Source organism: Scyliorhinus torazame, chromosome 7 (genome assembly GCF_047496885.1).
Source record: "Scyliorhinus torazame isolate Kashiwa2021f chromosome 7, sScyTor2.1, whole genome shotgun sequence".
NCBI classification, from domain to species: Eukaryota; Metazoa; Chordata; class Chondrichthyes; order Carcharhiniformes; family Scyliorhinidae; genus Scyliorhinus; species Scyliorhinus torazame.
In genome coordinates, this window is record NC_092713.1 from 229,038,010 (window position 1) to 229,182,188 (window position 144,179).

Consider the following 144,179-nt stretch of genomic DNA (forward strand, 5'->3'; position numbering starts at 1 on the left):
TCAAAATTTGTTTGGCCTCGGGGATGTTAACCAACGTGTGAAATAAATTATGTGACATTTCAATCTAGGAAATTTAAGTACCATTGACTGCCATAAAGATCACCATGGCAATGGTGAAGAGGAGATTTAGATTTCATTGTCTGCCACTTATATTGTGATTTAACTTTATCTCACTCGGCAGTTAGAGTGCCCAAAGGGTCACAGCAATACAATAGTCCCACACGAAATACAGCACATAATTTTCATAAGAGACTGCTACTAAAATGATTTATTTTTCTTCAAAATCATATACACGTTGGTGACTGCATCTCTCCCATGTGTTCGTCAAAATGGCATTGTTTTGATCTTTATTGCTGTACCATCCATAATAACCTATGTCTTTTAGGAAGCTGTATTTTTCTCGAGTGAGTTAGGAAAGGTTAATATACTAAATGTGGTGATTCACTGGATTAAAATAGAATCATTTTTCTTCAGAGAAAAGGGAATGAGTGAATTGCCATGAGAGAATGTGGTTCATCAATCTAGTGTATAAAATAATAAGTGAAGTTAAGTTTATGGTAGAAATTGTTTTCTTTTTCACTGCCGGATTTGCCACTAGACGTGCTCTATAAACATCATCAACATTGGAATGATGATCAACTTTTCTTCTCCTCGCAGCAACCTTCATAACTTGCATCAATGACTTGGATCTTTGTGGATAATTTAACAGTCTATGCTGCCAAGCAACACATCGATGTATCTAAATATGGTGTCGATGACATATGATGAATTGTTGATGTATCCTGCCTTGTTTGATTTTATTTTAATGATCTCTCTGAAAGAGTGAGCTACTAGTGGGTGGTCAATTCCTGACACTGATGTGTATAAGTGAGCTTCCATAATAGCATACTGTAATGGGAGAACGCGGTGATCCGCGTTTATCAAGACTGGAGTGCGGAGGTGGCGAGAAGGAGGGCGAGCTTTAATCGGGCCAAGGCAGTGCTTCATAAAAAGAAGATAAAATTTGGAATGCTGCAACCGGCAAGACTGTGGGTCACATATCGAGGGAGGCACCACTACTTTGAGACGGCGGATGAAGCGTGGACTTTTATTGTGGAAGAAAAACTGGAATGAGCGGGTTATTAAAAAGAACGTTTGAACAAAGTGGTGGGGCGAATGTGGGGGGCGAAGAGGGGGGTTAAAAAGGGGGGAAAGAGGAGTTTTATGTACTAATCCTGCGATGTGGTAACTTTTCTCTCTTCCACAGGTGGTGATGGGGGAGGAGGGGAGGTGGAGGAGATGGGGCGTTGGCCATTGGGGGCGGGGCCAAGGGAGAAGCGCGGGCTTGGTTCCCGCGCTATGATAATCATGGCGGGAATAGAGAAGCAGGAAGGAGGGGGCGTCGCACGGTGCGAGCCGAGGTCACGGCGGGAAGCCGAGGTCGGCCAGAGTTTGCTGACTTCTGGGAGCAACATGGGGGGAGTAATTACGCTAGCGGGGGATCTAGCGGGGGGGGGGTGGGAGGGGGGAATTACTGGGTTGCTGCTGCTGGGGAGAGGGGAGAGCTGGTATGGGAGGGGATGGGTGGGGGGGCACCGCCTGGGGGAGATACAGCTGCGTGGGAACCGGGTGAGGAGCTGGAAAAAGGGGATGCCTAATCGACAAGGGGGGGGGGTAGGAAGCCCCCCAACCCGGCTGATCACGTGGAACGTGAGAGGGCTAAACGGGCCGATAAAGAGGGCACGGGTACTCGCACACCTTAAGAAACTTAAGGCAGATGTGGTTATGTTACAGGAAACGCACCTGAAACTGATAGACCAGGTTAGGCTACGCAAAGGATGGGTGGGGCAGGTGTTCCATTCGGGGCTAGATGCGACAAACAGGGGGGTGGCTATATTAGTGGGGAAGCGGGTAATGTTTGAGGCAAAGACTATAGTGGCGGATAACGGGGGCAGATACGTGATGGTGAGTGGCAAACTACAGGGGGAGACGGTGGTTTTGGTAAACGTATATGCCCCGAACTGGGATGATGCCAATTTTATGAGGCGGATGCTAGGACGCATTTCGGACCTAGAGATGGGAAAGCTGATAATGGGGGGAGATTTTAATACGGTGTTGGAACCAGGGCTGGATAGGTCGAAGTCCAGGACTGGAAGGAGGCCGGCAGCAGCCAAGGTACTTAAAGATTTTATGGAGCAGATGGAGATTTAGCAGACCTAGGAGTAAGGAGTTCTCGTTTTTCTCCTATGTCCATAAAGTCTACTCGCGAATAGACTTTTTTTGTGCTGGGAAGGGCGTTGATCCCGAAGGTGAGGGGAACGGAGTATACGGCTATAGCCATTTCGGATCACGCTCCACATTGGGTGGACTTGGAGATAGGGGAGGAAACAGAAGGGTGCCCACCCTGGAGAATGGACATGGGACTAATGGCAGATGAGGGGGGTGTCTAAGGGTGAGGGGGTGCATTGAAAAGTACTTGGAACTCAATGATAATGGGGAGGTCCAGGTGGGAGTGGTCTGGGAGGCGCTGAAGGCGGTGGTTAGAGGGGAGCTGATATCAATAAGGGCACATAAAGGGAAGCAGGAGAGTAAGGAACGGGAGCGGTTGCTGCAAGAACTTTTGAGGGTGGACAGACAATATGCGGAAGCACCGGAGGAGGGACTGTACAGGGAAAGGCAAAGGCTACATGTAGAATTTGACTTGCTGACTACGGGCACTGCAGAGGCACAATGGAGGAAGGCACAGGGTGTACAGTACGAATATGGGGAGAAGGCGAGCAGGTTGCTGGCACACCAATTGAGGAAAAGGGGAGCAGCGAGGGAAATAGGGGGAGTGAGGGATGAGGAAGGAGAGATGGAGCGGGGAGCGGAGAGAGTGAATGGAGTGTTCAAGACATTTTATAAAAAATTATATGAAGCTCAACCCCCGGATGGGAGGGAGAGAATGATGGGCTTTTTGGATCGGCTGGAATTTCCCAAGGTGGAAGAGCAGGAAAGGGTGGGACTGGGAGCACAGATCGAGGTAGAAGAAGTGGTGAAAGGAATTAGGAGCATGCAGGCGGGAAAGGCCCCGAGACCGGATGGATTCCCAGTCGAATTCTATAGAAAATATGTGGACTTGCTCGCCCAGGTATTGACGAGGACCTTTAATGAGGCAAAAGAAAGTGGACAACTGCCCCTGACTATGTCTGAAGCAACGATATCGCTTCTCTTAAAGAAGGAAAAGGACCCGCAGACCTATTTCCCTCCTAAATGTAGATGCCAAGATCCTGGCCAAGGTAATGGCAATGAGAATAGAGGAATGTGTCCCGGGGGTGGTCCACGAGGACCAAACTGGGTTTGTGAAGGGGAGACAGCTGAAGACGAATATACGGAGGCTGTTAGGGGTAATGATGATGCCCCCACCAGAGGGGGAAACGGAGATAGTAGTGGCGATGGATGCCGAGAAAGCATTTGATAGAGTGGAGTGGGATTATTTGTGGGAGGTGTTGAGGAGATTTGGTTTTGGAGAGGGGCATGTTAGATGGGTGCAGCTGTTGTATAGGGCCCCGATGGCGAGCGTGGTCACGAATGGACGGGGATCTGCATATTTTCGGCTCCATAGAGGGACAAGGCAGGGATGCCCTCTGTCCCCATTATTGTTTGCACTGGCGATTGAGCCCCTGGCGATAGCGTTGAGGGGTTCCAAGAAGTGGAGGGGAGTACTTAGAGGAGGAGAAGAACACCGGGTATCTTTGTATGCGGATGATTTGTTACTATATGTGGCAGACCCGGCGGAGGGTGGGGGGTGGGGTGGGTGGGGGGGGTGGTGGGGTGTGGGTGGTGGTGGGGTGGGGGGGTGGTGGGGTGGGGTGGGGTGGGGGTGGGTGGGGGGTGGGGGGGTGGGGTGGGTGGGGGTGGTGGGGTGGGTGGGGGGGTGGTGGGGTGGGTGGGGGGGTGGTGGGGTGAGGGGGGGGTGGTGGGGTGGGGGGGGGTGGTGGGGTGGGTGGGGGTGGTGGGGTGGGGGTGGGGTGGGGGTGGGGGGTTGGGGGGGGTGGGGGGGTTAGGGGGGGTGGGGTGTGTGGGGGGGTGGGGGGGGTGGGGGGGTGGGGTGGTGTGGGGGGGGTGGGGTGGGGGGGGTGGGGGGTGGTGGGGTGGGTGGGGGGGTGTTGGGGTGGGGGAGGCGTTGGGGTGGGGGGTGTGGTGGGGTGGGTGGGGGTGGTGGGGTGGGGGTGGGTGGGGGGGTGGGGGGGGTGGGTGGGGGGGGTGGGGTGGGGGGGTGGTGAGGTGAGGGGGGGTGGTGGGGTGGTGGGGTGGGGGGGTGGGGGGGTGGTGGGGGGGTGGGGGGGGTGGGGGGGGGCTGGGGGGGTTGGGGGGGTGGGGGGGTGGGGGGGGGTGGGGGGTGGGTGGGGGGTGGGGGGTGTGGGGGGTGGGGGTGGGGGTGGGGGGGGGAGGAGGAACCAGAAGGACTCTCAGGGTTGTTAATATATACTGTATAATATGTATAGGTCGTTGCTACAGATAATTATATATTGGACTGTTAAATTATATTTTTGGAGAGTGTTACTTGTGATAAGGCAGTTGCCAATTAGGGTTAGTTTTCATTTTTGCTATTTATTATTTATTCATTTTCTGTTTATAAAATAGGTCATTGTTATTTGTGTTGTTATAATATTGTGTAAAGGATGCACAATGTACTGTGTTGGTTGACCAAAAATTTTCAATAAAATATTTTTAAAAAATAATAGCATACTGTATCAAGCATTAAGCCAGTCATTTTTATAATGCACACGATTAGTGACTTCCAAGAAGCACACCAGATTCACAAATCTAATAGAGCTCCTCATGCAACCTCCTATTTAACACATCCTGTTCATTAAGTAGTGTGTCAGGTATTTACCTTTGCAGACAGACTGACTTTCTTAAAGAGACAGGTCAGTACTTAACCTTAAGTTCCTTTCCATTGATGAGGAACCTGCTTTACAAAAGATAGAAATTGATTTAAGGCAAAGATCAACCTGTTAATTAAATAATACAGTTCTATTTGTAATTCGTTTTGTCAGATGCAGTGTTCTGTACCTCACTTCACACGTGCATCTAAGATGAGCATTGGTGTCATTTTCAAGCAAATCCATGTATTCAAATTTGCTGATGATGCAAAGCAAGGTGGAATAATAAGCTGTGAGGAGGACATCGAGGACATCTGAAAATTGAGCTGGATAGGTTAAGTGAGTGGGCAAGAAGGTGGTTGATGGAGTTAAATATGGGGAGATGCGAGTTTATTCACTTTAGTAGGAAGAATAGAAAAATGGAATACTTCAGGAATTTGGTGTACATATACACGATTGGATTGGATTTGTTTATTGTCACATGTACCGAGGTACAGTGAAAAGTATTGTTCTGCATTCAGTCCATACAGATCATTCCATATATGAAAAAACATAGGCAAACATAAATACACAATGTAAACAGATAGATGCAGGCATCAGGTAGGTGAAGCATACAAGAGTGTAGTACTACTCGGTAGAGAATATGTGTGAAGAGATCAGGTCAGTCCACAAGAGGGACATTTAGGAGTCTGGTAACATTGGAGAAGAAGTTGTTTTTGAATCTGTTAGTGCATGTTCTCAGACTTCTGTATCTCCTGTCCGATGGAAGAAGTTAGAAGAGTGAATAAGCCAGGTGGGAGGGGTCTTTGACGATGCTGCCCGCTTTCCCAAGGCAGCGGGAGGTGTAGACAGAGACAATGGATGGGAGGTGGGTTTGCGTGATGAACTGGCTGCGTTCACGACTCTGTAGTTTCTTACAGTCTTGGGCCAAGTAGTGACCAGACCAAGCTGTGATATAGTCAGATAGGATGCATTCTATGATGCATCTGTAAAAATTGGTAAGAGTCAATGTGGACATGCTGAATTTCCTTAGTTTCCTGAGAAAGGAAAGGCCCTCTTGTGCTTTCTTGGTCGTAGCATCGACATAGGTGGACCAGGACAGATTATTGGTGATGTGCACACCTAGGAATTTGAAGCTGTCAACCATCTCCACCTCGGCACCATTAATGCAGACAGGGGTGTGTACGATACTTTGCTTCCTGAAGTCAATGACCAACTCTTTAGTTTTGCTGACATTGAGGGAGAGATTGTTGTTGTTACACCTCTCCACTACGTTCTCTATCTCCCTCCAGTATTCTGACTCATACTTGTTTGTGATCCGATCCACTACAGTCGTGTCATCAACAAACTTGTAGATGGAGTCAAAGACAAATTTTGTCACACAGTCGTGTATGTATAGGGAGTATAGTAGGGGGCTAAGTACACAGCCTTGCGGGGCCCCGATATTGAGGACTATTGTGGAGGAGGTGTGGTTGTTTATCCTTACTGGTTGTGGTCTATGGGTCAGAAAGCCAAGGATCCAGTTGCAGAGGGAGGAGCTAATTCCTAGGTTTTGGAGCTTTGATATGAGCTTGGCTGGGATTATGGTGTTGAAGGCAGAGCTGTAGTCAATGAATAAGAGAAACACCAAGCCAATATGCAGATATCTCAAGCAATTAGGAAGGTGAATAATGGTGTCCCGGATGAGACGCAAAGAAATTAATATATACTCCCTTCAACCTGGCTACTCTATAAATTTATTATTTTTAATCTTAAAAATGAATAAGGCTTTAACCTAACTCGCCAAGACTTATACCAAAGGAATTTCTAACCTTCATGCAAATAGCAGAGTTGTTTTATCTCTTGTATAAAAAAGTACGAATGCCCCTTCCTGGGACTGCATCAAAGTCTCTTTACATTTCCATGGTAGAACCCCAACCACGTGCATTCATGCGTGCGTGTGCATGTGTGTGTGTGCATGTATGCGCGTGTGTGTGTATTTCCATTTACAGATGAGTAGTGAGAGTAGAAATCAAGGCCGTTTATATTAATCCCCATCCTGTCTATAGCAGTAAGGAGGCATTTATTACAAGAATTTGCGGTACAGAATTTACAGTACAAGAAAAAAGAAGTCTTGCTGGAGTGCAGGACATTAGTAGGATTGCAACTGAAGTGCTATGTATAGTGTTGATCTCCATGTCTAAGGGAGGGTATACTTCCCTTCAAGAACTGTTCACCAGACTGGCCCCTTGGGATGAGAGGGTTGACCTATGCCAGAGGATTGAATAGGAAGGGAGCATATTATCTGGAGTTTATAAGAACAAGAGTTAATCTCATTGAATTTTTGAAGATTCTGAGAGATTCTGATCTGGTAGAAAATGCAAATTTTTTTCCCAGGCTGCAGAGTCTCGTACTAGGGGACATGGTCTCTGGACAAGGAGTTGATCATTTATGACCATGATCAGGAGAAATTTATTAATTCAAAAGGTTGTGAATCTTTGGAATTCCCTACTCCAGATGGCTGTGAATGCCCCGTCATTCAAGACTGAGACCAATAGATTATTGGATTCGGGGTGCTTCAAGGGATATGCGGCTGGTTGGAAAGTGGAGTTGAGGTTGAGGATCAACCATGTTCACTACGAATTGGGGCAGGTAGGAAAGGGCCATGTCACTGCATCTGCTCTTATATCGCATATTCCTAAATCTGTGTTTCAGGCTTTCCTTTCCTCATCAATCATTAAGACCATCATAAACTGTGTGGATACTGGACTTTGTCAGTTCTTGGTTGATCTATCTCGAGGAGAGGGGTAAAAACAATCCCATATTTATTGACCATTAACTAATTGTACTTTCTGGATTTGCCTGTTTCCTGAGTGAAAATTATTCTCTCAATAACCGCAACAGGAAGGAAACAGGAACCAAGTAAAGTCTCCATAAGTGTACTCGGGAGTAAGGTTTGGTGGAGCCATTCAATACTCTTCTTGAAATACTAGGAAGTAAAACTCAGACTTAAATAATTGCCGTATTGTTGTATTGTTTTATCCTGGTACGAATTATCCCACAAGGTTACTCTCAACGTTTACCATGAATTTTATTTTCATATGATTTCCCCTGTATGACTAAAGTGAACCTGTCGAGTGTTCTGAGAGGTAAGTAATTGGTTTCCTAGTTCTGACATTATTAGGTGCCAAGAAATGCCCATGTGAGTTGAGGTTGCTAAGGGGATGAAAGCTGAAGCACAATCGAAATAGAAAACTAATGGCAGTGGCATCAGATTCTTGGCTGCCAGGTGGCAGCCATTTCAGAACAGATTGTGGTGTTGAAGCAGGGCTCTGAGAATGGAACAGGGACTATGTTACTGTGTGTGTTATGCAGTTCGGCCAGACAGAGAGCTCAAGATCGGGATTGTGGAATGGACAAGACCCATTGCTACTGTTTCCAGTTTACCAGAGCCAACCGCACCATTTAAAGGGGTTTCTTTGGCATCAGGTCTGCTGTGACCTGAAGGATGGAGGTTTGGTAGACATGCATCCTTACTGATATTAACTATATCCGGAAATGTCTGATGGAATATATCTGCTGGGGAATGCAACTCCAGTGCTGAAACAGTGAGAAATAAGAGATCCTATATAAATGGAGGGTGAGATAGAAAGGCTATATTGCACATGACACCATATTTGTGCGGGAAGTAATTTACATAGAATTTATATAGAATTTACAGTGCAGAAGGAGGCCATTTGGCCCGTCAAGCCTGCAAAAGCCCTTGGGAAGAGCACCCTGCTTAAGCCCCTTTATCCCCTTTATCCCCGTAACCCAATAATCTCACCTAACCTTTTTGGACACCAAGGGCAATTTAGAATGGCCAACCCACCTAACCTGCACATCTTTAGACTGTGGGAGGAAACCGGAGCTCCCGGAGGAAACCCACGCAGACACGGGGAGAACGTGCAGACTCCGCACAGACAGTGACCCAAGCCGGGAATCGAGCCTGGGACCCTGGAGCTGTGAAGCAACTGTGCTAACCACTGTGCTACCATGCTGCCCTTGTGGTATGCATGTGCTTACAACATGAAGTTGTATCAACTATTTAAAATGTAATTCATCTTTTGATTTGAAATATCCTTTGCCTTTCATAAATGTTTGACCCATGTTGATTTTAGCTGGGAAAGCCCACACAGCTTTAGTTACATAGGCTGATATTGGGCAAGGGCGGGGAATCACAATTACAAGTCATCGGCCACATCAGAGACGCCCAACCCCCTTCCACGCTACATCATCCCCTACCTCCTCTCCATCCTCGATGAGACCTCTGATCTCGGATTTACCTTTGCTCCTCAGCACGGTGGGACTATCTGTCATCGCAGCTATGGGCACCCTCCCAGCTGGTACTGCTACAGAGCTGTCGGCCATACAATTGGTAGCAGCTCTCTAAGCCAGGACTTTCTCTCAAAATAGGAGCAGAAATGTTGCTTTATGGCATTTAATGGTGCTTCCAACATTAAATATCCTTAGAGACATCTATCAGGATCATAGTCCAACTTCTCACCAACGTTTTAGTGAAACCCCATATAATCCAGCCCCAGGCCACGTCCACTTTTTGCTCTTTTAGAACATTCCTCAAAACCTACCTCTTTGAGCAAGTTTTGGTCAGCAATCCAGATATCTCTTGTTGTCAAATTTTGTTTCATAACACCCCTATGGAGTTCTTTCAGACATTTCATTACTGAACAGTGTTCAGAGGCAGCCTTGTGGTGCAAAATGTATCCCTGCCTCTGAACCAGACCCTCCAGGTTCAAGTCCCACTCCAGGACTCGATGGCCAAGGAAGATGCATTCATAATGTGGCCAATCAGATTCAGTATAACCTGTAAACCAGCCCATCATACACTATTGGCAGGTGGTAAGAGCGGGAGAGATTCCTGACTAGCCATGTGATGGGACGAAATTGGAGCCTCTACCACCACTATCCTTAGCTCCAAGCTCCAAAGTGTGTGTAAAAGTGTATGTTGCCACAGCAACTCCTTGGGAGGCGCCAGCTGGCTCAGTTGGCTGGATGGCCAATGTGGATCAGTTTGCTACCAACAGCACTGGGCTCAACCCCAGTTCCAGCTGGAGTGGATTTGGGACCTGCCTCCTTGCCCGAACATCATGGTGGTTGTGACATTAAGGTTCAGACTGAGCTTCAGGCAAAGAACACAAGAAGAAGAACAGTGCTATGTAACGTGCTAGGGCAGCACGGTAGCACAGTGAGTAGCACTGTTGCTTCACAGCTCCAGGGACCCAGGTCCGATTCCTGGCTTGGGTCACTGTCTGTGCGGAGTCTGCACGTTCTCCATGTGTCTGCGACGGTTTCCTCCGGGTGCTCGTTTCCTTCCACAAGTTCCTAAAGACGTGCTGTTAGGTAATTGGAACATTCTGAATTCTCCCTTCCGGCGAACAGCCGGAGGAATGTGGCGACTAGGGGCTTTTCACAGTAACTTCATTGCAGTGTTAATGTATGCCTACTTGTGACAACAAAGATTACTATTATTAAACACAGGTTATTGGTGTTCTGGATCAAAGCATCTTTCTGAAGTTCAAAACGTTGCTGGCTGGAAGCATTGAAAATTTTCAAAACACTTAAATTGTGATAACTAGTGTAATCATGAAAACCACGAGGCAGCATCATGAATACTAAGCTTTACCAGACGATTATCTTTTGAAATTTACCTTTTAACTTAAAAGAAGAAAATACATTTCTGAAAAGGGGGTAGTTAATTCCTGATGAACACCTCAGTTCTAAGAAGTGCCTCTGTGATCTGAGGTTGCCATGACAAGAGAAACTCAAATAGAAACCGATTGAGCTGTCAGCACCTCTGTGACAAGAGTGCAGAGAACAGAAGGAAAGCTGCTGCTGCAATGGAAAAAGCTGCTGCTGTGGCAAAGTGGGGAAAACTGCATGTGGAAAGACAGAGGTTCGAAAGACAAAGGTTCAAAAGAAAGAGGACAGAACAAATGTGGCTCTGAAGAGTTAGGGAACTGCAATTCATCAAAGTGAGTCTTAATAGTGATAATTGGATCTAGAAATCTCAGGCGGAGGGGAATGATTGTTGAAGGACGCTGGGAGTTTTGGCCCGGATTGGCAGGGAGAGGCCTTTGCTGGAGAGCTGGGAGTGAGTTTGAGATTCCTTTAATGCTATTTATCTGCTTGAAGTATGGTGTAGCGTAAACACATTTAGTAATGAATATTTTGGTTGAGTATGTTAGTTAATCTGAAACATACCCTTTTCTTTGTTTTAATGTATCAGTTGTCAGTTTATTAATGTTTGATCTATATTGTTTTTTGTTTGCTTGTTACAGTAAAAGCCTTAAAAAGTGAAATCTTGTCCAGTGGTTTTTTCCATTAGCCGTTTGGAAAATTCATCTCATTGAGAGATCAGTCTCTATCAGTATCATAATTACAGGCAGAAAGTAATTGTGCTTTTGGGGAAGAAGTGAGTTCAGGAGGTTCTTAAATCCAAAGGCCACAAAATTCAAATTGCTATGGAATCATAAACTTACATTTTGATTTATATCCTGGTTTTATGATCATAGAATCATAGAATTTACAGTGCAGAAGGAGGCCATTCGGCCCATCGAGTCTGCATCGGCTCTTGGAAAGAGCACCCAAGCCCACACTTCCACCCTATCCCAATAACACCACCCAACACTAAGAGCAATTTTGGACACTAAGGGCAATTTAGCATGGCCAATCCACCTAACCTGCACATCTTTGGACTGTGGGAGGAAACCGGAGCACCCGGAGGAAACCCACGCACACCCAGGGAGAACGTGCAGACTCCACACAGACAGTGACCCAAGCCGGGAATCGAACCTGGGACCCTGGAGCTGTGAAGCAATTGTGCTAACCACTATGCTACCGTGCTGCCCATGATTTTGCTTTATCTCCAAAAAAAATTCTATTTATTGGCTTTCATCAGCCTTATTCAAGTTCAACATTTTCATATTCAGCAAATCTCTGAAAACACGACAAATTTCAAAAGGACATTTTTGATATACAGCTCCAAGATATGGCAGAACAATTTATCTTTCGAGCATAATGGATTTGGGTTACCATTGACTTGGAAGATGAAGTTAACAATCGGGAATTATATGGAATAGGGGCTATGGACTTTGTGTTCAGCACTGAATTTTAATACTGGTATATAGGCATGTTTAAAGGGTATTCAATAAACCTTACAACAGAATCTGTGGCTCTTTGGAGACCAACAATACTATCACTGTTGGCACATGTTAAATGGACAATAGGAGATGATACATTGGGACCACTAGGGAAAAGTCCATGAGAACTGTAAATTACTATAGCCCGTCTTCAAATTTTAAATCTTGCGAAACTAACGTGAAAAAATACAAAAAATAATATTGGGCCATGACAACTTTGAAAAATAGCCCTGACTTCCAAAATATATTTTAAAATGATTTCTGATCTTAAATTTATCACAGGCATTCTCCCATTTCTATAGGTATGAAGATAATTACAAGCTATTGTTACTTGGCTAAATCAAATTTATATGTTGCTAGATCTGACTGGACAATTTGTCAAGAGTAAGTGAATTTTAAAAAATAAATTATTCCAGTCACTGTAATGCTATTAATTACCATTGCAAGATAATTGTCAAGCTACTGCAAAGGAATGGATGGTACTATATATTTCAAGCGTCTGTTTTTGAATCACTGTTGCAGACAAATTCTATTATCCCTATGAAAAAAATAAATGTTTTGAATTATTGTGTTATAGTTCAGCACCAGTTGGTGAGAGATTGATTAAATCACTGCTTGGTTATTATATTTTATAAACTGACTGACATTGAAAGATTAGTAGCTCACAATCAATGCAGAGACTTGTAAATTGCTCTTCCCCGTTTTCTGTTTAGTTACTGGTGAACTTACAAATTTCAGGTTTGTACTAGAACTTTTCTTGGGTTCAGCATCTCTTAGGATTAGGAATTTCCCTTTATTCTCCAAAAACAAGAGACAAGGTAATATAACCTGACGGTTTTAAAATTGCAACTTCATTCTGTACCCAGGTGGCATGGCAACATCTTGGACCATGACATTTGTCTTTCTGATGCTGATGGTCAAGCCAAACTCTTTGCAGGCATGAGAGAGGTTGTCCATTTGCTACTGGAAGTGTTGCACTGTGTGGGATGGTAGTGTGGATAATTCATGCCAAGTAAGTAGGACTTGCCGCACCTTTGTCTTGGATCTCAGGCAAGACGATTTTCCATCAGTTCTGGCATATAAGTAGACACCTCCGCAGATGAACTGAAAGGAACAAAATGAAGAGTGTCAATGCCAGACACATTGTGGAACTCAAAGGGTTCCGATGGTGTCCATCATAAAGCTGTCTTTATCCATCATTATACCTTCTGCAATATATCACTATGCTGTATTTGTACCTCAGATATTTGCAACAGCTTTAAATGCAACTAATATAATGGAAGTATTTATCTGCAGTATCAATTAAGGGAAATGCTTCAGATAAGTCAGGCATTCTCCCCGGATACAATACGAAATGAGCATGTAGTGTGCCTTAAGGAGAATTTATGGGGCGAGGTTCTCCGTTTCTGAGACGAGGGGCTGGATTCTCCGATTTTGAGGCTATGTACAGAGGAAGTGTCTAGTTTTACAACAAAAACGTCAGTGGCGCCCCCGCGCCGATGCTCTGCCTGGTGGGGGGATAATAGCCACGCCACGTTAAGGCCCCCGGCTTTACCAGCAGATACAGATGGAGAATTGCCACGTCCGTGGCCGCGCATGCGCATGTGCCATGCAACATGGCGCCAGCAGCGCACGGACCTGGCCTGCCAGAGAGTGCCCCCTTGTAACCCCCCTCACCATCTCCAGACCACCCCCTACCAGTCCCCCCAGCCCCCACCAAAGCTCCCCTCTGGCCAGCGGAACAGCTCCACCCCCCACGACTGTGGTGGCACTGAACACAGTCCGCAGCCGCCATGCGAGGTCCCTGAAAATTGTGAGGACTGGCGCCGTCGGGAAGTTGACCCATCGGGGGCGGAGCATCGGGGAAGGATCTCAGGCGATGTCCTGAAGCCGCCCCAACGGCATGCTGTGTACTCAGTGATTACACCGTTTTTGAGGGGACGGAACATCCGGAAAATGGTGCCGCCCCCGATTTCGGTGTAAAAACAGATTCTCTGCCCAATCGCCAAATGCGATTTCGCCATCGGCAATCGGAGAATCCCGCCCCAAGTGTTGACGCCACTGCAGAATTTGTGGACTTTCACGACAGAAAAACTGACTCCGCACCTGGACTAATTCCGCTACTGTTAAGAATCGATTCTAATGGGAAAAGGCACCGGATTCGCCGGATTAACGATTGACACCCAAAGCTCGGCAAGTTGCACCTCATATGAACAATTCTCCCCCCACACACACCACCCCAGCGAACAAGATTTCAACAAGGGGAGCAGCCCCGAGGTTTACAGATACCGAGCTGGAGACCCTCTTGGAAGCGGTGGAGGAGAGGTGGATGACCCTGTACCCCGGCCCGGGAAGGAGGCTGCCAGCTGCTGCCGTTCATTGTGCCTGGGCACAGGTAGCAGGCGCCGTGAGCGCCATGGGAAACACCGTCTGGACGGGCCAGCAGTGCTGGAAAAAACTACACAATCTCCTCAGGATGGCCAGGGTGATTAAGCAGCACTGTGCCCCTGACAATAACCCATGTCCCACGCACCTGAAACTCTACCCCCCCCCCCCCACCAGGACAACGGCCAAACCCCCACCCCACCCCACACCACCCCGCTCCTCACCATGGCAGAGCAGAGGGCCCTGAACGTGCTTGGCGGCCCGGAGGAAAGGGAGGTCGCCGAGGTGGAGCTCGGCCACGGGCGAGGAAGTGAGATTCTGCTGAGTTGCAGTTCCCCATGACACATGTGTCAACCACCCCCCAACACCACCCCCACACCACTCCGGTTTCACAATTTTTAAAAGCACAAGCAAATCACACCGTTGGAAGCGGAGAATCGCGGAGGTCCTGGAGAATACTGGGTCGAGCCCGCTAATGACATGCAAACGGTGTTGACTGTATGTGCGTTCCGGTGCGCATTGACATCGCTGTCGTGGTGATGGTGAATCGCGATTTGAAGTCATATCGGTGCCTGCCGCAATTCTGGCACCGGAACTGATTCGCCGCCCAATCGCCTTTCCCGATTTCGCCATTGGCCGATGGAGAATCCTGCCATGGTTTTTTTGGAAGGTGAATTAGTTGTTCTGCTTTGGTGGTTGAATTGTCACCATCTAAGAGAATGAATGTTGCAATATTTATCATGCCAAATCTGTCCCAAAATGGGCAGTAATTCAAAAGAAAATCCATTCTGTGATATTGATGGAATGTGACTGAATGCATAGGAAACTGACTAAAGGACAGAAAACTGGAAGTAGGAATTCTATAGTTTTGTTTTCAGACTGAAATAATATAAATATCAGTGGCTCCAGGGGTTTCTGTACTCTCAATCCGTATTAGCATGTTACGGCCAGTTCCCAGGTGAGGTTTCCCAAATTTGTTATCCATGACAAGGACCTTCAAACTCTTATGCTCCTCTGAGGAGAGATGAGCTAACACCTTTCGTTATTCAACCCCCCCTCTGTTGCGACAAAATTAATCTAAAAGGATTCCTTCCTTCATGGATACATTTTCCCAGTCCCAATATTTATGTTTTGAAAGGAGACAATTTAACCAAGCTTTTCTTAAGTTAAAGACAGAATGGGTTTATTAGCTACTAAACACAAGAAAATGATAAAGCACATGCATAAACATTCATACAGATTGGAAATGAGAATTCAGTCCCAAGTAAGTTTCTTTGTTCAGTATACGAAACAGTCCTTGACATGTGAGGAGTAGATGATTGAGCGTTGCGGCTGATGCAATGCGTGCCTTCAGCAGACGAATAGTCGTTTTGGGATTCCTGTATTCTGCAGTTAGGCTGAGAAGCTTCCCTGTTTCCTTTGCAGCTGTGGTCTTTGCTGACCTGGCTTGCTTCCATCAGCGAGAGAGAGAAATACCTGCAAACAACTTTTGCAGAGGTGCTGCCACTGGCTTTTGTTTTCTGTGCCAGCTGACACCGCAGGACTAGTACACACGCGCACAGATACCTGGGACAGCTTTTCAGCTGCCTTTTATCCCAGTCTTTGCATATTCCTGCAAGGCAAAATCCACAAATCCATCTGGAACAATACGCACAGGAGGCTGGATTCTCCATTCCTGAGAATAAGTGTTGACGCCGGTGCAGGATTCGTGGACTTCCACGACAGCAGAACGTGCGCAGCGCCTGAACCGATTCAGCGACTGTGGAGGGGCTAGCACCGGCGGCACGTGGAACACAGTCGATTCCAATGAAAAATGATGCCGGATTCACCGGATTCACGATTGACACTCGGGAGGCTGACAAGCGGCAGCCGCATGTACACATTACAATCCCCACACACACTCATCCCAGCCAACAAGATGGCACTGGCTGCACTGGAGCGTGCCCATCCCACTGATGAGTTTGCTAGGGCCAGAGGGCACCGAGGGGAGTGTGCTGGGTGAAGTGGGGGGGGGGGATAAGACTTGCGACCTTACGTTCACAGTGGGCAGTCAGCGGCATGTGTAGCAGGCAATGGTGCTCCGTACCCGTCCACCCCGACCCGACAACCCACCACCTGGCCACCACCCGCTACTTCCCCCAGCACCGGTAGAAGGCCCCTGACCTCGACACAACTGTCAGCAAATTATGGCAACGTTGAATACTTTCGGTCTGTACCACCTCTCTCTCTCTCATCAGCCTGTTTCACGATTTTTAAAGGCACAAGTGAACCTCACCATCTGGAATTCGGTCCATTGGAGGTGGAGAATGGCGGAGACCCTGAAGAATACCGAGTTGGGACTGCTACTGATATGCAAATGGTGTTACTGTACGTGTGTTCCGGACTGCATTGATGCCAGTGTCAAGGCAACGGAGAATTGCGATTTGTCGTCAAATCAGTGCCCGTTGCGTTTTGGCATTGGAACCTGTCCTTCTCCCAATTGTGTTTCCCGATTTCGGCATCAGGCAATGGAGAATCCCGCCCAGGATATTTCTTGTTTTTTTTTAATGTATTTTATTCCAAACTTATTCAAACCATTACAAAACACAAATAATCCGGGGAACATGCTCTCCAACTCACAATTATACAGTCTGTACACGTTTTTTCCCATTTTCACCCCGTGTCCCCCTTCCCCTCCTCTCCTCCCGCGACAAACAACTCCTCAAACAGTCCCCACCTTGCCTCAAAGCCCTCCGCTGAATCCCTCAGTTCTTAATTTTCTCAAACAGGAGGAAGTCATACAGGTCCCCTAGCCAGGGTGCCAGCCCCAGCAGCATTGCCTACTGCCATTCCAGTAAAATTCTCCGCCAGGCAATCAGAGGCAAAGACTACGACATTGGCCCTCCTCCCCTCCATCAGCTCCGGCTTCTCAGATATCCCGAAGATCGCCACCATAGGGTCCGGCCCGACCTTCTCCCCCACAATCTTTGTTAGCGTCCCGAACACTCCTGCCCAGTATCTCTCCATCTTCTCACACCCCCAGAACATATGTGTGTGGTTCGTTGGTCATTGCCCACCCTTCTCGCACTCGTCAGCCACCCCGTGAAAGAACCCACTTATCCTCGCCCCAGTCATATGCATCCTATGTACTACCTTAAACTGTTTCAGAATCATCCTCGCACACGTGGGGGCCAAATTCACCCTGCGTAATGCCTCACTCCACAGTCCCCAATCTATCTCCCCTCCCAGCTCTTCCTCCCATTTCTCCTTGATCCTCATCACCTGCACACCCCCTGCTCTCCCAACCACCCATATATGTCCCCAATCCTACCCTCCCATTTCACATCCGGAAGCAGCAACCGTTCCAATGTGGTATACTTCGGCAGCTTGGGAAATCCTTTCCACATCCTTGTAGCAAGGTAGCACAGTGGTTAGCTCTGTTGCTTTACCGCGCCAGGGTCCCAGGTTCGATTCCCGCTTGGGTCACTATCTGTGCGGAGTCTGCACATTCTCCCCGTGCCTGTGTGGATTTCCTCCGGGCGCTCCGGTTTCCCCCCACAAGTCCCAAAAAGATGAGCTGTTCGGTGAATTGGACATTCTTAATTCTTCCTCAGTGTTCCCGAACAGGTGCCAGAATGTGGCAACTTGGGGCTTTTCACAGTAACTTCATTGTAGGGTTAATGTAAGCCTACTTGAAATGAAAAAAATGAAATGAAAATTGCTTATTGTCACAATTAGGCTTCAAATGAAGTTACTGTGAAAAGTATTTTCAATACTTCAAAAGTAATTCCTTGGCTTCAAATCATTCTGGGATGCCCTGAGGACATGAAAATGGTGATCAAAATGGAAGCTATTTCTTTCTTCAGTGAATATAGTTAGCTGTTGCAATTAACTTATGGATTATTGCCTTTTCTATTTATTTATATGCAATTAAATTTTAGCGAGATTGCTGGGGCGAGATTCTCCGACCTCCCCCCCGCCGGGTCGGAGAAACGCCGGGGGCTGGCCTGAATCCCGCCCCCGCCGGTTGCCGAATTCTCCACCACTGGATATTCGGCGGGGGCGGGAAACGCGCTGCGGCGGTTGGCGGACCCCCCCCCCCCCCCCCCGATTTTCTCCGGCCCGGATGGGCCGAAGTCCCGCCGCTAAAATGCCTGTCCCACCGGCGTAGATTAAACCACCTACCTTACCGGAGGGACAAGGTGGCGCGGGCGGGCTCCGGGGTCCTGGGGGGGCCGAGGGGCGATCTGGCCCCGGGGGGTGCCCCCACGGTGGCCTGGCCCGCGATCGGGGCCCACCGATCCGTGGGCGGGCCTGTGCCGTGGGGGCACTCTTTTCCTTCCGCCTTCGCCATGGTCTCCACCATGGCGGAGGCAGAAGTGACTCCCTCCACTGCGCATGTGTGGGAATGCCGTCAGCGGCCGCTGACGCTCCTGCGCATGCGCAGCCCGGAGATGTAATTTCCACGCCAGCTGGCGGGGCACCAAAGGCCTTTTCCGCCAGCTGGCGGGGCGGAAATTCATCCAGCGCGGGCCTAGCCCCTTAAGGTTGGGGATTGGCCCCCAAAGATGCGGAGCATTCCGCACCTTTGGGGCGGCGCGATGTCCGACTGATTTGCGCCGGTTTGAGCGCCAGTCGGCGGTCATCGCGCCGTTTCCGGAGAATTTCGCCCCAGAAATGACATTTTAAACCTTAATGTAGATTAATCCATTTGATGAGTGACCTTACTATTATAAATTTGTACTCGGAAAAATCTCCAACTATACATATCCTTAAGAATGCATATCATCCACTAGTAAAATGCAACAGCCAGGAAATTGATGAATTTTGACTTGCACTGAAAATGGATGTGAAACAAAAATGATCAACCAGTGTGCTGTGCTGGTCCATGCTGGCCTATGGGGCCTAAAGCCTATTTGACTTCAGACCTCATTAAGTACCACTATTGAACAGTGGTGCGTAACAAAGTGCCTGCTTCAGTTTGCTAGTTAGGGAGGGGAGACGTTTATCCCGAATTTCATGTGGTATTGGTTGAGTGATTGGTTGATTGGGTCAGGTACAAACACATTCTTGTGGGACCTCGAGCACAGCATTTGCAGGTCATTTTTGTAGGTGCAGGAGGATCAGTCCTGCTTCTCCTGGGCCTAACAAAAAGCTTCTCCTGAGCCTAACAGTCCAAAGATGTGCCGGTTAGGTGGATTGGCTGTGCTAAATTGTCCCTTAGTATCCAAAAGATTAGGTGGGGTTACTGGGTTACGGAGATAGGGTGGAGTTGTGGGCTTAAGTAGGGTGCTCTTTCCACGAGCCGGTGAAGACTTGATAGACTGAATGGCCTCCTTCTGCACTGTAAATTCTACGTTCTATATGTAATGCGTGGGTCTGTTTTTCAGCAATTTCTATTGGCCCCTTTCAGAACCACTGGCGAGAGCACTCAAGACCTGGCAAATTTCCTCACTCTTTGTAACAGCTAGGATGCCCCTCTTGTCTGGTATGTAACTTGCATCTTCTACTGAGTGGATAAACATAAAATATTTGTTCAATGACTTTTCCATTTCCTCGTCCCCATAATAATTTCTCTTATCTCTGCTTCAAGGATCCAATCTTTATTTTCGCGACTTTCTTCCTTTTTATATACTTGTGAAAGCTCTTACGATCTGTTTTTACATTCCTGGCTAGATTGCTCTCTTAATCCTCTCTTTTCATTTGTCTTGCATTTTATGACCCTTTGCTACTTTCTATTACACTCCCAGCCCTCAGACTTGCTACTATTCTTTACAATCCTTTAAGCTTCTTCTTTTAAGCTAATACTATCCTTAACTTCCTGAGATAGCCATGGAATGGATCTTTCTGACGTTTTGTTTTTCAATTGAATGTATTTTTGTTGAACATTTTGTGTTGTTTCTCTCAATGTTCCGATCTGTTTATTTATATGACATCCTTTTAGTCTATGTACCTAATCAACCATAGCCAGTTCTCTCCTCATATCTATGTAATTAGCTTTATTTAAGTTTAAGATTCACGTTTCTGATTAGAGTATGTTGTTTTCAAATGGAACATGGAATTCAATTGTACTATGTTCACTAGTTCCCAGGGAATCTTTTACATTGAAATTACGAATTAACCCTGCCTCAGTCGACACTATTCGATTTTAAAAAGCTTCAGTCCTGATTGGGGAATGCCCCACCGAAGCTGCACTTGGTCGCATTTCCTGCACTGAGGAGCTCCGTTCGTCAGATCTCCTCAGTTCAGGGGGAGATCGGGACGTCATTTTTAAATAGCGCCCTGACCTCTTGAATCCCCGGTATGATACTCCTGGACGCCCAAAGCCCCAACTCACCTAAAAGGTGGTCTGCAGGCTCCCCCACACCCCACATGGGCAGGGAACCCCCAGGCCCGTTCCCTGGCGTGGGCTCAATGCCAGCCTGGCACCTTGGCACTGGCTGGCACAGCCACGGTGCCAGGATAACAGTGTCAGGGTGCCAAGATGACAGTGTCAGGGTGCCAGGCTGGCAGTGGCAAGTTGCAACTCGGAAGCCTCTGAACGCCTGAGAGACCCCCCCAAGTGCTATTCTGCCTGGTTGCCGTTTGTGAGGGCCAGTACTGAACAGCACTCACCCAAGACCATAAGACCATAAAACATAGGAGCAGAATTAGGCCACTTGGCCCATCGAGTCTGCTCTGCCATTCAATCATGGCTGATATTTTCTCATCCCCATTCTCCTGCCTTCTCCCCATAACCCCTGATCCCCTTATTAATCAAGAACCTATCTATCTCTGTCTTAAAGACACTCTGAATTGGCCTCCACAGCCTTCTGCGGCAAAGAGTTCCACAGATTCACCACCCTCTGTTGAAGAAATTCCTCCTCATCTCTGTTTTAAAGGATCAAAACTTTAATCTGAGATGGTGTCCTCTGGTTCTAGATTTTCCTACAAGTGGAAACATCCTCTCCACGTCCACTCTATCCAGGCCTCGCAGTATCTTCTACGTTTCAATAAGATCCCCTCTCATCCTTCTAAACTCCAACGAGTACAGACCCAGAGTCCTCAAACGTTCCTCATACGACAAGTTCTTCATTCCAGGGATCATTCTTGTGAACCTCCTCTGACACATCCTTCCTTAGACATGGGGCCCAAAACTGCTCACAATATTCCAAATGGGGTCTGACCAGAGCTTTATGCAACCTCAGAAGTATATCCCTGGTCTTGTATTCTAGCCCTCTTGACATGAATGCTAACATTGCATTTGCCTTCTTAACTGCTGACCGAACCTGCACATTAACCTTAAGAGAATCTTGAACAAGGACTCCCAAGTCCCTTTGTGCTTCTGCTTTCCGAATTATTGTCCCATTTAGAAAATAGTCTATGCCTAGATTCCTCCTTCCAAAGTGCATAACCTCACACTTTTCCACATTGTATTTCATTTGCCACTTCATTGTCCACTCTCCTAGCTTGTCCAAGTCCTTCTGCAGCCCCCTTGCTTCCTCAATACTACCTGTCCCTCTACAGATCTTTGTATCATCTGCAAACTTCGCGACAGTGCCTTCAGTACCTTTTTTCAAATCATTAATGTACATTGTAAAAGGTTGTGGTCCCAGCACATCCCCCTGAGGCACACCACTAGTCACCGGCTGCCATCCTGAAAAAGACCCCTTTATCCCCACTCTTTGCCTTCTGCCAGTCAGCCAATCCTCTATCCATGCCAGGATCTTACACTGAACACCATGAGCTCTTAACTTATGTAACAGTCTCCAATGCGGCACCTTGTCAAAGGCCTTCAGGAAATCTAAATAAATCATGTCCACTGTTTTTCCTTTGTCTAGCTTGCTTGTTACATCCTCAAAGAACTCTAACAGATTTGTCAGACACGACCTCACTTTGACAAAGCCATGCTGACTCAGTCCTATTTTACCATGCACTTCCAAGTGCTTTGCGATCTCATCTTTAATAACAGACTCTAAAATCTTACCAATAACCGAAGTCAGGCTAACCGGCCTATAATTTCCCGTCTTCTGCCTCCCTCCCTTCTTAAACAGTCGTGTTACATTCGCCACCTTCCAGTCCTCTGGGACCCTTCCTGCCTCCAGTGATTCCTGAAAGATCATCACTGATGGCTCCACAATTTCCTCAGCTATCTCTTTTAGGACCCTGGGATGTAGTCCATCCGGTCCAGGTGACTTATCCAACTTCAGCCCTTTCAGTTTCCCCAGAAACCTCTCCTTAGTAATGGTCACTGCACTCACCTCTGCCCCCTGGTTCTCCTGGAGCTCTGGCATCCCACTGGTGTCTTCCACCATGACGACTGATGCAAAGTAACTAGTCAGTTCGTCTGGCGTTTCTTTGTTTCCTATTATTACTTCTCCAGCCACATTTTCTAGTGGTCCAATGTCTATTTTTGCCTCTCAACTTTTATATTTCGAGAAAATCTCTTCCTATCTTGGATTGGATTGGATTGGATTTGTTTATTGTCACGTGTACCGAGGTACAGTGAAAAGTATTTTTCTGCGAGCAGCTCAACAGATCATTAAGTACATGAAGAAAAGGGAATAAAAGAAAATACATAATAGGGCAACACAACATATACAATGTAATGTCTTCCTTTATATTACTAGCCAGCTTGCACTCGTACTTCATCTTCTCCCCCTTATTGCTTTTTTAGTTGTCCTCTGCTTGCTTTTAAAGGCTTCCCAATCCTCTGGTTTCCCACTAATCCTCGCCACTTTATATGCTTTTTCTTTAGCATTTATGCTGTCCTTGATATCCCTCCTCAGCCATGGATACCTTGTCCTCCCCTTAGCATGTTTCCTCCTCCTAAGGATGAATTTTTGTTGTGCCTCCCTAATAACCCCCAAAAACTCCGGCCATTGCTGTTCCACTGTCTTCCCTGCTAGGCTCCTTCTCCAATCAACTCTGGTCAGCTCCTCCCTCATGTCTTTATAGTTACCCTTATTTAATTGTAATACCGTTACATCTGATTGCAGCTTCTCCCTCTCAAACTGCAGGGTAAATTCTATCATATTGTGGTCACTGCTACCTAAGGGTTCCTTCACCTTAAGTTCCCTAATCAAGTATGCCTCATTACACATCACCAAATCCAGAATTGCCTGTTCCCTAGTAGACTCTATCACAAACTGCTCCAAAAAACCATCTATTAGACATTCCACAAATTCCATTTCTTGGGATCCACTACCAACCTGATTTTCCCTGTCCACCTGTATATTTAAGCCCCCATGATTATTGTAATATTGCCTTTTTTACATGCCTTTTCTATCTCCTGATTTATTTTCTGCCCCACATCCTGACTATGTACAGGCTAGGGAGCCTGTACATAACTCCCATCAGGGTCTTTTTACCTTTGCGATTACCTTTACCTAAGGTCTCCTAGGGAAAGGGGTTAGACCCCAATGCCTTGGGGAGATCAGGTGAGTTGTATATTAGACTGAGACGAGCGACTCACACTAATAAGCAAATTTGCCAAATACTGATCTCGCCCATTCGCAACATCTCGCGAGATCCCGTTAGATATCGTGAGGTGTGTCAAGCTGGGTAAATCCCGGGAGAGGCCTCTCCTGGTATCTACCGGCCACGTTGCAACCCGGTTAGGGCAGGACACAAGCGGCAGATTTCGCTCTCTATATCTTTTAGGCCCCCTAGCCAATTTGATTGGTTCAGTCTATATGAAGGTTAAAGTCCCCAATAACTATTACAGTGCCTTTATTACAAGCTCCAATGATTTCTTGTTTTATGCTCTGTCCAGTTGTATAACTACTATTAGATGGCTTACTTTGGTCACTGTGGAACAATGACCCAATTGTCTGGGATGCAGAGCAGCACATTGGAGTAGCACTCCAGAACCCTGAGGCAGTCCTGATGCATGTTCATGCACTGAAATTTCCCGAGAAGTTTAAATTTCCAAAAGACTGATTTGCACTGCCAGGGACAACACATGAATTCCTCTGATATTGAGCTCAGGTCAGAGACTTGGGCCAGATATGCAGGACTTACCTGTATGCATACGTAGTCAATATCAGGCATGATCCAGTGATTAGCTAGCATAACTGAACTGAACATCACAACTGCCCCCCCACCCATCACCCCACTGACCTGACGACTAACCCCAACTCCCAACCCACTCAAATGCCCACCGCACCGAGCTGACCCAATTTGACTCCCCCCAACCAGACCCAATTACTCCCTCGACCCAACCTGACTGCCTCCAAACGCATCCCAGCCCACCCCACTACTGGGCAGCTCTTCCAACCCAATTACCCCCAGCCCAACGTGATTACCCCTAACCTGACTGCCAGCTCCAATCCCACCACCAACTCACCCACTACTCACTCCCCCACTCAGCACGCACAAGCCCACTGAAAGGCTTGAGACCTCAAAAAACTTGCCTGAATATGGCAGCTGTCATCAAAAGGGGACATAACCTCTCTTTGTCCATCTTCTCCTGTGCTTGCAAGTCTCCCAAGGGGATGGTTGCCTTGACACATTGATGCTTCAACCAAGATCAGAAATTGAAATCACGCAATATGGTCAGGCCACAGAAACCTTTGCAGACAGCAGCAATGTGCGCAGCATCTATGTTGACTGGAAGATCTGAGCCCATGGGCGGAATTCTCCGCAATCGGCGCGATGTCTGCCGACCGGCGCCAAAAACGACGCGAATCAGTCTGGCATCGCGCCGCCCCAAAGGTGCGGAAGTCTCCGCATCTTGAGCGGCCAAGCCCTAACCTTGAGGGGCTAGGCCCGTGCCGGACTGATTTCCGCACCGCCAGTTGGCGGGAAAGGCCTTTGGTGCCCCGCCAGCTGGTGCAAAACTGACTTTGCCGGGCGGCGCATGCCGGAGGTGGAGACCATGGCGAAGGCGGAAGGAAAAGAGTGCCCCCATGGCACAGGCCCGCCCGCGGATCGGTGGTCTCCGATCGCGGGCCAGGCCACCGTGGGGGCACCCCCCGGGGCCAGATCGCCCTGCACCCCCCCCCCCCAGGACTCCGGAGCCCACCCGCGCCGCCTTGTCCCGCCGGTAAGAGAGGTGGTTTAATCCATGCCGGTGGGACAGGCATTCCAGCAGCGGGACTTCGGCCCATCCGGGCCGGAGAACCGCCGAGGGGGGGGGGCCGGCAACCGGCACGGTGCGATTCCCGCCCCCGCCGAATATCCAGTGCCGGAGAATTCGCCAACCGGCGGGGGCGGGATTCACGCCAGCCCCCGGCGATTCTCCGCCCCGGCGGGGGGTCGGACAATCCCGCCCCATGTCTCTGTAATGGTGATCAGATTATTTATCTCTATTTGTGCCACTAGTTTATCTATCTTATTGTGGCTACTTCATGCATTCAGATAAAGGGCCTGTATTTTTTACTACTATTCCCAACATGGATCTTATTTACTGATGCAGAGTTTCCGTTAAACCCTCTGTCCTTTCTGGTCCCAATCCACTTGTCATTACACGCAGTGCAATACTTCTCTATTGCTTCAATTATTCTCCGCGGACTACTATATCTCCTTTCCATTGACCTCTTATCCACCCTGTTAGTTTGAACCCCTAGTCACAGCCCCCCGTTATGTGATTCGCTTGTAATATGATTCATTTACGCTTGCTAGAAACAACATACATTTATACACAGGGACCCATTCTCTTCAAACAGAAGTAATATAGAACATAGAACAGTACAGCACAGTACAGGCCCTTCAGCCCACGATGTTGTGCCAACCATTTATCCTAATCTAAGATCAACCTAACCTACACCCCTTCAATTTACTGCTGTCCATGTGCCTGTCTAAGAGTCGCTTAAATGTCCTTAATGACTCAGACTTCACCACCTCTACTGGCAGTGCATTCCACACACCCACCACTCTCTGTGTAAAGAACCTACCTCTGACATCTCTCTATATCTTCCTCCAATCACCTTAAAATTATGTCTCCTCTTGACAGCCATTTCCCCATTTCTGGGGAAAAGTCTCTGGCTATCTACTCTATCCATGACTCTCACCATCCTGTACACCTCTATCAAGTCACCTCTCTTTCTTCTTCGCTCCAGTGAGAAAAGCCCTAGCTCCCTCAACCTTTCTTCACAAGACATGCCCTCCAGTCCAGGCAGCATCCTGGTAAATCTCCTCTGTACCCTCTCCAAAGCATCCACATCCTTCCTATAATGAGACGACCTGAACTGGACACAATATTCCAAGTGTGGTCTAACTAGGGTGGTCTAACTAGGGTTTTATAAAGCTGCAGCAAAACCTCGCGGCTCTTAAACTCAATCCCCCTGTTAACAACCCGATCAACCTGTGTGGCAATTTTCAGGGAGCTATGTACGTGGACCACAAGATCCTTCTGTTCCTCCACACTTCCAAGAATCCTGCCTTTAACCCTGTATTCAGCATTCAAGTTCGACCTTCCAAAATGAAACACTTCACATTTATCAAGGTTGAACTCCATCTGCCACTTCTCAGCCCAGCTCTGCATCCCGTCAATGTCCTGTTGTAACCTGCAACAGCTCTCAACACTATCTACAACTCCCCAACCTTCGTGTCATCGGCAAACTTACTAACCCACCCTTCCACTTCCTCATCCAAGTGATTTATAAAAATCATAAAGAACAGAGGGCCCAGAACAGATCCCTGTGGATGCCACTGGTCACCGACCTCCAGGCGGAATACTTTCCATCCACTACCACTCGCTGTCTTCTTTCGGCCAGCCAATTCTGTATCCAGACAGCCAAATTTCCCTGTATCCCATGCCCCTTAACTTTATGAATGAGCCTACCATGGGGAACCTTATCAAATGCTAATAATACGGCTCCCCTCTATCCACGTAACCCAGTAACCCCACCTTATGTTTTGGACACTAATGGGCAATTTATCGTGGCCAGTCCACCTAACCTGCACATCTTTGGACTGTGGGAGGAAACCGGAGCACCCGGAGGAAAGCCACGCAGACATGGGGACAACGTACAAACTCCACACACACAGTCACCCGAGGCTGGAATTGAACCCGGGTCACTGGAGTTATGAGGCAGCAGTGCTAACCACTGTGCCACCGTGATCATAATGAGTGACATCCTCCTTTCATTCTGGCCACCAACATAATGTTTTCAGGTGGTCCGTAGTGGTCTCCGTTCCCTGATGTCCATGACCATCATGGAATTGATATATGAGTTGGTTTCGGTCCTGAATAGAGACCACATCATTCCCGTTCTTTAAAATTAATCTGTCCTGTATGGTCAGCTTGTCCTTCCATTTATTGTAGGGGGCCGGGTAATTGCCGTTTAGAATTTGTTTTAGGGAATCGTTAGTGCGTTGGAATTAAGCTAGATCGGCAATGGTAGTCTGGTAGGCGTAAACCACATTAATTGGCTCACCTCCGGGTGTCTGACCACATGGGCCAACCTTTCCCTTTGATATATTTCTGCAATACTTCCTCCCATATGGGACACTTTTCTGCTCCTGTTTTCTGTATCTCTGCATCTTTACGTTGTCTGAGCTGCCATAATTACTTTTGGGAACAAGTATGTAGAGGGTCGATTAGACAGCGGGTACGGCTTGTGGCTATGTTCCGGCCCTAATCCCTCTGAAGTTGTGTGCAAATTTGCAGAGTTTACCCTACCCTCTCTTGTTAGGTACGCATGCAGTTAGTACACACTTCCGAAATTCGGTGATTTGTCCAATATGGAGTTCACACCTGTGGTTTCTTTTTGATTTTTAAATTATCCTCAAGAATAGAGATCTTTATATTTCCTTCAAGATACTTGAAATCCTGGCCGTTACGTGGGGTAGTTGCCTTCTTAATTCGGGCTCAGGCTAAATCTCCAAGAATATAGGTCTTGTGGGATCTTTCAGAGCAACAATTGTTACTTCTAGTCGAATCCCACCAGAGTCGCCAAATGTGTTGTACCTTCTAACCCATGTCTTTAACCCATATATGATGGACAAATGACCACACAAGTTGTATAATACAATAAAAGTTTATTACACACACAAAGTTAATATTAGTCAATCACACACACATACAGGTTAAACTCTAAAGTAACACACAAGAAAGACCTTAACTTAACTTCCAGGTGATGCCAAGTACAGAGCAGGTATGGCCTTATCTGGAATCTGTCGTCTGGCAGTGCTGGATGTCTGTTGCCTATCGTCTGTGTCCTCGGCTCTGGTCCCTTTGTGGGTGGCATGGATGATCCTCTCCTTGGCTGGTGCAGGTATCACCGTTGTTTTCGTCGGTGGTCGCGAGAGTGAGTGGTTGGCTGCGCAGCATCTTTTATCCCTTATAGGTTTCATGCGCTTTTGGGCAGTTCCAGGTAGATGTCCAATAGATCGATTAGTGCTCGATCACCCTGATCGATCTCAACCAATTGGGGGTGATGGCGGGGCGGATCCCAGTCGGCCATGGTCGTTAGTGTTCGAGGCATGTAGGCCTTCCCAAATAAGGAAACCGATGCCACCAAGTCTGCCACATATTGTTAGTTTCTATCTGGAGCCCATTGTCCCGGGATGGCCTTTTAACGGCCTTTTCCCTGTGTCAGTTTCTGCAAAGTCCGGGCTGCAGCCTTTGCATATTTGCAAGCTGCAGCCTGTCTGCATCTCTGTGATGGTCAATTTCCCATCGATCTTTCCGGGTGGCCATTTTAGTTGGCCACACTCCTCACCCACCTCCCCCTCCCCCTCAGGTGGAGGTAGGAGCAGCCGAGGGGCCGGATGGTCAGAAGGCAGGCCAGCCACAGGAACCAGCCATCATCCAGACGGGACTCGGGCTTCTGGAACATCCAGTCCCTGCCACAGTGGAGGTACAGTCACAGACTCTGGGACCACAGGAGGGGTTGACGGCGGGCATCCAGCACCTGCAGGTGCAGGTGGAGGGGTCCATCCGTAGGCAGGAGTAAGGGGTGGTGCCAGCCATGCGTGCAACCCAGGCCAACACCACACAGGCGGCGTCCACGGTGGGGGCAATGGGGTCAGCGGTTTTGGCTGTGGATCAGCACGTCCAAGGCCTGGGACATTCTGTGCAGGCTTTGGCTGAGACCCAGGACAGCGCTGCCCTCTCACAGGCTGCCATGTGCCAGAGCCACCTGGATATCGCAGCGGTGTTCCGCAACATGGCTCAGTCACAGCAGGCCATGGCTGGGAAAGTCGGCGGCATTGCCCAGGCATAGGGTGGCGTTGCGCAGACAAAGACGGAGATGGCCCAGTAACTGTCTGATATGGCACAGACCCACAGGGTGGTGGCACGGCGCAGTGTGATGTGGTGCAGTCTCAGACAGAGATGGTCCACTCCCTGTGCTCCATGGCCACGACCATGCAGTCCTTGGTCGGGACCAAAGCGGGCCTCCAGGACTGGCAGTACCAGGTGGTGGGGTGGCCTTAGGGGATGGCTCCACTCCTACCCGCGTCTCATGGAGTAGCCCGGGGGCCATCAGACACCAGAAGGGAGGAGGAGGTGATGGGGCCCGTGCCGGTGACTCCCGCAGGGAAGGTGCTGGAACACCGCAGCACCTCTGACCCCCCCCCCCCCCCCCACCTCCTGTCCTTGGTGCATCTAATGGGCAGCGGGCAGCACCGGGGCAGCACCTGAGCAGCGGCTGGGCCCATCCAAGGGACCCTTGTCACAGGGCAGGGGTCACAGTAGGCCACCTCCACTCCTGCTCTGCCATCTGGGGTACCACCTAGGCGTAATGTTGGGGCCCGTAAGGCAAGACAGTTAGACACCAGTTAAGTTGGCATGGGTGCAGGGCACAGCTGAGTTATAGGGGCTAGGACACAGATTGTGTATATATTTCCACACATTAAACACCAGTTACCACCGTTAAAACCTGCCTCGGTGCCCTGGCTGCTGTGTGTGAGGGTGGGCTGGTCAGGGTGGCTGGGGGGAGACGAATGCAGGCCCCGTGGGTGAAGCATGCCCCCACCCCAAACCCCTGACCATCCCCAGCACCCCCACCCCAGGGATTCAACGGGACTGTGTGCCGGACTGGCCAGCTCGCATGCAGGGATCACCCAGGTGGAAGGTGCTACTGTGGGCATGAGTCGGACTTTGTCAAATGGTGTCGAGCACCAGAGCTCATCGCAGAGCGGGTTATCATCATCCTCCATCCCATGGACCAGACCCGCTGTCACTGCCAACCCAGTGCCCCCAGCTTGTAGCGCCGCAGGTATGTATAATGGAGGGGGCGTGCATGTGGGCGCTTTGACGATGTGGGAGGTGAGCAAGTCTGGGATGTGGTGTCTGTGCCCCTGGCCAGCAGCACGCCCCTCCCCCCCCCCCCCACACTGTCCCTCCGAGTCAGTGAACCTGGAGGTGATCCGAGCGTCCCGTGTGCGTTGACCCTGGTGATAACATTGTGCGGCTTCCCTGCCTGCCTGGGTCCCATGCCTAGCTCATCATCCCCCTCCCCTGCATCCTCCTCGTTGGACAAGGCCTGCCCTTCCTCCTCATCTTCACCCCGTTGTGCGGCCTCCCTGCCTGCCTGGGCCCCAAGCCCTGCTCTTCGTCACACTCCCCCACATACTCCTCGTCGTGTCCGGACCGGCAGCCCGCAGTCACTCCACACCATTTCCTACCTCCTCTCTCTCGCTCAGCTGCCACAACGCTAGGTTCACGATTTTTAAAACCACAAGTGAACCATGCTGTCCGGAACTCGGCCCATCGGAGGCACTGATTCTCGGAGGTCACGGCAGCACAGTGGTTAGCACAGTTGCTTCACAGCGCCAGGGTCCCAGGTTCGATTCCCGGCTTGGGTCACTGTCTGTGCAGAGCCTGCACATTCTCCCCGTGTCTGCGTGGGTTTCCTCCAGATGCTCCGGTTTCATCTCACATTCCAAAGATGTGCAGGTTAGGTGGATTGGCCTTGATAAATTGCCCTTGGTGTCCAAAAAGGTTAGGTGAGGTTACTGGGATAGGGTGGAGGCATGGGCTTGGATGGGGTGCTCTTTCCAAGGGCCGGTGCAGATTCGATGGGCCAAATGGCCTCCTTCTGGACTGAAAATTCTATGAGTCTATGGGCGCAATTCTCCCATCGGGAGTCTAAGTGCTGACGCCGGAGTGAAAACCGGAGTGTATCCCTCCGGCGTCGGAGCCCTCTCCCAGCCCCCTATTCTCCCGCCCCCGGGGGGCTAGAAGCGGTGTCGCGTCATTTACGCACGCCAGGCCTTGGCGCCACGTAAAAGCAGTGCCGCGTAAATGACGCAGCCAGCGCCGCGTAGCGCGGGTTGGCCAGCGCCAACCCGCGCGTGCACGGTTGCCGTCCTCCCCAAGGCCGCCCCGCAAGAAGATGTCGGATGGATCTTGCGGGGTGGTGGAGGAAAGGAGGTCTTCCTTCAGAGAGGCCGGCCCGCCGATCGGTGGGCACCGATCGCAGGCCAGACCCCATTTGAGGCCCCCCCCCGCCGGTGCAGGACCCCCCTCCTGCCCTCACAGGCCGCACCCCCCCCCCCAGCATTCCCGTGCTGTTCCCGCCGGCAGCGACCAGGTGTGGACGGCGCCGGCGTGGAACCCAGCATATTCAGCAGGCCGTACGAGCTGGAGAATCGCCGCTTGCCCCTTGCAAACGGCGAGCGGCGATTCTCCCAGCGGCCAGCCATGATTCTCGCTGCGCCGGTTTGGGGGGGTGAGAGAATCACGTGCAGGTGTCGGGGCAGCGTGGCGGGACACGCGTGGCGCCTCGGCGATTCTCCTATCCGGCGTGGGGGGGAGAATTCCGCCCTATGTTTCTGATTTTTGCAACCTTTTTCCATTTAGAAAATAGCCTATGCCTCTATTCTGCCTACCAAAGTGCACAACATCACACTTTTCCACATTGTATTCCATTTGCCTCTTCTTTGCCCACTTTCCTAGCCTCTCCTTCTGCAGCCTCTCTGCTTCCTCTACACAATCTGTCCCTCTATATATCTTTGTATCATCTGAAAATTTAGCAACAATACCCTCAATTCCTTCTTCCAGATTATTAATGGATATTGTGAATAGCTGAGGTCCCAATACTGACCACTGCAGTACACCCCTAGTCCCCGGCTGCCATCCTGAAAAGGACCCCTTTAACCCCACTCTCTGCTTTCTGTCAGTCAGCCAATCCTCTATCCATGCCAGTACCTTGCCCCAACACCATTATTTAGCAACCTCCTATATGGCACCTTGTCAAAGGCCTTCTGGAAATCCAAATAGATCACGTCCACTAGTTCTCCTTTGTCTACCTTCCTAGTTGTTTCCTCAAAGAATTCTAACAGGTTTGTCACACATGAGCTCCCCTTGACGAATCCCTGCTGACTCCATCCTATTTTACCATGCACTTCTCAGTTCTTTGCAATCTCATCCTTAATAATGGAATCTAAAATCTTACCAACAACCGAAGTCAAGCTAACCGACTTACAATTTCCTGTCCTCTGCCTTCCTCCCATCTTAAACAAAGGTGTTACTGATGCACTATCAATTACGACGAGACAAGAGTAGAGAGTAATCTAGGCTGTATTACAGTAAGAAGTCTTACAACACCAGGTTAAAGTCCAACACGTTTGTTTCAAACACTAGCTTTCGGAGCAGTGCTGCTTCCTCAGGTGAATGAAGAGTTTTGTTCCAGAAACATATATATAGACAAATTCAAAGATGCTTTGAATGCGAGCATTTGCAGTTAATTAAGTGTTTACAGATCCAGAGATAGGGGTAACCCCAGGTTAAAGAGGTGTGAATTGTCTCAAGCCAGGACAGTTGGTAGGATTTCGCAAGCCCAGGCCAGATGGTGGGGGGTGAATGTAATGCGACATGAATCCCAGGTCCCGGTTGAGGCCGCACTCATGTGTGCGGAACTTGGCTATACGTTTCTGCTCAGCGATTCTGCATTGTCGCGCGTCCTGAAGGCCGCCTTGGCGAACGCTTACCCGGAGATCAGAGGCTGAATGCCCTTGACTGCTGAAGAGTTCCCCGACTGGAAGGGAACATTCCTGCCTGGTGATTGTCACACGATGTCCGTTCATTCGTTGTCGCAGCATCTGCATGGTCTCGCCAATGTCCCGAAGCGTGGTACATTGGCGAGACCATGCAGACGCTGCGACAACGAATGAACGGACATCGTGCGACAATCACCAGGCAGGAATGTTCCCTTCCAGTCGGGGAACACTTCAGCAGTCAAGGGCATTCAGCCTCTGATCTCCGGATAAGCGTTCTCCAAGGCGGCCTTCGGGACGCGCGACAACGCAGAATCGCTGTGCAGAAACTTATAGCCAAGTTCCGCACACATGAGTGCGGCCTCAACCGGGACCTGGGATTCATGTCGCATTACATTCACCCCCCACCATCTGGCCTGGGCTTGCGAAATCCTACCAACTGTCCTGGCTTGAGACAATTCACACATCTTTAACCTGGGGTTACCCCTATCTCTGGATCTGTAAACACTTAATTAACTGCAAATGCTTGCATTCAAAGCATCTTTGAATTTGTCTATATATATGTTTCTGCAACATACCTCTTCATTCACCTGAGGAAGGAGCAGTGCTCCGAAAGCTAGTGTTTGAAACAAACCTGTTGGACTTTAACCTGGTGTTGTAAGGCTTCTTACTGTGCTCACCCCAGTCCAACACCGGCATCTCCACATCGAGGCTTTATTAAGCAGAGATGTGTTGCCTCCTGCAGCTGCTGCCAAAATGGCTGCAGTTTGGAGAGTATTATTATTCTGCCGATTGGCACAGCCAGCAGGCAGGGATCTACTCCCGTACTTGTAGTACAGGAGCCTGACTGTATTACCTCTCATATACGTATTATACAAACAGTGGTGACTACCACATTCACCCCCTGTTAAAAAAGAGTCGAGCGGGGGTGGTGGAGAACTATTTACATGGTATGTAGCATTTTTAAAAAGTATTTACATGGTATATGAGCATTTTTAAAGATTACAGTTTGGCAAAAGTTCACAAATTTAGCCGGTCGGGTGCCTTGATCCTCCATTGTGAGCGCCGCTGTCCCGGTGGTGATGCAGGCGCTGGCTTGGTTGCCTGTGACTCTGGGAGCGTGGAGTCCTCATCCTCATCCCCGGGTGGAACCAATGGGAGGACGGATCGTCCTGGAGCGGGGGCTGTGGTGAGGTGCGCTGGGGGGAGTGTGGGCGGTGCCGGGGCAATTGCGGGGGGGGTGGGGGGGGGGGGGAACCAACTGGTGCCAGGTCCCTGAGGGAGACTGTGTCTTGGCAGCCGTTGGGGTACGCTACGTAGGCGTACTACGGGATCGCATGTAGCAGCTGTACCCTTTCAACCAACGGGTCTGCCTTGTGGAGCCACACGTGCTTGCGGAGGAGGACAGGTCCTGGGGCTGCCAGCCACGTTGGGAGCGAAACCCCGGAGGTGGACTTCCTCGGGAAGGCAAGCAGACGTTCATGGGGGGTTTCATTAGTCGCAGTGCAAAGTATAGATCGGATGGATTGGAGGGTGTCGGGGAGGACTTTCTGCCAGCGGGAGACCGGGAGATTTTTAGACCGTTCGGCCAGCAGGACGGCTTTCCCGACTGTCCCGTTCTCCCTCTCCACCTGCCCGTTTCCCTGGGGGTTGTAGCTGGTCGTCCTGCTCGAGGCGATGCCCTTGCTGAGCAGGAACTGACGCAGCTCATCACTCATAAAGGAGGATCCCCGGTCGCTGTGGACGTAAGCGGGGAAACCAAACAGGGTGAAGATGCTATTGAGGGCTTTGATGACTGTGGCAGACGTCATATCGGGGCATGGGATGGCGAAGGGGAATCTGGAGTATTCATCGACTACGTTCAGGAAGTACGTGTTTCGGTCGGAGGAGGGGAGGGGCCCTTTTAAATCCATGCTGAGGCGTTCAAAAGGACGTGAGGCCTTCACCAGTTGCGCTCGGTCTGTCCGGTAGAAGTACGGTTTGCACTCCGCGCAGACCTGGCAGTCTTTGGTGACCGTCCTGACTTCCTCAATGGAGTAGGGTAGGTTGCGGGCCTTTATGAAGTGAAAGAACCGGGTGACCCCTGGATGACAGAGACCATCGTGTAGGGCCCGGAGTCGGTCCACTTGTGCGCTGGCGCATGTACCTTGGGATAGGGCATCGGGGGGCTCGTTGAGCTCACCGGGGCGATACAAAATCTCGTAATTGTAGGTGGAGAGCTCGATCTCCACCTCAAGATTTTATCATTTTTGATCTTGCCCCGCTGTGTATTATTGAACATGAAGGCAACCGACCGTTGGTCAGTGAGGAGAGTGAATCTCCTGCCGGCCAGGTAATGCTTCCAATGCCGCACAGCTTCAACGATGGCTTGGGCCTCCTTTTCAACAGAGGGGTGCCAAATCTCGGTGACATGGAGGGTGCGGGAAAAGAATGCCATGGGTCTGCCTGCCTGGTTGAGGGTGGCGGCCAGAACGACGTCTGATGCATCGCTCTTGACTTGAAAGGGGAGGGTCTCGTCGACCGCATGCATTGCGGCCTTGGCGATGTCGGCCTTGATACGGTTGAAGGCCTGGGGGGCCTCAGCCGTCAGGGGGAAAACTGTGGAGTGGATGAGTGGGCGGGCCTTGTCCGCATAATTAGGGACCCACTGGGCATAGTATCTGAAGAACCCCAGGCATCGTTTGAGGGCCTTGGGGCTGTGGGGGAGGGGGAGTTCCATGAGGGGGCACATGCGATCGGGGTCGGGCCCTAGAACTCCATTTTGCACCACATAGCCAAGGATGCTAAGCGGCTGGTGCTGAACACGCACTTCTCCTTGTTATACGTGATGTTCAGGAGTTTGGCGGTGTGGAGAAATTTAAAAAGGTTAGCGTCGTGGTCCTGCTGGTCGTGGCCGCAGATGGTGACATTATCGAGGTATGGGAATGTGACCCGCAGTCCGTACCGGTCAATCATTCGGTCCATCTCCCGTTGGAAGACCGAGACCCCATTAGTGACGCCAAAGGGAACCCTAAGGAAGTGGTAAAGGCGGTTGTCTGCTTCGAACGCAATGTATTGGTGGTCCGCCTTTCGGATGGGGAACTGGTGGTAGGCAGATTTCAGGTCCACTGTAGAGAATACCCGGTACTGTGCAATCTGATTGACCATATCAGATATGCGTGCGAGGGGGCACGTGTCGAGCTGCATGTACCGATTGATGGTCTGACTGTAGTCAATGACCATCCTGTGTTTCTCCCCAGTCTTTACAACTACCACTTGGGCTCTCCAGGGGATGTTGCTGGCCTCAATGATGCCTTCCCGCAGTAGCCGCTGGACCTCCGACCTGATGGAGGTCCTGTCCTGGGCACTGTATCGTCTGCTCCTGGTGGCGGAGGGCTTGCAATTCGGGGTGAGGTTTGCAAACAGGGAGGGTGGGTCGACCTTGAGGGTTGTGAGGCCGCATATGGTGAGGGGTGGTAGGGGTCCGCCGAATTTTAGAGTTAGACTTTGGAGGTTGCACTGGAAGTCCAGGCCGAGTAGCAAGGCTGCGCAGAGGTTGGGGAGGATGTAGAGCCAGAAGTCGCTGAACTCTACACCCTGGACGGTGAGGGTGGCGGTGCTGTACCCCCGGATCTCCATGAAGTGGGATCCGGAGGCCAGGGAGATTCTTTGGGTAACGGGGTGTACCGTGATGGAGCAGCACCTTACCATATCGGGGTGGATGAAGTTCTCCATGCTCCCGGAGTTGAGAAGGCAAGATGTCTTGTGGCCATCGACTTTCACCGTCGTTGTCGCGGTTGCGAGGTTGTGTGGCCGGGACTGGGCGAGCGTGATGGAGGCGAGCTGCGGCTGGTGTTGGTGGGCCTGGGGCTGGTCGGCGGCAGTTGCGGGCGATGAGTGGCCAGATGAGGTGCCCGACGAGCAGGGTTCCTGAGGCGCTGTCCAAAATGGCGCTGAAGATGGCGGCGCCCATGGGGCGCACGTGGCGGGCAGTGTTAAAGATGGCGGCGCCCACAAGGCGCACGAGGTCTGATGGGGGAAGGTGGCGGCGCCCACAGACCGCACGTGTTCTGCTGCGAGGAAGATGGCGACGCCCACGGGCTGCACGTGGGCTGCAGGGATGAAAATGGCGGCGCCCACGGGTCGAACGTGGAGGGTGCAGGAACAATGGGCCTGGATACAGTGGCGATCGACTGGGCCTGGCACACCGCAGCAAAATGCCCTTTTTTCCCACAGGTCTTGCAGATTGCATTCCGCGCCGGGCAGCGCTGCCGGAGTTGCTTTGTCTGCCCGCAGAAATAGCACTTGGGGCCCCCTGGGGTTTGCTGGCTGCCGCGCGGCGCAGGCTTGGGGTTGGCTGGGTGCGGCCACTGGTAGGACCCACAATGTCCATGAGAGGGGTGCCGTGCGGTCGGGGGCGTACGCTTGTACATTACGGGAGGCTACCATTAGTGAGGTCGCGAGTTTCTTGGTCGCCGCGAGGTCAAGCGTACCCCCTTCTAAGAGGTGCTGGCGGATGTACGCCGACCCTATATCCGTAACGAAAGCGTCCCTGATTAGGAGTTCAGTATGTTCAACGGCCGAAACTGCCTGGCAATCGCAGTTCCTCGCCAGGGCGTGCAGGGCATGCCCAAAATTGTCCAATGACTCACCGGGGTGTTGTTGCCGCGTGGACAGGAGGTGCCTTGCGTAGAGTTTGTTGATCGGCCAGATGTAGTTCTCTTTCAGAAGCGCCATGGCCACAGTGTAGTTGGGCGCATCCCGGATAAGGGGAAAAATATCGGAGCTCAACCGTGTGTACAGGATCTGGAGTTTCTGTGCTTCTGAGGGTTGTTCTGTCACTGCTCCGATGACGGCTTCAAAACAAGCTAGCCAATGGTCGAAGGCCGACGTGGCGTTGTCTGCTTGAGGGTGCAGCTGCAGGCGATCTGGCTTGATGCGTAGGTCCATTGCTGTAAAATCTCTGCTTAATAAATTGATGCACTATCAATTACGACGAGACGAGTGTAGAGAGTAATCGAGGCTTTATTAAGCAGAGATGTGCTGCCTCCTGCAGTTGCTGCCGAAATGGCTGCAGCTCGGTGAGCACACACATTTATACTCCACCTACTGGGTGGAGCCAGCAGGCAGGGATCTACCCCCATACCTGTAGTACAGGAGCCTTACCGTATTACCTCTCATATACGTATTATACAAACAGTGGTGACTACCACAGTTACATCCATTTTCCAATCCTCTAGGACCCTTCCTGCCTCCAGTGATTCCTGAAAGATCATCACCAATGCCTCCACAATCTCCTCAGCTATCTCCTTCAGAACCCTGGGGTTTAGTCCATCCGGTCTGGGTGATTTATCCACCTTCAGACCTTTCAATTTCCCCAGCATCTTCTCCTTAATGATGGCCACTTCACTCACCACTGCCCTGACTCTCTTGGAGTTCTGGTATCCCACTGATGTCTTTCACTGTGAAGACTGATGCAAAGTACCTCTGCCATTTCTTTGTTTCCTATTACTACTTCTCCAGGTCCTTCTGCAGCCTCTCTGCTTCCTCAACACAATCTGTCCCTCTATATATCTTTGTATCTTTGTAATATCTGAAAACTTAGCAACAATACCCTCAATTCCTTCTTCCAGATTATTTTTGTATTTTGTGAATGGCTGAGGTCCCAACACTGACCACAGCAGAACACCACTAGTCCCCAGCTGCCATCCTGAAAAGGACCCCTTTATCCCCACTCTCTGCCTTCTGCCAGTCAGCCAATCCTCTATCCATGCCAATACCTTTTCCAGCGGCCCAATGTCCATTCTTGCTTTTCTCTTACCTTTTAAATATGAAAAAGAACGTTTGCAATCTTCTTTTATATTACTAGCTAGCTTGCACTCATTTTTCATCTTCTCCCCTTTTATTGCTTTTTTAGTTGTTCTCTGCTTTCTTTTAAGGCTTGCCACTAATCCTCATCACATTGTCTACTTTTTCTTTTGCTTTCATGCTGCCCTTGACTTCCCTTGTCAGCTATTGTTGTCTTGTCGTTCCCTTAGCATGTTTCCTCCTCCTTGGGATGAATTTCTGTTGTGTCTCCTGAATAACCCCTCAAAACATATGCCATTGCAGTTCTACTGTCTTCCCTGCTAGGCTCCTTTTCCAATCAACTCTGGCCAGCTCCTCCCTCAAGTCTTTGTAGTTACCTTTATTTAATTGGAAAACTGTTACATCTGATTCCAGCTTCTCCCTCTCAAACTGCAGAGTAAATTCTATCATATTGTGGTCACTATCCCCTCAGGGTTCCTTCACCTCAAGTTCCCTAATCAAGTCTGCTTCATTACACATGACCGCATCCAGAATTGCTTGTTCCTTAGTGGGCTCTACCACAAGCTGCTCCAAAAAACCATCTCTTAGACATTCCACAAATTCCTTTTCGTGGGATCCTCTACCAACCTGATTTTCCCAGTCCACGTGCATATTGATTATTGTAATATTGCCTTTCTTATATGCCTTTTATATTTCTTGATTTATTTTCTGCCTCACATCCTGACTACTGCTAGGGGGCCTGTGCATAACTCCCAAAAGGGTCTTTTTTCCTTTGCAATTCCTGAACTCTACCCACAGAGATTCTATGCATTCCCACCCTATATCGCTCCTTGCTATCGATTTAATTTCATTCCTTACTAACAATGCAACCCCGCCCCCTTAGCCCATCTGCCTGACCTTTCGATAGGACATACATCTTTGGATATTTAGATCCCAGCCCTGATCCCCTTGCAGCCACGTCTCTGTGATGCCCACAACATCGTACCCGCCAATTTCAATGTGCGCAACAAGTTCATTTACCTTGTTTCATATACTGCGCGCATTTAAGTACAACATCCTCAGTCCTATGTTGACCGGCCCCCCTTTCATACTTGTCCTCTTTTTTGCTGTGCCTGAAGTTGAATTCCTGCCATTTTCTATACTCTCTGTTCCGTTACATGTTCCGGGTATAAACTGAATTGGGACAAAAGTGAATGTTTTCCGGTCACCCCGCCGGGGAGGGGAACTAATTTGAGGGTGTTGCCATTCAGGCTGACAAACTCGCATTTCAAGTACTTCGGGGTACAGGTGGCAAGGGATTGGCGCAATTTTGGAGGCTACATTTTACAGGCTGGGTGAGTAGGGTGATGGCAGACCTACAGAGATGGGATAGTCTATTAGCTGGGCGAGTGCAATCAAAGAAGATCACTATCTTGCCACAGTTCTTGTTCCTGTTTCAGTGCCTGCCCGTGTTTCTACCAAAGGCGTTCTTTGTAGGGGTGTAAAGCATGATTTTGTCGTTTATAAGTGCAGGAAAGGTGGCGATGTTCTGAAGAGTGGTCCTACAGAGGGACCGGCAATTATATTAATAATAATTGCTTATTGTCACAAGTAGGCGTCAATGAAGTTTTTGTGAAAAGCCCCTAGTCGCCACATTCCGGTGCCTGTTTGGGGAGGCCAGTACGGGAATTAAACCCGTGCTGCTGGTCTTGTTCTGCATTACAAGCCAGCTGCTGAGCCCACTGTGCTAAACCAGCCCCTGGGTTGGGGCTGCTCAACTTGCTTTACTACTGGGGGTGGTGTTGGTTTAGTAGGAGATCAGGGGCGGTATTCCCCCCTACCCGGCGGGGCGGGGGGTCCCTGCGCCGAGGAGTGGCATGAACCACTCCGGCGTCTTCAGGGTCTAGGCCCGCCCCAGAGTGGTTTGTGCCCCGCCGGCCGGCGGAGAAGGAGCTTGGTGCCATGCCAACCGGCGCCGAAGGGCCTCCGCTGGTTGGCGCGAGTTGGCGCATGCGCGGGAGCGCCAGCATGCGCTGGCATCATCCGCGTGCATGCGCAGAGGGCTTCGTTTCCGCACCGGCAATGGCGGACCGCTACAGCCGCCGGTGTGGAAGAATAGAGTTCCTCCATGGCACAGGCCCGCCCGCGGATCGGTGGGCCCCAATTGCGGGCAAGGCCACCGTGGGGCACCTCCCGGGGCCAGATCCCTCCGCGCCCCCCCAAGAACCCGGGGGGCCACCCGTGCCGTCAGGTCCTGCCGGTAAGGATCTACTCCAATTTATGCCGGTGGGACCAGCGGGGGTTCAGAGAATCCCACCCCAGGAGTCAGTTTACATAAAGATGGAGGCCATGTCGTGTGAAGGTTCAGGTTAGCGGGCACTTGTGATGATCCCAGGGAACCCGGTGGCGGTGGCTACACTAAAAATATATCGGCAATAACGGCAGCACTTCAAAGCGGGGAGAGGGTTGGGGATGATACTGATCAGGGACAACCATATGTTCGAGCCAGCTGGAGTGGAAGCCTGGTTTAAGGGGACGGGAGGATATAGGGGTGACAGTAATGGGGGATTTGTTCCTGGAGGAGTAGTTTGTGAGTTAAGGGGAGTTAGTGGAGAAGCATGGGCTCGAGCAGTGGGAGGCATTTACATACTTGCAAATCGGAATTTTGCAAGGAAGGTTTTTTCGAGTTTTGCAGTTGCAAAATCATTGGTGGAGGGGGTAATGCTGCTGGCCGGGTTGGAGGAGGGTAAAACATCAGGTACCTATGGGAGGCTGCTTGCGTAGGATAGGACCTCGCTGATCCTAGGCAGGGAGCTGAAGCCAGGTCCCCTAGAGGCCATATTCGGGGTGTAAGAGCTGCCGGAGTTGCAGGCCGGAGCGGGGGCAGATGGTTTAGCCTTCACCTCGCTGATTGCTCGCAGGCGGGTTCTGCTGGACTGGAGGTCAGCTTCTCCGCCCAGTGCCTCAGTGTGGCCAGGGGACCTCCTGGAATTATTGTATTTGGAGGAAGTTAAATACATGCAGAGGGGGTCGATTGGGAGGTTCTATATAAGATGGCAACTGTTTGTTATGTATTTTAAAGAGTTGGTCACTGTCAGCTGTTGGGGGCGGTGTTGTAGGGGGTTTGGGAGACTGTTCTTGTTTTTGTATTTTGTTTTTATATTTGTCTATAAATTTAAAAATGTTCAATAAAAATATTTCTCAAAAAAAAATTATTTCTCTCCTCCAAATCTCAGAGTGCCCAGAAATGTTATTGTACTGTACAATTTGCTTGATGCAAGTTAAATAGCAGCTGTCAAAAAGAATTGGCTGATAGGCAGTCTTGCAATGAAAGAAAAATGCACAAAATGCATTGGGGAGAGTGCAGAAGAGATGCATGAAAATAGTTCTAGGGTTGAGAAACTTCAGGATAGATTAGAGAGGTTGGGGCTCTTCTCCTCGGAGAGAAGAAGGCTAAGAGGAGATTTAATAGGCATGTTAAAAATCATGAGAAGGCTGGCCAGAATAGATAGGGGGAAATTGTTGCCACTCGTAAAAGGATTGAGAATGGGAGGCAGATTTAAAGTGAGAAAAATCTTTTTCACACGATGAGTAGTTCGGGTCTGAAATGCACTGCTTAGAAATATGGTGGAGGCAGGTTCAATCGGGGCATTCAAGAGGGCATTAGATGCGAACCTGAATCAAAACATTATGCCGGGTTACGGGGAAAAGGCAGGGGGAATGGTACTAAGCCATGATTCTCTTTGGAGAGCCGGTGCAGACACGATGGGCAGAATGGCCTCCTTCTGCGCAATTACAATTCTGTGAAAACACCAGTAGAAAATATAGAGCAAAGTGATTATGGAAAAGATATCCAAATAAAAGCAATTTATAAAAACTTTTGATCCAACAGTAAAGCAACTCAAACACACCAGGGGCTGGTTTAGCACACTGGGCTAAATCGCTGGTTTTTAAAGCAGACCAAGGCAGGCCAGCAGCACGGTTCAATTCCCGTACCAGCCTCCCCGAACAGGCGCCGGAATGTGGCGACTAGGGGCTTTTCACAGTAACTTCATTTGAAGCCTACTTGTGACAATAAGCAATTTTCATTTTCATTTCATTCATTAAATAATTAATTCTTGAGCAATGCTTTGTTTTATGGGCGACCCATTTTGAAGGATTGAACAAATGAAGCTGGTGACCAGTTTAGCACGTTACCATTAGAAGATCTCCAGGGTCTTGTACGCCCATTACAAGACTGTTTCTAATCTTTGGAAAATATTCCCGTGCCAAATTTAGCTTGTGCAAATTGGACACTTTGCCCTCAGTGAGGTATGATCCTCAAGTGTCTGGGTGGCTCAGAATTGCACAATTGTTCAATCAATTCAGTAGTTTTCTAGCACATTATCTTTTAACAAGTGTAGATATTGATAGTTGGTACCTTGAGCTTTTTCTCTCTGTCTTCTTATAAACTGCATTTACAGCCTCTTCCAATCCCCTGCTATTCAAAACTTCACAGAATATATTTCATAAGGGAGGTTTTCTGTCTCCAACCCACACAATTTGATAACCCCCTTTGGCAAAGCTGATAAGGGTTATTTAAAATGAGCAAATTATTGGCAGATCTCATTATTTACATTGCACTAGAAGCTTCTGGCTAGAATTCTAGCTTGCACATTGGAAATAGTTTATAAACCTATAAATCTTGAGCAACTTGGTTTTATTGCAAATAGATTCTTGTCTGACAATGATCGATGCTTTACAAATACAAATACTTCTTCCATAGACTCTTTTGTGGTTACCCTGCACTTGAGTCGAAGAAGGTTTTTGATCAAGTCAAATGACGATACCTGCCCTATTTCTCCAAGAAATTTTGATCCTTTCGTCAATCAATGGATCATTGTATTCTGGCACAAAAAATTTGCATGATTTTTACTGATAGTTGTGTGTCCCCCTCGATTTAGTATTTCTCGCGGTATTAGGCAATTCCTTGCTTTTGATATTTGTATTAGTCCTTGTAACAAATCGTGAAATTTCTTCTGTTTATATTTTGAAAAGGAAAGATTATTGTTCTTTTCTGATTTTGAAGGAATGACTTCACTGTCCTTCCTCTGAAATCAGATCAGGCAGAGGAATGGAACTATGGAGGTTTATAGTCGTGAACAAGGCCATTCGTACCACTGTTCCTGCTGGCTCCTTACGAGAGCAATACAAAACTATCCTCATTGCTCTGTGCTCTTCCTCCATTGGTGTGCCTCTTCCCTTGCTCAAATATTTATCTACACGTTCCTTAATATGTCCTTCAAACAAAGCATTCTGTGCTCCAACAATCTTTCGATGAATGAAAATATTCCTAACTCCTCTCCTTTAGTCGCAATTTTAAATTGATGACTTGTATTCAATTTAATCACTCTCTCCATAACGAAAGGAAATAGTCATTTATTGTTCCACCAATCAACTCCCATAATTCCAGAACCCAAGTATCTTGCCTACACTAGTGGAAATAGTGCTAGTATTTCAATCTCTCCCCATAACCATTGCCCATATCCGGCATTGCTCTGGTAATTCTGGTGTACTGTATGGTCTTAATGCCCTTTCTATCATGGGCACCTAAACTGTACAGTGTACTTGAACTGCAACAAAATCTTTAAATAAATTTATCATGCCAGAATTAAACTTTGGGCTGAGTGAAGAATATCTGCAAGGTGTCAGCCTTCGTTCAGTGTTAGCGCTCTCTCATTTCTGAGGCAGATGCTCTCAGTACAACTCAAGAGACTTGAGGTAAACAATTGAACCTTGAAACTCCTTTGAAATCCCCAGAGAAATGGCAGGGACCCAGTTTCATGTGAAGTCCCCCTTGAGAGACTTACTGTAAACAAAAAGGACCTGAACTTCCTTGGGTAGTTGTGCTGATCTTATAATAATAATAATTTTTATTGTCACAGTAGGCTTACATTAACATTGAAATGAAGTTACTGTGAAAAGCCCCTAGTCGCCACATTCCGGCACCTGTTCGGGTACACGGAGGGAGAATTCAGAATGTCCAATTCACCTAACAGCACGTCTTTCGGGACTTGTGGGAGGAAACCAGGGCACCAGGAGAAAACCCACACAGACACAGGGAGAACGGGTCCCTGGCGCTGTGAAGCAACAGTGCTAACCACTGTGCTACAGTGCCACCCAAGCATGCCCTGGTTCAGTGCTGAGGGCAGCATTGAAAACAATCATAGTGTTACTGCTAGATTCATGACCCAAGAAATCTGGGGTCATGAAATTACTGATCAGTGTTAGTCAATGAGAGAATGGATGGCTATGGAATGGATGTTGCGGCATGGGCTGGTTGAATGCCTTTGAACTTCCTTATATTCTGCCATTGGAAAACATGGTGCTGGGTGGCTGAACAATCCCAGCCTATGTCTTTATTTAGAAACTCAGCATCCCATATGCCTCATCAACCTCTTAGCCTGCCCTTCCACATTCAATGACTTATGCATGTGTACTCTCAGGTCTCTCTGCACCTATACTAACTTTAGAATTGTACTGTTCAGTTTAAATGATCTCTCCCCTTTCTTCTGAACAAATTGTCATCACAGTTCACAATATTTGGATGTTTTGTATTATCTGTAAAATTTGAAACCTGAGCACCCAAGTCATTCTGAGATCTAAGTGTAAGTCCTGTTAAGGCCCCCTGGCGAGAGTTTGTGCCCATAACTGAACTTGTGCCTGCGGCGAACGGGCTTGGAAAATCAGGGCTCATGTAATAATAATAATCTCTATTGTCACAAGTAGGCTTACATTAACACTGCAATGAAGTTACTATGAAAATCCCCTGGTCGCCACATTCCGGCACCTGTTCGGGCACACAGAGAGAGAACTCAGAATGTCCAAATTACCTAACAGCACGTCTTTCGGGACCTGTGGGAGGAAACTGAAGCACCCGGAGGAAACCATCGCAGACACGGGGAGAATGTGCAGACTCCACACAGACAGTGATCCAAGCCGGGAATCGAACCTGAGACCTTGGTGCTGTAAAGCAACAGTGCTAACCATAGTGCTAACCACAGTGCTACCACTTTGCTACCGTCCCGCCGTGTGTCTGTGTCTGTGATGAATATAGGATAAGGTGATTAACTCTGCAGACTGTTGATAATGACTCAAATATTCCACTATTAGACAGATACAAATCAACTGATTATGACAAAACAAAACTTTCTGAATATTATCATTATGCTATCAGTTTTGTTTTCCAGTCTTTATTTCCATAATTTTGCATTCCTCAATTTGGATCCAATCTGATAGCCATTTTTTCATAAAAGTGACTAGCTGACTGGTGGTTTTGTTGCATCTGCTCCCAATCCTCAGCCCTCTTGTTTTCAGAGACAGCTGCCCTGTCTTTTTCTCTCTACATCTGCATCAACATTTAGCACTGGCTTCAACCTTTCACACGAGATGAGAATGTGTTCTCTTGTCTTCCTCAATTAGTCATTGAATAAGAAAACTGCCCATGAAGTAGCAGGTCACATTGTCATGCAGACTAAATTAATCTTTGATTGACATAGTTTTGTTCATGGTAAAACAAGTATGTTGGGAGCTGAATTAATATATCTCTGCTATAACGTGTCACTTTATTGTTTGAGGTTCTGTTGCAATGGAGTCAAAATGAAGATTAGAACTCAAATATACAACAAGCCCTTCAAATCGTCTCAAATATTTAAATATGTATTTTACAATAATATTTATCTTTACATTAGAAACATATAATTGTGCAAATAACTTCGGTGGAGTATCGATCACAATTCAATGATACCCCACTCCTATTTACTTACACTATAACACAATTGCATCTTTCTTAAACAGCCTTCCGACTTGATCCAAGTGAGGGCCTTCCGTTGTGCCACATAGAGTCGGGAGAAGGAAGACATGCCCCGCTCCCTTTTTTTACGACACTCGCTGACATAAAGCAAGTAAATTTAAAGATTCAGCCACTTTGAAAAGCCAAGGAGAAAGTAAGTAGGTTGGGTTAGAGGGGTGAGGCATGGTGAGGTCAGGTGGTCAGTATGGGGGTGGGATCAGATAACTATTGGGGGAATGATTGGGTGGTCATTGGGGAATTAGGTGATAGTTGAAGGCTATCGGGTTGTTGGAGAAGTGGTTATTAGGTGTGATCAGGTTGTTGGGCGTGATCGGGGGGGGGGGGGGGTCCCATGGGGGTTTAGAATAGGTTAGAATTAAGAGTTAGAAGTTTTAATTCTTTAAATTTTTCTGGGTAGCTATTCCAGTAAGAGAGTCAGAACCATCCAAAGTCTGCAATCTAATTCAGAGTATCAGATGGTTCCCAGTACAAAATAATGGTCCAACGGAAGTTTGAACTTGCTGTACAATTGCTTACGTGGGCCGTCATTGATGGTGTCCTCCTAAAGCTGGACAGGATTGTGATTCCGCACAGCATGCACAAGCTGGTCCTCGACCAACTACACGAAGGCCATCTGGGGGTTGAGAAGTGCAGACGGAGGGCCCGAGAGGCGGTATACTGGCCGGGCATCAGTGATGACATTGCCAATATGGTGCTCAACTGCCCCACCTGCCAAAAGTTTCAGCCGGCGCAACCTCCTGAGACGCTTCAGCCCCATGAGCTGGTGACGTCCCCCTGGGCGAAGGTGGGTGTGGACCTTTTTCATGCGCTCGGCAGGGACTACGTAATCGTCATAGATTACTTTTCAAATTATCCAGAGGTCATACGCCTGCACGATTTGACATCATCCGCTGTCATAAGGGCCTGCAAAGACACCTTCGCTCGCCACGGCATTCCGATTACTGTCATGTCGGACAATGGGCCCTGTTTTGCCAGCCAGGAATGGTCTTCCTTTGCTGCTTCATATGACTTCACACACGTGGCGTCCAGTCCTCTGCATCCCCAGTCCAATGGAAAGGCGGAGAAGGGCGTTCACATTGTCAAGCGGCTCCTCTGCAAGGCTGCTGCTGCCGGATCGGATTTCTGCTTAGCCCTGCTGGCCTATCGCTCGGCCCCACTAGCCACTGGCCTCTCACCAGCCCAGCTGTTGATGGGTCGCGCCCTCAGGACCACTGTGCCATCCATTCTGGTCCCCACAACCAACCATGCTCCAGTACTGCACAGGATGCGACAGCAGCGCATTCGCCAGAAGGTGGCACATGACACACGGGCAACTGATCTTCCCGCACTGGCACCTGGGGACGACGTCAGCATCCACCTACCAGAGGGTGGCTGGTCGGCACCTGCCGAAGTTCTCCGACGTGTGGCTCCCTGCTCGTTCCTGGTTCGCATGCCTGATGGCTCCATTCGCAGGCGCAATCGCCGGGCTCTTCGCCTTCTTCCACGCTCGCTACGGGAACTTACACCGGTACCACGCCCTCCTGTTGTTCCTGATGTCGACTTCGTGGAGCTTCCTGCCACCATGCGCATTCCGTCGTCGCCCGTGGCCAGGACCATTCCTCAGCCGGTGAATCCTGACCCACGCTTGAGGTGGTCAATCCAAATTCATCGCCCACCTACTAGGCTGGACTTATGAGCCTGTTTGAACATTGAACTAACTGACGTATCATACCACTGTGTTAATATGTTTCTCTTTTTCCTTGTCGTTACAGCAGTTCGTTTTGACGTTTAATATTTCCACGTGTTTTGATTATGGTACAACCTCGTTGCTATGTCGCACCTGACATCGTCCCATGTATATAGTTTAGCCTCATGTACATGCTGTAGATATTGCACACACACACATTCAGCTGCACTCAGTACACATCTCTATTTATAACCACATAGGCACATGTTCTTGTAAAAAAAGGGGGGATGTCATGATATAAAGATAAACATCATGGTGCAAACATACATTCATACTGATGGACAGATCAAAGGACCAATCAATACACACACAACTCCACAGCCAATCACAGGCAAGAGCATACACACTATAAAACAGGGAACACAACACTTCCCGTTCATTCCAGCAGGAGACAGCTCAGGGCACAGAGCTCACAGCAAGCCACTCAGACATTCACCATGTGCTGAGTGCCTCTCCAAGATAGTGTTAGGGATAGGTCCACACATTCAAGGGTAATGAACGAACCACAGTAACCAGTTTACCACTGTAAATATTGTTCGTAATAAAACTGAGTTGTACCATCCGCAACCGTGTTGGTCCATCTATGTAGCAGAGCACCCAACACTACAGACTTGATGGGCCGAATGGCTCCCTTCTGCACTGTAGGGATTCTATGATTCCATAGAATACTCCCAATTTCTCTTTCCATTCAAATCAAATGTGCTACCACTGAGCAAGTTAATTTTCTTAAATAGAACCATGTAAATAGTTACTTGGTTTAAAAGAACTGAGTGTTGCTGAAAAATGATACATGTTCACAGAATCACAGAATAATAGTGCAGAAAAGGCCCTTCGGCCCATCGAGTCTGTACCAACACATGAAAACCATCTGACCTACCCACCTAATTCCATTTGCCAGCATTTGGCCTATAGCCTTGAATGTTATGATGTTATCATTTTGTCACATCCTTTTGTCTTGGCACTCATCAGAACAGTTGCAAATATGACAAATTTCAAAGGAAACAATAATTTATACTGTATGAGAAAAGGGGTGCTGATTGGTCCGCCAATCAGCTCTAATTGGTCAACACATTGCCATGACGAATGCAGCAGAGAGCTATTGTCCCCCATGCCTTTGTCTATTCAAAAGAGGTGCAATGTCTGGACACTTTCCTTTTGGGCATTTGTATGTCTGTCCTGATAAGTGCAAGACAAACAGAGTGAAAAATATGTCTTTCTTTTTTCAGTGATATTCAAAGATTGTATATGAAGTAGTCTCTTAAATACAGGCTTGAATCTGACTGCCTGTAGCTGTATCTTGACCTGTACTGAGAGGATTTTCTCTTTAAAATTTTGTGTTATTCTCTTTTGAACAATTCAGTTCGCAAAACATTGGGCACTGTGGAATATGTTTCCCCCACCAGGGAGTGTTTTGGGTGGGTGGAACAATAATTTTCATTCTATGACTAAAGGCCTGATGATTTTGATGGTTGCGCTCTATTTGCATTCCATTGATGAGTTGTTCAGGCATTGCTATTGTTGACAGGAAGCCTACCCAATTGTGAGATTGCCTGAGGTTTCCAGAATGTAACCAGACAAATTTAAATCAGTGTGCCTTCCTGATTTGCTGTGAATTCTGGGTATGTGTTTTTTGTTCAGTGCCTCTTATAAGAGTAAATTCTGTTCTTTAGTTGCCTTGTTTCTAAACATTGCCTTTCAGCCAACATCCTCCATCAACACTGAATATTTCCTGTCCTATCAGTAGGAATAACCTGTGGTGTGGCACGGTAATATACCGTTGGAGGTGGCTCTGGAAGTCTTCAACATTGACTCTGGACCTCATGTAGCCTTAAGACATCAAGTCAAACATACGCAAGGAATCTCCAATAAAAACAGAAAATGCTGCATAAACTCAGCCGGTCTGGCACAAGTGTGGAGAGAGGAACAGAGTTAACGTTTCGAGTCCATATGACCCTTCCACAGAACCTCCCATTGATGACCACGCACTTCCCTCCCTCAGTTGATGAGTCAGCATTCCTCTATGTTGAACACCACTTGGAAAAGGTTCTGAAGGTAGCATGTACACAGAATGTACTCCGAGTTGGGGGCTTCTATCTCCATCACCAAGAGGGGCTAGTTAGCAGCAAAACTGACTGAGCTGCTCAAGTCCTGACGTGCATGTCTGAGAGACTGGGCCTGTGGCAATTAGAGGGAGAACAAATATGTAGCAGAAACCTATTTGACCTCACCCTAACCAATCTACCTGTTGCTGATGCATATGTCTACAACAGTAAAACCACCTCAAAATACTTGTGGAGACAGGGTTCCATGTGCACACTCCATTGCATTATGTGGCACCACCGCTGTGCTAAATTATACAGATTCAGAACAGAACTAGCAACACAAAACTGAACATTCATAAAGTACTGTGGATTAACCACAATCTGTTACCTCAATGTCCAGCATATCCTTTTATTCTACCATTACCATAAAGCCAGAAGATAATAATAACAATAGATCATCCCTGGTTCAATGAATTCCAATGCTCACTAACTGGCATCCGACGGGATTCTCCATGCCGAAATCACGCTCGGCGCTGGGGCGGGAGAATGGTCATCAGACCCACGACCGGGTCCGACTCCACTCCCGCGATTCTCCAGTCCCCAGAGAATCGCCGCCAATCGGGCGCGCACGGTCGATGCTGCGCCGGTCGGGTGCCATTGAAAAAGGCCCCTGCAGCGATTCTCCAGGTGCAGCTGGCCAAGTTCCCACTGGCGTGGTTCTCTCATGGTTCCACCCAGCGGGCACTCAGTGTGGTGGCTGCGGACTCAGTCTGCCGACGCCCTGGTGGGGAGAGGCGAGATAATTCACCGAGGGGGGGGCTCCAGGACGGCCAGGCTATTGATCGGGGGCCACTGATCCGCAGGCGCACGTGATCTGGAGGGGTCATATCTTCTTGGTGCCGATCCGCAGTGTGGGTCCGCCATGTCGCGCGGGGCGGCCGACACAGGCCACCGCCGTGCGCATGCGCGGACCCCCGACCAGAAGTGCAGGCCCCCGTATTGACAGCTGGAGCTGCTAGGAGCACTCCGGAGCCCCGCTAGCCCCCTGCAAATCGCAAAATCACCCTGGACTTACTCCAGGTAGGTCCAGAGTGATTTGCGCACGTTTTTTCGCGGCTGTGGGGACATAGCCCCATTATTGGAGAATCCCGCCCCTTATCTTTCACCTTTCATAAACCTTAGCTCATCCAAACACTGGTTCTTATATCATAACTTGCACCAATCCCATTCAATCAGAACCCCTATGCTTACCGTCACACATTGGATCCCAGGCTATTAATGCCTCAATTTTTAAAATGTTATCCTTGTGTTCATATCCTTCTATGTCATCATGCCTCTGTATTTCTGTATCCTCCTCAGCCTTACAGCTCTCTGAGAAAACCACATTCCTCCAAAACTGGGTCAGTGCATCCCTCATTTGCTTTGTCTTGCCATTGGTGGCTATGCCTTTGCCATCCTGCCAGCCAAGTGTGGGGGTTAATTCCTTAATCTTCTTTACTTGACTATTTTGCTTCTCCTTTAAGAGCTGCTTAAAACACACTTCCTTGACCACACATTTGGTCATTTGTCCTAATGTCTCTTTCTTTGGCTAAGTGTTAATTTCTGTCTGATTTACATTCCTGTAAAACACCCTGGGATGTTTTGCTATGTTAAAATGCTTTAGCTGCAAGTTGCTGTTGCGTGTAATGACAAAACAAAACCCCCTTCTCACACACGTTCCTTACTCCCATTCAATTAGAAGGCTTTCAAAATGACGATTTTGCTTTATACCACATTGATAAATGAGATGGATATGCCATTGAAAAATAATTGCTTTCTCTCAGTATAATGCCAGATCAATGTCATTTTAAATTGAGGTAATTCTTAGGATACGTTATACTTAATGATTTATCATGTCTTCTATTATGACCCACCTGCCACTATTTGTGCCTAGAATTCAGTCAAATGGTTCGAGGTTACATTTTGTACCAGTTTTCTTAATTCCCATTGCTAGACCCTAATATTGCACTAAATCGATTTGATTGTAATCATGGGTTAAATAAACAATTGATGCTGTTTTTTGTACTCCTCATCTATCACTTACTTACTGGCTCAGCATACATGAATACAAAGGGGGACAGGAGAACAGCAGTGTAACTAATAATAATAACCTTTTATTGTCACAAGTATGAAGTCACCACATTCCGGCGCCTGATCAGGTAAGCTGGTACGGGAATTGCGCAGCAGGCCTTGTTCTGCATCACAAACCAGCCGTCTAGCCCACTGAGCTAAACCAGCTAACTCGATACAATCATTAGACATAACTTGATATCTCTATAAACCCAACCAGAGAAACATGGAGAAACAAAATAAAACCATGAAAACATGATAAAATGGTGCATACCCTCCCACAGAGTGATTGGTCACATTGCCACGAGAGTTCGGGATAGATGTTTCACTGCATGTTCGGACACGCACCAATATATATCCCCCTCCACTCCAGCTTCGCTAGAAGCACCAAAGGATTACCGCAACCTCCTCTCCTTAGATATCAAACCTATCTGCACACATGTAGGAATCAATCACGGATTCATTATACCAATTCTTAAAATAAAGGAAACATGCGATGAAAATACTTGAGAATCCCAGTTCTAAAAGGGTGTTACAAATATATCACACAGTGCAACATAACCCCAGTCTCAGGCCAGTACAGAACCAACATCATTCCATTTATACAGAGAGGACCAGCAGCAACATATTCAGATTATGATCAATGCCATCAGCACCTCCCAAGAAAAACAAAAAGGAAGGAGAACTAGAAGTACCAGGAATGGTTCACAGGATAACAAAGGAGCAGGACCCCACACTGGGTCCGTATTCCCCTGGCATACACCCATTACCCATTAATGAAGAAGAGAACAAGCTGCTCATACAAACAGGAACGTGTCCCCACCATTGGGGGGCAACAGGGATATCAAACAAAATAGAGGACTTGGCTCAACCCCAAGCCCCCATGCATAGAAGAAGCAAAACATAGAATTCAAGAAGGGACATCCCAAACTCCAGGGAATAACAGGATACCAGCCCAGCATCGGACCTGGACTAGCACATTCTGAGGAATCAGTACCTCTAGGACATCCAGCACACCCCAAAACCTACACACCAGCCGGTCCTGCATCTCACTAACCAACCCAGGGCAGTGCACCACCCCCATTTACACTCAAAAAAAGGTTATGCCAACCGCAGCCGGGGAGACCCCATCACCATATCCTAGGATTCTATGGGAGGCCAGGGAAGAGATTGCTGGACCTTTGGCTTTGATTTTTATGTCATCATTGGCTACAGGAATAGTGCCAGAGGACTGGAGGACAGCAAATGTGGTCCCTTTGTTCAAAAAGGGGAGCAGAGACAACCCCGGCAACTATAGACCGGTGAGCCTCACGTCTGTAGTGGGTAAAGTCTTGGAGGGGATTATAAGGGACAAGATTTATAATCATCTAGATAGGAATGATATGATCAGGGATAGTCAGCATGGCTTTGTGAAGGGTAGGTCATGCCTCACAAACCTTATTGAGTTCTTTGAGAAGGTGACTGAACAGGTAGACGAGGGTAGAGCAGTTGATGTGGTGTATATGGATTTCAGCAAAGCGTTTGATAAGGTTCCCCACGGTAGGCTATTGCAAAAAATACGGAGGCTGGGGATTAAGGGTGATTTAGAGATGTGGATCAGAAATTGGCTAGCTGAAAGAAGACAGAGGGTGGTGGTTGATGGGAAATGTTCAGAATGGAGTACAGTCACAAGTGGAGTACCACAAGGATCTGTTCTGGGGCCGTTGCTGTTTGTCATTTTTATCAATGACCTAGAGGAAGGCACAGAAGGGTGGGTGAGTAAATTTGCAGATGATACTAAAGTCGGTGGTGTTGTCGATAGTGTGGAAGGATGTAGCAGGTTACAGAGGGATATAGATAAGCTGCAGAGCTGGGCTGAGAGGTGGCAAATGGAGTTTAATGTAGAGAAGTGTGAGGTGATTCACTTTGGAAGGAATAACAGGAATGCGGAATATTTGGCTAATGGTAAAGTTCTTGAAAGTGTGGATGAGCAGAGGGATCTAGGTGTCCATGTACATAGATCCCTGAAAGTTGCCACCCAGGTTGATAGGGTTGTGAAGAAGGCCTATGGAGTGTTGGCCTTTATTGGTAGAGGGATTGAGTTCCGGAGTCGGGAGGTCATGTTGCAGCTGTACAGAACTCTGGTCCGGCCGCATTTGGAGTATTGCGTACAGTTCTGGTCACCGCATTATAGGAAGGACGTGGAGGCTTTGGAGCGGGTGCAGAAGAGATTTACCAGGATGTTGCCTGGTATGGAGGGAAAATCTTATGAGGAAAGGCTGACGGACTTGAGGTTGTTTTCGTTGGAGAGAAGAAGGTTAAGAGGAGACTTAATAGAGGCATACAAAATGATCAGGGGGTTGGATAGGGTGGACAGTGAGAGCCTTCTCCCGCGGATGGATATGGCTGGCACGAGGGGACATAACTTTAAACTGAGGGGTAATAGATATAGGACAGAGGTCAGAGGTAGGTTCTTTACGCAAAGAGTAGTGAGGCCGTGGAATGCCCTACCTGCTACAGTAGTGAACTCGCCAACATTGAGGGCATTTAAAAGTTTATTGGATAAACATATGGATGATAATGGCATAGTGTAGGTTAGATGGCTTTTGTTTCGGTGCAACATCGTGGGCCGAAGGGCCTGTACTGCGCTGTATTGTTCTATGTTCTATGTTCTATGTTCAAAGAGAAGAATTGTCAAGGTCCCCAATATCTGGCTGCCCTGAGGGGAGAGGGGAGGGGAGGGGGATGGGGGGTAGCCAAACCCCACTCTGCCTCCCCCCACTACAATAAGGGGAACCTCCCATAGACAGCTGGACTGGACCAAGATTTATAACAGAATAAAGCCCTGAAAACATGTTAAAATGGTGCACACCATCCCACGCAGTGATTATTCGCAATTGCCACAAGAGTTCAGGATAAATTTTTCACACCATGTTCGGGCCGCACCAATATATGTCTCCCTCAACTCCAGCTGCGACGAAGATCCACTGCAACCTCCTCTCCTGATAATAATAATCTTTATTGTCACAAGCAGGCTTACATTAACACTGCAATGAAGTTACTGTGAAAAGTCCCTAGTCGCTACATTCCGGCGCCTGTTGTACGCCTCGGGTACATGGAGGGAGAATTCAGAATGTCCAAATTACATAACAGCACCCCTTTCCGGACTTTGGGGAGGAAATCGGAGCATACCTTGAATATCAGACCCATCTGCACACATTTAATCACAGATTCTTTATCAGCTCACCCAGATGAAAAGAAGAAGGAAAAACCCCTGAGGGAAGAACGCCCGAGCTGATCTAGGAAGATTAGCCACTGCCCCACACTGCACGGCATCACAAGAAGGATATTAAGGGAAACAACAACGCTGCCTCAACAGAGACACAAACATAACTTCGACATGGAAAACCCAACCACAACAAGGAGAAACCACCATCTCAGACCACTTGGAAGAGGACATCTAACTCTCCCATAAAACCTACTCCCACACATGGCAAGGGCTCCAACAATGTAGAGACATGGCAATCAGTCAAGGATTGACCAAACCCACCTTGGCGCGCTCTGCCACTCAATTCCTCCTATTCGATACCTCTGAGGAAAAGAAGGACCCCCCAAAAAATCCCAAATTCAAGGAAAAGTTAGAAGGAACCCAGTCCTCCCCAGGATACACAATCTGCCTGGGTCATCGACTGAGTCAAGCACAGGTTCTTAAGTTCAAAATAAGAAAAACTAAATAAAGACCCAATACCGTTAACTCTACCTGAGGGGGGGGGGCTATCCTCAATCTTAGTGAGGACTTAACTAACCCTACTAGCTAACCCACACCAACCAACCACCCATCACCCTGTCGTGGCTTCATTCACCTTCATTATAAACAAAGGGGTGTCCAAAAAGCACTCCCTGCCCATAACATCACAAAATTTAAATAAAGGAGTAAAACTGTGCACAGACCACATTTCACTTAATTGACTCTATATAATTTTTGCTGGAACAGGGTAACACTCATGGTCACATCTCGCACGCCTTTACTGGAGAAAAAGTAACAACCAATAATCGACAACATAATCACAAGGGAGTAATGTCCTGGATTATTGAAGAATTGCAGGATAATAACACCATCGATGTTGCTTGAAAAGGCCAAAGCCAAGACAGAATCTTCGAGCACTCCTCAGGTCTCTCAGGGATACCAACAAACAAAGCACCTTCACTCCCACCATGCTGCCACCCAGTTCAAGCGATCCACAACCCAGCCGGGGGTGGGAGTGGAATGGTCCCACATGCTCAGCCACGGCAACATCTCCCACCTGTTGCCAGGGATTGGGCTCACAAACGCTCATTGTCCAACCCTTACCTCCCAAAAGCATCAGGATAGACTACACACCATGCAGCAGGATCTCAATCAATCAAAGGCGGGCCTTTACCAGGGGAAGTGCTCTCTCGAATACAATGATTCTCTCCTGCACCATCACAATTCGCTAGAGGATGCCTTGCAGTTTCTCAAAGTGAGCTCCAAAGACCTGCACCACGGAGCCAGAATCCACATCCAGAACAATATTCTCAAAGGCGGCCACCATCCTGATGCACAGCAGGAACAGTTAAATTCTGGCCCCCTGTCCTTTTTTCAATTTGTAGAGATATTCATGGCCCTTTGTACTTTTTTTATATAAGTTTGTGATCTCTGGTTACATCCCAATGGAAATGACCAATTTGCAGCATCGTGTACATTTGGAATTACCAAAGCGGGATACTAATATAATTCCGAGTTATGCTTTTCTCATACTTCCCTAAACTTGTATAGTTATTGTTCATTTCTGGATTGTCAAGGGTGTGCTTTCGAATAAAATATAGGGAATCTTGAGGGTGTACAATAAAAACCATCCGCCACAACTCTTCATCAATGAGCAGCAAAGTTAGCAAGGCCCAATTTGGAGCCTGAAATGCATTTGTGTGGGTTTGTAAAATGGAGTAGATGAGGCCCAGCAATGGTAGGAAGTTCAGCAAAATTTAGAACAATTAGGGGAGCAATTCCCCAGCCTCATTACACTCTTGCTTAAGCGAAAGGAGGCTCGTGAATAGTGGGAAGAGGCCATGAACGAGAACTGCACCAGCCGGCAAACAGTTTGCCATGCAACCGTTCCGCTCCCGTAGGCAAAATCCAACCTCGCCGTAGCATGGCGAGAAACCAATTATCACCACTTAAGCCCAATTTCCATACAATTAACGAGAGCCACCCCATATCCAGCGACCTCCCGTCGATCAGTGGCCTCCCCAGCAAGTGGTCACGCTGGCCTTAGTACAGTCGATTAATGCTCCTTTTGAAAAATGTGAACCTGGCAGAAGGGCTTCTGTGGGGAGCCAAGGAGGTAAGTAGCCACCTTTGCTCACATGAGAAGAGATCGGAGGTTCTGGGCTTGCCACCCCAGTGCTCAGCGGAAGGTGGGGGACCCTCGGCTGGGGATGGTGGTTCCCCCCGCAGGTGTGGACCGCCATGCAAGGGTAGGGAGGCACTGGGGTGGGCAACCGGGGGGAAACTGCTCGTGGCACCACCATGCCAACCCCTGGATCCTATGTACCCATTCTGGGGGCAACCCTTGTCCCTGCCCATCTGCCCCACCGACCACGCATAATCCCCACTGATTGCCTAGGCCTCTGGCCGTGTGGCTGAAGGCTATTGCTAATAGGGAATTGGCATCATGGATAAGTGAGCACTTCACACAACCCAAGTGGATTGGGTGGGCATGTAGCATGTGGGAGTCATTGCCTAGCATCCCAATTACACCTTCCTGCCTGGACACTGTACTTGAATAGTGTGGGAGGCAACACCACACACGCAATGGCTAACATCCGAACACCCAGGGAATGGGACACAGATCTGGGTACATATTCACGGCCGGAGGGTGGGTGAGTGCCACGGGGAGGGGCATGGGGAGAAATGGGCTAATGGTTCACATGGAAGAATAAAGTGACAGAGGCATCATACTGGTTGTGCACAAGGATGTTTATTGTGTGTAGCAATTCCCCACTCTCCAGATGGTGCCACCCCCCACCCCCCACTGACCTCCCCACCACATCCCTCCTCCCCCAGTGCCCTCAGTGATCCTCTATGTGCTTGGCCCTTCTCGCTCTACTAATATGTCTAGGTGTGTCTCCAGGATCTGAGGTGGAGGCAGCCAGTTGCTTGCCTCATCCTGTGGCCTTCGATGCCCCTGGTGGGCATCCTCTGGGGCTCTGGGGCCGGAGGCACATGCACACCCGTGCCGCCCTGTCCATGTGCTGGCTGTGATTCTGCAAGATGAGAGGGGTGGAACCCAGGGGAGCTGGTGGCCACTGTCGCCACTCCATGGGATGGGTCCGGGTTGGCACCCAGTGCCCCCTCTTCCTGGTTCGTGCCTATAGGGCTCTTGGGTTCACCTTGGGATGGAGGGACAGCTGGCTCGAGGCCCAGCTGCCCCTGGATCTGGCTCAGCCAGCTCTGGCGGTTCCCCGATGCCTGCACTTTCGAGTCACTGCCCTCAGTGATGCTCCTCAGTGACTGGGACATGCTCTTCCCTAAGGCCCACCTGTGACTGGGACAATCTCTGCAGCACCTCGGCCATTCCCATCTGAGAGCGGGACATGTCCCGCAGAACCTCATCAAGGTCAGGTCCCCCATCAAGTCGTACATTCTGCCACTCAGCCATGGCTGTCACCAACTGCGCGATGCCTTGGGCATGTCCACTAATGGTACCGATGTCGTCCACCAGGTTCTCCATTGCGGATTCCACCCGAGCAGTGTTGACCTTGGTGCCATGCATTGCTGGTGACAACTCCTGCACCCGTAGCCTCAAGCGGCTAAGGACCTGCTGGAGTGTCGCTGACATCTCTCTCTGAATGTCCCGGCCACTCCCTAACATCTCCATCAGCTCCAGGCAACCCTGTTCCCACAGGCTCAGCATCAGGCTGGGACCCAGCTGGGTCCTGGGATCCAGCAGCCCTCTGACTGCTGTCTCTCCTGGGATTTCCTGCCTCCACCTGATGTACATCAGCAGCTGTGTGGTGCTCACCAGATTGTGCCCCAGAAGCCTGACCACTGACCTTTCCCACCGAGGTGCGTGTATCTGTGCTGGTGGAGGGTGGGGATGACAGCTGGGATGCCTCGACCATGTCTTTCTCGGAGCTCTTCTCTGAGGTATTCTCCTGGGAGGCAGGAGAGGGGGCCATCCTAGACGGGCCGGCGTCATCGGCTGGAGGATCTGTGGGAGAATGGACATGTGGTCAGTGGGAGGGATGGCTCAGTCTCTTCTCTGGGTGGGGTCCGGTGGTTCCTCACCTCTGCAGCCTCCACCAGCCTCTGCGTAGGTGCCTGCTCTGTCCTCAGCCACCCCCGTCACCTCCAGGGCACGCTCCTCGAAGGTGGTGACTGTTCTTAGGTCTGGCACACTCCTGCCAGTCTGGGCCCTCTCCTGGCGATTGTGGGAGAGCTTATCCTGAGGAGACACAGCGAGGGCACGGTTAGCTACATGTGTTAGTCACAGTGGCGGGAGGGTGTGTGTGAATGAAGGGTTGGGGGGCTGAGGGAGAGGGGTTGGTGAAGGAACGGTTGGGGGCTTGAAGGGGCAGGGGGCTGGAGGGAGGATTGGGGTAGCATGGAGAGTTGGGGGATGGATGCTCGCACGGGGAGGGCAGCATTGGTGTCTACTCACGTGTGCTGCCCGGTGTAGGTCATTGATCTTTTTCCGGCACTGGAGGCCAGTCCTACTGCTCACACACCCGACGCTCACAACAGGGTCCACCTCGCCCAGGCAGCACTGGCTGCCCTGTGGCTCGCCCTCCACAACCCACGGGGGAGCAGGACATCCCTCCTGGCCTCCACTGCATCCAGCAGCCTCCCAGATCTGCATCCCCGAATCTTTAGGGCTGGTCTCCTTGGCGCTACTTTTGCAAGCTGGCTGGGGTTGGCTAAGCAAGTGCAGCTTAAGTGCTGCTTGACCTTGTGAGCGGGGGGGGCTGGCAGGTGCTGTGCCAGCGAATCAGCTGACGAGCAATCATGTGCAGCGAGAAGCACGTGAGGCCGCATTAAGTGGAGCAATTAATGTTGAATAGCGTTGCCGGCCTCATTGGGCCGAGCGCCAGGAAGCTCGCGGCAGTTTCCGCTCGCTACAACATTTGGAATCTTTCCGGAGTATCGCACCCTAGGTCTCTGTCCTGGAGAATGCATGATGACAATTTCCACCAGGGACGGTGCTTCTCTCAGACCCACAGATGGATTGTGATGTCACAAGGTGACAAGGTTGTGGGTATTGCTCTCCAGTAAACATGCTATGCTCACACTTGCCTGCATACGAGTGAGCATCAGACGAGGACATCTCGATCCTTCATGAAAACAAGTCGGTTATCCAGGGTGTCCAGATTTAGATAGCCCAGGAAGCTGCCAAAAGCATCATGGGTATTGTTTCTGTAAAATATCGAGATACAAGAAACAGAATTGAAACCAGTTTTGAAACAAAACTTAAATTGGTGCAACTGACATACCCTTCTCTCACTCAAATGGCTGTCAGGCACCACATCCTTTTTTCTCTTCGACCATAAGCTTCTCTTGCATCAATACTATTTCAGGCATTAATCCTGATATTTAAAATAGGTGACCTTTCTCTGACTCGAGATACTCTGGCACTCTTATGGCAATAGAAAGAGATTCAAGGATTTTTGCTGGACTTGTTTGAAAGCAATATATCATTTTTCAAAGTGTACAATATTGAGTTTCCAATGAATGTATTAGTTATTATTCAAAATCAAATACCAGCAGTCAACAATTTGACATCAAACGTAAGCACTGAAAGAATTGCAGTGGAAGGGAGACCAAACACAGATTGGATGATCACTTTGCAGAACACTTACACTGAGCCTGCGAGCATAACCCTTGACTTCTGCTCAATTGTCATTTTAATTCTCCACCCCACTCCCACACTGGTCTCCTGATCTTCGGCCTGCTACACTCTATCACTGGAGCTCGATATATTCTCAAGGGACAGAGTCTCATCTTTTGATTCAGCATTTTGCAGCCTGTGGTAAACCACTGTTAGTATATTATATGTATTTGGTAAACTGTTACTGTACTACATGTATTGTGGTAAACCACTGCTCCGCCTCCCCTGGGCTCGGTATAAAGGTGGCTGACCTCCGGCCCTGCCCCAGTTCGGGATCAGAGGCCAGGAGGCTTTCTGTTTAGCTTTTTAAAGCCTCAGTTTTGTTCACTACTCGTCTTGTGATTAATTGATGGCACATCACAGCCTTCTGGACTCAATACTGATTTCAACAATTTCAGATGATAACAACTCCTCCCCCGCTTTTTTAAACAACAGCAATTGGTAATGATTCTACTATCCCATTTACTCTTCCTCTAGATTCATCTTCTGATTCTTTCCTTGTCCCATTATGCGTTGCGCCACCATCTCTTTTGTCATTTAATCACTCTTGCCTTCTATCTTCTCACATTTCTTCCACTTTATGCCCTCCCCCATTCCCTATCATTGCATTAGTTTAAAAACCTATTGCGTCTCTATTTTATCCAGTCTGTTGAAATGTTATCAAACTTAAGTATTGACTTTGGGTGTGATCTAATGGGAGAAGTATTAAGTGCCATAGCGGGCACCACTTCCCGGGTGCTTCCCGATGCTCAATTCGGCGAGACCATGGCCCGTATCTAACAGCAAATGGTGCCGAAGGTGATAACCACCACGGGCTTCATGGCGGAAATGATTCGCCTGGACCGCATCCAGCTGCTCTCCGCTAAAAAGGGGGAGAAGCTCATAAACGCTTCCTCTGAACACACTCCAGTCAGAGCACAGCTACGCCACCATGGAGAACTGCTCCACACTTAAGGGATGCCAAGCTGGCCAAGCTGCTGGGTGACGTGGAGGCAGGACGGGACACCCTGTTCACCCAAGGGGGTTGGAGGATCAGCCAAAGAGTCGCCAATGCTGCCTAGGACGCAGTGGCCGTTAGTTCAGGCCAGGAGGACCTCAGTCCAGTGCAAGAAGAAGCCCAACAACCTTCACCGGGCCACATGGGTACATTGACACTAGCCCCCTGGCCGTCCCCTTATCCCCTCCAACAGAGTCGGCAGCTGGATCTCATACCAACGCCCCCCCCAGCATAATAGCGCACCTGTGCACCAGCATACCCTGGCATCCACCAGCACATCCCAACTATGCCACGTACTGGCTCCCACACATGTCACCTGGCATAGACCCCCCTGATGTATCAAGTATGCAGCTCATGATGCCCCCTCTCTCACTTGCAGGAGAAGTTACCACATAATAAGAGGGAAAGGGCCCAGGCGGGCAATGGCGTGCCGATCATCAGAATCCTCACCCCTACGAGGAACAGGCCCTGGAGATCGTGGGGTTGACCGAGGATAGAGCCGTCATTAACAGCGAGGTTGGCCTGCACGGAAAGGTGAGGATCCATTGCCCCTGCACACAGGTGACCTGTCGCAAGTGAGTTGTTCATGCCGGACAAAATGATCCTTCCCTCTCACTGACCCCATGTCCATTTTCTCGCAGGATCTCCATATATTGGAGCCATGCCATCTGGAGTCCCCACACCCAACCCCGCCTTCCAAGAGAACACCTCAAAGGAGATCTCCGAGGATGCCACCAGCGATGCATCACAGTGATCATCCCCACCCACCACCATCCAGAAAAACACACCTCGATGGGCCGACATTAGTGGACAGGATTCTGGGGCGCAATCTGGTGACAACCACATAGTTGCTGATGCACATCAGGTGGAGGCAGGAACATCTGAGGGAGGCAGCAGTCGGAGGTCTGCTGGATCCCAAGACTCAGCAGGGTCCTGGTCAGATGCAAAACCTCTCAACAAGGTATACCCGGAGCTGACACTGGGACATTGCTGTGAGATTCAGAAAGACATGTCAGCAACAGTGGTAGCACAGTGGGCAGCACTGAGGCTGGTTTAGCACAGTGGGCTAAACAGCTGGCTTGTAAAGCAGAACAAGGCCAGCAGCGTGGGTTCAATTCCTGTACCGGCCTCCCCGAACAGGCGCAGGAATGTGGCGACTAGGGACTTTTCACAGTAACTTCATTGAAACCTACTTATAACAATAAGCGATTTTCATTTCACTGTTGCTTCACAGCGCCAGGGTCCCAGGTTCGATTCCCGGCTTGGGTCACTGTCTGTGTGGAGTCTGCACGTTCTCCCCGTGTCTGCATGGGTTTCCTCCGGGTGCTCTGGTTTCCTCTAGCAAGTCCCGAAAGACGTGCTGTTTGGTAATTTGGACATTCTGAATTCTCCCTCTATGTACCCAAACAGGCACCGGAATGTGGCGACTTGGGGCTTTTCATAGTAACTTAATTGCAGTGTTAATGTCAGTCGACTTGTGACAATAAAGATTATTATTATTACAGTCCAATGAGTGCAGAGCTGAATAGAGGTGTCCCAAAGGCTACAGGTGCAGGAGATGGCATCGGCAATGGGTGGCACTGAGGCCAATACTGCTAGGGAGCAGCTGCTGTGGAAAGCCTGGAGCATGACATCAGTGTCATGACTGGTGGTAACCAAAGCATGGCTCAGTCAGTGACGGCCACGGCTGAAGACCTCAACAGCATGTCTCAGTCGCTGAGGGATGTGTCCCAGATGCAGGTAGACATTGCTGAGGTACTCCAGAGCATGTTCTGCTGCAGGTAGGCTATGCTGAGGCACTTCAGGCATGGCCCAGTTGCTGAAGAGCATCGCTGAGGACATCAACAGCATTGTGCAGACAATGGGACGCCGCCAGGGCTGGTAGGGCCAGATGATGCAGGTGCCTCTGGAGCTCACTCCAGCTCCCACTCCATCCCATGGAGCCCCCAAGGCACCACGGGCACCATCTGGGAGGAGGGAACACTGGAGGCCGACCTGGTGCCTGCCACTCGGGAGATGATGGAGGTCTCCAATTCTTCCAAGTCTGCCCCTCTTTACCCTGGCACATCTCAAAGTAAGCAGGAGGAATAGGATGGCATGGCAACGCCAGTGACACCAATAAGGTGGCCAGGGACCTTCACCCCTTGACCCTCCAAAGGATGCCCACCAGGTGGATCAAATGCCACAGATCGCGAAAAGCAGCAAACTGCCTCCACCTCCAATGTGTATCCCGGGGACACACCTAGACATAGTGGCAGGGCACAGGAGCTTAAGAAGGCTGAGGTTCACTGAGTGGGAGGGGGGGAGTCACCATCGGTAGATCGGGACAATTGGCATTACAACTGTTCATATGGCAGTAGCGCTGGTACCAGCAATCCCCCCCCCCAAGCACTGGGGCAGCAGGTCCAGTGCCCCAGAGCTGCATGCCCGATTTTGAAAATGTCTGCTCATCTGCTACACACTGTAGGTGTGCTAAAGGGCACCTGCGTGACCTCCCGCTGGGGAATTGATTAGAACCTGGGAGGCTGTTGGATAGGGCTTCCGTCTCATCAGTGAGATGTAGATTGCCCTTAATTGGTTTCTTGCCACGTCCAGGGATCCGTAACCCGCCAACAGGAGAGAGCCGGTTTGATCGCAAGATGATCGGCGCTGGATGCAGATCTCGATTTTGGCCTCTCCCATGATCTAACCCGCTCACAAGGATCCATGCCGGGCGCAATGTGGCTGTTAAATCATGCCCTTTATTTCTATTTTCATGGTTGCTGTTTGGCCTACTCAGTATTTCCAGCACTTTCTATTAGTATCTGACGTATGACTTCAGGTTTAAAATATTTCTATAATCTCACCCTGTGATAACACGGCTTGCTGGTATTTAAGTGAAAATCAGACAACATCCAAGTGACTGCACATGTGCAGCTGAACATGGAAATTGCTGTCTTAGTTAACTTGCTTTTCCAGAAGCTGTACCATCTTGCCAAGAAACCCATCAGTAAAGTTCATGGAACCAAGTGAAGTTGTTGCACTTGTAGACATAAGAACTAGGAGCAGGAGTAGGCCATCTGGCCCCTCGAGCCTGCTCCGCCATTTAATGAGATCATGGCTGATCTTTTGTGGACTCAGCTCCACTTTCCAGCCCGAACACCATAACCCTTAATCCCTTTATTCTTCAAAAAACTATCGATCTTTATCTTTAAAACATTTAATGAAGGAGTCTCTACTGCTTCACTGGGCAAGGAATTCCATAGATTCACAACCCTTTGGGTGAAGAAGTTCCTCCTAAACTCAGTCCTAAATCTACTTCCCCTTATTTTGAGGCTATGCCCCCTAGTTCTGCTTTCACCCGCCAGTGGAAACAACCTGCCCGCATCTATCCTATCTATTCCCTTCATAAACATATATGTTTCCATAAGATCCCCCCTCATCCTTCTAAATTCCAACGAGTACAGTCCCAGTCTACTCAACCTCTCCTCGTAATCCAACACCGTCAGCTCTGGGATTAACCTAGTGAATCTCCTCTGCACACCCTGGAGTGCCAGTATGTCCTTTCTCAAGTAAGGAGACCAAAACTGAACACAATACTCCAGGTGTGGCCTCACTAACACCTTATACAATTGCAGCATAACCTCCCTAGTCTTAAACTCCATCCCTCTAGCAATGAAGGACAAAATTCCATTCGCTTTCTTAATCACCTGTTGCACCTGTAAACCAACTTTTTGCGACTCATGCACTAGCACACCCAGGTCTCTCTGCACAGCAGCATGTTTTAATATTTTATCATTTAAATAATAATCCCTTTTGCTGTTATTCCTACCAAAATGAATAACCTCACATTTGTCAACATTGTATTCCATCTGCCAGACCCTAGCCCATTCACTAAGCCTATTCAAATCCCTCTGCAAACTTCCAGTATCCTCTGCACTTTTTGCTTCACCACTCACCTTAGTGGCGTCTGAAAACTTGGACACATTGCCCTTTGTCCCCAATTCCAAATCATCTATGTAAATTGTGAGCAATTGTGGGCCCAACACTGATCCCTGAGGGACATCACTAGCTACTGATTGCCAACCAGAGACACACCCATTAATCCCCGCTCTTTGCTTTCTATTAATTAACCAATCCTCTATCCATGCAACTACTTTACATCTACTAAGTAAACCGACAAAACGGTCTTGTTCGTGTTAAGTAATGGGTTAAGAGACATTGCAATTAGTTGTCTCATTTATGTTAAGTATCCATTGATTGACACTGATATGTAAAGGGGCTTCAGGTGGCCTCTGCCAGGTGATGGATGGTTAGAGTTTTGTGAAAAGGTTGTTGGAATGAAATAAATGTGTGTTTATGAAAAAGGAACAGAACTTTAGACTCTTCATATCACAGCAACTAAAACTTCTAACAGTTCGTTCTCGTGTAAATAAATGCTTATCTGCCTTAAGCATTATCAAACAACCTCTGTAAGTTTTGTATGAAGTCCAATTTCTTCAGATTTTAAATACTGTTGTTAGACATTTCAAACAAAGTGTTGTTTTCTTTTGTTTCTTATCTCTCAATCCCATTTCCTTTCCCTCTCGATATTTGCTTTCTGTTCATGATTTGGGTTTGAATTAACTACGTCAGCTGACTCTTCCTGATTCCAAATCCGCACCAGGAGTTGATGATTCTCTAGTCTGATTGGTTAAAGTAGTACAGTTGTTTGCCTGTTCAGACAGGTCCCCTGCAGTTGCAAAGCCACATAGAAAGTATGTGGGCAACGTAAGTGCAATTAACAGTTGGCACTGCTCATTTGACATTGACTGTAAAATGAGGCCAATATCTTAAATATAGTGTGGAATCCAATATTGCACACAGGGTTCTAACTGAGGTTTAATTAAGATTTAATATAGGCATATTTCCTTTTACCTTTATGGGTGCAAGTCGGGTCAGATTCCTGCTGGATGGGCTGGCACAATCCAGATTATATTCCACCCACAGTTAGTAATTTGTTTGGACATTAGGGAGATTCCCGCTGGCAAAGAGATGTGCGGTACCTAAAGAAGCCAGGCAGCTCCTCGGAGATCGGCGTGCCCTTTTTAAAAGATGCCCCATCTCCAGACATCCCTACAGTTGCGCCCCTCCACCCCCTCACTCGCTGGTGGGCCCTCCCCTCCACAAAATCACTGGTACCAGTGCCCCCCCTCACCCCCCAAAGTGTCTGATACCCTGCTATGGGGTCATTGAAGGCCCCTCCCCCTTTTTGGTCCCCTCCTTCAGGTCCCTCCTCTTTTCAACCCCACCCCAATGCCACCCCTTTAGCCCCCCCCCCCCCCCCTCAGCCTCCCCCTTGCACGCCTTCTGGCAGTGCCCTGACACTGCCCACTGGCAGGGCCTAGTCCAGCCATTTGATGACCATCCGGGGGTCACGGTCACCAATCCCCGGCGTGGTTACCATAGTGATTCCTGCTAACTTAACGTTATCCCAGCACAGGGGATATCGGGAACCAGGTGAATCTGGCTTAAAACTGAAAATGTGTATTTACATGGAGATCTAAATATGCTAATCTGGTTCACTGGGCGTGAACCAGAGATTATGTCGCCAGTCGGGTGCACGGAAAATCTCAAAAGGGGTTCTCCCCGTCACAAATCGCATTATGACTTCTCTTGTGAGATTCTCCGGCCATAACGCGAGTTGTGCTTGCAGGCGTGGGTTCATTTCTTGTAATAAAATCCATATCCATATATATATATTATATAGCCTTTTTTTAAAAAAATCAACCAGAGTTGGAGCATTTAAATCTTCTGTCAACATTTACCCCTAAATCTCTGGTATTCCATAGCATTGAATTGATTCCCAATATGACTGCAATTACTGACAAACTTTTGACCAAAGAATAATACCTCACACTTCCTGAGATTGAATTCTATCTGCCACTTTATAACCCATTACACTATATTATCAATATTTCTTTCTAGCATCCATGGGTCTTCGAAATAACTATCCATACCTCCTACTTTAGCATCATCTGGAAATTACTGTCACAAAATCACAGTCTGACACTTTATCAGAACAGTACTCAGCAGCTATTGCCTGCTTCTCAACATAGAGTAAACATTCTGCAATGTTGCTCTTTGTTCTTTTTCCCTCGAATATAACAGTTTGCAATCGGGGAACTTTCAACACTGAGAATATTGCAAAATATCATTTAAAATTTAGGCTCGATTTAAAGTTTAACCAATGATAAATAATTCTTGACATGGTGTTATTTGAACAAAATATAAGATGTATATGATTGTATTTCCATCGAACCTGCATATGTGCTTCTTGCAAAGGTGACCAATATTCCATTCCTAAACTTAACAGAGGAAAACATTTATAACTCCTATGCCCTTTGCACAGAAACAGATTGCAGAATGATGCTGCCAGTTTTTAAGTAGCAATTAGTGCAGCTGGGTTGAAAAGCTGTCCTTTGATGGTTGTTAAGTAACCTAAGTGAATTAGTTTGTGCAGTTTCAACCCCAGTGGATGTAAATCCCTTTCACTAAACTGTCTTTAATTCAGCTGTAATTGGAACTAATTTAGGCAACTGAAATAAGGATGGCTGATGTGAAAATGGAATCACACTGATTTAGGATCGTTATCCGGTTAGTAAACATTGAACTTGATTTTCTCATTCCGTTGTATAAATATCCTGCTTAGTGAAAAGTTTACAGAATTTCCACTGAATTTATGACATGGCTCACCATTACAATTTTTCACCTTGAACTTGCATTAAATTGCCTTGAGAAGCTAATTAACCAGTAAATATTCAAGTTTTGTCTTCATAAAATAAATATATATTACTCCTGGAACTTGCATTAATAGACCATGTTAGTTTGCCCACAGAAAACATTTCAAACTGGCAAGAAAATGTATAAGACTCAGGTTTTTGTGATCCTGTGATAATGAAGAACCTCAGGCGAAATTCTCCGTTATCGACGGAAGGTCCGCCGATCGGCGCAAAAAACGGCGCAAATCACACTTGCGTCACGTCATAAAAATGGGACGATAGTCTCCGGCCCGAAATGGGCTGGCAGCGACGTAACGGGATCCGCGCTTGCGCAGTGGTTCACGCCGTGCAGCGTCATACGCGCTGCACGGCGTGACGGTTCTCAAAAGGCCGCGCAGCTCCCCCCCAACCGACCGGAACACCCGACCGCAACACCCGACTGGATGGCTGGCCGTCGCTCAGCCCCGAGGTTCGAGTCACGCGATGTGGAGGCGCTCCTGGACGCGGTGGAGCAGAGGAGGGACGCCCTGTATCCCGGGCACGGCCACAGAGTTGCCCCACGCCACAGCCGGCGTCTGTGGAGGGAAGTGGCAGAGGCCGTCACCGCTGCGGCCCTGACACCACGGACAGGCACCCAGTGCCACAAGAAGGTGAACGACCTCGTCAGAGCAGGCAGGGTGAGCCTCCCCATATCCCCCTCTCCCCATATCCCCACTCCCCCATATCCCCCCTCCCCCATATCCCCCCTCCCCCATATCCCCCATCCCCCATATCCCCCCTCCCCCATAACCCCCATGTCCCCCATATCCCCCCTCCCCCATATCCCCCCTCCCCCATATCCCCCATATCCCCCCTCCCCCATATCCCCCCTCCCCCATATCCCCCATATCCCCAAGTGAATCCAGCCCTAACCTTAACCTCTGCAATGCACGCGCAACCGATGGCGTGCATTCATATACCTGCCTAACACTGTTGCCTTTTACCCCTGCCACCCCCCCCCCCCCCCCCACAGGAGAAGCGCGCACACAACAATAGGGAGCATGTGAGGACTGGAGGAGGGCCCGCTGATGAGAGGCCACTGACCGTACACGAGGAAAGGGCCCTGGAACTGGCTGGCGGACCTGAGGACCGGGAGGTTGCTGATGCAGAGGTCGGGGGCCCACCAGCAAGTGAGCCACCGACAGCCCGTCCCCATATCCCCCCTCCCCTATATCCCCCTCCCCCGTATCACCTGATCACTGCCTGATGTCTAACCATGCATGCTTCATTGTGTATCGCAGGACCAAACGTCCAGGCACCCATCCCCGCAGATGCACACCGCCCGCAGGATGCCCCTCGGAGACCACAGGAGACGGAGAGACCCGGACCCTCCAGCATGCGACGCCCGCAGGATGCCCCTCGGAGACCACGGGAGACGGAGAGACCCGGACCCTCCAGCATGCGACGCCCGCAGGATGCCCCTCGGAGACCACAGACCACGGGAGACGGAGAGACCCGGACCCTCCAGCATGCGACGCCCGCAGGATGCCCCTCGCACACCACGGGAGACGGAGAGACCCGGACCCTCCAGCATGTGACGCCCGCAGGATGCCCCTCGCACACCACGGGAGACGGAGAGACCTGGAGCAACAGGGAGACGACACCCCCGTCACGTGCGGGAGCGACCACCCAGCGAAGAGGGGGGCAGCCACAGGCCCCCGTTACATCCGAGCCAGGACACCACTACCCAGGACACCACTATCAAGGACACCACTATCCAGGACACCCCTACCCGGGACAGCACTACCCAGGACACCCCTACCCGGGACAGCACTACCCGGGACAGCACTACCCAGGACACCCCTACCCGGGACAGCACTACCCGGGACAGCACTACCCAGGACACCCCTACCCGGGAAGACGAAATACCGGACAGTGACTCAGAGTGGATGGGTGGAGACGAACCCCCACCCCAAAGTGCCATGGAGTCAGAGTGGGACGAAGAGCACGACACAACGCCACTGCTGTCACCAACACCCTCCACCATCGCAGAAACACTCACCACGGTTGGGCACTTTAGTGATGAGGCGTCTGGTACACTCACTGGTGCGCACAACACAGCCGTCCCGGTACAGCAGGTGGAGGTAGGAGCAGCAGAGGGACCGGGCGGTCGGAGGGCAGCCCAGGCCAAGCGAACATCTGCCGCCCAGATGGATCCCGGGTTCCTGCAGTTACCACACCCACACATAGATCCGATGCAACCACCGACCCGGAGACGAGCGAAGAGGGTGACGGGCGGCTTGCGGCGGCTGCGGTCGCAGGTGGAGGAGTCCACCCGCGTCCAGGAGCTGGGAGTGGTCCCGGTCATGCCCAGGCTGACACCGCACGGGTGGCGTCCGCGGTGGAGGCAATGGTTGCGACGGTGTCAGACATGGGGAACGGTTTGCAAGGCCTGGGGCCTTCTGTGCAGGCGGCGTCTGTGGCCCAGGAAATGGCTGCCCTCTCACAGGAGGCCATGAGCCAGTGCCAGCGCCAGATGGCAGAGGCGCTCAACGCCATAGCCCAGTCACAGCAGGCCATGGCCCAGTCTCAGCAGGCCATAGCCCGGTCTCTGCAGGCCATGGCCCAGTCTCTGCAGGCCATGGCCCAGTCTCAGCAGGCCATCGCTGAGGGCATCGGCGCCAGTGGCCATGTGCGAGCCGGCGTCGCACTGTCACAGACAGGGTTTGACAACACCCTGGGCTCCATGGCTGCAAACCTGCAGACCCCTGTCGATACCAGCACGGGCCTCCAGGACTGGCAGCGCCAGATGTCAGGGGGGCGTCGGATGGCCAGTCCGTTCGCATCCCCCACCCATGTAGAGGCCAGGGGGCCATCGGGCACCCGAGGGAGGAGGAGGTGGTGTGGTCCGTCCCGGCTCCCTCTGTAGGGGAGGTCCCGGTACACCGCGACACCTCGGACTCCCCCCCTTCCGTCCCAGGTGCATCGGGTGGGCATCGGGCAGGACAGGCTGGCAGCTCGCCATCCCAGTCGCCCGGGCCGCAGCCTGGCCCATCTAGGCCAGGACGCCCCAGGAAACGGCCGCCAAAGGGATCCAGTGTCAGAGGGCAGGAATCACAGGAGTCCACCTCCAGTTCTGCTGTACCGTCTGGGGAACCAGGTAGACGTAGTCAAAGGGCCCGTAAGGCCAAACAATTAGATACTGAGTAAGTTGGCACGGGTGCAGGGCACAGATGAGTTTTAGGGGCTAGGGCACGTGCATGAACTCCTTTGGTTATTAAAGTCAATGTTACGCCTACCGAAGCTGCCTTTGTGCTCTGTCCAAAGTGTGCGGGCGTGTCATGTACGTTGAGCGCAAGTGTGTGTGTGAGGGGTGGTCTTACCTCAGCCCCAGGTGAGTCTGCCCCCTTCCCCCTGGGCCGCCATCAACATCCCCCGGGCAGAGGACGGGACCGTGCGCTGCAGTGTCACAGCCGCATGCAGGGATGGTCCGGGTGGATGGTGGTACTGTGGCCATGGGTCAGACATAGTCCAACGATGTAGAGCCAGGAGCTCATCGCAGGGTGGGTTGTCATCATCCTCCATGGCCTGCGATAGACACGCGTCCACCCGCAACTGTGTGAGCCCGGCTCGTTGTGCCGCCGGTGGATCGGCAATGGGGGGGGGGGGGGGGGGGGGGGGGGGGTGTGCATGCGGGTGGGGTTGGGGAGGGGGGTGAGGGTGCTGGGTGGGTGGATGGGTGGGGGGTGTGGGTGGTCGGCTGTTGCCATGGTGTGCGGTCTGTGGCCATACTACCCGATTCCCACGCCCATCTAGTCAGTGAAGCGGGCGGCTATCAGTCTGTCCCGTGCCCGCTGGGCCAGCCGGTAACGGTGGACAGCCACCCGCCTGTGTCTACCCCGTCTGCCCTGACCATTGCCCCCATCCCCCTCATCTGGGGAGGACTGTGCCTCTTCCTGCTGCTCCTCCACTCCGCCCTCCTCTGCCTGCGGCACATCGCCCCTCTGCTGGGCTATGTTGTGCAGGACGCAGCACACAACAATGATGCGGCCGACCCTATCTGACCGATACTGGAGGGCGCCCCCAGAGAGGTCCAGGCACCTGAAACGCATCTTCAGCACGCCAAAGCACCTCTCGATCACTCCCCTTGTCGCTACATGGGCATCATTGTAGCGGTTCTCCGCCTCATTGCGTGGCCTCCGTATAGGCGTCATCAGCCATGATCGCAATGGGTAGCCCCTGTCGCCCAGCCACCAGCCCCTCAGCCGGGGATGGCGTCCCTCGTACATGCCGGGGATGGATGACCGCGACAACACGAATGAGTCGTGTACACTGCCTGGGTGACGGGCGCAGACGTGCAGGATCATCATGCGGTGGTCGCAGACCACCTGTACATTCATCGAATAGGTCCCCTTCCTATTAGTGAACACGGCCCTGTTATCTGCAGGTGGCCACACGGCGACGTGCATCCCATCGATCGCGCCCTGGACAATGGGGAACCCGGCCACGGCAGAGAAGCCCACGGCCCGGGCATCTTGGCTGGCCCGGTCCACGGGGAAGCGGATGTAGCGGTGCGCCATGGCATAAAGGGCATCTGTCACTGCCCGGATGCACCGGTGCACCGATGTCTGCGATATGCCGGACAGGTCCCCACTCGGTGCCTGGAATGACCCCGTTGCATAAAGGTTCAGGGCCACCGTAACCTTGACGGACACGGGGAGAGGGTGTCCCCTGCCAGTGCCACGCAGTGACAGGTGTGCCAGCAGGTGGCAGATGTGTGCCACGGTTTCCCGGCTCATCCGGAGTCTCCTCCTGCATTCCCGGTCCGTAAGGTCCTGGTATGACTGGCGGGGCCGTAAACACGGGGCGCCCTCGGGTGCCTCCGTTGCCGTGGGGCCGCGACGTCCTCCTCCCCCTCCTCGTCCTGTCGGTCAGGTGTCCCTCCAGCCTGGGCGGCTGCCGCCTGCCCCTCTGCGGCAGCCTGCGCCGCCTCTCTGGCACGCTCCTCCTCCTCCTCCTCCTCCTCATCCAGGGCAACATAGACATGAGCGGCTGCCACCACGGCGGCCAACATTGCTGGATGATCTGAAAACATGACGGCCTGGTGGGGGGGAGGGGAACGACGACATGTCATCATTGCCCATATCCCCTCCTCCCCCCAGCCAGGTGGCATGGACCGCATGGGTCCAACTGTTGGAGGCTGGCACCTGGCCAGGTGGACCAACTCATTTGCCCTCCCATCACCCTCCTCGGCACGGACCCCCTCCTCAACCTCCACCCCAGCACGGACCCCCTCCAACCTCCACCCCAGCACGATCCCCCCCCCCCCCCCCCAAACTCCACCCAGGCACGGACCCCCTCCAACCCCCAACCTCCACCCCAGCACGGACCCCCTCCAACCCCCAACCTCCACCCCAGCACGGACCCCCTCCCCAACCCCCACCCCAGCACGGACCCCCCCCCCAACCTCCACCCCAGCACGGACCCCCTCCAACCCCCAACCTCCACCCCAGCATGGACCCCCTCCCCAACCTCCACCCCAGCACGGACCCCCTCCCCAACCTACACCCCAGCACGGACCCCCCCCCACAACCTCCACCCCGGCACGGACCCCATCCAACCCCCAACCTCCACCCCAGCACGGACCCCCTCCCCAACCTCCACCCCAGCACGGACCCCTTCCCCAACCTCCACCCCAGCACGGACCCCCCCCCCCAACCTCCACCCCGGCACGGACCCCCTCCAACCCCCAACCTCCACCCCAGCACGGACCCCCTCCCCAACCTCCACCCCAGCACGGACACCCTCCCCAACTACCACCCCAGCAAGGACCCCCCCCCAACCTCCACCCCGGCACGGACCCCCTCCAACCCCCAACCTCCACCCCAGCACGGACCCCCTCCCCAACCTCCACCCCAGCACGGACCCCCTCCCCAACCTCCACCCCAGCACGGACCCCCCCCCCCAACATCCACCCCGGCACGGACCCCCTCCAACCCCCAACCTCCACCCCAGCACGGACCCCCTCCCCAACCTCCACCCCAGCACGGACCCCCCCCCAACCTCCTCCCCGGCACGGACCCCCTCCAACCCCCAACCTCCACCCCAGCACGGACCCCCTCCCCAACCTCCACCCCAGCACGGACCCCCTCCCCAACCTCCATCCCAGCACGGACCCCCCCCCCCCAACCTCCACCCGGGCACGGACCCCCTCCAACCCCCAACCTCCACCCCAGCACGGACCCCCTCCAACCCCCAACCTCCACCCCAGCACTGACCCCCTCCCCAACCTCCACCCCGGCACGGACCCCCTCCCCAACCTCCACCCAAGCACGGACCCCCTCCAACCCCCAACCTCCACCCCAGCACGGACCCCCTCCAACCCCCAACCTCCACCCCAGCATGGACCCCCTCCCCAACCTCCACCCCAGCACGGACCCCCCCCCCCAACCTCCTCCCCGGCACGGACCCCCTCCAACCCCCAACCTCCACCCCAGCACGGACCCCCTCCCCAACCTCCACCCCAGCACGGACCCCCCCCCCAACCTCCACCCCGGCACGGACACCCTCCAACCCCCAACCTCCACCCCAGCATGGACCCCCTCCAACCCCCAACCTCCACCCCAGCACGGACCCCCTCCCCAACCTCCACCCCAGCACGGACCCCCTCCCCAACCTCCACCCCAGCACGGACCCCCCCCCCAACCTCCACCCCGGCACGGACCCCCTCCAACCCCCAACCTCCACCCCAGCACGGACCCCCTCCCGGCACTCCCCCGGAGCCCAGCCTACTCTAACCACCACCCCCCCCCCCCCCGCCGCACACACACACACAAGCCGAGACACACCTCTCCTCACGCAATCAGTCTGCGGCCACGCCATTTCCTGCCCAAAGCCAACCCCCCAGGCCGTCACTCACCTCCTCACTGGTCGGCGTGAGCCTGGAGCACCGGGTCACGCCGATGAAAAGGAGGTTTGATTCACGTCGACGTGAACGGTCATCACGTCGACGGGACTTCGGCCCATCCGGAAGGGAGAATATCGGCAGGCCGAAAATCGGCTGCCTTGCGCAGACCTGTGACATTCTCCGCGGCAGCGGTGCCATTAACGCCCCGCCGACTTTTCTCCCTTCGGAGACTTCGGCGGGGGCGGGGGCGGGATTCACGGCGGCCAACGGCCATTCTCCGACCCGGCGGGGGGTCGGAGAATGACGCCCCTCATTAGCGAGACACATTGTCTCGCACTGTTTACCATATACATGGTGAATACTAGGTGAGTGGTTATGGAGGATATATGGAGTTTTATGTTCTTATGGAGGGGGTATTTGGGTGGCAACGGTGGATGGCTGTGGTATTTTTGAGCAGACCACAAAGGTTTAAATAAGAGCTTTTTGAGGGAGCTATTTACACACAGACTGCTAGAATAGACTGACTCCTACCTGCCCAAATTCCTATGATGTCATCAGTATAATCATGTGATTGAATTCTTAAAGTAACCTTGTTCCAACTAGGAACAAACATGAATTCACAACACTTTCCTTCCCTTTTACATCAGAGGTGTCCTGCAATAATTGCAGTATATTATTAACAATCAAAATTTACAGTATGAAGAATTAACAAACACAACAGTCAATAAGTTAAATGTTTCGGAGGATGACGATTCCTGTGTGGTTGTCGACGAACTTCGGCCGTCTCCTTTTTTTGTGTCGACTGCAACCTCTGGTTGACTGGTGTTGTTGGTTACGTTTGTACGTTTTCCGTTTTTGCCTCAAACCAGAGTCGACGTCGTGTTTGCAGGTTGACTTGGTGTTAAAGCATCCTCAACTGAGGTACTGTCTTCGCAGTTGTTTCTGGTATCGTCAGGTTCTCAAGAATATTGAGATCATCACTTTGGCACAGTTTGTTGAGGACTCTCAGTTGAGTCTGGCTCTGGCAAACTAATCCTAGTTGCTAAATGTTGATCAGCGAGTCTTCTCCACCCTACATTATCCTGAGTTTGAACGGTGTAGGAGACTGGTCCTATCTGTGCCAAGACGATGGCAGGTATCCAATTCTCACTGGTGGTGTAGTTCCTTGCCAATACTTCCTGACCTTTCAGAAAAACCTGGCTTTTAGCCCTATTCTCATGTCAGCTGCTTTTTAAAATGTTTTACTACAGAGGCTTCATTCTTACTTGCATTCACCCTTGCATTTTAGGTCTTGTTTCTGGAATGCAACTTCTACCCTCTCCTGTTGAAGCTGTTGCTCATGAGGATTTCCAAAAGGCTTCCCACCCTTTAAAAATATATCAAGATTAGCCTTTAGGGTTAGGTTGTTAAGCAAAGTCAGGTTATGGTCATTCTTCTTGCTGTTGCTATATCTATTGGACTTCAGATGCTGCTGTACAGAGTGAAACAGGACAGGAATATCGGTGTTGCAGCCTGCACTCTGAGCAGCTCCAAGTCTTTTAATTTGGTCATCTGGAGCAACTCACATCCAAACATCCTTCATGAGTTTTTGTGCTGGCTCCTTTCGCTCCTGCTGTTGCTGTTGTTTATGATCGGCATTATTTTTATTCTTGTTGACCGTTGATGCATGAAGGAAGTCAGCAGTTCGTTTTCCAAACTGAATGTTCTGTCCAATGAATTTGAGAGTTTCCTTATGGTCAGGCTTTTTCAGTTGCGCCTCAAGTTTCTTGTTCCTCTGTGGTTAGGAATTTACAAAGGGAGCACGTAAATGCATTTCAGACATTCATGCCAAAATTTCAGTATATTTCTAACCCTCATTTTTGTCAAAGCATTCATATGCATCTCCCGTGAGCTCTTCCCCCTTTGTTTCTCGATCCTGAACCACATTTTTACAGTATGCTGAGCTTTTGTCATCTTGGTCCCAGCACCACTAGCCTGAGCTTTGACCAAAGCTGCTTTTGGAGCGTTTTCAGCAGCGCTACTTTCTGTTCCGTGAAACTTTTGGTTGGGCCTGCTTCAGCATCTGATATGAGATTTACCCCAGCCCAGTTTAGCTTGATTCTCTCCAGCCAGATTTGGATAGTTACCGTTAATGACAAGTGTAGGGACAAATCTGTGGCCTGCTCGTTTAGCTGCGCATTTACAACGTTCCAGCCACTCACCGGCACTACTTCTCCTGTATATGTTTTAAGTGTTATGCTTGAGGGTTTTGCGGTGACATATCGTAGTTTCTCTTGGTAAAATTTCTGGTACCAATGGAAGAGCTGCGCCAGTGTCAACCTCCATTTTCACCAGTTGTCTGTCCAGTAGAGGAATAACCCAGTAACGGTTCATTGCACCAGCAATGGCCAGTACGTTCAGCAATAGTTCTTCATCTGACTAGGTCTCTGGTCCTTTATCACGCCCTTTTTGTATCACGTGGATATTTTTCCCTCTTTTTGATTTTTCATTTGATGTATTTAGTTGTTGCTTTTCATAATACTTGTTTAAATTTATTGTTTCTTTCTCCAAAACACACATTTGATACGCTCCTTTTTACCATAATTCTTCCAGATTGCATCTTTACCCCAGCAGTCAATTGCTGTGTGCCCTGATTTTGCACATCGATGACAAGTTCAAACCTGTGTTGATATTTGGGTTTCAGCCAATATTTTATGGATTTTAGTGCTTGAGCTTAATTATTGCACTTCCTTAGCTGTTAGTTCCATCTAGATTGTGAGTTCTAAAACCTTCTATATGTTTAAGTTGCTTTCTCTTAAAAGCCTTGTTTGGATAGCATCACTTCTTAACCCACACACAAGTCTATCTCTAATGGTGTCATTTAAGACATCTGCAAATTCGTCGTATTCAGCTAATTTGTTTTAGAAGCAACAAACTGTGTGATTGATTCACCATCTTGTTGGTTACATTTATGGAACCTGAACCTCTTGGCAATGACCAAAGGTTTGGCTGAAAAGTGGGCCTGCAATATCTCCATTATTTCACCATGGGGTTTCCAGACTGTGTTTTCTGGTTTCACCAGACTTCGCAGAAGGTTGAAAATCCCCCCCCCACCCCCCACCCCCACATTGTGTTCATGAAAGGCGAGACTTCTATGTCTGCTAAAATGTTCTTCTCTGGACAAAGTATTTGAATTTTTCAGTGCATTAGCTCCAGCTCTCGGTCCTTTCATCATCTGGTCATATAGTGCCAAACAAAACACCATTTTTACTGGCGGAAGGCTTGCATAAGAACAAATAAGTACAAAACAAAATATTTTTAGCATTATCTTGCTTTATTTTTCAAACAAGGTAATCCTGAACTCAGTCTGTTCCTTTCAGAGTTTTGCAAGGGATATTGCAAAGCTCCCCTAGCTCTCAATTAATTTGTTACTTTACTTACTGCTTACAGTAGAGGGAGCACTGTTCCAGAACATTCCAGCAAAGCACGTGACAAGCATGTCATTTTTTTGATGGCGTTTCACCAAAATGTTTGTTTAATCTTTTGTTCCTTCAATGGTTGCTGCTGTTATTTGGCATCCTTCTGTTGCGAGATTTGGTGTGATGAACAGACGATTTTAGGAAAATTGGATTATTAATGTGTTGGGAAATTTAAGGGTCAAAAGCCTGGGGTTAGAGCATGATTGACTGTAGTGGTCATGTTTTTTTTAAAGGATTCTAGGTCCTGCGAGCTTTTAGCAGGCAGGAGGTGAAATTGAGGAATGTGTTTTTTAGTCTGGGCGAATGAACTGTGGTTTGACTGGGGAGGGGGGGGGGGGGGTCCCTGGGGAGTTAATGTGCTTTCAGTCCCTGGAAAGTTTATTTGTTTTTCAGATTGGAGAGATGATGTCTGTGCAGGATGGAGCTAAGGGAGAGAGAGACATTTTGAGAAAGCGTTTGAAGAAGTTTGATCTGGCTATCACAGAGTCCACAAGTAAAGACAATTCTCTCCCAGTAGAATATTTTAAAGCAGAGCAGTCTTGTCTGAAGACAAGGAGGAGGCTGCAACAACCCAGTTGAAGCAGCTCTTTGAAGACATTAAGCAAGAGTCTGCAAGGGTTCGAACCAGAGCCAAATCTGTTCTGCAAAGCAAGTATTACTCTATGCCCTGCTGATTTTAAGTTGGATTGAAAGCTGGATGTTTCTTTCTTGTTGTTTGGGGAATTGAGTAGTAATGTTAAGGGGGTTTTGTAAACTGTTTGTTTCGGGTGTGAAGTTAAAGAGTTTAATATTATACTCATAATAAGGGTTTGTTTCAAAATAACAAATCCCCATTTTTTCATGCAATCACTCCTGGAGCGAATCATTCTTTCTGCATAGTTTTACAAAATAAAATAAAATATTGGGGATCAGATTCAGTATCCTAGTCACTGTTGGGGTCTGGTCTGGGATTGTAGTAGTGTCACACTGTTTTTATCGTCTTAAACCTTTTTGGGAGGTTGCAGCATGATTCAACATTTTTTTCTTCATCCACCGGATTTCTGCAGTTCTTTTTCGGGTGTTGACAGTGTGGATTCTGATCACCAAGTCGCCAGTTTTCTTTGTGGTACTTTTTAAAGGATAGGCAAACCACGGAGGTAAAAAAAACAAGAACTTTATTAGGGAGCTATTGGTATCATAGTGGTTAGCACTGTTGCTTTAAAGCACCAGGGTCCCAGGTTCGAGTCCCGGCTTGGGGTCACTGTCTGTATGGAGTCTGCACGTTCTCCCCGTGTCTGCGTGGGTTTCCTCCGGGTGCTCCGGTTTCCTCCCACAAGTCCCAAAAGACGGGCTAGTTCGGTGAATTGGACATCCTGAATTCCCCCTCTGTGTACCCGAACAGGCGCCAGAGTTGCCTCCCAAACTGCCGATGATGTCATCGGTATGTCATATGATCGCATTCTTAAAAGTGACTTTGTTGCTGTATTCAAGAACCAAGACAGGCCTTCCCATCAGCCCAGAGTGTGGCAACTAGGGGATTTTCACAGTAACTTCATTATAGTGTTAATGTAAGCCTATGTGTGACACTAATAAAGACGCACATGAATGAAATGAAATGAAATGAAAATTGCTTATTGTCACAAGTAGGCTTCAAATGAAGTTACTGTGAAAAGACCCTAGTCGCCACATTCCGGCGCCTGTTCGGGGAGGCTGGTACGGGAATTGAACCGTGCTGCTGGCCTGCCTTGGTCTGCTTTCAAAGCCAGCAATTTAGCCCTGTGCTAAACCACTCACTCTCTCTCTCTCTCTCTCTCTCTCTCTCTCACACACACTCACTCACTCACTCACTCACTCACTCATCAGTTGGAAGTACAGTTTGTAAGCATCTGGGGCGAAATTCTCCGGTATCGGCGCGATGTCCCGACCGGCGCCCAAAACGGCGCAAATCAGTCGGGCATCGCGCCGCCCCAAAGGTGCGGAATCCTCCGCATCTTGGGGGGCCGAGCCCCAACCTTAAGGGTCGAGGCCCGCGCCGGACTAATTTCCGCCCCGCCAGCTGGCGGAAAAGGCCTTTGGTGTCCCGCCAGCTGGCGCGGAAATGACATCTCCGGGCGGCGCATGCGCGGGAGCGTTAGCGGCCGCTCATGGCATCCTCGCGCATGCGCTGTGGAGGGAGTCTCTTCCGCCTCCGCCATGGTGGAGACCGTGGCGAAGGCGGAAGGAAAAGAGTGCTCCCACGGCACAGGCCCGCCCGCGGATCAGTGGGCCCTGATCGCGGGTCAGGCCACCATGGGGGCACCCCCCGGGGCCAGATCGCCCCGCGCCCCCCCCCCCCCCAGGACCCCGGAGCTCGCCCGCGCCGCCTTGTCCCGCCGGTTAGGTAGGTGGTTTAATCTACGCCGGCGGGACAGGCATTCTAGCAGCGGGACTTCGGCCCATTTGGGCCGGAGAATCGCCCGGGGGGGGGCCGCCAACCGGCGCGGCGCAATTCCCGCCCCCGCCGAATATCCGGTGCCGGAGAATTCGCCAACCGGCGGGGGCGGGATTCACGCCAGCCCCCGGCGATTCTCCGACCCGGCGGGCGGTCGGAGAATCTCGCCCCTGATTCTGAACATCTGCACTCATTTTAATGATTTCTGGAAATAATGCAAGGCTATATCTGTTATGCAAATCATTTGGTTAAAACATTTCAAGAAGATATAAATACGCTTAAATATTTCAGGGGGCATCGCAGCACCACCTCTCTCAGCTATGCCAATTACTCTATACGGTCAGGCTCTTTGAGAAAGTGGAATATTAAAATTCTTATGCAATCTTGGTTGGGCAATAATTTCTTTCAATTAATTTTGGGAAGACCAATGGTATTTACTTCAGGCTCTTTGGTTCCTTGGCCACTCCATCTCTCCCCTTAACTGTCTGAGGCGGAAACAGACTATTTGCAACCTTGGTACCAGATTTGACCCTGAGATGAGCTTCCAAACATATAGAACATAGAACATAGAAAATACAGCACAGAACAGGCCCTTCGGCCCACGATGTTGTGCCGAACCTTTGTCCAAGATTAATCATAGATTATCATTGAATTTACAGTGCAGAAGGAGGCCATTCGGCCCTTTGAGTCTGCACCAGCTCTTGGAAAGAGCACCCTACCCAAACTCAACACCTCCACCCAACACCAAGGGCAATTTGGACATTAAGGGCAATTTATCATTGGCCAATTCACCTAACCCGCACATCTTTGGACTGTGGGAGGAAACCGGAGCACCCGGAGGAAACCCACGCAGACACGGGGAGGACGTGCAGACTCCGCACAGACAGTGACCCAAGCCGGAATCGAACCTGGGACCCTGGAGCTGTGAAGCAATTGTGCTATCCACAATGCTACCGTGCTGCCCTTAAGAACAAATAAATCTACACTATATCATTTTCCCGTAATCCATGTACCTATCCAACAGCTGCTTGAAGGTCCCTAATGTTTCCGACTCAACTACTTCCACAGGCAGTGCATTCCATGCCCCCACTACTCTCTGGGTAAAGAACCTACCTCTGATATCCCTCCTATATCTTCCACCTTTCACCTTAAATTTATGTCCCCTTGTAATGGTGTGTTCCACCTGGGGAAAAAGTCTTTGACTGTCTACTCTATCTATTCCCCTGATCATCTTATAAACCTCTATCAAGTCGCCCCTCATCCTTCTCCGCTCTAATGAGAAAAGGCCTAGCACCCTCAACCTTTCCTCGTAAGACCTACTCTCCATTCCAGGCAACATCCTGGTAAATCTTCTATGCACCTTTTCCAGAGCTTCCACATCCTTCCTAAAATGAGGCGACCAGAACTGTACACAGTACTCCAAATGTGGCCTTACCAAAGTTTTGTACAGCTGCATCATCACCTCACGGCTCTTAAATTCAATCCCTCTGTTAATGAACGCGAGCACACCATAGGCCTTCTTCACAGCTCTATCCACTTGAGTGGCAACTTTCAAGATGTATGAACATTAGTGCCATGACTAATATCTTCCGAATTGCTTCAGCTCATCTCTGCTGAAACCCACATTCATGCCTTGTTGCTTTGAGGCCTGACTATTCTAAATGCACCCCAGGTCAGTCTCCCACGTTAACTCCTCATACACTGAGAGTTCATCCACAACTCTGCTGTCCTGTGTCTTAACCCATACCAAATCTTTTTCTTCCATCACCCTTGTGCTTGCTCATCTAATTTGGCTCCCAGTTAAGCAGCACCTTGTGTTTTAGGTACTCCTGCTTGTTTTGATTTTCCTCATTAGCCTCAACTCCGCCCCATTTCTATAATCTCCTCCGAACAAACATCCAAGACATCTACACTCCTCTAATTCTGGTCTTTTAAAGATGATCAATTTTAATTGCTCCACCAATGGTGAACATGTCTTCAATTGCTTCACAGCTCCAGGGTCCCAGGTTCGATTCCGGTTTGGGTCACTGTCTGTGCGGAGTCTGCACATCCTCCCCGTGTGTGCGTGGGTTTCCTCCGGGTGCTCCGGTTTCCTCCCACAGTCCAAAGATGTGCAGGTTAGGTAGATTGGCCATGCTAAATTGCCCTTAGTGTCCAAATTTGCCCTTAGTGTTGGGTGGGGTTACTGGGTTATGGGGATAGGGTGGAGGTGTTGACCTTGGGTAGGGTGCTCTTTCCAGGAGCTGGCGCAGACCCGATTGGCCAAATGGCCTCCTTCTGCACTGTAAATTCTATGAAATGTCTTCAGTTGCCTCAGCCTAAAGCTTTGGAATGGCCTTCCTACACTTCTCCACCTCCCCATTTTGCTTCTTTAAAACACTCCTTAAAACCTACCTCTGTGACCAAGCCTTTGATCAGCTGGTCTAACATTACCTTATGTGGCGAGGTGTCATATTTCATTTTATAATGTCCTTGTGAGGCATCTTAGGTCTTTTTAATAGCTTAAAGGTACTGGGCGTGTTTTCAGCTGGCGGAGGCAGCTCGTCATAGGTCACTGGTGGGACCTTCTGGTCATGCTGACATCTATGCTGTAGCGGGACCCCCTTTTACCTCCACCCCCGTGGGCCATTGTAGCGGGATCCCCTTTTACCTCCACCCCTGTGGGTTTCTACCAGGCTTGGCACCCTATCGTCCAAGCCCCACCACTGCCCGGGTGATCCTCTCTCTCACCGGTGGATTCGCTACCACCTGCGCCTACTTCACCTGAGCAGCGCCCCAAGAGAGAGAGGAAAGGAAAACCTCTGCCCACCTGTACCTGGCAGCCTTTCCTGAGTGAGCGGGTTCGAATCGCCCAGGGATTTCCCTCAGTTCTCGACACCGGATTTAAGGTAAGGAGTATTTTAATAGAGTGACTTGGCTAGAGCTCGTTGGTGAGGGATTGAAGGAATTGAGACAGACTCCAATTCCAAAATCCAAACACATATATTTATTAATTGCCAAGATCAACCACCACCAAATACAGAAAACACACAATTATCTTATACTTTAATGACTATTACTATGGAAGGAATACTATCGCAGCACAACGTAAAACTTACATACACAATTTTAGCAATCTTTTAAAAGGACAAAATAGGAGCATGCACCCCCTTTCCCCAAAGCCTCAACCACTATACTAGCTTCGCAAGCTGCTGTGGGATACTTACAATCCAAGGCTGATGTTGTAGGAGCAGAGAGTTCAGCACGAGCAGAAGATCCTAAGAGATCGAATGGCCGTTTGACCACCCTTTTTATAGTCCAAAATCCAAGTTTTTTCGCTCCAGTCCAGCTTCTTTTGTGTGAGCATGTAAGTTAGCATTTCAAAGTTCCCGCAGGTCCCGCCCCTTCTCCTGATAGGTCCAGGTAGCCAGCTCCAGTCTTAAACTGCTTCCTGCCCGCTCCATTGTCCGGGGAGATCGCAGTCTTCCACACCTCGTTAAGAAGATGGGATTTTCGAGTCTGCCATTCGCTCGAGATTGCTGCCATTCTGACCTGATTATGCTGGTGGGTTTTTCAGCTCCGATGAAGACAAGGTCATTATCATATGTAAGGAGTTCTTACCAACACATTGTTTCTTGGCTGAGGGAGTTTCAGGGCTATTAGCATTTCCATTGTGCCCTTTGCTGATCCAATTAGTGCTGTCTGTCTACTGATGAGTTGTAGGGGGGGGGGGGGGGGGGGGGGGTTGCTGCAAACATTCCTTTCACACTCACAGACAGCCCTGCAAGCCAAGCTTGCTGGGAAAAATTTGGCCAAGAAAGGTGTCCATTTTACAGTTTCTGAGGTTAAAGTCCGGTTTCGCAGTTCAAGGAGACCAGGGGTTGCCCGAGATTCTTACAATGCCATTTTGCATAGCTCGCCCATCCCACCACGGGGGAACCCACTGCGGGAGATGGTGGGCGGGGGGGCACCTTCATCAGAACCAGAAGATCATGAGCACGAGAGGGGCCTGAACATCCCACACACTGTTTCAAATGTGACACAGTTGGATGCACTCTCATCTAGTTGGGAACTCAAGATCAACTCCAGATGCTTGAACACAATAATACATGACAAATAAATAATCTTTTTATTGTCACAAGTAGGCTTACATTAACACTGCAATGAAGTTGCTGTGAAAAACCTCTTTCACAACAGGCAGAAAATGTACGCGAGCTCGTAGTATGTTAAAACATTTGAAAGTATTCTGTCTTTACTAGTTCTCACTTTCCTCAGGCTGGTAATAAATACTTCAGGATATATAATGGTCAAATAATAATGGTCAAAATTTTCCTCAAATCTGGTGTTCAAATGAAACAATTATACATGAACAAGTTATATTGTCCTCAAAGTGATGCATAATTTCAATAGCTATTCAGCTAATTAAGTACCTGGTGTAGAAAAGATTGCTCAACTAATCACATGACATATCGAGAAGCCATCATTAGCTCCTTGTGTTTTTGATGTGACTGCTACTTAACTACCTTATTGAGAGGCTTCTGTTTGACTATAATTATGGCAATTTTCCACAATACTTTAGTAAATTATAATGGTGCCTCATAGAATCTTGTTATGCAACAGTGACCAGTGGTTAGTTGTCTTTAACTCTGGATAGAAAGTCAAATTTCTGAATAATTGCAGAGGTCACATTTCCCCAAAAGGTGCAAATCCTTCTTCACACTTGCGCATACACACAGATGGCCATGGAAATGCTATGGGTCAGATAACCCGCAACATAAAGGTGGTAAATATGGTATATTTCAAAAGAATGTGGGTTCAGACTGGTTAAGAAATCTTGCAATAAGTTGTCAGGTATGGGACTTTACACCCCAATTCTATCTGATATAATTATTAAGTGGGAACAAGTCTAGATCCTCATTTATCCTCACACCAGGCATGTCCTGGAAACGATTTGCTTCTCCTCCTGTGAGTAACCATAGTGATGGGCCTTCACCAGGTCAGCAATGCCAGAAGTGCAAACTATTGCTATTGCCTCCTCTAGGAAACAAGTAGTAAACTAAGTGAGAGTTTCAAAAGGTGTTTGATGAACTGCCACATAATCAACTTGTTAGCAAAATTGAAGGCTTTGGGATCAAAGGGGCAGCATGTGATATAACATTGGCTCAGCGATAGCAATCTGAGAGTAATAATGAATTGATGTTTTCATGTTGGAGAGACGTATACTGTTGTTTCCCTCATTGGTTGTTATTTAGACTATTGCTCTTTTCGGTGCACATTAATGATTTGGTCTTGGGTATAATGGGCATAATTTTAAAGTTTGCAAATTAAACTCAGAAATGTAGCAAGTTGTCCAAAATGCATTTGTTAGTACTTTCTTATCTGGTTTCATCTTGCCAAGTTTTTGCTCAGTCTATCTTTGAGGAAAGTAAAGAAATGAAAGTCACAAATATCAAAGTCACTCATAGAATGTCCTTGCTCCTATTGCAAATGGATACATGAGTTTAAAAATGAAAATAACCTTGTACTAATAAAATAGAACTGCATTGCATTTAAGGTTAATTTCACACATTTTTGCATAAATTCTAGAGCTTTAATGAGGCTGATTTTTTGGGGGGAAAAAGGTTGGGAGTACTTCAGATCAATAAATGTTCAAGATCACTAAATTGTGGGCCAGTATGAAATCGGTACAAAACCTTCTCTCCCAAATGAGTCCCTTCTCTCTACTGGTGATATACTTGATGTACAGACATGCTGAATATGCCTTCATAATTGTATGCTTATCCTTTGCTTTATTTTCCATCAAAACTATTTAGCACCATGGAAACAAGAAAGTCTCTGGGCATGAACAAAACAATTTCTGAACTGTCTGCACCATTATATAATTCCTTCCCTTGAAGAACAAACTATTACCATTACTTTGTCAATTCTAATTTGCCTTCATTTTATTGGAACGGAATCCTTCAACCATAAAAAAAAGATTGCTGCTAAAAAGCTCTGCCTGAATATTTGTTTTCCATTGTGATAGTGGCAGTTTTGTTTATTTCCTACCACCTAATATTTGATCTTTCTGCTTTTTCATTACCCGCTTTGCCTGACATCACCCAACTGTTTTCCATTGATTCTTTTCAAGCATTGTTGAAAGTCGACACTACTCTGAGTTGTGATTAAATATTTACTAATGCATTGAGAAAACAGGAGCTTCAGAGAATGTTTTAATGTAATTTTTATTGGCAAAATGTTATTGTCTGATTGCAAGCAAAAGTTGTCAGCTGTGGTCTGAGGAGAATCTTTGCGGAAACGAGCTGAAAGTTAAAATTGTTCATGCAAAAATGACACGGAGGCTAAACAGAATATCAGTGTTGTACCTCTTGCATTCTGTCCTTCGTTGTTATGCGAAAATCTCCATAATTAACTTTACCAGGATGAATGTTTTTGTATTAAAGTGCAGTTTGTGTAAGATTTAACAGCTAATTTAAATGGGAGGCAGAACGTTGGTCATTTCTGTTGCACGATGTATCTTGTATAATCTGTTTCTAACAATCTGACTTGTGCATTATTAGTGTGTTGAGATAGCATGCCATTTCTCCAATTTAATTTTAATGAGGTACCAAGAGGAAACCCATGCAGACACGGGTAGAATGTGCAGACTCTGCACAGAGAGTGACCCAAGCCGGGAATCGAACCGGGGACCCTGGCGCTGTGAAGCAACTGTGCTAACCACTGTGCTACCGTGTAATTACTCTGCCAAGAACTCAGTCTGAGTCTTATCATAAGTAAATATATATACTCCTTTCCAATGAATATTAACTTTGTTCAAATAACATTCAGTCTATTAATGCTACTGAGAAAACTTCCAGCTGAGACTTTGCTGACAAATAATTCATCTTCAATATTTTTTTCATACTTCTGTTATCGGTCATTCTGTTTGTTCTACTTTTCAGTTCAGGAATATGTATTTCGAATCAAATGTCTTTTGAAATTTGTCTGACATACTTTAAATGAATTTTATGCTCCTTGAGGCAAGTCGTTTGATTAAGCAGGAGGGTGCAGACTGGGAACCCGCTGCCATGCCACCTACTCCTAATCAGGCTCAGGGATGGAAAGATGGAGAGTGACCTTCATTCTCGAAAGCCAATTGAGGGCTTTATGTAGCCACTTTAAGGCCTCGTCCCACCACAACTCATATTTAACCAGCAGTGAGGCATGCACCATGTGGGAAAACTACCTTGCAAAACCTGCCGTGTTTGTTTGCAGCCTATTAGGGCGGGGTGTCGTGCACTCAAATCTGATCAGGGGATAGAGTATCGGGAAGGGGAACTCGCTGAAAGCCAGCACACTGTCCTTGATCCTGACACCCCCCTCCCCCCCACCCACCCATGCTGGCAAATGCTCCCCTGTGACCCCCATCCCTCCCACACTCGCCTCTATCTTGGAATCCAATGGCAATCCTCAAGATAGGCCTGAGTGTTGTGCCATCGGTGGCCATCACTGCCAGAGGAACTGCCGGTACTGGAGAGCTACTGTCAGTTCTCAGGGGTGAGATTTCAGTCCTTCTGGGTACCTGATTGCATGGGAAATGCACACTGTCCAGGTAAGTACATAAATGTCTGATACTTGTGTTGGGACTCCTGGAGTGAAGCGACATGGGATTCCCACCAGTTCTTCAAACAGTGATGGGGACACATATTAAATTCTCCCTATTGTTTGGAAGAATTTTTGAGTTCCCACATCGTGTATACATGTATAATTTATTTTCTTTCTCATACCTTATACACAATTGTTGATAATTGGCCAGCTTTATCATTCTAACATCTTGCAGTTGAGAATTTGGTTGTGGCATTGCAAACAAAAGTTTTTTTTTGTTTTGAGCACATTAAACAGACTTCAAAAGCGATCTGGTTAGCAAATGGAAAACAATGATGTATCAAACATTTTGTTGTATTGTACTTGAAATTTCCAGAAAAAGAAACACAATTTAACCATTTAACCTACAAAAACAGTTCCATTTTGTGTGCGTATAGAGGGGTCTTTTTCGGTACACGACCGCGCTGTGTCAAACGGGACTCTGCTGTGTTTTTTGGCTTCAGCGAGGAACATCCCGTCGAGGCCACACTTACCACATTTCCTGCACTGATTGGGGCAACACCGATCTTTCAATCCCCCCACATAATCCCCACAGTGGCCTTTGGTCCCCCCCCCACTGGCCCAACTAACCTCTAGGTGGTCCTTGAGCCCCTGCACCCCACCTCTTAAGGGCTTGGCACCTCCAGGCCCGATCCCTGGTAAGGGCAACTTCGGCACTTTTTCACTGCCAGCCTGGCATCCTGGCAGTGCCACCTGGGTATTGTGGCACTGCCAGAGTGCCCGGTGCCAGGGTGCCAGTGGAATGTGCTGCGTTACCACCCTGCGCAGAGTCTGACTACCTATATTTTACTTTCTAATAAGAATCGATAGTCCGGTTGGTGAGAGGTGTCAGAAATACGACTTTATTGCTAAATACTCACTTGAATAATAACTGAATAAAAACAAGTAGATCACTTTAAACACAAACAAACAGTCAGACAATTCAAAAATTCAGGAACAAAGACCTCGGCCACGAGGTCCTACTTTTATGGGAATTCTTGGGCGGGATTCTCCCCTACCCAGCGGGGTGGGGGTCCCAGCGCCGAACAGTGGCGTGAACCATTCCCGCGTTGGGCCGCCCCAAAGGTGCGGAATCCTTCGCACCTTCAGGGGCTAGGCCCGCCCCGGAGTGGTTTGCGCCCCGCCGGCTGGCGGGGAAGGGGCTTGGCACCACGCCAACCGGCGTCGAAGGGCCTCCGCCGGCCGGCGTGAGTTGGTGCATGCGCGGGAGCGCTAGCGTGTGCTGGCGTCACCCGGTGCATGCGCGGGAGGGTTCGTCTCCGCATCGGCCATCGCGGAGGACCACAGCGGCCGATGCAGAGGAATAGAGTGCCCACACGGCACAGGCCCGCCCGCGGATCGGTGGGCCCCGATCGCGGGCCAGGCCACCGTGGGGGCACCTCACGGGGTCAGATTCCCTCGCGCTCCCCCCCCCACCCGAGAACCCCGGAGGCCGCCCACAGAGCTGGGTCCCGCCGGTAGGGACCGACCTTGATTTACACCAGCGGGACCCTCATTAAACGGGCGGGACTTCAGCCCATCGCGGCCCAGAGAATTCGGGCAGCCCCGGGGCCCATTGAGTCGCGCCGGTCCCCGACATTCTCCGAGGCACGCGGCGCGATTCATGCCGGGGCGAATTTGGGGGGACCGGAGAATTCAGAGGACGGCGGGGGCGGGAATCACGCTGATCCCCGGCGATTCTCCAACCCGACGGGAGGTCGGGGAATCCCGCCCCTTATCTCTGGTTTAACCCCTTATTTACTTTCATTGGCTTCTAATTCTCAGCTGAGACCTCCTTGTTTGTTCAAATTAATGTCTGTTACTTAGAAGTTCTGGTAGATCGAATCATTTGGGCTTCTGAACGTCTATATGGGCAAAAATCTTGATTGGGAAAAGACACGTTAAAATATTTCACCCTGTAGACATTGCCAAAGCAAATGAGTCACAAATAGAGAGATGAAGGGCGTGATTCAGCAGAAAAAAGTCAAACATTGGACATTACTTAAGATTGACTAGTGCCTATCAAAACTAGCTCAGGTTCGCATGCCCAGTCTTAGGAAAATCACTGGATATGTTTCCCATGCTTCGCTATGTTACACAGCCCGGTGGAGATAGATTAGTTGATTAGACCAAGAACAATACATTCTTAGTGCTGAATACACTGGAATACAATGGTGAATTAATTATATGAAACAATGACTGGATTCCCACAGTCAAGACACTTTAAATAATTTTATCTCTCAGCTACATGCATTCAACTAGCACCTATATGCATAAAGCTATGAATAAATCAATAATCTACTATGCCTGGTCCATGTTTGTGTGGGCCAGTGCTAAACGGCGCCATGGTGAGGTTTCCCAGGTGAGGGCATTATTTCCCGGGCCCCAGAAGAATACGGCGTAGACATGCTTAAATGAGCCTAATGGCTCACTTAAATATGTTAATGGAGGCAATCCTGATCGTGATGTCTTCCGAAATCTCGTTAGGTCTCGTGAGACGTTCCAAGCATTGAAAATCTCGCAAGAGACCACCAATGAGATTTAACAGCCTCGTCGCGTCACTTGGTCGGGCACAATGAAGCCATTTTATTTTTAAAATTGTGCTCGTGAAAATGAGAGATGTTTCAGCGGCTAAGTGCCAGTTTGAACGGAGAATCTGCGGGAGGTTTACGATGAAAAAATCGGCACCGGCCCTCACCGATTCTGGAACCGATGAGGGGCTAGCAGCGGCACCGGGTGAAACTCCTGGCTCCCCTGCCACAAACAGTCGGAGAATGGCCCGGTCCCTGGCCGTGCATACATGTGGCTGATGACCTGCAGCGGTCACACCGTACAACATGGCGCCAGGCATGCACGGACCCGACCCGCCATCCGCGACTCCGCAGGCCATCCACCAGCCACCGGCCACCAGTCTCCCCAGCCCTTGCGGAAGCCCCCTCAGCCTGCGACACGGATCCCAGTCGAGTGTGGCAGCACTGGACACAGTCCGCAGTTGCTGCACCGGGTTCCCAATGGCTGAGACCAAACGTGTCCCGCGCCACCGGAACTCAGCTCATCAGGGGCGGAGCATCGCGGGAGGGCCGGCTGATGATGCGGCAATGCCGTTGCAGCGGCGCGCGATGCGATGATGCCATTTCGGAGGGGATGGAGCATGGGTGTCCGGCAACAAACTGATGCCAGCCCCGATTTAGGCGTTGGAGTCAATTCTCCGCCCGATGGCCAATTACGATATCGGCATCGGGCAACGGAGAATCCCGCCCATTAACACTGGGGAATTTAAGTTTTCCGAAATCAGTCACCCAGGACAGGAACATCTCATTTGGTCAGGAACGGATATCAGGGTCAAGTACAAGCCTGACCCTGCACCATGTTCGGAGCAGTCGCCGAACATTGATCTTTTCTAGGTTTGCCAATGAGTGGCAATTTGGGATGCATGCCATCCAATTAAGGTCAACAAGGGGGGATTTGAAGCTGGAGGGTCAATAGGAGGCCAGCATGGAAAGAGCTGCAGCCTGCCTTTGCAGACAAGGGAGAATGGGAACAGTTCTATCTCTCAGTAATTTAAAAATATTTGAAGTAAAAAACAGCCGCAGCTTCTGGACTACCATTACACAAGGATGCTCCTCCACAGAGCAGCCTGCGAGAACTATATGTTTGTGCGTATGTATGTATAACTATCCAGAGTGCCACATAACTTACCACTGCACTGCAGTCAAGGTGCCAAGCAACAGTTCATCAGCCTACAACACATGGTGTGATCTGTGAATAACACTCAAAGAAAGCTCCAATAATTGAATTTACAAATGCGATTATTTTGAACTTATGCGAGCAACAAGACATAATATGGTTGCAGCAGGCATCTGCAAGTCAAAGTCAAACATTTTAATGAATTTCATGATGAATTAGATTGAGAAAAATTAAGCCACATTTGTGCCAGAGGGAGCACACCTCTCCAGAACAGAGTAATTGAGAAGCTGATGATTTCATAGAGACGGTTGAGAAGCTTAGATAAAAGTGAAGTTTGGTATTCAGCAGTTTTCTAAAAGGTACCAGTGAGGAGGAATGGGTTAGCCGCATCCTTTGGTAAATAGGAGAGAAAGGTTAGATTTGCCTAATAGCTGGGAGGTAAGCGAGCACGACAATAAAAATAGACAACATTTTGAGAAATTCAGCACACATCTCCATCCAGCCAAATCATCAGACCCACTGATGCATTTCAAATTCTGAGGCAGGAATCAGATGAGACTGTTGACAGTTTCTTAATGCGATTGTGGAATATAGCCACCAAGTGTAAATTCAAGGAAATGGATGGAAGTTCTGGTAGATCGAATCATTTGGGCTTCTGAACGTCTATATGGGCAAAAATCTTGATTGGGAAAAGACACGTTAAAATATTTCACCCTGTAGACATTGCCAAAGCAAATGAGTCACAAAAAGAGAGATGAAGGGCGTGATTCAGCAGAAAAAAGTTAAAGTCCGCTTTTGGGTGCATTTGGCATGGTGTTTCTCAACGGTTGCAGCACCGAGATTCACCCCTTATTGTTGGCCCCAGGGAGTTCCTCCCCACCAAGGCCGTTCTTTAGTTGATTTCCTGCTATCGAGAGGAGTTCACCAGCAGGTCGGCTCCTCGTAGATCGGGGTGCCATTTTGAACAGCAACCCTGATTTCTACATTCCCGCCCCTTTCAGGACCCACACTTTCTGGACCCTCTCTCATTTCATCCCCCAACCTTCTCTGTGTCCCTGGAACCTCACCGCACCCCCCCCCCCCCCCACCCTTATTCCCAGTCCAATTGGCAAGGCCCCCTGGGTCTGATCCCTGGCCATGAGTTGGAGGTTCCAATAGACATAGGATTCCAACTGCATGAAATGGCCAAATTCAACAGTTCCCAGAGAAAAGAAATCCACAGAACAATTCAGATCAGAGTGATGGTGAGAAATGAGCCCACAACATTAAATCTGAAGCTTGATACAGAGTAACAGTGGAAGAACTCACCAGAAAACCTGAAAGAAAGTGGTTACCCAAAGACAGGTGTTCTGAAGCTGAGCAGAGTCATGCTGACACCAAATAATGGAACTGAGATTTGGCAGCTGGGAACAACTAGAATCAGAGGGACACACAAAGGAAAAGATGTTAACAATGTGTTCTGCATCATTGACACAGATGGTCAGGCTATCCTGCTGTTGAATGGTTGTGCAGAGCTGTAGATTATCTCAGAAAACAGTGAGTGTAGGCCTCTGAGGGTTGAAGTCAGTGCTCCCATTGAAAAACACCCTTTGATCTGAAACACACAAGTGATTGCCAGATACAGATTGGGTAAATTCCATCATTATGAGAGATAACATACAAAGCCAAATGAATGAGTTGCAGCCAGATCAAGGCCAATATTGAAAGACAGGAAGAGCTCGTGATAGAAAAGGAAAGGGAGCCAATTTTAAAAGCTCACGCTAAAGAAGAATATTTCCAGAAATTTACAGCAATCCAAGATGAAAAGGTAGAATTAGAGAATGAAAGGCAGAACGCTGAGCAGGTCATAACGCGTCAAGGTAAAAAATAAGTAACGGAAGGAAAACTCTCAGCAGGGGAGGCACCCAATAGGGAGACCCAGAGCCTCAGTCAAAACTTCATCAGCACGTGCATCAAATAGAAGAACATTTGGGAGGGGTGGTATGATAGTGAGTTCAGAGAGCAAATGAGTGATTGTAGCCGCAGCTTAACACTATACCACAGTTAGAGAACGATTTACTGAAGACCAATCACAAATTGCGAGAAATTCTGGAGAGTTTAAAAGAGCAAATATGAAATGCAATGAAGCCAAGCAGAGCGAGCACAGCAGGAAGCTGAAAACCTGGTGAAGGAAAAGGGCAGGAATTTCATCCTCAAACAAGTAGTGGGAGTTGTGAAAATTCCCAGTTCCAGCCCACCATAGGAGAAAGATTCAGTAAGGATTTTTGCTGTTTAGCGGGGTAGGGGTGAGTGCGGGCTGCAGTCAGGCCAGCTGAACCTGGGAAAAGTTTGGAGATAGCCTTAGGATGTGTTAAGGATGGAGGAGGGCTGTTTAAAAGCCCTTCCTCGGTGCTATTCCCTCCATCCCAAACAAACCCTATGACGTATCATACCCTCCATCCCAAGATATAGCATTTCCATGTTCATTCATCCATCATACAGGATAGGGAACCAATTAACCCTACAGTGACAGATATATATGTGAGAAAGGGTCTTTTAAAAATAAATTATTCATTCATACCTTTCCACTTTCCTGAAAAAACAACTTCTTGGGCGAAATTCTCCGGTATCGGCGCGATGTCCGCTGACCGGCGCCAAAAATGGCGCAAATCAGTCGGGCATCGCGCCGCCCCAAAGGTGCGGAATCCTCCGCATCTTGGGGGGCCGAGCCCCAACCTTAAGGGGCTAGGCCCGCGCCGGGCTAATTTCCGCCCCGCCAGCTGGCGGAAAAGGCCTTTGGTGCCCCGCCAACTGGCGCGGAAATGACATCTCCGGGTGGCGTATGCGCGGGAGCGTTAGTGGCCGCTCACGGCATCCCCACGCAGGCGCTGTGGAGGGAGTCTCTTCCGCCTCTGCCATGGTGGAGACCGTGGCGAAGGCGGAAGGAAAAGAGTGACCCCACGGCACAGGCCCGCTCGCGGATCGGTGGGCCCTGATCGCGGGCCAGGCCACCGTGGGGCACCCCCCTGGGGCCAGATCGCCCTGCGCACCCCCCCCAGGACCCCGGAGCCCGCTCGCGCCGCCTTGTCCCGCCGGTAAGGTAGGTGGTTCAATCCACGCCGGTGGGACAGGCATCCTAGCAGCGGGACTTCGGCCCATCCGGGCCGGGGAATCGCGGGGGGGGGGGGGGCCCGCCAACCGGCGCGGCGCGATTCCCGCCCCCACCGAATTTCTGGTGCCGGAGAATTCGGCAACCGGCGGGGGCGGGATTCAGGCCAGCCTCCGGCGATTCTCCGACCCGGCGGGGGGTCGGAGAATCTCGCCCCTTATTTTTGCTACAGCCCAATAAAAGTTGTCAAACAATCATGCCATTAAAAAGTATCAATAGCAGAAATGCAAGAACTTGAAACCACTTTATTTTGTGTAAATAAGCATTGTGAAATAGATCAAAAAAACAGAGCTGTAATGTTTTCTGTGGGGCTCAGGTGTTTCAACAGGCTTATGGATTTCTGAGCACTCCGCCAAGCCTTATTATGTATTCTTGGCAAAATGCCCAGATATCATTTGAGTACAAAAATACCTGAGCCCAGAGAAAATATTGCTTGATGGATAGATCTGGGGCTGGATTCACCATATCAGAGGCTAAGTGCTGGCTCAAACAGAGAATTTGCAGGAGTTCTACGACTGAAAAATCGGTGCCGACCCCTCACCGGTTCCAGGACCGGTGAAGGGCTAGCAGCATCGCCGGGTGAAACTCCTGGCTCCCCCGTCGAGTACGGTCAGAAAATGGCTGGGTCCCTGGCCACGCATGCGCCCGGCGATGACCTGCAGCGGTCGTGCCGTACAACACGGTGCCGGCCGTGCGTGGACCCAACATGCCATCAGTCACTCATCCACTCATCCAGCCCTTGCAGAAGCCCCCCCATGGCAGCGACACGGATCCCAGCCGAGTTTCCAACCGCTGAGACCACACGTGAAGGTGAAGCATTGTGGGAGGGCCTGCCGATGATGCGCCAGCGCCATTGCAACAGTGTGCGGCGCACAACACGATGACACCATTTCAGAGGAGGTGGAGCATGGCTGACTGGTTCAAACCAACGCCAGTCCTGATTTGGGTGTCGGAGTCAATTCTCCGCCCGATCTCCGATTACATTATTGGTGTCGGGAATGGAGAATCCCGCCGCTGGCTTTGGTTTATTTGCACAAGGTTTCAAGTGCTTGCATTGATATTTTAAAGTGTCTGGATGATTGACACTTTTAGTGGACAGTAGTAAAAAGCTTTTTTGAGAAAGTGGGAAATTATCAATGAATGACTTTTTAAAAAGCCTTTTTTACACATCCTACTGTCACTATTGGGTTCACTGGTTCTATACAGATTCTCAAGTCATCCTAACTCCAGCCCGAGAAGTGCAACCTATCCGGCAGAATCAAAACGCTGAGCTTAAGCAGAAGTACTGCCAGCTAAAGACCGATGTTGGTGTATTGTTTTAGCTCTGAAAAGACACAACATTTTACAACCTAACTGATGCTATGAATGCTTTTACGAAAAGGAAACAAGCGATAAAAGACTCTTGATGCGCAACATTTAATTATATAAGTTGATTGTTAATCTCCTTGAGTTTAGATTAAATAATTTTTTAAAAGTTAATTATTGGAACAGTTATGTTGATATTTGGAGGTATTTGTTGACTGAGTCCCTTGCTATAGTCAATTGATACTCACAACAACTTTATCCTTACATCAAATCAAGGGTGCGATTCAGTGGGCATGAAACAAAGTCCACTATCGAGCTCGTTTGGCAGGGTGTTTCTCGGTGGCTGCAGTGTCAAGATTCACTGCATTCACCCCACTATTCACCAGCACGTTACTGTTTTTTGGGGGCCTCGGGGAGCTTCTCCCCGCCAAGGCTTCACTTTAATTGAATTTAATCTATCTACTAACCATTTTACACTGAACTCACCAGGGGGACCAACTCCTCGCAGATCAGAGCACCATTTTGACTAGCAGCACCAATCTTTGCGCCCACCCCACCTCTTCCTGGAACCCCCCGTCATCCCCTCAACCTTGATGAGACTCCTGGCACTGCCAAACTGGCACCCAGGCACTGGAAGTGACAAATGGGCACCCTGGCAGTGCCAAGGCGCCTGGTTGCCAGAGGGAGTGTCAAGGTACCACATTGCCATACACATGACCACCCGGGGTCTCTAACGGCCTACACTGCCCTCCGAGGTGCCATCACACCTGATCCACATTTGTGGAAACCAGTGCTTAACGGCACCCAGTCGAGGTCTTGCAGGTGCAGCTATTGACTCTCGGCCGAAGGGTGAATGTGGCGTCTGGGTATTTAAATTAATCTAATAGATTATTTAAATATGCTAATTTGGATCACGCCCAGTGAGGGTGAGATCCAGATCTTGCAAGGCGGAGTGAGTCAAGTGACTCGCGATTGGCCTGCCACCCGGCACGGAGCCTAGTTTGGGGTTCTCACCAGTTTCACCCATTGCGCCCAGCTCAGCGCGGGTGTAATGCAGTGGCTGAATCGCACCCCAAGGGTGGGATTCTCCGTCCCACCGCACCCGTTTTACGGTGCGGCACGCCTCCGCCGGCAGTGGGATCATCCATCCGCCAACTGGCCAATGGGGTTCCCATTGTGTGCACCCCGACGCTGTTGGAAATCCCCGGGCATGGATACGCTGCCAGCGCAACGGAGAATCCCGCGAGCGGAGAATCTCACCCCATGTCTATAGGAGAAATGGTTTAAAACATAAAAACGTATGACTGCTTCAAGACTGATTCTTTTACACTGTAGCATATACATAAATGCTTCTATTTCCCTCTACGCATATATTTTAACTGCTAATACTTATCTAATGGAGCTGTAGAGGAGTCATTATCCACTCGCGCTGACCAGGCATAGAGTGGAATCAGACTTCATCAAGCTCAGAGCTTGAGGTCTTCTGAAGGCCACAAGACATAGGAGCAGAATTAGGCCGTTTGGCCCATCAAGTCTGCTCTGCCATTCAATCATGGCTCTTCCCTATTCTCCTGCCTTTTCCCATGACCCCTGAGCCCCCTATTAATCAAGAACCTATCCCTGTCTTAAAGACATTCAGTGATTTGGCCTTCACAGACTTATGCGATGTTGTTCCTCGAGGTTCCGTTGATGAAATCTCTTTGTCTCTCCTTATACAGATCTCGCTGGCACTGATCAAATTCTTCACCGGACAGCACTAATCAATCCAGGTCTTTTCTGGTCATGAATGTTCAAAGAGTCGTGACTCACTCAGGGGTGGTACTTCTTCTTGGGAGCATGACACACAAGGGTCTGTGTTCAAGTTAGTTTATTGCTGGATGCCTGACCTTTGGGCCTGTTGCCTTGATTATTTTAGTCCTCCTTCTCTCTTTCTGTCCATTTGATCTATTAGGATAAGTTTATTATCAGGGACATATGCTGCTTTCCATCATGGTCAGTCTTTCCTTGAAGACATTAATTGACCAATATTTTGCTGACTCTTTATGGCTGGTCATAAAATCAAGCACATTTATTGTAAATCACATAGGTCACATCATCCTGTTGCAGGTTGTGTAAATCACATTTTAACAGCCAGAAGTCATTCTTTCAGATGGCCATACCCTGAAGTTAAAATCTCATGGTTAGCTACATTTCCTATAAGGCCATAGTGGTATATTTTCTTTGGTTGGCCATTTTGTATTCGGCTGTAAATGGCCGGCTATACATTATTTTTAATGTTAGATTGTTATGTTATATCAATGTTGTGGTGAACCACTGTAATAGGACCTGCACTACAGGTTCGCCGGTAGCTCCTGCCAGCTGGCTCCGCCCACGGAGAACTGTATAAATATGCATGACCTCCAGTGCCCTGCCATTTCGCTAGCTGCAGCAGGAGGCCACGCATCTGACTGTAATAAAGCCACAGTTGTACCCAACTTTAGTCTTTGTGCAATTGATCGTGCATCAATTTATTACAGGCAGATTTTCCACAGAATGGATATCAGAATTAAGCCCGATCGCTTGCAGCTTGTTCCGCACTCGGCCGACACCAGAAAAGACTTTACTCACTGGCTAGCATGTTTTGAGGCCTACATCAAGGCTGCGGACCCCGAGCCAACGGAGGCTCAGAAGATAAACGTCCTGTACTCCAGACTGAGCTCCAGCGTGTTCCCGTTGATCCAAGACGCCATGAATTACACAAAAGCAATGGAACTCCTTAAGGAACACTACGCGCAGAAGGCGAACACGCTCTTCGCCAGGCATGTACTCGCCACCCGCTTGCAACTACCTGGTGAGTCCATCGAAGACTTCTGGTGGGCCCTAATTCCACTCGTCCGGGACTGTGACTGTCTGGCCATTACGGCCGCCGAACACGCGAATCTCCTCATGCGTGATGCCTTCGTGACGGGGACTGCGCGGACCGCATCCGAGAACGATTACTGGAAGGGGCCACGCTCGAACTGGCGGAGACGAAAACCTTGGCGCTCTCAATGACGGTCGCATCCCGTAACGTACAATCGTACCCCTCCCGCCGTGAAGCCCACCCTTCTACTTCCTACCCCTCCTGGACCCCGCCGACGACCTCATCAGCCGGCACCCTACCTTCCCAATACGCCGGTGCCGCACGCCATTCCGCGCACCCCGGGGGTCCCCGCTGCTACTTCTGCGGTTAGCAGAAGCACCCCCGCCAACATTGCCCGGCCCGCGCTGCAGTTTGTAAAGCCTGCAGTAAAAAGGGCCACTTTGCGGCTGTCCGCCAGGCCCGCGCAATTGCTGCGATCGCGCCCGCTATCGCCCTCTCCCCCATGCCAGACGTACAATGGGAGCCGCCATCTTCTCCTCCCGGGTCCATGTGCGACCAATGGGCACCGCCATCTTGTCCCCCTTCGGCCACGTGCGCCCCATGGGCACCGCCATCTTGTCCCGACCCCGCAATGTGCACACCATGGGTGCCGCCATCTTGTCCCGACCCCGCAATGTGCGCACCAGGGGCGCCGCCATCTTGTCCCCCACAGGGTCTCCGGACATCCCGACATCGGAACCGCACATGCTCACCACCCGAAGCATCCGATGGCTACCCTCGCTTCAATGACGCTGGACAAATCTCTCCCGCACAACCTGGCCACTGTGTCGACGACGGTTAAAATCAATGGCCACGCGGTCTCGTGCCTGCTGGACTCCGGGAGCACCGAAAACTTCGTTCACCCAGATACGGTAAGGCGCTGCTCCCTCGTGGTCCAACCTGCCAATCAAAGGATCTCCCTAGCATCTGGATCCCACTCCGTCCTGATCCGAGACTTTTGTACAGTCACCCTCACGGTCCAGGGCGTAGAATTTAGTAACTTCCGCGTCTATGTCCTTCCTAATCTCTGCGCTGTACTCCTGTTGGGCCTGGACTTCCAGTGCAATCTCCAGAGCCTCACCCTCAAATAACCCCCGTTACCGTTTGTGGCCTCGCGACCCTCAAGGTCGATCCCCCCTATCTTTTTGCCAATCTAACTGAGGATTGCAAGCCCGTTGCCACTAGGAGCAGACGGTACAGCACCCAGGACAAGACCTTCATCAAGTCCGAAGTCCTGCGGTTGCTTCAGGAGGGTATTATCGAGGCCAGCAACAGCCCCTGGAGAGCCCAAGTGTGAGGTGATGTGCATCAATGTAAATCCCATGCCTTGTATACACCTTAACGTATCTACCTGTTTTTTGTTCAATTTTCTTCATCAAGTGTACAGAAAATATGTAACATATAAAAAAGGGGGGATGTGGTGATGTGCATCAATGTTAATGTATGTAGGCTAGCTAGACACTAGAGGGAGCACCAGAAACATCACACACACACACTCAGCCAATAGATCAGTTAGATAGGAGGCGACCAATAGCTATTCACGATACACAAGGAGGTGACACTACCACAGGGGGGGGCATTCCACCAACCCATATATAAAGGACACCACACACATGATCTGTCTCTTTCCAGTGGAGACAGTCAGTGAGTACAGACACAAGGTGGATTCAATATTACACCCACCACGTGGATTGCAGCAGATGGTTAGTCAGTCTGGGTAGCTATAGTAGGATTAGCAGTAGTGTCGAACCCGAGTAATAGAAGTGTAAATCGTTTAATAAACGTGTTGAAGTTATATCCACGTCTGAACCTTCCTTTGTCAAGTGCACCACAAGGAAGCCGCTTGAGTTTAGAAGGATGCGGGGGGATCTTATTGAAACATATAAAATTATGAAGGGAATAGATAGGATAGATGCGGGCAGGTTGTTCCCACTGGTCGGGGAAAGCAGAACTAGGGGGCATAGCCTCAAAATAAGGGGAAGTAGATTTAAGACCGAGTTTAGGAGGAACTTCTTCACCCAAAGGGTTGTGAATCTCTGGAATTCCTTGCCCATTGAAGCAGTTGAGGCTCCTTCTTTAAACGTTTTTAAGAAAAAGATAGATACCTTTCTAAAGAATAAAGAGATTCGGGGATATGGTGTACGGGCCGGAGAGTGGAGCTGAGCCCACAAAGATCAGCCATGATCTCATTAAATGGTGGAGCAGCCTCGAGGAGCCAGATGGCCTACTCCTGTTCCTAGTTCTTATGTTCTTATGTTATGTTCTTATGTTACACCTACAACATAACAAATCAAAGTGGTAGTGGTTAAAACTGGGGAGAAACACAGGATGGTCGTGGACTACAGCCAGACCATCAATCGGTGATTCATTTTGGAAGGAATAACAGGAAGACAGAGTACTGGGCTAATGGTAAGATTCTTGGCAGTGTGGATGAGCAGAGAGATCTCGGTGTCCATGTACATAGATCCCTGAAAGTTGCCACCCACGTTGAGAGGGTTGTTAAGAAGGCGTATGGTGTGTTAGCCTTTATTGGCAGAGGGATTGAGTTTCAGAGCCATGAGGTCAGGTTGCAGCTGTACAAAACTCTGGTGCGGCCGCATTAGGAGTATTGCGTGCAATTCTGGTCGCCGCATTATAGGAAGGATGTGGAAGCATTGGAAAGGGTGCAGAGGAGATTTACCAGAATGTTGCCTGGTATGGGGGGAAGATCTTATGAAGAAAGGCTGAGGGACATGAGGCTGTTTTCGTTAGAGAGAAGGTTAAGAGGTGACTTAATTGAGGCATACAAGATGATCAGAGGATTGGATAGGGTGGACAGTGAGAACCTTTTTCCTCGGATAGTGATGTCCAGCACGAGGGGACATAGCTTTAAATTGAGGGGAGATAGATATAGGACAGATGTCAGAGGTAGGTTCTTTACTCAGAGAGTAGTAAGGGCGTGGAACACCCTGCCTGCAACAGTAGTGGACTCGCCAACACTAAGGGCATTCAAATGGTCATTGGATAGACATATGGACGATAAGGGAACAGTGTAGATGGGCTTTAGAGTGGTTTCACAGGTCGGCGCAACATCGAGGGCTGAAGGGCCTGTACTGCGCTGTAATGTTCTATGTTCTACATGTGCCAGCGCACAAGTGGACCAACTCCGGGCCCTACACGACAGCCTTTGTCACCCGGGGATCACTCGATTGTACCATCTGGTCAAAGCTCGCAATCTGCCTCGTGAAGGCTTCCCGCCTGTTTGAACGTCTCAGCGTGGATTTCAAATGGCCCCTCCCCTCCACCGACCGTAACACATACATTCTCAGTGTGGCCGATGAGTACGCCAGATTCCTCTTCGCCATCCCATGCCCCGATATGACATCTGCCACCGTCATCAAGGCCCTCAGCACCATCTTCGCTCTGTTCGGTTTCCCCACCTACATCCACAGTGACAGGGGATCCTCATTCATGAGTGATGAGCTGCGTCAGTTCCTGCTCAGCAGGGGTATAGCCTCCAGCAGGACGACCAGCTACAACCCCCGGGGAAACGGGCAAGTAGAACTGGAGAATGGGATGGTTTGGAAAGCCGTCCAGCTGGCCCTACAGTCCAGGAACCTCCCAGCCTCTATCTGGCAGGAGGTCGTCCCTGACGCTCTACACTCCATCCAGTGACTGTTGTGCACTGCCACTAATAACACACCCCATGAACGTGTTTTTACCTTCCCCAGGAAGTCCACATCCGGGGTGTCGCCCCCGACTTGGCTCGCTGCTCCAGGACCGGTCCTTCTCCGTAGGCACGTCCGACTCCACAAGGCGGACCCCTTGGTGGACAGGGTTCACCAGCTCCACGCCAACCTTCAATATGCCTATGTTGAGTTCTCTGACGGCCGCCAAGATACTGCCTCACTCAGGGACCTGGCACCATCAGGTTCCACCCCAACACACACCCCCACCTCCCATCGCGCCGCCAATATTGACCCCACTAGAACAGCCCCCCTCCCCTTTTCCGCACAAGAGGATGAAGAGGACTTCTGCACGCTCCCGGACTTCCCCGATGACTGGCCAGCATCAGCATCGCCACCACCGCCATCGGTGCCACCTCCACCACCGACTTTGCCGCTACCGTTACATCGCTCCCAATGAAGCACCAAAGCACAGAACCGGCTGAACCTTTGACGGACTCTGGACCGTCAACATGGACTTTTCTTTCCCTACCACTGTACGTAATTGCACTAATTGTATATAGTTTCACATCACCCCCGCCGGACTCATTTTTAACAGGGGGTGAATGTGGTGAACCACTGTAATAGGAGATGTAAAGTAGGACCTGCACTACAGATTCACCGGTAGCTCCTGCCAGCTGGCTCCACCCACGGAGAACTGTATAAATATGCATGACCTCCAGTGCCCTGCCATTTCGCCAGCTGCAGCAGGAGGCCTCGCATCTGACTGTAATAAAGCCACAGTTGTATCCAACTTTAGTCTTTGTGCAATTGATCGTGCATCAAACATGTATCAAAATAATTTAGGAACAATGACCCAGATATTTTGGTCACTGACGAAGTAGGCATGTCTGCTGCTGACTAGAATTTAATCTGTCCACTAACCATTTGACACTGGGGTCTTTGTCCCTCCCTCACCCTTGCAACAATATGCACCCCCTACCTCACCCTCTGACCAAGCTCACCTCCCCTCACCCCACTCCTAGTTCAGCGCCCCCCTCCCACCCCAAAAAATGATCAATCCTCCTCCCCAGACAACCCCTAATCGGGCTCCTGAGCAGGCTTTGCACAGGCTCAGAAAAGCTTGAAGAAAATCTGTCTGAAAACATTATAAACATGGTGCGAAGAGCTCAAGACTCCGTGGTTCTTTCCATCTGATCCCACTGTTATCGGAAATCATGCAGCAATTCAGGCTGAGTAAATGTGACAACTAGAAATTTAAGCATACCGTGTAAGTAACATGTGTGCACGCACATCAGAACTTCCTCAGGGTCCTGATACGCATTAGCTACTTAAATTGTATTGTTCGCTGCTCCCAGATTTGGGCCTAATATATTCATGCATCTGATTACATAAGTATTCAGAATGCCACATCATTCATTCCAGCAGTTCAGTCAGAGAACCAAACAACAATGTACAGGCACTGACTGACCCCATTTCCAGGATGTTCGGGATCTAGAATTTTCCGGATTCAGGGATTGTACAGAATTTGGGTCCTGCACAATGCACTTATAAAAGCATTTTTTAAAGTATGAGAAATAAAGACTCAAAAGGCTTTTATTTGCTTTCATTCTTTTTTAAAAACTTTTGATTGTTTTGTTATTTCACACCTCAACTGAAGAAGAGTCAGCTGCTGTACAGGAACAGGCAGAGAAAGTTGACGTTTCAGGTTCATCGTACCTCTTTGCAGCTTACGTTGTTTGAACTATATGCACCATTCTTTCAGGAACACCTCTAGACTTTGTAAAGACACAGACATGCTGCTCAGTTGTGAAGCTCTTCTGCTCCATCCCACAACTCAATTCCTCTGTAATGCTTACGACATTCTTTTTCCCAGTCATCCAATGCACCATTTTCATGTTCATCATTACCATGCTCAATCTCTTTATTCTTTATTTTGACCATGTCACATATTTCACTACCTGTGAGCTGAAGGTGAACCAAATAATTTTTCTTCCTTTGACACATGGAAGTCACTAAAATCAGGCTCATTTTTACCATCACCATTTCGGTAAATGGCCACAAATTGTGACATCCATCTGTCAAAATATCTTGGGGTATATTTTGAGACAAGCCATAGGATTGCTCCAGAGTGCATATTTCACATTGAATTCTTTTTGTAATTCATTAAATCCCCAAGCATTTGTTGCACACAGTGAGCCTTTTGGGGCAAAAAATTCATTCTTGTAGCTGGTCTTGAATGCCCTTGATCCATGGCAGAACGCTGGAGGCCGCCACCGTGCTCATGCGCAGCCTCCGACCAGAATGTGCGGGGGTCTGTATCTACAGCAAAAGCTACAAGATCTACTACGGGTCCTTGCTAGCCCCCTGCAGGGCCAGGAATTCATATCCCTTTGATCCAAGTTTTCCAGGTGTAAAACTCTACCATTTTGACTCCGGCGTGGGACATAGTCCCAATAATGGAGAATCCAGCCTATGGTTCCTGATGAGGAGATCTGTATTGGGGTGTGCAGCACAATTATCAACATTATCTTTCAGCCCTTGGGAAGACTCGGAGACTGACAACGAGCCCTGGCCTCAGGGGCAAAATGGTTTTCGCACCAATCAAGGAACATTGGTCGAGTCATCCATGCACGCTTATTGGCCTTCTAAACACCAACAAAAACTCTGATCCCCTTGGTAGCCCTGGGGTGGGATTCTCCGACCCTCCGCCGGGTCGGAGAATCACTGGGGGTCGTCGTGAATCCTGCCCTCACCGTCCTCTGAATTCTCCAGCCTCCCAAAAATCGCCCCGGCGTGAATTGCGCCGCCCGCCTCGGAGAATGGCAGAGACCGACGCGACTCAATGGGCCCCGGGGCCGCCCGAATTCTCCGGCCCGCAATGGGCCGATGTCCCGCCCGTTTTTTGCCAGTCCCCCCGGCGTAAATTGGAGTAGCTCCTTACCGGCGCGACCTGGCCCCAGGAGGTGCCCCCACGGTGGCCTGGCCCGCGATCGGGGCCCACCAATCCACGGGTGGGCCTGTGCTGTGGGGCACTCTATTCCTCCGCATCGGCCACTGTGGTCCTCCGCGATGGCCGATGTGGAGACGAACCCTCCCGTGCATGCGCCGGGATGACGCCAGCGCACGCTGGCGCTCCCGCGCCTGCGCCAACTCGCGCCGGCCGGCAGAGGCCCTTCGGCACCGGTTGGCCTGGCGCCAAGCTCCTTTTCCGCTGGCCGGCGGGGCACAAACCACTCCGGGGTGGGCCTATCCCCTGAAGGTGCGGAGGACTCCACACCTTTGGGGTGGCCCGACGCCGGAGTGGTTTACGCAACTCTGTCCCGCCGGAGTTGCCTGCCCCACCGTTTACGGCAGAATCCCGCCCCTGGAATTCTGATTTTACCAAAGACAAGCAAATTACACCTGTGGGTACCTACTGCATTCGAACATCCGAATACAGTCAACCTAGCTTAGAATGTTTGAATTCCTTTGGTGCTGTCTCAGCCAGGTACATTGGTTTTCATCGGAGCATACCACCAATATGATGTCTCATCAGAATTGTACACTTGCTCTAGTGTCACACCTTCTTCCCAAATAATTGTCGAAAATTCATCCAAGTAGGCCTCTGAAGCTTTATGTTCAGATGAAGCTAATTCACTGAATACCTTCAGCAGGCGTACACCGTGGAATATCTAAAATTTGTCATTCCATCCTGAACAGTATTCACATGGTGTTGTTAGGCCTAGCTTTTTCATGGACGCTTTTTCTTGGGCCATTATATGAAGTGATCCATAGAATCATAGAATCATAGAATCATAGAAGTTTACAGCATGGAAACAGGCCCTTCGGCCCAACCAGTCCATGCCGCCCAGTTTTTTACCATTAAGCTAGTCCCAGTTGCCCGCACTTGGCCCATAACCCTCTATACCCATCTTACCCATGTAACCATCTAAATGCTTTTTGAAAGACACAATTGTACCCGCTTCTACTACTACCTCTGGCAGCCCATTCCAGACACTCACTACCCTCTGAGTGAAGAAATTGCCCCTCTGGGCCCTTCTGAATCTCTCCCCTCTCACCTTAAACCTATGCCCTCTAGTTTTAGACTCCCCTACCTTTGGGAAAAGATGTTGACTATCTACCTTATCTATGCCCCTCATTATTTTATAGACCTCTATAAGATCACCCCTAAGCCTCCTACGCTCCAGGGAAAAAAGTCCCAGTCTATCCAGCCTCTCCTTATAACTCAAACCATCAAGTCCCGGCAACATCCTAGTAAATCTTTTCTGCACTCTTTCTAGTTTAATAATATCCTTTCTATAATAGGGTGACCAGTTGAAATATCCAATGGATATTTCTCACTCTACTGCTGCTTGATCCACTCTAGTAAAGTTTTGTCCAGGACTTTACAGCCCTTCTTGCCCGTATGAACTTCCAGTCCCATCAAAAGCTACTCGTCCCTCCCCCCCGCTCCTCCCCCTCACGCGGCAGGTTCCCTGGCAGCGCGACGGGCAAGCAATGTAAATGGCCATTGACTTTGGTTCGCCGGGACCAGAAGATCCCGCCAGCGGCCAAAGCCTAGCTGTCTCCGCTGCCAGATAACCTGCCACGGGGGTCTCTGAAAATCCCATCCATTGTCCACAAGGACAGTCATTGGGCGCAATCTAATGGGAGAAGCACCAAGTGTGGTAGTGGGTTCAATTTCCCGGGTGCTTCCCGATAGCCAATCCGGCAAGACCGCAGCCAGTATCTAACATCAATGAGGGTCGGAAATTATCCCGTACGGCCTTCACAACCGAAATGGCCGTTCCACCAGCTGATTTGTCTGGACTGTGCCCGGCAGCTCCCCGCTGACAATGGAAAGAAGCACATAAACCACTCCCTCCAAACACACTCCAGACAGCACATGGCCATGCAACCATGGAGACCTGCTCCACGCTTTGGAATGCCAACCTGGCCAGGCTGTTGGACATCACGGAGGCGAGACGGGAGACCATGTTCCTTCGAGGGGGTCGGAGGATCAGACAAAGGGTCGGCAATGCTGCCAATGCCGCCTGGGAGGCAGTGCCAGTGGCCGTCAGTTCAGGCAGCCTGACCAGGAGGACCTCAGTCCAGTGCAGGAAGAAGACCAACAACCTCCACCAGGCCGCACAGGTGTGTTGACACCGGTCCCCTGGGGACTCATCCGAGGCACTGCAGAGCATGTCCCATGCACAGGTGGGCATTGCTGAGGGACTCCTGAGATTGTTCCATCCCTGAGGAGCATTGCTGAGGGCATTGACACCATGGTGCAGACAATTGGGAGGCGCCAGGAAATGAAATGAAAATGAAATGAAAATCGCTTATTGTCACAAGTAGGCTTCAAATGAAGTTACTGTGAAAAGCCCCTAGTCGCCACATTCCGCAGCCTGTTTGGGGAGGCTGGTACGGGAATTGAACCGTGCTGCTGGCCTGCCTTGGTCTGCTTTCAAAGCCAGCGATTTAGCCCTGTGCTAAACCAGGCCCAGGACCGGCAGGGCCAGATGGTGCAGGGGCCTCTAGAGATCACTCCAGCTGACGCTCCATCCTCTGGACTACCCCAGGGCCCCACGAGCACAGTCCGCCGGAGGGAGAACTGGAGGACGACCCGGAGCCTCCCAACAGGGAGACAACAGTGGTCCCCAGCTCTCCCGAGTACTTCCCTCCCCCCTCCTTACCCCAGGACGTCTCGAGGTCAGCGAGCAGAAAAGCATGGACTTGCGATGCCAGTGTGACCGGTAAGGCAGCCGAGGCCTTCCGGCCCCAGGCCTTCCAGAGGACACCTGCCAGGGACATCAAAGGCCACAGGGCGCAAAAAAACAGGAGGCTGTCTCCGCCTCCCTTGCACATCCTGGGGACACAAATAGACGTAGCGGCAGAGCACGGAAGCTTCAGAAAATTGAGGATCACTGAGTGGGTACTGGGCGGGGGGAGGGGGGAACACCATTGTTAGCTATGGACGGTTAGGTTTCGTAAATGCACAATTAAAACTTCTACACCTGATACATGTGAAACCTCTATCATGTTATTCCACGTAGCAGGCCGGCCAGCACCCCCTGCACAGTGGTCCCAGATAAGGAGCCTCTGATACATAGCACATGCAGGTGATGGGTGTGAGCATGCACTCAGCAGAAAGATAGGAGTCCAACTATGGCATAGATTGAGGAGCACCAGAGCTTACCTTACAGTGGGTTATCATCACCCTCCTGCCTTGTATAATGATCTGCTGACGGTGCCAACACAGTCCCATCACCCTGGAGTGGTGTTACACAGGTCCTGGCGGGGAGAGGGGGGGAATGGGTGGGAAGGTAGGGGGCGCAGGTAACCAATAGGGGAAGGGGGGTGATCAGGAGGACTGGGAGGGGGTAAGGAGTGAGATGACGGATGAAGCCTCGTCCTATGGGAAGCGAGCGAGGATGAGGACTTCCCTGGCCGTCCGGGCATACTGGACCTTTGCCACCGCCTGGCCTCCTTTCCCCAGCTGGTGCCACAGGTCCTCCCCGGGCTAGTTCTCCAGGCCCTCTTGGTCCAGCCGCTCCTCGTCCTTCTCCTCAGACGTGGCCGCATATCCCTCCTCCTCTATTTCCAGCACGTCGCCCCGCTACTGTTACAAGTTGTGGAGTGCACAGCAGACCATCACAATGCGAGAGACTTTCTGGGGGGTGTCCTGCAGTGCACCACCAGAGTGGTCCAGGTATCGTAACCACATTTACAACAGTTGGATGCACCGCACAATGACAGCACGGGTGGCAAACTGGGCCTTGCTATAGTAGGTCTTCGCATCGGTCTCCAGCCTCCGTACTGACGTCATCTGCCAGGGCCTCAGCGGGTACCCCTTTTGCCCCAAGAGCCAACCCATAATCCTGGGGTGATTCCCGAAGATGTCGGGAATCTCCCAGTGTCCCACATGTAGCTCTCATGCACACTCCCTGAGAAACATGCACGATCCGGTTGTGGTGGTTGCCCACAAGTTGAACAGTCAGGGAGTGGAATCCCTTTCTGTTAATGAAGGGAAATCCCTGATGACCCAGTGCACGCAAGGCAACATGCGTGCCATCAGTTACACCTGGACTTGGGGCAGCCCTGCGATGGCGGAAAATCCTGCTGTCTGGGCATCTTGATGGACTTGGACCAGCTTGAAATTGATATAGTCAGCTGCCTGGGCATACAGCGAATCCGTGACTTCACGTCTGCTCTTGTGGACTGTAGGTTGTGAAATGCTGCACAAGTCCCTGCTCAGGCCCTAGAATGAACCGGTGACATAAACATTCAGAGCTGCGGTGACCTTCATGGCCCAGGGAGCGGATATCCTCCTTTTCCAGAATCTCCTGCGGCACATCTCCTCAAATGACCAATAATGCATGTACATCTTGGTTCGTCGCTGGCCTCCCCCTCCGAGTCTGATGGGCGGCCAGGACTTCAGGGTGTGTGGTGGCCCCCTGCACATGGCATTCCACCTTGGTTCTGCGTCGACACTGCTGCCACCTTATCCGGCATCGGGCCGCCTGGGCTGCCACCAGCACCATAAGGGGAGTCTCTACCGGGTCCACAATACCATCCATATTGTTATCTCTGTAAGAATTTGGAGAAGGTGAGTGACCAACAATCAGTTACGGCTTCCATCCCAGGACCCTCAAAGCCGCTCAACCCTTACATGTCCCACCTTCTCTCATAGTGCCATCCAACAAGCAGTTTGTGCTGGGGACCCCGACCTGCACCCGCATCCCTGGCCACTGCAGAGACTCCTAGACCCCAGGCCTCTGCTGGGAATAGTAGGGGGACCAAGGTCAGGTACCCCGCCCCTGGTCCATACACAATATTTTGCTTATTAAAAGGCCAACTGTAACTTTATACGAAGAGATAAAGTTCTTTGAATAAAGTGTAGAAGATTTTAGTTTAGATGGGCAGCATGGTCGGCGCAGGCTTGGAGGGCCGAAGGGCCTGTTCCTGTGCTGTACTTTTCTTTGTGTTTCTTTGTTCTTTGATGAAAACCAACTACTTAACAATCCATAAATCACACCAGCCATTAATTACAAGGAAAAGGCACCGTGCCAAACACACAAGTACCTTTCCGCTACAGACTATCAGTGCATACACAAATCTACAACAGTTCAGTTGCATAAAGAAAACCAAACGCACTGTATCACCCTTGCATGTGCTCAACAAAATGGAGGATCCTTGCTCTGTGGTCATTTGATGTATCAGACTCTGCCCATAACCCTCCATAGCACAGGCTTTCCCATACAGACTAATTTCAGCGGAACCAAATCTCGGCATCCACATGTTCCACTGGCGTTCAAGGTGCAGTAAAACAGCCTCAATGTTCAGCGTGTCTGACACGTGCCGACATGCTAGTCGACATGCAGCACTCACCACACTCACAATAAAGTCAGCTGAAATCTGCAAAAGCATTTCTTCAGCACCTTCATTGAGTTGCTCATTCGGATCAATCCGCCTCTCTCTCTCGAACTCCTGCAGCTCCCAGCAGCAGACTCCTCAGCAGGGGAGGATCACACTGACCGCAGAGCACGACAGAAGAGAGAAAGAGGTCGCCTTCCCCTTCTCCAGCCCATGTAGCTGGTAATCCTACCATCCTCCCTCTCCTTACTCCAGGCCACAAAAGTAAAGAGGCGGCAGCCTCCAGGCAGCTGCAAACAGCAAACTCCGCTCATTCAGATCAATCTGCCTCTCTCTCTCCCTCTTGCAGCTCCCAGCAGCAGACTCCTCAGTAGTGGAAAGTCACACCGATCCAGAGCACGCCAGGAAAGAGAACGAGCTCCCCTTCTCCAGCCCAGGCAACAGATCATCTTCCCATCCTCCCTCTCCTTGCTGTAGGCTACAGAAAAAGAAGGAAACAGCAACAGCAGCCTCCAGCATTTGCAGCCACAAGCAGCAAACACAACCTGCAGAACCACTTGAGAATATTTTGCTTATCAAACGGTGAACAGTAACAAAGATTTGAAAATCAACTACGTAACATTCCACAAATCACACTAAACATTAAACAATTATAAAATGGCACCGTTCCATGTTGGTACCAATACAAAACTATATCAGCTCGTTTACAAAACAAAAACCACACGGTATCACCCCTCACAGGTTCCACAACAGTGATGGGCGATAATCCTGAGAATGTGTTATCATGTCCAGAACTTTGTTACAGAAATGATCTGTCTATCAATGTGTAACTTGTTCCACGTATCAGTGCCATTCTCCGTCCAGGAGCCGCTGTGCAGGTCCTCCCACATGGCCTAATCTCACCGGAAGCAAAGCCTTGAATTCACATATTCCCCTGGTGCTCAAGGTGCAGTTGAGCATCCTTGACTTCCAACGTGTTTAACCCACGGTGACGTGCCAGTTACAGGCAGCACTGTATTAGCAAAAGTATTAGCAATCTGCAAAAGCATTTCTTCAAAGTTGTGATCAGGTGGTCCATTTGGACCAAATCGTGCACCAGTTCCCGCTGCGTCTTCTTGCTTCAAACCAGGTTACCTTCTGGACTCATATGTCCCCCTGAGCCCAGTGTTCTAGGATCCAGGTATCTGAGAAAAAAATTGTCCTTCTGGCTACAGAAAAAGAAAGGAAACAGCAACAGCAGCCTCCAGGCATCTGCAGCCACCAGCAAGAGCGAGCAGCAAACACAACCTACATATATTTTAGTTTATTGACAGTATCAAAATACAAAAGACAGTACAACAAGGACACCAATCACTTGACTCCCAGAACACACTCACCTCCCCCCCCCCCGCAGTAGACCTATGTCGGTGGAAAGGCGCCCGATGCGTGTACGGGAAAGTATGTATATGAACATCAGTGCATGCATATCGGTGCGAATGTGCATGCACAAAGAGTATATCCGTGAATGACTGCGATTGCATGCCTATTAGAGTATGTGTGCGCGAGAACGGAAAAGGTCACACGAACACACAAAGAAAAACACAGAAAAAGGCAGGAATATAACAAGGACACCAGCTGCACACCAAAGATGAAATCGAGACAAGAAACAAAAAGAATACAATACCATCAGAGTCAGCGCATCCCCCCCCACCCCGCAGCCCCATCAGCAAATATACATCAGTGGAAAGGCACCCAATGTGCCAATGAGTGTACAGGTAATTATGTGTATGAACATCAGTGTGTGCATATCTGCAAGAGTGTGCATGCGTAAAGAGTATATCCGTGAATGACTGTACCTGCATGCATGCCAGAGTACGTGTGTGTGAGAACGGGTAGCACAGACCACCAGAAAATGTCAGGTCGACACGGGACAGAACAGATGAAGGAGAGAGAACACCCACCCGTTCTCCAGCACTGGTAATTTGCCAGGGGTCCAGGCCGTAGAAGCGAGAGGGGTCACAGCAGACAAGAACACAGCTGCCAGACAAAAAAAAGCAACACTCTGCTAAAGGTACAAAAATGACGCACCGCCAATGCCGCCTCTACCGTGGGCCTGCATCAGGGGAAAGCCGCTTGGTGAGCCAACCACCGGAAGGTCACACCGACATGGAGCAGAACGGAGGAGGGAGAGAATGCGAAAACCACCTCCCCCTCTCCAGCACTGGCAGTGCCTCGTTCCAATGACTCCCAGCCACAGAGACAGGAGGGGCTACAACCAGTGAAAATAATTAACCGCAGTTACATGGTATCCATCATACAATTCGCCCCCACACAGACCAAATGCAGAAAAAAAGGAAAAAAAGTAAACCTGTACGGCTCCCATAACAGAAGCAGCAGATGGCTACTGAACATAAAAATTCACCGGCCGTCCATTAAAGTGTCCCAACGTAACCTCCGGGCTGCGCAGTTGAGCCGGGCCGCCACCCCCCCTCTCCTGCAGTATCAGCATCTGATCTTCCATCACCACCCTGTCCGAGGCCGGGCCACATGAACACGTGTGAAATGATGGTCGCATCACTGCTGCTTTGCTGCAAGTGCCTGGAGGCTGTCGCTGAGAGTTTTTTTGGTGTATGCTGCTGCTTTTTCTGCTTGCCAGCTACCTCCTCCTCTTGGACGTAGTTGCTGCTTTCTGGATGAAGAGAAGGAAGAAAGAAGGACTCTATTAGCTGGAGTGCAGCGAGGGGAGGATTTTGGTGGGTCTACTATTGGGCTGCGGATGCAGCAGGACCTACTCGAGCAGTCTGTGGATGTTTTTAATGGCCTGTTTTGTGCATTGACTGTATATTCTGTTCTGGACTTGTGGCTCACCTGTCACTGGAGTAGGGCAGGTTGCGGGCCTTGATGTAGTAGAGAAGCCGGGTGACCCCCGGGTGGCAGAGGTCATCGTGGAGAGCATGTAGTCGGTCATCTTGTGCGCTGGCGCATGTGCCGCGGGACAGGGCATCTGGGGGTTCGTTGAGCTTCCCAGGACGATATACGATATCGTAATTAGAGGTGGATAGTTCGATTCTCCACCTCAATATCTTATCATTCTTGATCTTGCCCCGCAGCGTATTATCGAACATGAAGGTTACCAATCGTTCGTTGGTGACGAGGGTAACCCTCTTACCAGTGAGGTAGTGCCTCCAATGCCGCACGGCTTCCACGATGGCTTGGGCTTCCTTTTTCGACTGAGGAGTGTTGAATTTCGGAGGTGGTGAGGGTTCGTGAAAAAAACGCTACTGGCCTTATTGCTAACTTTTGGTTGGCTGTTAATTTGGCTCTGTTTAATCACGTTTGCTCAAGAGTCGCCAGGTATCTTTCGACACCCGCCACAAGGTTCAAAACCGAATACTGATCAATGACTCGATACACCAGTTAGTAAGTTCAAAAGCAATGCTCATTTATTTACAGTCAAATCTACTCATGCATAAACTCTACAAACTAAACTACCACTATTACTAAAGTCTATACTTAGCTTCGGGTGCCCACTCAGTCAGAGGAACAATGGCCGTTGCTCGGTTCTGAGGCTGCTGGGTTGAGCTGTTTACAGGGTAGCAACTAGGAGCGTCTATCTCGTAGCGTGCGTTGACTTGGGACTTACTTGGTCTGGTGCAGCTGCCAGGCAGGTCTCTCTCTCCGGTGAGAGCCAAAGCCAAAAGAGGAAGATTCTCCCTTGAGGAATACCTTTTATACTGAAAAGGGCTTTGTGCGTTTTTGGGCGGGCCTTGAACTTGGCCTCAACTAATTGGGTCTTTCCCAATCATCTGTATCGATTTTCCTCCAATAGAGGGGTGGTTCCCTGATCGCTGGGCGTGTCCTGGTGACTGTCAGTCTGCTTTGTCTTAGCTTCTTCTGGCGCCGGGGAGTCTGCCTTAACATTGTGTATCTAAATGTTTCCCTTTTGTCCCCGGAGTTGGCTCATTAGTATGTAGATTGTTTGGTAGTTTCTGTCCTGTCTGGGAGTTTAAGGTTCTAATCAACAGACAGAGCTTGCACCTGCTTGTTTCTTAGCATTGTCCAATTTTCCCTGCATTCTTTGCAAGTGTCCATTTTGTAATCGGGACGTGGCCCTCCTTGTGATCCTCAACGCGAAGCGTGAAGGATCACATTACTATGTCGTCTTCATCCTCTGACCACCGGGGCACCCATACTTAGGCTCTACACTGTCCTATCCTATGCAACACAATTTTACCTAAACCATTTTAAATATATACATTACCATAAAACTCTACGGGGTGCTATGACATTAATACATGCATTACAGAAAAATAAAAAAACTGGAACCTCTAATCATTCTCAATAAGCTATCCTCATTCAAACAATCCAAAAATACAAACAATCCAAAAATAATCTATGCATCTTAAACTGTACAAAATAAAGCACACACATTTCTCTGGCCTGGCAGTCAGACAGAGGTTTACATCTCTTTATTCCATAGAATACATAAAGAAAATGGATGCTCTGTAATCCATTCCAATGGGTTCGGGGGTCTGGTGAAATCCGAAAATGGGGGACCTAAACTTGTATACCGGGGTGCGAGAGCGGTATGCTCTCTTTTGCCATTTCCTAACTCTAAACGTTTGCACGACACTGCAAAGTATCGCCAGCACTAAGAGTGCTTCGACTACATATGAGAGTGAGTACCAGGTGATAAACTTATCACACCAGGTCGGGGTATTGCTAGCTGTCGCTGGGCTAGTTATCTCGGGGTTCCGTGTATTGCAGGGGTGGGAATCATTTACGGTTTGTGTGGTAGGGGTCAGAGGGGTAGCGTCCGTGCGCAACTGAAGGGATCCCGCTAAGATCCATGTGAACACGAAGGCTGTCTTCATCTTTGTTGGACTTCTTCTTTGTCTTCCTCTGGGGTTCCTGGATTTCTGAGTTCTGTGAACACAAGCATAATTTCTGTTATTATCTAGCTTAAGATCTCGTATGTCTGTCTGTCTGTCCTTTATTGTCAATTTCCCTTTATAACTGGTCACCATCTGTGACTCCCTCATTTTTAAAAAAAACAAATATTTGGACTAGACATCTAAGAAAAATACTGCCGTACTGCGAGCTGTCTCCCAGCCTGTGTGATTTACCATCCCAGTGTTTGACATGTAAATAGCATAGGGAAGCAACCTAAGGATTGCCAAAACCAAACAAAAGAATTTCGAACGTAACGAGCCAAAATGGAGTGCGTATGGGCCGCGGCGGGTAAGAAATGGGTGGAATCCCCGGGTAGGACGGTGAACAATGCTGAATGTGCTCTACCCGAGCGTAGCTGACCAGAGGGGGGTCCTCAGGCAGGGCGGGGATCAATGCCATTTCTCCACTGCCTGAGCAACCGGCAAGAACGGGTAAGAATGTGTACGTCGTGGGGGGCTGCCTCTCGAATTAGGAGTGCAACTATGAGTCATGTTCTGTCGACAAACTAGTTCCTCTGAACTATTGTCTGGGGACAAACGTGTTCCATTAACAGGTTTCTGGGAACAAACTAGTTCCTCAAACAGCCATTGGGCGTCAAAGGAGTGGTGACGTGGGGCCGTGAAAACTTTCAAGTTTACGAACAACACTTAACGATAACACTAACGAACAAACATTCAACAAACATGGTGCAGGTTCCTTCAGAAAGGACTCTTCATCGGTTTCTTTTTTTTCTCCATCATCTGGACACCTCACTGCTCAATAGCGAACAGGGTCGCAGAGGGATTCATTTGGTGGGAGTCAGACTCTAAGTCATCATCTTCTCCCGGCTGCCAAACTCCTGTCTGTAGTAACCGTGCTAAAGTTGCTTGGGGCGAATTGGGGTCCATCTCATCATTCCGGATGAGCCTGAACGAATTGTCTCGGTGCCAGAATCGTGGGTCGAAGTTGGAGCTACTATGCTTCAATCCGTAATCGTCTGGCAGTGGGTCTGGGTCAGGTGCTTTGATATAAATGATCTCAAATGGGTCAGTAGAATCATGCTCAGATTCACTGGGAGTGGGGCCTGGTGCAGGGGTGTAGTCGTAACGTGGTGTGCTGTAGCTGTTGTCATTGTGATCGCTATCACTGTCGTTGTCGCTGCTGGTTGAGGGAAGGGAGAGACGGAGTCGTACCTCTGAGGGCGGATTTGAAGTCGTGTCTGAGGGCGGTCTGGAGTGGCTGGGGGAGGGTGGGAATGCGTCATCTGTGGGCGGGGCGTGATCATCTGCTGCTGCGAGCAGGATGTGGTGTGTGTGGTTATTCTGCGAGCCGTAAGCCTCGAGCTGGTTTATATGAAACCACAAAGACTTACCATAGGGTTAGGTTATTTTGTATACTGAGAGGCTGACTTTGTCCGAAATGGAGTACGGTCCGGAAAATTTGGAGGAAAGGAATGAACTGGGGTTGTAAAGGGAAAGCATAACTTGTTGCCCTACTGTAAACTCAGTGGGTTGTACTGTTTTGTCGAAACAAGCCTTGCTCTGTTTCTTCCTGGTTCCAAGTCTCACTGCTGCTGCGAGTTGGGCTGCCTTTATATCCTTGCTCTAGGGGGTCTAACATGCGTGAGGCGTATGCTGCGAGGCGTAACTGGTCGTGGCGTTCCTGGAGGAGCACGGCCGAAAGGGTTCGATCGGTGCTTGCTACCTCGATAGCATACGGGGAATGTGGATCTGGGACCTGTAGTGCGGGGGCTGTGCTGAGTGCTCTTTTTAAAGCATCCACGGCATTTGTATGCTGTGGAAGCCATTCCTAAGGTGCCTGCTTCTTGAGAAGTTTGGAAAGGGGCGCTGCTTTAGTGGCGAAACCGTCAATATGGTTTTGGCAGTAACCAACCAGTCCTAAAAATGACCGGAGGACTGATACATTGTGGGGAAGGGGCAATTTGACGATCGAGTAAATTCTCGTGTGCTTGATCTCGCGTGAGAAACCATGAGTGATCACTGTTCCCAAGTAAATCACTTTTTCTTTCATAATCTGGGCCTTCTTGGGGTTGACTTTATAACCAATTTCTTTTAGGAGTGCTAGGAGCTCGGCGAGAAGCAAAATGTGCTCTCCCTTTGTGTCTGTCTGTAGTAACAAGTCGTCTACATACTGGACCAGACAATTGGGGCGGTAAAAGTTTGCTAATCCATTTGCCAGCTGTCGGTGGAAAATGGAGGGGGAGTTGTGGAAGCCTTGTGGAAGGCACGTCCACATGTATTGTTGCCCTTGGAATGTAAAGGCGAATTTGTACTGGCACGCTTTAGTCAATGGAATGGACCAAAAGCCATTACTAATGGCCAAAACCGAAAAAAAATTTGACTGGAGTCCCTGTTTGAGCATGGTCTCGGGACTCGTGGTTACAGTGGGGGCTGCTGCTGGCGTTACTTTGTTCAGTTCCCGGTAATCAATGTTCAGTCGCCATGATCCATCCGGTTTCCTAACGGGCCAAATCGGTGCGTTGTTTGTGGAGGCTACTGATCTGAGTATGCCTTGATCCAACAAACTCTCTATTACTTTGGAGATTTCTCCCTCTGCTTCCTGGGGAAATCCGTACTGCTTCTGGGGTTTAGGGTCGGGACCTGTAATGTTCACAAAGCCAGCCAAACTGCCAACGTCGTGCTTGTGCTGTGCAAATGCTGCTTTTGCTCCTGCAGGACTGCCCTAACCTGTTTGTCTGCTCTAATGGCTCAAGGGCCGAACCAGAAGTCTCCTACTGAGCTAATCCTATTTACGTATTCTCCTACTGTGACCGTGGCGGGGGCTCGTGCTGCCTTTGCCATTTTCCAAACACACTTGTTCACTGGGTCGAAAGAAAGGTTATGGGAGCTCATGAAATCGATCCCAAGGATATGTTCTGCTGTCTGGGGCAGATCAACTAAAACTACGGGGTGCTTAGTCGTGATGTTACCTATCTGTATTGCTATAGGGGCTGTGATGTCCCTGTTGTAAATGGTCTGTAAAGCCGTTGAGTGCAATGGTGTCTGTTGTGGACCACGTGTCTCGCTGAAACATCGTGGAGGAATTGAGTGTGGTGCGGGACCCTCCTGTGTCCTAACGAAATTCTACGGGTTGTCCCCGGACTTTGCCTGCTACTACCGGACTTGTCCCTAAGGGTGTCACAGACCCAAGTTGGGGAGCCCGAACATCATCAGTCGGTGCCGTTCATGTCTGCATTCTCTGAACGGGCGCTAATGCTATGGATCGGCTTTGCCCTATTCTTGTTTAGGGTGCCTGTCTGTTGGTTTCTCTGCTGCTTCTGGGGCGCGTTGCACTCTCATGCAAAGTGTTCTAGCTGTCCACAATTATAACATTCTTGAGGTTTTGGGTGGGGTTAGCTGTTCCTGCCCTCATTTACCCATGCGGGGTTCTGGTGTGCTTTAACTGGGTTCATTTCTGCCTGCTCTTCATCGGGTGTTATAAATGCGGTTTTGCCTGCAATTGATTGCTTCCAAGCGTGGGACAATCTCTTCAAAACCTATTTTTCATTGTGGGCCTCATCTGAGGGGTCATAATTTACGCAAGCTTTTCGTCCTGCTTCTGTGGCATGGGAGACTAGAATTCGGGTCCATTTGGCGATATTATCTGGGGACAAATGGGCGCGGGCTAACTCTCCAAAAACTGCGGTAAAGTGAATCCACAAACGTCCAGCAAACGCGTTGGGGTGATCTGTCTTCTTTTGCCTACACTTATTTAGGCCTTCTACGGGGTCTCCTCTGTTAAAGCCGATCGCATCAAGGATCGCTGTGTGCATCTCTTGGAGTGTGCCTCCTCCTACATTCTGTGGGTCGGGAAGGGCTGCTACGACTGAAGGGTCGAAGCTTAAAACTGTGAGCTTCACTTACTCCTTTTCGTCCAGGCCGTACATGGTAGCCTGTTGTTTGAATTTAACGAAAAATTGGTGGGGGCCTGAAGTGGGAAGGAACGGTGTAATTATTCCACATGCGTCTTGTAATTGGGTCACGGTTAACGGGATTGTGTAAAGGAAGTCTGCTTCTCCTTCTCCTGCGGCCCTGCGGTGTGTGCTTACAGGGTTCATGGGGGGGGTGTTCTGCCTGTTTGGTTAGGGGTCGGGGCGCTTTCCTTTCTGGGGTTTTTCCTGTGTACATGTCCCATGTACGTATCTATGGGCAGTCTCGCTCAATTCCTGCCAGTCGGGGCCGTTTTCTTGATCTAATTGGGGTCCGAATGTACTTTGAAAGCCATTTTGAACGGAAAGCAGAGATTGCAATTCTGCAATTTGCTTCCGGCACTTTGCGTGGTCTACTGAGCTCTGCCTTTGTTCCATTGTGGAAGTATGGAGTGCTCGTAGGGCTGCTTTTAAATCACTGCACTGTTTCTGCAATTTCTCAACTTGTTGTTCTGTTTCTTGTCTTACCATAACCGCACGTTGCGTGTCCTGGTAGGCCTTATCATATTGTGTCTGAAAACTGTTCAATGCGCGAGACAAGACTGATGTGCCCTCTTGGCATCATCCACCTCTCTGTCCCTTGCTGCTAACTGCTCTTTTAAATCTCGATTCTCTTTCTCTACCTCACTCGCGTCTACCTCACTGGTTCTGTCTCTCTCCTCTGTCTCTCTACTGAGCGTCCTAACGACCTCCTCTGTGCCTCGCAATTGTGCCAAACAGGACACGATTGCCATCGGCTTGCAAGCTTTCCCTATGCTCTTCTTGTGGATCTCTGACAGGTTCTCCCAGGTCCTGTTTCCTCATTATCACAGAATTCACACCAAAGGGGCCATCCTTTCCCTTTGAGATATTTCCTGATCTCTTCTTCACAAACGGGACACTGTCCTACTCAACTGGTCGCTGCGACCTCGAATTTCTGGGGGTTCATAAGGCATTCCATTACCTTCATTGCCATTTTCTCTATCTAGGATCTCTACTGAATTTGGAACAGGGGGTGATAAAGTGGTGATGTAAACACGGGTACGCTAATTTCCGGCCGACAAAACTCCCGACAGTTTTGCACAACAAAATCTCTCAGGTTTACCCTCTATCCCTGTTAGTACGCATGCATTAACACACTTCCGAATCTCAGAGGCTTGATCAGTACTGTTTTGACGCTTGTGGTTTTTCTTTCTGTTCCCAATTGGATTCTCAATTCAAATTTTGGGTTCTCTCGGAGTGATTAGGCCACTTCTAAGTCGAGTCCCGGCGGAGTCGCCAGTAAATGTTGCTAACTTTTGGTTGGCTCTTAATTTGGCTCTGTTTAATCATGTTTGCTCAAGAGTTGCCAGGTATCTTTCGACACCGCCACAAGGTTCAGAACTGAATACTGATCAATGACTCGATACACCAGTTAGTAAGTTCAAAAGCAATGCTCATTTATTTACACACAGTCAAATCTACTCATGCATAAACTCTACAAACTAAACTACCACTATAACTTAAGCCTATACTTAGCTTCGGGTGCCCACTCAGTCAGAGGAAGCATTGCCGTTGCTCGGTTCTGAGGCTGCTGGGTTGAGTTGTTTACAGGGTAGCAACTAGGAGCGGCTATCTCGTAGCGTGCGTTGACTTGGGCCTTACTTGGTCTGGTGCAGCTGCCAGGCAGGTCTCGCTCTCCGGTGAGAACCAAAGCCAAAGGTGGAAGATTCTCCCTTGAGGAATACCTTTTATACTGAAAAGGGCTTTGTGCGTTTTTGGGCGGGCCTTGAACTTGGCCTCAATGAATTGGGTCTTTCCCAATCATCTGTATCGATTTTCCTCCAATAGAGGGGTGGTTCCCTGATCGCTGGGCGTGTCCTGGTGACTGTCAATCTGCTTTGTCTTAGCTTCTTCTGGCGCCGGGGAGTCTGCCTTAACATTGTGTATCTAAATGTTTCCCTTTTGTCCCCGGAGTTGGCTCATCAGTATGTAGATTTTTTGGTAGTTTCTGTCCTGTCTGAGAGTTTAAGATTCTAATCAACAGACAGAGCTTGCACCTGCTTGTTTCTTAGCATTGTCCAATTTTCCCTGCATTCTTTGCAAGTGTCCATTTTGTAATCGGGACGTCGCTCTCCACCTGGAAAGGGACGGACTCGTCCACCGCGCGCATCGCAGATTTGGCGATATCCACCTTGATGCAGCTGAAGGCCTGGCGGGCCTCAGCCGCAAGTGGGAAGATGGTGGCCTTGATTAGTGGGCGGGCTTTGTCCGCAAAGTTGGGGACCCACTGGGTGTAATATGAAAAGAACCCGAGGCACCTTTTCAGGGCCTTGGGGCAGTGAGGAAGGGGGAGTTGCAGGAGAGGGCGCATACGGTCGAGGTGGGGTCCTAGAACCCCTTTTTCCACGACGTAGCCGAGGATGGCTAGTCTGGTTGTGCGGAAAACGCATTTCTCCTTGTTGTAAGTGAGGTTAAGGATTCGGGCGGTTTGGAGAAATCTCTGGAGTTTGGCATCGTGCACCTGCTGCTCATGGCCGCAGATGGTGACGTTGTCCAAGTATGGAAATGTGGCCCGCAGCCCGTACTGGTCCACCATTCGGCCCATTGTTCTTTGGAAGACCGAGACACCGTTCGTGACGCCAAAGGGGACCCGGAGGAAGTGGAAGAGGCGGCCGTCTGCCTCAAAAGCCGTGTAGTGGCGGTCCCCCGGGTGGATTGGGAGCTGGTGGTATGCAGACTTCAGATCCACCGTAGAGAACACCCAGTAGTGCGCGATCTGATTAACCATGTCTGCGATCCGGGGAAGGGGGTATGCATCGAGGTGAGTGTACCGGTTTATGGTTTGGCTGTAATCTACAACCATCCGTTTTTTTCCCCCGGTCCTGATGACCACCACCTGGGCTTCTCAGGGGCTATTGCTGGCCTCGATGACTCCCTCCCGCAAGAGTCGCTGGACCTCGGACCTGATAAAAGTCCTATCCTGGATGCTGTGCCGCCTGCTTCTGGTGGCGACTGGTTTGCAGTCGGCAGTGAGATTTACGAAGAGCAGGGGAGGGTCGACCTTTAGGGTCGCGACGCTACATACGGTGAGTGGGGGTAGGGGCTCGCTGAATTTCAGGGTTAGGCTCCTGAGGTTACATTGGAAATCCAGTCCCAATAGAAGAGGAGCGCAGAGGTCAGGGAGTACATACAATTTAAAATTGGTGTACTCGGTGAGGCACGATCAATTGAACAAAGACTAGAGTTGGATACAACTGAGGCGTTATTGCTCTAAGATGTGTGGCCTCCCACAGCAGCTGGTGAAATGGCTGCTGAATGGAGGACACGCAGGACAACCGGCGAACCTGTAGTACAGGTCCTACCTTACTTCACCTAATGCAGGTGCAACAGTGGTTGACCACATTCACCCCCTGTTAAAATTGAGTCCGACGGGGGTGGTGGAGAACTATATACAGCAATGAATTTATATTTACAGTATTTGATCAGAAAAAAAAATGTCTTTTGAAGTCCGGTGCCAGTTAGAGATTTAATCGGTCTGGTGCCTTAATGTTCTGCTGGGAGCGACGTAGCGATGGCGGCAATGTCGATGCTGGCCTGATGTTCGGTGACTCTGGGAGCCTTCGCCAGGAGTGTGCCGAAATCCTCTTTGTCCTCGGGCGCGGCAGGGGAAGGACGGATGGTCCTGGTGGGGTTAATGTTGGGAGCGCCGGGGGAGGGGAGGGTGGCGCCGGACTGGAGAGGTGTATGTGCTGGTGCCAGGGCCCTGAGGGAGACAGTATCGTGGCGGCCGTCGGGGTACGCCATGTAGGCATACTGGGGGTTGTCATGGAGCAATTTCCACCAACGGGTCCGCCTTGTGGAGGCGGACGTGCCTACGGAGCAGGACTGGTCCTGGAGCTGCGGGCCAAGTCGGGAGTGACACCCCGGATGTGGACTTCCAGGGGAAGGCAAAAAGACGTTCGTGGGGTGTGTTGTTAGTAGCAGTGCACAGCAGTGACCGAATGGAGTGGAGCGAGAGGCTGGGAGGTACCTGGACCGTAGGGCCAGTTGGATGGCCCTCCATACCATCCCGTTCTCCCTCTCTACCTGCCCGTTTCCCCGGGGTTATAGCTGGTTGTCCTGCTGGAGGCAATACCCCTGCTGAGCAGGAACTGACGCAGCTCATCGCTCATGAATGAGGATCCCCTGTCACTGTGAATATAGGCGGGGAAACCAAACAGATCGAAGAAAGTTTTTAGGGCTTTGGTGACGGTGGCAGACGTCATGTCGGGGCATGGGATGACGAAGGGGAATCTGGAGTACTCATTGACCACACTGAGAATATACGTGTTTCGGTCGGTGGAGGGGAGGGGCTTTGGGACTCACTGGGCGTAGTACGAGAAGAACCCCAGGCAGTGTTTGAGGGCTTTGGGGCAGTGGGAGAGGGGAAGCTCCATGAGGGGGCGCATGCGGTCGGGATCGGGCCCCAAAATTCTGTTCTGGACCACGTAGCCGAGAATGGCTAAGCGGGTCGTACACTTCTCCTTGTTGTAGGTGAGGTTGAGGAGCGTGGCGGTGTGGAGAAATTTGGCAAGGTTGGCATCGTGGTCCTGCTGGTCATGGCCGCAGATGGTGACGTTGTCTAGGTACGGGAAGGTGGCCCACAAACCGTACCGGTCAACCATTCGGTCCATCTCCCTTTGGAAGACCGAGACCCCGTTAGTGACGCCGAAGGGAACCCTGAGGAAGTGATCGGGACGACCGTCCACCTCGAAAGTGGTGTATGGACGGTCTGATTTACGAATGGGGAGCTGGTGGTTGGCGGATCTGAGGTCTACCGTTGAGGAGACCCGGTACTGTGCAACCTGATTGACTATATCAGATATTCGTGGGAGGGGGTACACGTCGAGATGCGTGTACCGATTGATGGTCTGGCTGTAGTCCACGACCATTCTGTGTTTCTCCCCAGTTTTAACGACTACCACTTGGGCTCTCCAGGGGCTGTTGCTGGCCTCGATAATGCTCTCCCGAAGCAGCCGCTGGACCTTGGACCTGATGAAGGTCCTGTCCTGGGTGCTGTACCGTCTGCTCCTGGTGGCGACGGGTTTGCAATCCGGGGTTAGATTGGCGAAGAGGGAAGGCAGAATGACCTTTAGGGTCGCGAGGCCGCACACAGTGAGGGGTGGTAGGGGCCCGCCGAGTTTGAGGATTAGGCTCTGGAGGTTACACTGGAAATCCAGGCTGAGTAGTAGGGCAGCGCAGAGGTTAGGGAGGACGTAGAGGCAGAAGCCGCTGAATTCTATGCCCTGGACCGTGAGTGTGACCGTGCAGAACCCCCGGATCATGATGGAATGGGATCCGGAGGCCAGGGAAATTCTTTGGTTGGCGGGGTGTACCGCAAGGGAGCAACGCCTTACCGTATCCGGGTGTATGAAGCTTTCGGTGCTCCCGGAGTCCAGCAGGCAAGAGGTCACGTGGCCGTTGATTTTCACACTGGTCGATGCGGTGGCAAGGTTTTGCGGACGCGACTGGTCGATCATCACTGAGGCGAGTCGTGGTCGGTCGTCGCTGACGTCGGGGTGATGGGGAGCCTGGGGGGTCCAGGCCCTGGAATGTTGTCGGTGTCCATGTCCCGTGGGGCAGACGAGATGGCGGCGCCTGAAGATCCTGCGGGGGACAAAATGGAGGAGTCCATGGGCCGCATGTTGTGGGGGTTGGACAAGATGGCGGCACCCATGGGCCGCACGTGGACTGAGGGGGAGAAGATGGCGGCGCCCACTGGCCAAGCGTGGTCCGGGGAGGTGAAGATGGCGGCACCCATTGTGTCTAGGCTAGGGGGGTGGGAGCGATAGCAGCGACTGCACGGGTCTGGCACACCGCGGCGAAGTGCCCCTTTTTGCCGCAAGCCTTGCAAAGGGCAGCGCGGGCCAGGCAGTGTTGGCGAGGGTGCTACTGCTGGCCGCAGAAGTAACATTGGGAACCCCCGGGGTGCGCGGGCTGGCGTGTGGCGCAGGTGTACTGGCTGTGTAAGGCCCCCGCTGGGGCGGCCGTCTGTGGGGTCCACGAGGGGTAGGAAGGGTGGGCTGCACCGCTGGTGGGTTAGGCCTGAATGTTACATGAGGCAACTATCATGGAGAGCGCTAGCTTCTTTGTTTCAGCTAGGTTGAGAGAGGCCCCTTCTAGCAGTCTTTGACGTATGAGGTCCAACCCAATCCCCGTTACGAACGCGTCCCGCATAAGAAGGTTGGAATGTTCGGTGGCCGTAATGGCCTGACAGTCACAGTCCTGGACGAGTGGGATTAGGGCCCGTCAGAAATCTTCTATGGACTCACCAGGGAGTTGAGAGCGAGTGGCGAGTACGTGCCTGGCGAAGAGTGTGTTTGTTTTCTGTGCGTAGTTTTTTTTGAGAAGCACCATGGCGTCCGCGTAGTTCGGGGCATCCTGGATCAGCGGAAACACGTTGGAGCTCAACCTTGAGTACAGGATCTGTATCTTCTGAGCCTCTGGAACAGGGCTGGTCGCTGAGTTGATGTATGCCTCGAAGCTAGCTAGCCAGTGATTAAAGTCCTTTTTGGCGTCGCTTGATTGCGGATCCAGCTGCAGGCGATCTGGTTTGATTCAGAGGTCCATCTTTAGAAAATCTTAGAGCAATAAATTGAGGCACGATCAATTGAACAAAGACTGGAGTTGGATACAAATGGGGCTTTATTGTTCTAAGATGTGTGGCCTCCCACAGCAGCTGGCGAAATGGCTGCTGAATGGAGGACATGCATATTTATACTCCGCCTACTGGGCGGAGCCAGCAGGCAGGGATACCGACGAACCTGTAGTACAGGTCCTACCATTAATCACCTAATACAGGTGCAACAGTGATTTCCCACACTCGGCGCCCTGTATTGCGAGGGTTGCGGTAGTGCACCCCCGGACCTGCACAGAATACGACACGGAGGCGAGGGAGATGGTTTGATGCGGCGGGAAGATTGGGAGCGAGCAGCGTCTTGCCATGTCTGGATGAATGAAGCTCTCTGTGCTCCCGGAGTCGAAGAGGCAGGGCGTTTTGTGTCCGTTTACCCAGACGGTCATCATAGAGCTCCGGAGGTGTTTGGGTCGTGACTGGTCGAGGGTGACCGCGCTGAGTTGCGGGTAGCCGGCATGGTCGGAGGTGCTGGGGCAGTTACAAGATGGCTGCCCCCGTTGGTCGCACGTGTCGGGCGGCGTTGCAGATGGCGGCCAAGCTGGCGACCCTCATCGGTCGCACGTGTCGGGCTGTGAGGAAGATGGCGTTCAAGATGGCGACCCCCATGAATCTCACGTGGCGGGCCACGTGGGCGAGGATGGCCAAGATGGCAGCCCCCGTGAGTCGCATACGCTGTGTGGCTGGAAGATGGCTGCCCCCACGGACAACACGAGGCCGATGACGTGTCCAGGGGGTGCGGAGCAGGCAGACACGCTGCCACACTGCGGGATCTGCGGGCCTGTGAGTCTGAGGGTCAGGCCTGCGATTTAGAGTTTTTGGACCTGGACAGGCAAACTTTAGCAAAATGTCCTTTTATCCCGCAGTCGCTGCAGTTCGCGTTCCGGTCCGGGCAGCGCTGCCGGGGGTGTTGAGGCTGGCCGCAGAAATAAAAGGGTAGTCCCCATGGTGGGCGGGCAGCCGCGCGGCACAGGCCTGTGGTATTCTTTGGTCGGGGGTCCACGATGGGGTCGCGTGATCGGTTGGGAACGCATTAAGGCTTTGGAACGCTACTTCCAGAGAGGAGGCTAATTTTACTGTCTCTTCCAGGTCTAGGGCACCCTTTTCGAGTAGGCGTTGTCTCACGTAGTTGGACCTGACTCCAGTCACGTAGGTATCCCGGGTGGCGAGGTCCATAGGCTGAGTGGCCGTAATGGCCTGGTAATTACAGCTTCGTGCAAGGACTTTGAGGTTGCGTAAGTACTCTTCCAGCGATTCCCCAGGACGCTGGTGGCGAGTGGTGAGGAAGTGCCGCGCGTATACCTCGTTCACGGGCCTTACGTAGAGGCGCTCTAGCATCGCGAGGGTGTCTGCGCAGGTGGAGGCTTCCTCGAGTTGAACAGAGATTTGATAGCTCACCCGTGCGTGGAGGAGACTCAGCTTCTGTTCGTCGTTGACGGAAGGCGAGGAGGAGGTTGCGAGGTAGGCTTTGAAACAGCGGAGCCAGTGCAAAAAAAAATCTTTGTCCTCCACGGCCTCTGGATCGAGTTCCAGTCGGTCAGGTTTGAGGGCCGATTCCATAGTGACGTTGTAGTTGATTAAATTGATGCGACCATCAATTCACACGAAACCAGGACTAGAAGTAAACTGTGGCTTTAATCAACTAGAACAGTGCCTGCCTACGACTGATCTGTTAGTGGGAGCCGCCTACAGGGTGACTGCTCTTTATACCTCCCCTCAAGGGGTGGAGCCAGGAGCGGAGCCCACACAGGCCCCAACATGCTACATCATAGGTAATACCTTACAATGGTCCATAGGTGGAACCCACATGGGCAACAGCGTAATACAGATATGCACATGGTGAATTGTTACAGCAACACATTCAGCACAAGCAGTAAACACAACCTGTAGTGGGAAGTGCTCTCACAACTGACATTGCCAATTCCCTGTTAGCAATATCCTTCAGCTATGCAGCCAGAGGCTGCTCACAGTCAGTGGGAGTTAAAGTGACCTGCACCATATTGTCACAGACAGGGCTCTGCCCTAGAGGTGCTCGGTGGGACATCGGCAGTAGCTGCAGTTGCCCTATTATGGGTACACACATTCTGCAGGATGGCCCTTAAGACCCGCGGACACCGAGCCCTCACCCCCCACCCAGGGGCAAACGCCCCCACCGATGGCACCCAGCACGCTGTCCAAGCCCATCCCCCCTTGGGTGATCCCCCCCCCGAGCACTTGGGCTGCAGCTACAATAGCCCCAGGTTGCCTGCCCGATTTCGAAAATGGCTTCTCACCTCCTTCGATCCCCACAGTAGCCATTTTTAGTTAGGTATACTAAAGGACGCCCGCGCGACCTCCTGCTGGGGAGCCAGTTCAATCTTGAGCCGTTAGATAGGGCGTCCATCTCGTTAATGATATGGAGATTGCCCTCAAACGGTGTGAATTGTACCTCGCCACGTCGGGAGGGATCCAGAACCCGCCAATGGGAGTGGGCCGTTTAGATCGCAAACCGATGGGTGCCCAGCACGGCTCCTGATTTGGGCCTTTCCCGCAATCTAATCAGCTCACACGGAGCTGTGCCGGGTGCAACACGGCTGTTTGAGCGCATCCTATGACTGATAGGGTATTTTCCTCTTATCAATTAATTGGCAACATCACTATCAGCATAAAAATTCTCTTTTTTTTTGTTCAAATGATAAATGATTGATGCATCAACACATATTCTTCATTTAATCTTTTCACTGAGGTATCCCTCTCTAGATGCAGTAGTATTTCCACTTTTTGCTTAATACTCTGAGAAATGTTTCCTCTGGGTGCTCTCACCAGCCACAGGATGTCCTGTGAACACATTATTTTGAACAGTCTGGTGGTACCAAATAAAGTGGGAGCTTGCAGTCATCTGCATGCCATTTTCAAGTTGCTTCATAATAATAATAATATCTTCATTATTGTCACAAGTAGGCTTACATTAACATTGCAATGAAGTTACTGTGAAAAGCCCCTAGTCACCACACTCCGGCCCCTGTTCGGATACACTGAGGGAGAATTCAGAATGTAATTCACCGAACAAGCACGTCTTTCAGGACTTGTGGGAAGAAACGGGAGCAACCGGAGCAACACGCAGGCACGGGGAGAACTTGTAGACTCTGCATAGACAGTGACCCAAGCCGGAATCGAAACTAGGACCCTGGAGCTGTGAAGCAACAGTGCTAACCACTGAGCTACCACGCCACCCATAAGGTGCCATTGCCACACTTGCCAGTTTTCAGTCCTTACAGTTTTTGGGATGCTGGGTCAGGGGTCCTGTACATCTACCAGTAAACAGCACATTGTGTAATCTGGGAAATACACTCAAAGAAAGTTCCAGTATTTGTGTTTGAAACGTGATTGTGATAAACTTCTGGCAAACACAAGACATAACAGCCCCCAATCCCACAGAGGTCCTTCATTGGCTTTTTAATTACCTTAAAAAGCTATTGGCTCCATGCGGGAAGGTAACCATTCAACCCCCATACCAGGAAAATAGCTCAGGTGCAAATGGTGCTGGCAGACTGGCATACTAAATGGCAACATGAATTTATGCACCCACACAACTCAATTCTAGCCCCTATATCAGAGCCAAAACCCTGCCCTGAGTGTCGGCACAAAGCACTCCCAAATCTATCATAACAAAGCCAGATGCAGCGTAAACATATTCCATTCTGCTATAAGTCTAATTCCATTGTGCCAAAAGTCTAATTAAGTTCTGCCAGTCATATCTGCTCCTTCAGCAGCATAACATTTTCTTGCACCAAACATCCTATGACCTTTATAAAAAAAATTGGCAATTGGTGTCAGTTTCGACTTTGTTTTATACCTTCAACAACAGTTTATTTTTCTCACTAAATCCCAGTGACAGTTCTTCCTCACATTTAAACTTAACATATAAATAAGAGTCATTGTCTTTAAGGTTTGGGACCTTAATTTATACTGGACATCAGTAAACATGAAGCCATCATTTGTTTAGTTTTTCAGTTTGGTCTTTTCCTGCCTGTTAATTTTGTACGTTCATAGTTGTTTTAAGCACACCCAGTAACTCCAGTGCTTCATAACAGAAATTACTTGTGAATTTTGCTTCTTAACAAAGCTTGAAATAGCTGCATCAACATAGCACAGATTGTCAACATCCATTTATAGAGAAAATTAAATTGCCTTTTCATCTTGTTATTTGCTGTAAGTATTGGCTATAAAATCTTGATTAGGCCCTAGTATTGCTCGCCACAGGATATATTTAAAACTACTGTATTTGTGATTTTACGTTGAATCAATACTCGCAGAGCACTGAGATTAAATATGATCATTTCTGCTGATGTCAGACCTTAGCCCACTGTTATCGACCATTTCAGGTTCCCAGTCATTTCTTCTTTCACATCTGACTTGACGATGTCTGGAGAGCAATTTCTTTTAATATGATTAATCGTTTGGTTTCAACTTACGTATGCATTCGAGTAGCACAGTAAACTTGGTTCATTCACAGCCACTGAAATGGACTTCCTCTTATTTTGCCATTGTCTTTTCCAGTGTCCAAAACTCTCAAGGACTTGTGTGTTTCAATGTTATAGTCAGTATTGATAGCTTCGATATACCCTCATATTAAGTTCCAGAAGTTCTGATAATCTTTGTGTGGCAGTAGTCCGATAGCAATGCTCAATGCACCGTTGCTGTGTACACGCAACGCATACTTCATTGATCTACCCTTAAAAGCTTTCATGTTCGTCAACGTGGCAGTCTTGACTACACTGACCGTTCTCCCCAGAATGCTTCTCAGGTATTGCACCTCTTATTTCCCTTACCAATCAATGGGTGATTAAGTAATTAGTCCTTCTTTCACCAATATGACAGGCTGGGCTTGTTTGTGTTCATAGAATCCCTACACTGCAGAAGGAGGCCATTTGGCTCATTGAGTCTGCACCGACCCTTCGAAAGACCACCCTACCTAGGCCCAATCCCCTGAACTATTCCAGGGACCTCATCCCAAGGAGCAATTTATCATGGTCAATCCACCTAAACTGCACATCTTTGGACTGTGGGAGGAAACCAGACAACCCTTGGTTGTTTCTTGGTTGGTTTTCAGGTGCAACAGGTGATTAAGAAGGCAAATGGAATTTTGTCCTTCTTTGCTAGAGGGATGGAGTTTAAGACTAGGGAGGTTATGCTGCAATTGTATAAGGTGTTAGTGAGGCCACACCTGGAGTATTGTGTTCAGTTTTGGTCTCCTTACTTGAGAAAGGATGTACTGGCACTGGAGGGTGTGCAGAGGAGATTCACTAGGTTAATCCCAGAGCTGAAGGGGTTGGATTACGAGGAGAGGTTGAGTAGACTGGGACTGTACTCGTTGGAATTTAGAAGGATGAGGGGGGATCTTATAGAAACATATAAGATTATGAAGGGAATAGATAGGATAGATGCGGGCAGGTTGTTTCCACTGGCGGGTGAAAGCAGAACTAGGGGGCATAGCCTCAAAATAAGGGGAAGTAGATTTAGGACTGAGTTTAGGAGGAACTTCTTCACCCAAAGGGTTGTGAATCTATGGAATTCCTTGCCCAGTGAAGCAGTAGAGGTTCCTTCATTAAATGTTTTTAAGATAAAGATAGATAGTTTTTTGAAGAATAACGGGATTAAGGGTTATGGTGTTCGGGCCGGAAAGTGGAGCTGAGTCCACAAAAGATCAGCCATGATCTCATTGAATGGTGGAGCAGGCTCGAGGGGCCAGATGGCCTACTCCTGCTCCTAGTTCTTATGTTCTTTACCCGGAGGAAACCCATGCTGGCAGGGGGTGAATGTGCAAAGTCCACAAAGTCACCCAAGATCGGATCCCTGGTGCTATGAGGCAGCAATACTAACCACTGTGCCACCCTGCTGGCGTGTTGAAGACATATGGTATGGTTTTGATCTTCATCTTGATCAATTTTAGCTGAATCAAATATCAAGAATAAAACACCTCAGTAATGAAATAGTAGCGTATTAACTATATCCATGGTCTTGATTTTCAACTAGCCTTGGTTACCAGGTCAGGTTCAGGCACACTTTGACAATAGTCCAGTGGTCTGACGCCTCAGAAACCTACTGCTGTTTTCAAAGCGAGAGCGTGAAAGGAAGGTGGTGTGGGGAGTCAGCAGCCCACTGATCTCAAATTAACTAACAGGCTAGGGAGGGTCAGATGGCAGTTCTCAAATCCTCACTTGGCAAAACCAAACGGTGTGGTGCGCATTAGTACATAGCTGACATATGCAATACGTGGAGCGATTAAGTGGCCTTTCTGGTGAAGAAACATGTTGGAATTAAAAAAGGTTATTCTCACAGAGCAGGTTCAGTACCTTAACTGTCTGACCACTTGTCCAGGTGGCTGACCCTCTAATATCCTGCCTCCTCTATTCTGCATGGCAGCTGCTAAAATCTGCCTCCAAGAATTGGACTTTCGTTCCTGTCTCATAGTCATAAAGTTTTGCTGCATAGAAAGAGGCCCTTCGGCCTATCATATCCTGGCAATGGCATATGCCACTAATTCGGCGCTGAATTTGCCTTCAGCATGATTGGGGGGGATTTGCATTTCAAAATAGTGTTGCATCAGCGATGCAGACCGGGGCCCGGAATTGATCTCAGAGTCAACTTCCTGATCCCAGATTGAAATTTTGTTCCATATTTCTCGTTATTAAGCTGCAAGGGGGCCTCGATTTTTAATTCATAAATTACAATGAGGACAGCTATGAAAATGCCTTCTGGATCCAGGTTCAGAAAAAGGTTCGTGCATAATGTGAGACTTGGTTTCAGGAGCAGTTTATCAAGTTACATGATGCATCTTGCATGCAAAATACTGTTGAAGCGGCTTTAAAATAATTCATTTGCCCTGGGAGTTGTGCCAGAATAATATAGACTATCCAAGATCTTGTATGAAATGCATTAACAAATCTTCCCAAACTGCATGTTTCAACACAAATGACGTGCACTTTAAATCAAACAATGAAAAGAATTAACTGGGGAAATGTAACTTCTGTGCACAGTAAAATCCCACGATGGATGCAAATTCAATCGGTGAGAGAATAAAATGCATTTCAAGACCCCTTACATCCGACTTTTCATGAGACAATCCAGATACTGCAGAAGTTTATCTTTGTCCTGGAGTTCTGAACTTCCACTTTTTGCTGTTAGTGTATGGGTGATAAACATGGCACATTATCAGAAGTGCACTTCACACCAAGTGTTTCATCTGCTTCATTGTTTAGAATTTGCAAGGTCTTCCAATAAATAGGAACCAGCTTTGTAAACAGAATATCTTCAATTCCTTTTCTAAATGCTTTGGAAGAGAAAATAACTTCCTTTGCAAGACTTTCAAATGCGACAATATTTTGGAGAGAATGCAAACATGAGATAACAGACTTGCAATTAAAATACGAGCTGGCAGCCTCAAACTCTAGATAACTCCTGCCAACTAAAGCTCCAGGGAGAGTTTTGTGTGTTCCTTTTCTCTGAGCAAGCAGAAAATGGAGCCAACCCAAAATGGCAGCTTCTTTTGAAGTTGCTACTGCAACTATTCTGGATACATTTCACTCGATAGAATTGTGAGAAACCCGAGACTTTAAAAATTTGTTCTCTAATATCACTTCTTTTTTTTTCAGGTTTGCAGGAAATGCAAGCTCTGCGTTTATAATAAGACATTTTTTCTCAGCAGTATTTTCCAAAATTGAAAGTTTTTTTTCCTCAGTTAGATCTTCACAATTATAACATGAGTGATGGTGAATTATGACTGTTAATTATGTTTGGACATACATAGTTTTCTGGTATAACCCCTACTTCATCATACCATTAAGGGACTGAGGTACCCTCAATAATGATGCTTAGAGATTAAACTGTAAAGAAGGCTTTATTAGGCTAATAACTATGCTACAGATTTGGACGAGAGCTGACTGCTATACAGACCATGAGGCAGGCCTTTATGTATGGCTCCCAGATGGGCGGAGCCAGAGGTGGAGTCCCCAGGGTTCCAAGCCTGGTCTTAAAGTGGACATCACCTTACATGATGATAAGGCAGTAACCGTTCATCACATTCACACCCTGTTTAAAAAGGAGTCCGCCGGGGGTGAAGTGCCATCATAGGTCCATCCGTCTCGGCGGCCGGATCGTCCTCCTCGATCTCCTCAGTTCGGGCAGTGGTGCGGTGGGCACGGACGTCCCGGTTCAGGGCACATCCGGGAGCACAGCGGTTGGAGCTTCGGTCCGGGTCGGGGCAGAGGAACTAGGCAGGGCCGGGGGTACCGGAGCCGGCGCCGGCGGGGTGTGTAAAGGGGGGGCGCACGGTAGGAGCTCACCAACGGGTGGTAGGGCCGGAAGGGGGTGTGTTGTAGGAGGCGACGGGTCCTGCAGGGGAGCGGCGCGGGAAGGGGCGTCTGTGGTGGAGGATCCAGCGGGCGCCAGATCCCGGAGGAAAACCGTATCTTGCCTGCCGTCGGAGTACTCCACGTAGGCGTAACTGGGGTTGGCGTGGAGCAGTCGGACCTTTTCAACTAGGGGGTCCGTTTTATGGCTCCTCGCATGCCTCCGGAGATGAACAGGTCCCGGAGCCGTCAGCCAAGGTGGAAGCGAGACCCCGGAGGTAGACTTCCTGGGGAAGAGAAACAATCGCTCATGAGGGGTCTCATTTGTGGCCGTGCAGAGGAGTGACCTAATGGAGTGTAGGGCATCGGGTAGGACCTCCTGCCAGCGGATGGTTGGGCGATTTCTCGACCGCAGGGTCAGAAGGACAGCCTTCCACACGGTCGCGTTCTCCCTCTCCACCTGCCCGTTTCCCCGTGGGTTATAGCTGGTCGTTCTGCTCGAGGCGATGCCTTTGCTGAGCAGATACTGACGCAGTTCATCGCTCATGAACGATGTACCCCGGTCGCTGTGGATATAAGCAGGGAAACCGAACAGGGTGAAGATGCTGTGCAGTGCCTTAATCACCGTGGCTGAGGTCATGTCGGTGCAGGGAATGGCGAATGGGAAACGGGAGAACTCATCGATCACAGTGAGGAAATAGGCATAACGGTTGGTGGACGGGAGGGGCCCCTTGAAGTCCACGCTCAGTCGCTCAAAGGGGACCGAGGCCTTCACGAGCCGAACCTTGTCTGGCCGATAGAAGTGTGGTTTGCACTCCGCACAGACCTGGCAGGCCCTGACCATGGCCTTGACCTCCTTGGTTGAGTAAGGTAGGTTGCGAGACTTGATGAAATGGATGAGCCGGGTAACCCCCGGGTGGCAGAGGTCATTGTGGATGGCTTGCAGGCGGTCCTCCTGCGCGTTGGCGCATGTGCCGCGGGACAGGGCATCCGGGGGCTCGTTGAGCTCCCCTGGACGATACTTGATATCGTACGAGTAGGTGGAGAGTTCGATCCTCCACCTCAAAATTTAATCGTTTTTTATTTTGCCCCGTTGCGTGTTATCGAACATATAGGCGACCGACCGTTGGTCGGTAAACCTCCTACCGGCGAGGTAGTGTCTCCAGCACGGCACAGCCTCCACAATGGCTTGTGCCTCCTTTTCGACTGCAGAGTGTCGAATCTCGGAGGCGGTGAGGGTTCGGGAGAAGAACGCTACTGGTCTGCCTCCTTGATTGAGGGTAGCAGCCAGGGCGATGTCTGATGCATCGCTCTCTACCTGGAAAGTGATGGTTTCGTCCACCGCGTGCATGGCGGCCTTGATGATGTCGGCCTTGATGCGGTTGAAGGCCAATTGAGCCTCAGCCGAGAGGGGAAAAGTGGTGGTCTTTAGGAGTGGGCGGGCTTTGTCTGCATACTTGGGGACCCACTGGGCGTAATAGGAGAAAAGCCCCAAGCACCGTTTGAGGGCCTTGAGGCTGCGGGGGAGAGGGAGTTCCTTAAGGGGGCGCATGCGGTCGGGGTCGGGACCTAGGACCCCGTCTTCCACGACATAGCCGAGGATGGCCAGCCGGGTGGTGTGGAAAACGCATTTGCCTTTGTTATAGGTCAGGTTAAGGGCTCGGGCGGTCTGGAGGAACTTTTTGAGGTTAGCGTCATGGTCCTGCTGATCATGGCCGCAGATGGTGACATTGTCCAAGTACGGGTATGTAGCCCGCAAACCGTACTGGTCCACCATTTGGTCCATCGCCCTTTGAAAGACGGAGACCCCATTTGTGACACCAAAGGGGACCCTGAGGAAGTGGAAGAGCCGGCCGGCTGCTTCGAAGGCAGTATAGAGGCGGTCTTTTGGTCGGATGGGGAGCTGGTGGTAGGCAGATTTGAGGTCGACCGTGGAAAAGACTCGGTATTGGGCAATCCGATTTACCATTTCCGCGATGCGAGGAAGGGGGTACGCATCAAGCTGCGTGAATCGGTTTATGGTCTGGCTATAATCCACGACCATCCGTTTCTTCTCCCCGGACCGGACTACCACCACTTGCGCTCTCCAAGGGCTGTTGCTAGCCTCGATGACCCCCTCTCCCAGTAAACGCTGGACCTCTGACTTGATAAAAGCCATATCTTGGGCACTGTAGCGCCGGCTCCTGGTGGCGACGGGCTTACAGTCGGGAGTGAGGTTAGCGAATAGCGAGAGGGGTGCGACTTTCAGTGTCGCAAGGCAGCACACCGTGAGGGGGGGCAAGGGTCCGCCGAACTTCAGTGTCAGGCTTCGGTGGCTGCACTGGAAATCCAGTCCGAGCAGCAGGGGGGTACAGAGGTGAGGGAGGATATAAAATTTGAAACGGGTGTATTTGGCACTCTGGATTGAGAGATCCGCAATACAGTACCCCGTGATTTGTACCGAGTGGGACCCAGATGCGAGGGCTATGGTTTGGGATGTGGGATGGGTGCGTAGGGAGCAGCGCCTTACCGTTTCAGGGTGGATAAAGCTCTCCGTGCTCCCGGAGTCGAAGAGGCATGCAGTGTCGTGCCCGTTGACCTGGACCTGCATCATGGAGTTCTGCAGGTGTTTTGGCCGAGTTTGATCGAGGGTGATCGCACCCATTCGCGGGTAGTCGGAGTCGTAAAATGGCCGCTGCCGTTGGTCGCACGTGTCGGGTCGAGAAGATGGCCGCCGACCAGATGGCCGCTCCCATGATTTGCACGAGGCTGATGACGCGTCAGAAGAGGACGTGTCGGGTCGGTGCGCAGCAGCATTGCGAGGCCTGCGGGCCTGAGAGCCTGATTTTCGGGCCAGCTGTTCTTTGTTTTTCTGGCCCCTGGGTCTGGCCAGGCAGACCCTCTCAAAGTGCCCTTTCTTCCCGCAGTCGCTGCAGATCGCGGAGCGGGCTGGGCAGCGTGGGCGTGGGTGCTGGCCCTGCCCGCAGAAGTAGCAAGGTGTGCCCCCATGGTGAGCGGGTCGCCGCGTGGCGCAGGCCTGTAATACGGGCGAGTCTGAGGAAGTCCGGGGGGGGCTGGCAGAGTCCGCGGGGTACGTACCCAAGTTATGTCGGGCCACCTCCAGCGAGGAGGCGAGCGTTAGCGTCTCCTGGAGGTCTTTTGCCCCGTTTTCGAGCAGTCGCTGCCGGATGTAGGTCGAGCGGATGCCGGACACGAAAGAATCTCTGATGTGCAGGTTCATATGGACTTCCCCTGTCACATCCTGATGGTCACAGTCCCTGGCCAGCGCGGTGAGTTTCTCAACAAACTCGTCTAGCGATTTCCCCCGAGCGCTGCCGGCAGGTAGAGAGCAGATGCCGAGCAGATGCCGAGCGTGCACCTCATTGACGGGTTGGACAAACCGCTTGCGGAGCAACTCAATCGCTTCCTCATAAATCGTCGCCTTTTCGAGCGTGGCAGAGATTCTGTGACTCACCCAGGCATGGAGTAGACGCAGCTTGCGTGGCCCCAGGATGGGAGTCTCTGAGGAGTCCAGGTAGGCCTCGAAGCACCGCAGCCAGTATTTAAAAATTTCCTTTGCCTCCGGCGTTCGTGCTTCCAGATTGAGCTTCTCTGGTTTTAGGCCTGCATCCATCCTGAATCTAGTTTAGCCTAATAAATTGAGGTACCCTCAATAATGATGCTTAGAGATTAAACTGTAAAGAAGGCTTTATTAGGCTAATAACTATGCTACAGATTTGGACGAGAGCTGACTGCTATACAGACCATGAGGCAGGCCTTTATGTATGGCTCCCAGATGGGCGGAGCCAGAGGCGGAGTCCCCAGGGTTCCAAGCCTGGTCTTAAAGGGGACATCACCTTACATGATGATAAGGCAGTAACCGTTCATCACAGGGACAAATAATTAATTTTTTAAATCCATTCATGGGATGGGGTCGTGGCTGGCTAGGCGGCATTAATTGGTCATTCTTAATTGCACTTGAGAAGATTTCTGGTCAGTTGCCTTCTTGAACCGCTGCATTCCATGTGGTGTACGTACACCCACAGTGCTGTTACGGAGGCAGTTCCTGGATTTTGACCCAGTGACAGTGAAGGAACAGCGATATATTTCCAAGTCAAGGTGATGTATGTTTTGGTGGGGGACCTCCAGGTAGTGGTGTTTTCATGTACCTGCTGCATTTGTCTAGCTGATAGTGGTTGTGGGTTTAGAAGGTCCTGTATAAGGAAGCTTGTTGAGTTCCTGCAGTGCATCTTGCAGATGGTACACACTTCCGTTACTGTTTGTCAGTGGTGGAGGGAGTGAATGCTTGTGGAAAGTGTTGAGCTTCTTGGGTGTTGTTAGAGTTACACTCGTCCAGGCAAGTGGAGAGTAATTCATCACACTCCTGGCTGGGGCCTTTTAAATGTTGGACAGGTTTGGGGGGGTCAGGAGGTGAGTTTCTCGCCGTAGGGTTCCTAGCCTTCGTCCTGCACTATGAGCCACAGTATTAATATGGCTGGTCTAGTTCAATTTGTGATAAATAGTAACCTCCGGGATATCGGTAGAAGGGAATGCAGTGATGGAAATGCCAATGAATGCCAAGGGGTAATGGCTAGGTTCTCTCTTGTTGGAGATGGTTATTGGCGGGCATTTCTGTGACTCGAATGTTACTTGTCATTTGTCAGGCAGAGCCTGGATGTTGTCCATGTTTTGCTGGATTTGAAATGAAAATCGCTTATTGTCACAAGTCGGCTTCAAATGAAGCTACTGTGAAAAGCCCCTAGTCGCCACATTCCGGCGCCTGTTCGGGGAGGCTGGTACGGGAATTGAACCGTGCTGCTGGCCTGCCTTGGTCTGCTTTCAAAGCCAGCGATTTAGCCCTGTGCTAAACAGCCCCGGTTTCCAAAAGTTGGACTGCTTCAATATGGGGAGGCGGTGGCACAGTGCTATTGTCACTGGACTGGTGATCCGGAGACCCAGGGTGATATTCTGGGGACCCAAGTCCTCAATATCGACTCCTGACCCATGGCTTCAGGTCAATCATGGGATGGAAACCTGCTGATAATTACCACATACTGTCCACCTTCAGCTGATGAATCAGGACTCATCCATATTGAACATCACTTGAAGGAAGCACTGAGGGCACAGAATGTGCTCATTGGTGGCATGGTAGCACAGTGGTTAGCACAGTTGCTTAACAGCACCAGGGTCCCAGGTTTGATTCCCGGCTTGGGTCACTGTCTGTGCGGACTCTGCACGTTCCCCCTGTGTCTATGTGGGTTTCCTCCGGGTGCTCCGGCTTCCTCCCACAAGTCCCGAAAGACGTGCTGTTAGGTAATTTGGACATTCTGAATTCTTCCTCCGTGTACCCGAATAGGAGGCAGAATGTGGCGACTAGGGACTTTTCACAGTAACTTCATTGCAGAGTTAATGTAAGCCTACTTGTGACAATAAAGATTTTTTTTTGGGGGGGGTAGGGGGCTTCAATGTCCATCACCAAGAGTGGCCGGGTATCACCACTACTGACCGAGCAGGCCGCAATCTAAGGGGCATCACTGCTAGACAGGGTCTGCGACAGGCGATGAGGATACTGACAAGAGGGAAAAACATACTGGACCTCATCCTCACCAACCTGCCTGCTGCAGATGCACCTGTCCATGATAGTAACTGTAGGAGTGACCACCGCACATGCATTGTGGAGACGAAGTCCGGTCTTCACATTGAGGATACCCTCCATCATGTTGTGTGGCACTACCATCATGCTAAATGGGGTAGATTCAGAACAGATAAAGCAAGACTGGGCATCCATGAGGGACTGTGGGCCACCAGCAGCAGAATTGTACTCAGCCGTTCCCTGTAACTTCATGCCCTGGCATATTCCCCATTCTACCATTACCATCAAGCCAGGGGATCAACCCTGGTTCAATGAAGAGTGCAAGATTACATGCCAGGCATACCAAATAGTTACGTGTTGTTGTGGGCGAGGTGTTTTCAGAACCCCAAAATGTATCATGGATACATTTAATGGATTGTTGCTTTTGAAGCACGCGGCTTGTTCTCCAGGTGTGATATTACAATTATGGACACGTGGGCTTTTAAACACAAAACGATGTTTATTCCATGAACTCAACTTAACCTCTTAAATAAACATTGGATCTCTTAACACCCCTTACTTCAAAGATAACCCTGAAAATATTACAACACTAAATAATCCTTCAGTTATCCCTTTCAACATCCATGAGACTTAACACCTTTAAACAGAAACAGATCACGTTAAAGGCTTTACTATTATGAGTTTAAATCACCCAAATGATCCAGAGATAGTCTTTCATGGCAGAGATCACAGCAGATCCAGCTCACTGCAAAACACAGACACACACCCAAGCTCTTTTTCAAACTGAAACTTCAAAATGGCTGAACTGAGCTCAGCTCCACCCACTCTCTGACATCACTGTTTTCTTAAAGGTATATTGCTTAAACATCCATTTCTTAAAGGTACTCTCACATGACAGTGTCAACTTGATGAAACTACAACACAGAACTACTTACGTACTAACAACATAAGCAGCAACTGACAGACAGAGCAAAGTGATCCCACAACCAACTGATCAGATCTATGCTCTACAGTCCTGCCACATCCAATCATGAATAGTGGTGGACAATTAAACAACTCACTGGAAGATGAGGCTCCACAACTATCCCCATCCTCAATGATGGAGGAGCCCAGCACATCTGTGCAAAAGTCAAGGTTGAAACATTTGCAACAATCTTCAGCCAGAAGTGCCGAGTAGATGGTCCATCTCGGTGTCCTCACAGAGACCCCAGCTTCACAGATGCTAGTCTTCAGCCAATTCAATTCACTCCACGTGATATCAAGGAATGACTGAAGGCACAGGACATGGCAAGGGCTATGGGCCCCTACAAATTCCGGTAATAGTACTGATGACTTGTGCTCCAGAACTTGCCCTGTCCCTAGTCAAGCTGTTCCAGTACAGCTACAACACTGTCCTCATAGAATCATAGAATTTACAGTGCAGAAGGAGGCCATTCGGCCCATCGAGTCTGCATCGGCTCTTTGAAAGAGCACCCTACCCAAGCTCACACCTCCACCCTATCCCCATAACCCAGTAACCCACCCAATACTAAGGGCAATTTTGGACACTAAGGGCAATTTAGCATGGCCAATCCACCTAACCTGCACATCTTTGGACTGTGGGAGGAAACCGGAGCACCCGGAAGAAACCCATGCACACACGGGGAGAACGTGCAGACTCCACACAGACAGTGACACAAGCCGGGAATCGAACCTGGGACCCTGGAGCTGTGAAGCAATTGTGCTAACCACCATGATACAGTGCTGTCCTGTACACAAAAGCAGTACAAATCCAACACGGCTAATTACTGCCCTATCAGTCTACTCTCAGTCATCAATAAAGTGTTGGAAGGGATAATTCACGGTGCTATCAAGCGACACTTACTTACCAACAACCTGCTTACTGCACTCAGTTTGGGTTCCGCCAGGGTCACTCAGCTCCTGACCTCATTACAGCCTTGGTTCAAACATGGACAAAAGAGCTGAACTCCAGAAGTGAGGTGAGAGTGACTGCCGCTGACGCCAAGA